The sequence below is a fragment of the Microcaecilia unicolor genome, chromosome 3 (assembly GCF_901765095.1).
Source record: "Microcaecilia unicolor chromosome 3, aMicUni1.1, whole genome shotgun sequence".
Classification (NCBI taxonomy): Eukaryota; Metazoa; Chordata; class Amphibia; order Gymnophiona; family Siphonopidae; genus Microcaecilia; species Microcaecilia unicolor.
In genome coordinates, this window is record NC_044033.1 from 256,773,247 (window position 1) to 256,903,072 (window position 129,826).

The following is a 129,826-nucleotide window of genomic DNA, read 5'->3' on the forward strand; positions in this document are numbered from 1 at the left end:
GATCCACTATCCGATGTCTTTTTTTCTGCAATGTCTGGGGACAGTGATCAGCAAAAAAGATACAGAGACTGGTGCGGTCAGCATCCGGAACAGTGGTATGTCTTCTGCTTTTAGACAAAATAAATTCCCCCCCCCCCCCACAACCTCACGTCAGGATCAATATTTTTCAAAAGAATATTAAAAGAGGTGGCAGCTCCCTGTGATCTTGAGCAAATCACAACCTTCCACTGCTGATTGTGAGCCCTCCAGAAACAGGGAAATTGGTCACCTTGAGCTACTACTGAAAAGGATGTGACCAACTAACCTCCGCTGAACAAACGTGGCCTCTGCAGCCAGGTTTTCCCCCACCAATCCTACTTTAGATGAAGATTACAAGCAAACGTGCCTCTGAACATGTCCGTGCATATGAGCACGAAGGAGGAAGGGAAGGGAAAGGCTTCTCAGCAGTAGCTCAAGGTGAGTTACATTCAGGTCTAGAGGGCTCACAATCTACGTTTATACCTGAGGCAATGAGGGGTTAAGTGACTTACTCACAATCATAAGCAGCGGCAGTGGGATTTGAACTGGGCTTTCCTGGTTCTTGGGCCACTTCTCCACTCCCTGAACAGGCTATATAACTTGTTAGAAGCTGGTAATCATTTAAGTCTGTCTGCACTAAGTTCCCCTGTCCCCCCTTCAGCTCTCTTTATGGTCCTACAGTGGAGCACCTTAGGGCTGAAAGTTCCACCCAAATGTATGGAAGGCAAGCCACAAGATTAACACAGAAATACTCACCCCCCCGAGGGGACAGAAGACATCCACCTGAATGAAACCTACCATGGCGACTGTCATATCCCCTTGACCTATCAGGACACTTCGCCCAGTAAGAGTTGTGAAAGCTTAATGGCTTCCACAGCACCACAAAGCAGGGACTCTCGCGGTACATGCCTTGGAGCACTACAGACATAAGAAGTGGTAGCAACTGGCAATGTCGCAAGTCCTCCATGTCCGAGCTGCAAACAGTTTCGTTACACGCACACAATATACATGGACTGAAGCCAAAGCCATGAAGGTCTCAACAGCCTCCCTTGGTTTGCCCTGTGTCATCAAATTCAGCCACACTCCCTCTGGTTTCAAAGGCCGGGAACCCAAAGCACTAGAGCAAAACATTTCAAATGGGACTGGGGAGGAAAGATGGCAATAGCAGACCACCACGTCAATGGAATGTGCCCTTCAGCACTTTAATACGCCTGTTCTCTTTAGTGATCACTGGTGGCAGCACAAAATTAATTAGCTGATTTTTCTGATCTGTTATAGATTGTTTAAGCAACAAATTGTATAATTTTCATGTTTCTAATCAGAGAATAGTGCTATGCAGAATTTGAGAAACAACAATTTCCAGTGAAAAGGACTGAGCAGTCAGCAGCAGAGATGGTACCGAAGCAGTACCCTCTGTAACAATCAGGGCCCAGGTGTGAGGGAAGCCAGGCGCTTGTTCCAACACCTGAAGTTTGCCAGAAAGAGCTACGCAAGATGCAGCTGACAATGGAAGACTTAGTCATGCTGGGCTTGGGTACCAGCAGTTCTGTCTACATTACATAACAGCACTCGCCTACCCTCAAAGGAGGGAGAAAGGGCTTGGAGGACACTCTGGGTTATCACAAGCTCTGAACTGAATCCTAAGGTGTACTACAGTGAGACTCGTGATAGGAATGTGAGAGGAACGGAGCTAAAGACGATCAGTTTCTTACTAGGAAAGAGTCTCACTGACTTCCATCCTCCAGGGCTTCCGCTGTTCCATTAGTAACAACTCAACATAAAAAGGGGGAGAAGTTCTCAGTATCATAAATCCCCTAGATTTGCTATTGTCGGCACTCAGCCACATGACTGCTGAATTTCTGCCTTACCATCATGCAATCAGGTCAGTGTAAAGAGAACGAGTGTGAAGGTGTGGGGAAAATACCTCGGCAGGGCAGCTGACTGCTAATGCGCAAGGTCTGAGGAACAAAAGCCACATCCATCACACTAGTGCCCGAGATACCACGTGAGAGAAGGTTCCCTGGATTGAGTCACAGTCCTTCAGCCAAGTGCAGAATGAGAGCTTGTCGGTTTACCTGGGATTTAAATCCCCAGATCTGGTGGTGGGTCTCCATCCCATGAGCTTCCCTGACACTGTAGGAGGCAAAAGTTATGTCGGAAGAAGACGGCAACAATATGAGGTTAAAACAAAAAGAAAAGAAGCAGAACAAGATTTTCTATCCTTGCTATAATTTTGCAAGTTTTTTGTTTAAAAAACAGGTAAAATTTCAGTAGCCAAAACAGGAGGGGTGGGGGTGGGTGGGAATAAACTGCACTGGTAAGCGCTCTAGCAAGACAACTTATTTTTTTCTTTTCCCCCCAGTCAAAAGCACTAGTTAAAGTTCAGTTAAACTGAACATTTCAGAAGTAGGCCATTCCTCCACCTCCTCCTCCTCCTCACTCAGTTATACTCAAATACATTATGGTACAGAGACATTGCGTCTTTCTATACAATATGTACAATAAAAAGCTTTAAAAAAAAAAAACAAACAAACCACACAACCAAGTCCAAACTCGCTTTCCAAGTCATCTTTTCCTTTTGGGGAGGGGGAGTGAAATGTATGATGATCCCTGTAAATTGGGACCAGAAATTTTAATGTAGTCATTTTCTCATATCAGTCTTTTTATATTAATGCAAAGAAAAACAAAGGAGAGAGGTATAATATCACCTAAAAAGTTTAAATAAATTTTAGAAACGCATAACCCAAGAAAATTACAGCTGGCATCTCATCACACGAACAGTAATTATCACCATCAGCCTGGTTAACGGAGGATTCACAAAGTAAACCACACACTGCAAATGCCCCGATACGGCCACTCTTACCCCCCCTCCCCTTCTAATTACTCAGAGCCCATAATGCTCCCACTCCCGTATTCTGCCAGAGATGCGTGAAATACTATGCCAGTGAGTAAGTCTCTGCCACAAAAAGCTGATCCCTCCTGCCCCGCCCCCTCAAAGAATAAAACACAACACAGGTGGAACATCTCCAGAAAAATACCCAGAAACTACAGGAACTGAGGCTAAGGAGAAGATCGAAAGAGAGTCGCAATACCCTCAGATGAAGGAACACTGGTGCATGCTCATTTCTTTTGGAAAGCAACATCTGGGCAGACAACTTCAGATCGATCCATCCCACCTTTCACCCCCCCCCCCCCCCACACCCAGAGGAACAAGGTGGGGGGTGAGAACTAGTTTCAGAGCTAGCAGGATGGCTCTAGGATATTCCTAACTCTCAACAGACACCCAAATCTTACAGACACTGGGCAGATTCCGAAAAGGCCAAGCACCCTCCCCTTCCATGGCTATTCCAGGTTTTACTTTTAGGTTACTGTGAAACACGATTTCAGAAATCTTGCACAGTGCATGCTGGCTATACCTCCCTCTCAAAGTTTGCATCACGTATCAGGAGGTCCACATGAACCTGCCGCAGCCAGTGAAATAAATATATACGTTCAACAGTTATAGCTGGAAACCTCTCAGATCCATTTTTTCCCCTCTCCTCCTGCGTCTTTTGAGAAAATGTCAGAGAGCACAAGACATGCTGAAAAGCACTTGTGCTAGACAGTGTCCCAAAGGCTGCCACGCAGAAACACTTTGCCCTTGGTGACAGCACTGCACGTCAGCCGATGTTGGATTAACAATACTCTCTTTTAGGGATGGAAAGGGAAGGAGGGAGGCATTGTGCTCAACGATCAAAGACATTTAAGGAGAAAAGACAATTCTAACTTGAAAGACATCTTTCAAACTCCTGCAACACAACCAGCAAAACCATTTTTGAACGTTTACGGGCTCGTTCTGTTCTGCATTAAGTCCCCGTATGTATTTCCCTAGTGAATTCCCTCTCTTTGCTCGGAGGATAGATTTGAAAGTAGATTCACAGTCTACCAGCTCCTCTCTCTTTCTCACACACACACACACACATACACAAAGAGGTTCCTTCTCAGTTTCAAAGTATAACAGCAAAACCAGTCCTAATGCCCAGACCTCTGGCATTCTCCTCACTTTTGCACCACCAGGGATCCTCCCCAATTGTCCCAGATTTCTCCCACTTTTGTTCAGTTCAGCTTTCCTTTGCCATGTGAATCCCTCCTGGCTTCAAAGCCCAGCTGAAACCTCTCTCTCTCCAGGCTCTGAGTGGAGGCAGGTGACACGCTTCACAGTGGGGCGGACACAAAAATCACACCCAACAGTCACCACAGCACGGCGCCAGTATCAGCAATCAGCAGCTCGCGTTGGGCGAATATTTCTACATGAAGCATTTTATTGAATGCTGGACATTTACAAGCAGGAGAAAGAAGACAGACAGTAGGGAAAGATTTTCAAGACAGGACCCTGTGCTATTGAGAGCTGAGAGAAGTATCTCATACATCTAGAAGTGATTTCAGATCCACACAGAGAGGGGAAAGGGGGGCTCATCCAGAAAGCTTTGTTAATCTCTCTCTCTCTCCTCCACTTTCCACACAGAAGTTTTTCCTCTCTCTCTCTTTCAGGCAGGTATTCATTCACACACATACACACAGCGCCTTTGTTTCTGAATAAATAGTACAGTTTCTTAGGACTTTTCACCTGCTTCCTGCAGTAGCAGATCACAGCAGAACAAGGAAAACTGTTGCATGAGAGAGTATTTAAAACAAGAAAAATCAAAGGAAAATATAGAGACCCAGCGACTGGATGAGACTCCGCTGATGTGATGGTCTTGAAAGAGATGGTTTGGGAGGAGAAGGAGGAAAGGTGTGAGTGAGTGAGAAAGACAAAAAGATAGAAGGAGCGAACAATCGTTATTGATTGTTCCATGTAACTCCACGGTCACAGGAATGAGTGGGGCAGGGGTGGGGAGTAGGAAAAGAAAATGCCCGTAAAATCACGCACTGGCGTCAGCGCTCCATGCTCTGCCTCACATCTCTTCCAGTCACTGGTGCCCGAACAGCCAACGCCCACTGGGCCCCAGATAAAGGCGGGGGAGTGGGGGCCCCTTCCTTGTCTTTGTGTTTGTTAAGTTGTCATTTCGCCTTTCTGCTTTTGCATCAGGCGCACTTGGTTTGTGCCTGTGTGAGGAGGTCAGTGAAGGAGTCAAAGAGTTTCTCCAACCACGGCTGGTTCCTCATGCACTGCTGGACGACTTCTTCCTGCCCCAAGTCATCACTCTGCTCTTCTATCGCATCTGTCTGTGGAAAGGGGGAAGACAGAAAGACAACATGAGCACAAGAGCCTCAAAACACTAGGGGAATAATTTTTTTTTTTTAATATTATTTTTATTAGCATTTTCAGAAAAACACAAAGATCAAATTTACAACATCATCATAAGTTCAACATTTACAAACATCTGCAGTGTTCCCCTTCCCTCCCCTTTCCCCCCTCCCTTCTTCCCGTCCACTCAGGGATCCTAAACCTTGCCCACCACTAGAACTGCCTCTTCTTATTCCTATTACACCGGTAAACCCCTCCACTCCAAATATGGAGCCCATGTTTTAAGGAACCTCAACTTGCCTCCTCGCTTTAAGGCTGTAAGTTTATCAATTAAACGGCAATAATCCACTTTCGCTAACACCTGATCCACCGTAGGTGTTGCAGTTTGCTTCCACAGTCTGGCAATTAATGTTCGAGCTGCAGTTACTATATGGGACAAAAGGCAATGGTGGGAGGCCCGACCCCCCCTCTTCGGGATATTCAGCAGACACAGGCCCGGATGTAATGTTACCTCAATACCCAGCCCTCCCTGCAATCGTGCCTGCAGGCTCTGCCAGAACAGCTGTATCACCGGGCACTCCCACCAAATGCGCCAAAATGTTCCTACCGCCCCACATTTGCGCCAACATTGCGCCTCGCCTGTTTTAAAGATGCAAGCCAGTCTGCTAGGGGTCATGTACCATTGATATAGCATCTTATACCCATTTTCCACCAGGGGAGTCGCCACAGAGAAGGACGGCAGTCTTTTAAAGATTGTTCTCCATGTAGCAGGCTCATAGGAAGTAGAGAGTAGAGTCTCCTAGGAGAATAATTTTAAAAGGATTTTCTGTGGGTAAATAGATAGTTACCTGTTGGGAAAGCCCCCCCTCCCCCCACCCAGTGCCAGGGAAAGGACAGGTGCTGGGGGAAGGGCCATCCTGGCAAAATATGAGGAAGTAAAAATAAATTCCTGATTCTGCCGGTCTGCCTGTAGCTATTGTCCCTGTTGGGGAACAGATTTTCAAAGGAGAACTCTAGAAGCGTACTGTAAGCTCCATGAAAGCGCTTGGAAATCATCACCTAAAGTTATGCAGTCACTCCAGTAGCAAAGTCAAGTTACTGCTCCCCTACTGGCAGATGTACTGCTGCTTCACGCTCACATCATGCAGAGTTTGTGTTTCTAAGGTGGATTCTCATCTTGTGTGCCGATTTGTTATGGGTCACATTCTATTTCCAAAATGATTTTCCCTTACAGGTTGCCCTTTGACATACTCTTATTACAGAACAGTTCCTGGAGATCATAAAGGAAAGATTATGTCTTACCTGATAATTTTTTTTCCTTTAGTCTCTTGTGTAAGTTTCTTGATTCATGATTTTTAAACTGGAGAAAATGGGAAAGCGCCAGTGATCACCCGATCACAGGTTTGTAAGGTCCTGATCTGAAGAGTTATGATTTTTTGGCCAATGTTAGGAGACTCTCTATACGTGGTGCAATGACATCGTTCACAGGTGTGATCAGTTCATCCTTCTGCAATCATCATGTCGCACTCTCCATTTCTCTTACTGGTGTTTTCAGTACGGGCTCTGAACTATCTCGTGTGTGGATGTAATTCTCATCCTTAGATTTAAGTTCACTTCTCCTTAACCACCTTTGGTCAATGTGTGATTGCTGAAGTAACTCAGTACTTCCCACTGTATTTGTGCCTGTGCCACAGTTTTTCCTGGTTTGCTGATCTGACTCATATTTAAAAGTGCCCTGTCTCTTGTTTTGTAAATCCTGTTGCTTCTTCTGCCCTCTCCCTCACCCTATCCACATTTAATGATGGAGACCGACCCTTTCACGTTCCCTTTCTTCAGCACTTTTTCAGTATTTGGGTCTATGAATGGTAACTCTATGTGTCTGAAATATTTCTACAAGACCAACACTGCCTTCAGCTCCTGGCACCTCTTGGGTGCAGTGTCTCCAAACAGGTTAGTTTTGCACATACGACCGTAGTGAGTATCTCTGCTAAAGCCAGGGTACGTTGGCTATGAACTCTCTCAAATTTACACTTAGTACCTGCATCATGGGATTCATAGGAGGGAATATGAGACACAAGATATCAAGGTGCACTGCTAATCAGGCTGGTAGCTCAGTACAATTCAGCCAATTTTCTGTATCTTTCTGTCCTATTTTCCTGGTCTCTGATTGTTCTCAAGAGTCTTGGCAACAACCATATGGAGTCCCACAGGGTTCCCCATTGTCACCCATCCTGTTTAATGTTTCTATGACCTATATGGATTTTGGATAGGAGTAAAATACTGCTCTTATGCTGATGATAAGCTTTTGCTAATTCCAACTGAGAATGGATTGAGTGACATTTCATAAGTACATAAGTAATGCCATACTGGGAAAAGACCAAGGGTCCATCGAGCCCAGCATCTTGTCCACGACAGCGGCCAATCCAGGCCAAGGGCACCTGGCAAGCTTCCCAAACGTACAAACATTCTATACATGTTATTCCTGGGATTTTGGATTTTTCCAAGTCCGTTTAGTAGCGGTTTATGGACTTGTCCTTTAGGAAACCGTCCAACCCCTTTTTAAACCCTGCTAAGCTAACCGCCTTCACCACATTTTCCGGCAATGAATTCCAGCGTTTAATTACACGTTGGGTGAAGAAAAATTTTCTCCGATTTGTTTTAAATTTACTACACTGTAGTTTAATCGCATGCCCCCTAGTCCTAGTATTTTTGGAAAGCGTGAACAGACGCTTCACATCCACCTGTTCCACTCCACTCATTATTTTATATACCTCTATCATGTCTCCCCTCAGCCGTCTCTTCTCCAAGCTGAATAGCCCTAGCCTCCTTAGTCTTTCTTCATAGGGAAGTCGTCCCGTCCCCGCTATCATTTTAGTCGCCCTTCGCTGCACCTTTTCCAATTCTACTATATCTTTCTTGAGATGCGGCGACCAGAATTGAACACAATACTCAAGGTGCGGTCGCACCATGGAGCGATACAACGACATTATAACATCCTCACACCTGTTTTCCATACCTTTCCTAATAATACCCAACATTCTATTCGCTTTCCTAGCCGCAACAGCACACTGAGCAGAAGGTTTCAGCGTGTTATCGACGACGACACCCAGATCCCTTTCTTGGTCCGTAACTCCTAATGTGGAACCTTGCATGACGTAGCTATAATTCGGGTTCTTTTTTCCCACATGCATCACCTTGCACTTGCTCACATTAAACGTCATCTGCCATTTAGCCACCCAGTCTCCCAGTCTTGTAAGGTCCTCTTGTAATTTTTCACAATCCTGTCGCGAGTTAACGACTTTGAATAACTTTGTGTCATCAGCAAATTTAATTACCTCGCTAGTTACTCCCATCTCTAAATCATTTATAAATATATTAAAAAGCAGCGGTCCTAGCACAGACCCCTGAGGAACCCCACTAACTACCCTCCTCCATTGTGAATACTCCCCATTTAACCCCACTCTCTGTTTCCTATCCTTCAACCAGTTTTTAATCCACAATAGGACATTTCCTCCTATCCCATGACCCTCCAATTTCCTCTGTAGTCTTTCATGAGGTACCTTGTCAAACGCCTTTTGAAAATCCAGATACACAATATCAACCGGCTCCCCTTTGTCCACATGTTTGTTTACTCCTTCAAAGAATTGAAGTAAATTGGTCAGGCAAGATTTCCCCACACAAAAGCCGTGCTGACTCGGTCTCAGTAATCCATGTCCTTGGATGTGCTCTGTAATTTTGTTTTTAATAATAGCCTCTACCATTTTCCCCGGCACCGACGTCAGACTCACCGGTCTATAATTTCCCGGATCTCCCCTGGAGCCTTTTTTAAAAATGGGCGTTACATTGGCCACCCTCCAATCTTCCGGTACCACGCTCGATTTTAAGGATAAGTTGCATATCACTAGCAGTAGCTCCGCAAGCTCATTTTTCAGTTCTATCAGTACTCTAGGATGAATACCATCCGGTCCAGGAGATTTGCTACTCTTCAGTTTGCCGAACTGCCCCATTACGTCCTCCAGGTTTACCGTGAAGTCAGTAAGTTTCTCCGACTCGTCCGCTTGAAATACCATTTCCGACACCGGTATCCCACCCAAATCTTCCTCGGTGAAGACCGAAGCAAAGAATTCATTCAGTCTCTCCGCTACGTCTTTGTCTTCCTTGATCACCCCTTTTACCCCTCGGTCATCCAGCAGCCCAACCGATTCTTTTGCCGGCTTCCTGCTTTTAATATACCGAAAATTTTTTTTACTATGTTTTTTTGCCTCTAATGCTATCTTTTTTTCATAATCCCTCTTGGCCTTCTTTATCTGCACCTTGCATTTGCTTTGACACTCCTTATGCTGCTTCTTGTTATTTTCAGATGGTTCCTTCTTCCATTTTCTGAAGGCGTTTCTTTTAGCCCTAATAGCTTCCTTCACCTCACTTTTCAACCAGGCCGGCTGTCTTTTGGAGTTCCGTCTTTCTTTTCTAATTCGCGGAATATGTATGACCTGGGCCTCCAGGATGGTATTTTTGAACAGCGTCCACGCCTGTTGTACAGTTTTTACTCTCTCAGTTGCCCCCCTAAGTTTTTTTTTTTACCGTTCTTCTCATTTATCATAGTCTCCTTTTTTAAAGTTAAACACTAACGTATTTGACTTTCTGTGTACAGTTACTTCAATGGTTGCATCTTGTATCTTTAAAATTATTCACTACAGTGTTATCCATGGATTTAAACTGAACGCCGATAAGACTAAACTACTCTGGTTAGATAGAAATATTGATTCCGTTCCTGATTCTATAACTATTTCTGATAGTCTTTCTTTAAAGATCAACAGAACGGGAAAAGTTCTTGGTGTCACTTTGGTCACCACTCTTTCTTTTTTTTTGTTACATTTGTACCCCGCGCTTTCCCACTCATGGCAGGCTCAATGCGGCTTACATATACAGGTACTTATTTGTACCTGGGGCAATGGAGGGTTAAGTGATTTGCCCAGAGTCACAGTAAGGGTATGATACATACCTGTAGCAGTTGTTCTCCGAGGACAGCAGGCTGATTGTTCTCACGACTGGGTTGACGTCCGCGGCAGCCCCCACCAACCGGAAAAAGCTTCGCGGGACGGTCGGCACGCAGGGCACGCCCACCGCGCATGCGCGGCCGTCTTCCCGCCCGTGCGCGACCGCTCCCGCCAGTTGAATGACAAGCAATAAAGTATGAAACACAACTCCAAAGGGGAGGAGGGAGGGAAGGTGAGAACAATCAGCCTGCTGTCCTCGGAGAACAACTGCTACAGGTATGTATCATACCCTTTCTCCGAGGACAAGCAGGCTGCTTGTTCTCACGACTGGGGTATCCCTAGCTCTCAGGCTCACTCAAAACAATAACCCAGGTCAATTGAACCTCGCAAACGGCGAGGGTACAACAGAAATTGACCTACGAAGAACAACTAACTGAGAGTGCAGCCTGACCAGAATAAATTCGGGTCCTGGAGGGTGGAGTTGGATTTACACCCCAAACAGATTCTGCAGCACCGACTGCCCGAACCGACTGTCGCGTCGGGTATCCTGCTGGAGGCAGTAATGAGATGTGAATGTGTGGACAGATGACCACGTCGCAGCCTTGCAGATCTCTTCAATAGTGGCTGACTTCAAGTGGGCCACCGACGCTGCCATGGCTCTGACACTATGAGCCGTGACATGACCCTCAAGAGTCAGCCCAGCCTGGGCGTAAGTGAAGGAAATGCAATCTGCTAGCCAATTAGAGATGGTGCGTTTCCCGACAGCGACCCCTAGCCTGTTAGGGTCGAAAGAAATAAACAATTGGGCGGACTGTCTGTGGGGCTGTGTCCGCTCCAAGTAGAAGGCCAATGCTCTCTTGCAGTCCAATGTGTGCAACTGACGTTCAGCAGGGCGGGTATGCGGCCTGGGGAAGAATGTTGGCAAGACAATTGACTGGTTAAGATGGAACTCCGACACCACCTTCGGCAGGAACTTTGGGTGAGTGCGGAGCACTACTCTGTTGTGATGAAATTTGGTATATGGAGCATGAGCTACTAGGGCTTGAAGCTCACTGACCCTACGAGCGGAAGTAACTGCCACCAGGAAAATGACCTTCCAGGTCAAGTACTTCAGATGGCAGGTATTCAGTGGCTCAAAAGGAGGTTTCATCAGCTGGGTGAGGACGACGTTGAGATCCCATGACACAGTAGGAGGCTTGATAGGGGGCTTTGACAAAAGCAAGCCTCTCATGAATCGAACGACTAAAGGCTCTCCAGAGATGGCTTTACCTTCCACACGATAATGGTAAGCACTAATCGCACTAAGGTGATTCCTTACTGAGTTGGTCTTGAGGCCAGACTCTGATAAGTGCAGAAGGTATTCAAGCAGGTTCTGTGCAGGGCAAGAACGAGGTTCTAGGGCCATGCTCTCACACCACACGACAAACCTCCTCCACTTGAAAAAGTAACTCTTTTTAGTGGAATCCTTCCTAGAGGCAAGCAAGACCCGGGAGACACCCTCAGACAGACCCAACGCAGTGAAGTCTACGCCCTCAACATCCAGGCCGTGAGAGCCAGAGACTGAAGGTTGGGGTGCAGCAACGCTCCGTCGTTCTGCGAAATGAGAGTCGGAAAACACTCCAATCTCCACGGTTCTTCGGAGGACAACTCCAGAAGAAGAGGGAACCAGATCTGACGGGGCCAAAAGGGCGCTATCAGAATCATGGTGCCGCGGTCTTGCTTGAGCTTCAGTAAGGTCTTCCCCACCAAAGGTATGGGAGGATAAGCATACAGGAGGCCGGTCCCCCAATGGAGGAGAAAGGCATCCGACGCTAGCCTGCCGTGTGCCTGAAGTCTGGAACAGAACAGAGGCAGCTTGTGGTTGGTCTGAGAGGCGAAAAGGTCCACCGAGGGGGTGCCCCACGCTCGGAAGATCTTGCGTACCACTCTGGCATGGAGCGACCACTCGTGCGGTTGCATGACTCTGCTCAGTCTGTCGGCCAGACTGTTGTTTACGCCTGCCAGGTATGTGGCTTGGAGGAGCATGCCGAACCGACACGCCCAACGCCACATCCCGACGGCCTCCTGGCACAGGGGGCGAGATCCGGTGCCCCCCTGCTTGTTGACGTAATACATTGCAACCTGATTGTCTGTCCGAATTTGGATAATTTGACAGGACAGCCGATCTCTGAAAGCCTTCAGTGCGTTCCAGATCGCTCGGAGCTCCAGGAGGTTGATCTGCAGATCCTTTTCCTGGAGGGACCACAGACCCTGAGTGTGGAGCCCATCGACATGGGCTCCCCACCCCAGGCGAGATGCATCCGTCGTCAGCACTTTCGTGGGCTGCGGAACTTGGAATGGACGTCCCAGGGTCAAATTGGTCCGGATGGTCCACCAGAGCAGTGAAGTGCGACAACTGGTGGAGAGGCGGATGACATCTTCTAGATTCCCGGTGGCTTGGAACCACTGGGAAGCTAGGGTCCATTGAGCAGATCTCATGTGAAGACGAGCCATGGGAGTCACATGAACTGTGGAGGCCATATGACCCAGAAGTCTCAACATCTGCCGAGCTGTGATCTGCTGAGACGCTCTGGTCTGCGAAGCCAGGGCCAAGAGATTGGTGGCCCTCGCTTCGGGAAGGTAGGCCTGAGCCGTCTGGGAATTCAGCAGCGCTCCTATGAATTCCAGAGACTGAGTTGGCTGGAGATGGGACTTTGGGTAATTTATCACAAACCCCAGCAGCTCCAGAAGTTGAATAGTGCACTGCATGGACCGGAGGGCTCCTGCCTCCGAGGTGTTCTTGACCAGCCAATCGTCGAGATATGGGAACACGTGCACTCCCAGCTTGCGTAGGTAGGCCGCTACCACCACGAGGCACTTTGTAAACACTCGTGGGGCAGAGGCGAGCCCAAAGGGCAGCACACAATACTGAAAGTGCCGTGCGCCCAGGCGGAATCTGAGATACTGTCTGTGAGCTGGCAGTATCGGGATGTGAGTGTATGCGTCCTTTAAATCCAGGGAACATAGCCAATCGTTTTTCTGAATCATTGGCAGAAGGGTGCCCAAGGAAAGCATCCTGAACTTTTCTTTGACCAGGAATTTGTTCAGGCCTCTCAGGTCTAGGATGGGACGCATCCCCCCTGTTTTCTTTTCCACAAGGAAGTACCTGGAATAGAATCCCTGCCCTTCCTGCCCGGGTGGTACGGGCTCGACCGCATTGGCGCTGAGAAGGGCGGAGAGTTCCTCTGCAAGTACCTGCTTGTGATGGGAGCTGAAAGACTGAGCTCCTGGAGGACAATTTGGAGGCAGGGAGGCCAAATTCAGGGCGTATCCGCACCGCACTATTTGGAGAACCCACTGGTCGGAGGTTATGAGAGGCCACCTTTGGTGAAAAAATTTTAACCTCCCTCCGACCGGCAGATCGTCCGGTACGGACACTTGTAGGGCGGCTATGTTCCCGTGGATCCAGTCAAAAGCCCGTCCCCGGCTTTTGCTGTGGAGGCGCAGGGGGCTGCTTAGGCGCACGCTGTTGACGAGAACGAGCGCGCTGGGGCTGTCCCTGTGCCTGACGAGGCCTTCGGGCCGGCTGGTTGTACCTACGCTTTGCAAAAGAATAGGGTGCAGCCTGCCGTGCCCGGGAAAAAACGCCCACCCGTGGGGGCGGGTGCTGAAGGCGCCCGGTGGGAGAGCTTGTCGAGAGCGGTTTCCCGCTGATGCAGTTGGTCCACCATCTGCTCGACCTTCTCACCGAAAATGTTATCCCCCCGGCAAGGGACGTCGGCCAGTCTCTGCTGGGTGCGGTTGTCCAGGTCAGAGGCACGCAGCCATGAGAGCCTGCGCATCACTATACCTTGGGCCGCAGCACGAGATGCCACGTCACAGGTGTCAAAAATCCCCCTGGACAGGAACTTTCTGCACGCCTTCAGCTGCCTGACCACCTCCTGATAAGGCCTGGACTGCTCCGGCGGGAGCTTATCGACCAGGTCCGCCAGCTGTTGCACATTGGTCCGCATGTGGATGCTCATATAGAGCAGGTACGATTGGATGCGGGTCACGAGCATGGAGGACTGGTAGGCCTTCCTCCCAAATGAGTCCAGAGTGCGAGACTCCCGCCCCGGGGGCGCCGAGGCGGTATCCCTCGAACTCCGTGCCCTCTTGAGAGCAGAATCCACGACCGCTGAGTCATGGGGCAACTGGGGCCGCATGAGCTCTGGGTCAGAGTGGATCCTGTACTGGGACTCTGCTTTCTTGGGAATGGTGGGATTAGTTAATGGTCGCACCCAGTTCCGGAGCAGCGTCTCCTTCAGGACATTGTGCAGCGGTACCGTGGAGGACTCTCTAGGTGGTGATGGATAGTCGAGGACCTCGAGCATCTCGGCCCTCGGCTCTTCCACAGAGACCACGGGAAAGGGAATGCTTATAGACATATCCCGCACAAAGGAGGCAAAGGAGAGACTCTCAGGAGGTGAGAGCTTCCTCTCCGGTGACGGCGTGGGGTCCGAGGGAAGGCCCGTAGACTCCTCTGAGGAGAAATATCTCGGGTCCTCCTCTTCCCCCCACGAGTCCTCATCCTCGGTATCGGACATTAGCTCATGTAGCTGAGTCCGGTACCGGGCCCGGCTCGACGTCGAGGCACCGAGGCCTCGGTGTCGTCGAGCGGTGGACTCCCGCGCCGGCGGGGACGGAGCTCCCTCCATCGACGTCGACGGGGACTCCACCTGCGTGGCTGTCGAGACCGGCACCGCAAGCGGCGGCGGTGTCGACTGCCCCGGCGCCGGGCTAGAGCTCGCCGGCGCCACAGTCATCGGCGCCGAGGGCGCAAGCACCCCCGGCGCCGGCACAGCCTGGCGCATCAGCCCTTCCAGGAGCCCCGGAAGGATGGCTCTGAGGCACTCGTCCAGGCCCGCTGCCGAGAAAGGCGGTGGGGCCGGCAAGGGTGTCGGTGCCAGAAGCTGCTGGGGGCCAGGAGACGGCACCGAGGTGCCGGAACCCCGACGCGTCGGTACCTCCACCACCGACGGAGATCTCTCCTCTCTGTGATGACGCTTCGGCGTCGACACCTCCTCAGGCACCGAGGGCTCCCGGTGACGGCGCTTCTTGTCCTTCTTCCGGTGCACGTCACCGGTGCCGGAGGGCATGGAGGAGGAGGAGGTCGATCCCCCTCGGTCTCGAGGTACCGGGACCGACAGGGTTCGGTCCCGTGGCTCACGAGTTGAGGGAGTGACCGGGGCCGACTGCCCACGCGGTCTCTCTACCCCACTCTCGCCGGCGGACCGGCGGGCCGACGGGACCTGTTCTCCTGGGGTCGCTGCCATCGGTGCCGATGTCTCGGGCATCGATACCGGTACCGAAGAACCGGCCTTCGATACCGATGCCGTCGAGGTCGACGTCGAGGGGCCGGCGCAAGTTCCAAAAAGACGGTCCCGCAGAACTTGCCTCGCAACCTGAGTCCGTTTCCGGAGACCGAGACACAAAGCACACGACTTGAGATTGTGCTCCGGCCCGAGGCACTGGAGGCACCAAGCGTGGGTGTCGGTCTGCGAGATCGGCCGGCCGCAGCGACCACACTTTTTAAATCCACTCGGGACCTTCGAGGACATCGACGGAAAAATCGCGTCGGCGAAGTCAAAGTCGGCAATGGTGGCTAAAATCACACCACGAAAATTGAAACCGACCGAGCGGCCACTAGGCCGCAACGAGGCGTCCCCGCTAGAAAGCGAGGGAAAAAGGAGGAGCGCGTGCTCCACACGCGAAAAATTCTTTTTTTTTTTTTTTTTTTTTTTTTTTTTTTTGGATAACAAACGAAACTGAAAGAAGAAGAGGCCAAAAGGGCCAAGAGCGACGACCCGCGTAAACGCGGTCGAAAATTCCGGCGGCTGAAACGAGAGAGTTGCAAAAACACGACTCTCTCAGTCGCGGGAAAAAAGTAACTGGCGGGAGCGGTCGCGCACGGGCGGGAAGACGGCCGCGCATGCGCGGTGGGCGTGCCCTGCGTGCCGACCGTCCCGCGAAGCTTTTTCCGGTTGGTGGGGGCTGCCGCGGACGTCAACCCAGTCGTGAGAACAAGCAGCCTGCTTGTCCTCGGAGAAAATCATATTACACAAATTGCATTTTTAAACTTAGTCACCTACGTCGAATTTGTCATTTGTTTTTCATACTTATCATTCTGTACCTTGGCGCAGGCTATTATCTCATTTTGATTATTGTGATATTTTAGATCTATCCATTACTGTTAAACTTTGTTCAAAATTACAGATCTTGCAAAATACTGCAGCCAAATTGATATTGAGACTTAAAAGATTGGATAGTGCTTCTTCTGCTCTTATTTCCCTTCATTGGCTCCCATTCCAAGCTCGTATTTTGTTTAAATTGTCAAATGTTTGATGGTTTTGTTCCTACTTATATTCTTGATTTTTTCCCATTTCCTACAGTCAACAGTTTTGTTAGAACTAGTGACCCATTTCGTCTCTGCCTTCCTTCTTAGGAGTCAACTACAAGTGTTATCTTGAAGCTTCTTTTGTTTATCAAGCTCCTCATTTTTGGTCATCTCTTCCATTAGAACTACACTCTCTGGGTTCTTGTTACTCTTTTCGTAAAAATCTGAAAACTTTTTTGTTTTAAGAAATTTGGGGGTTAATTTTGTTATATCATTTTTTAATTGTTAGCCGCTTTGAACCACTTTTTCTGGGCGTTAGCAGGATACAAGAGCTATATTACATTACATTTCGTAGGAACTAGAGAAGCCTAAGTTCACGTTCCACCAACACATCTTCTGACCTGGTGCAAATTATTTAATCCTGCAATGCTTCAGGTACCTTTAGCTCCTACTGAAAAGGCATGAGCTCAATCTTTTTTCAATCTCTCCAAAAGTAGCACAAAACAGTCACTTGGTAGTGACAATATATTATTAATTTCCCTTCTTGGGTTTCCCTGTTCTGCTTCAACTTTTCACGTGTTGGAATGACAATGTCCCAGGTGGGCACAACTTCTCTACTGGTCTCCTAGAGAGGAGATCACCGACTCTTTCTAGCACAACCTGGTGAAGGATGTTTACCTAGTTTCCAGTGGATAATCCATGCTACCTTACCGCCTCTATGTAAGGGGGAGGGAAGGAGACAGAAGACACCTAGCTTTGTGGGTGTGTAGCATAACTCACCTCTTCTTTGCAGCGTAGGAAAGTATGATACTTGTAGTGATGTAAGGAATGATACAGAGAGTAAAAAAGGGACTTCTCAGTTTCAACTTTAAATTCCTAGGAGGAACAAATAAAAAAAAAAAAAAAAATCACAATTGTGTCTGGAAAAAATGCAATTATTTCAATTTCTTTATAAACACAGGGATGGTTCTCGGTTCTGTTTTTCAAAGTGGCTTTTCACCAAATCAAGTAAGTCAGCATACAGAAGGGGACCTCTGATTCCTCCTTAGCCACTTGATGCACTATGTGGGTAGAAGAGAGTCAGAGGTCCCCCGAACTGCCACCTTGATCCTTAAAGGAAAGTCATGTCAGGTAACCTAGTCATCTACACTGCCCTGAGGGCTCAGAAACATTAAAATTGTACAGAACGCTCCTTCCGATTCTTCATCAGATCCTGGAAAAGGAGGCTTTGGTGAAGCTTGCTGAAAAAATGCTGAGACAAAAGATACATCCATGTGCTTCTACACACTAAAAGCTTTTAACTTACAAGGCCCTGATGAACTTGTTGCAGTAGGATAGCCTGGCACTCCCCCCCCCCCCCCAAACTGTGGCACCATCTGCTTTGGTGGGCAGGGGTGGAAGGAGGTGCAGGAATGGCCCCTAGAAAGAGTCACCTCACCGCTGGAGGACCTTTCGCTGGCAGGGCTTGGGGTCCTCTCCAGCTCAGGAACTTGAGGGGTGGGGGCAGCAGGGCAAAGTTTTGTGCCCCCCCCCCCCCCCCCACACACACAAAATTTAAGGTCTGGCTATGCAACTGGGTTATTAGAAGCACCATGAATGTGAAAATCTAAGGTGTTAAACTCAGTGGTGACTACTTGTGCAGAACTAGAATTTTCCGTACCAGGATCAATTTTTTCCCACTTCTCTTCTTTAATAAATCTGTGTTCCCAATGAGGTGACCACTCGGATCACGCCTATGCAAAGAATCAGCTACCAAAACCTGTTTCTCACCTGTGGTTTAGATACATTCTTTTTCAATTTGTTCAGTGTTTTTCTGTTGTATGGTTCGCCTCCTGGCTTCATTTTTACCGTCGACTCTCCCGGCTCCATGTGGAGCTGTGGGAATGTGTGGAGCGCCTCCTGTCAAGAGGGAGAAACAGAGCATAAAAAGCCTCCTCCCAAATCGGACGTCACTGGGATCCCACTCCCTCTTACAGCAGGGGGACCATGAGCATGTCAATCTCTAGTTCAAGTGTTTTCAGACAGGAGATGGCCACTGGTGCATAACTCTGCCTAAACTATGTGCCTTCATTAGTCACTTTCCTTTGATATGGAGTGGAGGAGTGGCCCAATGTTTAATGCAGCGGGCTTTGATCCTGGCTACCTAGGTTCGATTCCCACTGCAGCTCCTTGTGACCTTGGGCAAGCCACAAACCTCCATTGCCCCTGTGCACCCTCTAGGGTCAGAGAAAGAACCTGCATATATTTATTACATTGGTACCCCTCGCTTTCCCACTTAGAGCAGGTTCAATGCGGCTTACATAGTAGTAGAGATTACAAAGTATTGATAGAGAAAATATACGTTAAGTCTAGCAGAATAATAAGAGCGATAGGTAAATAGAAAAGGTAAGGGTGAAGGAAGTAGTAGAGGTATAAGCAAGGGGTAGGTGGGCACAGGAGGAGGGGTAATGGGGGGCGGGAGGGGGATGAACAAGAGATAATTGAGTACTGGAGGAGGGATAGTGGAGGCGGGAGGAGAACAGGACACGGGATAGGCATAGGGAAATTTGGTGGAAGAAGTGGTCTGTATTATTGTCATTGTCTCCTGGATCTGTGTTAGGTAAAAGGGTTCATAAGATTAGATTGGGTCAATTTGGGTAGGCTTGCTTGAACAGGTGGGTTTTTAGAGATTTCTGGAAGGGTAAATAGTCACTAATTGATCGGATAGGTCTTGGGAGAGCATTCCAAAGTTGGCTGCCTAAGAAGGAGAAGTTGGATCCATAATAGGTTTTGTATTTAAGTCCTTTGCAATTGGGGTAATGCAGGTTGAGGTACGTTTGCAAAGTTTCAGACATGTTTCTGGTTGGAAGGTCAATCAGATTGAGCATATATAACGTGTGCAGCACTGCGTATGTCCAGTGGTGCTACAGAAATGATTAGTAGTACTAGAGTCAAGGACGGTCTCTTACGTGTTCAGTGTTGTGTACGTCTAGTAGCGCTATAGAAATGATTAGTAGTAGTAGCAATATACCGCCCACCACAATTATAACTAAGGTATACAGAGAAATACCAATTTAAGTTTGACCAGACTGGGTTGTCTCAAACCCATTGTAAGCTATACATCAGGCAAGACCAGAAACCCTAGCAGTTCATATGCACTTAAACTGGGGCAACAAAGGCCTTCTTCAACCAATCAAGACCAATACAGGTCTCTAATTTATGTGAAAGAGACCAACGCATGTGTTCTCAAACATGGCGTCCACAGCACCTCCTACACCCCGCTGCAGTCCCTTGGTCCTACCTGAATGGAAGACGTTAGAGTCAGCTTCTTTAACACCTTTTTTTTGTGTTCGTTCAAAATGGCATCTAGTTTTCTCATGGGGGGTAGGTAGAGCTCATCTGTGGGGAAGAGTGCAAAGGAATTACTGATCCACTGCACCGTGGACAAGACACTTGGCTCCTTTACACCACTGTCCATGCTGTACACCCAAGCTGACTAAGTGGGAAGCTCAGCACATTCTACATTTGCGTTTTGCTATCTCGTGGCAGCATTCAAAAGCTCCGTCACCCTTCCTCACTACCCTTGCAATCTTCCCCATACAAGCCCCCAGAAGGCTTTCCGTGGCTTCTAGTGAGGACAGCCACTAATACCGTGCTCCCATCCCCCACACCCATCAGTTCAGTGTCAGAAAATCTTCCCACAAACCACATACTCTGGGTCCTAACATCTTCAGCCACTTCTTCCAGCTCTTTACAACTCTGCCACAAATGACACTTTTCCCCATTTGAACTTAGGATTCCTTCTTTTATAATCTCTACACAGCTAAAATTCCTTAGAAATGGCCAACCTCAACAGAGGCTCAAGTCACTTAATCCAGGCACAGAAAGCAGATTTGGATAATATTATTGCCTGAGGCTCATTTCAGCGCTTTTTGATTGCCAGTCATCTACGCAAGAGACATATAGATTGTGAAATAAAATTGCAAAGCTCCCTCCCCTCCCTTTGCTGTACACTTATCACTCTCGGCTCAGCACAGACATACCGCTCGTGTCCTCCAAAGCCTGAATCATGTCTGGGTCTAAGGCGGTGCTCACAAGCATCTCCACGTAACTGCGGTACATTTCCTTCATGGCACGTGTGTTGAGTACTCGGCCCACAGGCACCCGCTCTGAAAGTGAAAAATATAATAGTTTTCTCCAGGACTACACACAATTTTAAGACAACAGTGACAAAGGAACCGGCTACTCTCACAACCCAAAAGGAAGATTATCAGTACCAAGAAGAAGGTTCTTCCTGAAAATCTAATTCCATTTACCCTCTTCCTTACTCATAGAATATTGTAATTCAGACCCTAGCGATACAAAACTATCCCCTTCCCCACCACCCACCCACCCACATTAAAAAAACAAACAAACAACAAAAACTTCCATCACACCCTAATGACTTCACAGGTCGAATAAGAACCAAAATGGCAACTGGGGAGAGAAGAGAGCAACTCTCACCTTCCTCACTCTGCTGGTCAGGCGACGAATCGGAATCAGATGAAGACGCCACCTCTTTCAACCACGTTTTCCGCTTTTTTGGAGGCGGTTCTGCCTTGGCCTTGGCCTGCTTTTGTTTGGGTTTTGGTGTGGCCTTTGGAGGGGTCTCCATTTTCTCCGTCTTTTTCACCCTCACCATTTTTTCACCTCTCACTGTTTTTTCTAGCTTGGAAATCCTTTCTGGCTTCTCTGCTTTTTCCACCTTCAAGGACCTCTCTGCTTTGTCCAGCCTCTCAGCCTTCGCAGCTCTCTCTGACCGCTCTAGTTTTTCCATTTTGGCTGACCTTTCTGGCTTTTCCAGTCTTTCAGATTTAGCCAGCCTCTCTGTCCTCTCCATTTTAGCTGGCCTCTCCGGTTTCTCTGTTCTCTCCATTTTAGTCGGCCTTGCCATTTTAGTCGGCCTCTCTATTTTAGTCGGCCTCTCCATTTTAGCTGGCCTCTCCATTCGCTCCATTTTAGCTGGCTTCTCCATTCGCTCCATTTTAGCCGGCCTCTCCATTCGCTCCATTTTAGCCGGCCTCTCCATTCGCTCCATTTTAGCCGGCCTCTCCATTCGCTCCATTTTAGCCGGCCTCTCCATTCGCTCCATTTTAGTAGGCCTTTCTAGTTTCTCCAGTCTCTCAGCCTTGGCTGGCCTTTCTGGTTTTTCTATCCTTTCAACCTTAGCAGGCCTCTCTGGCTTTTCTATCTTCTCGATCTTGGCTGGCTTTTCTACTCTCTCAACCTTAACAGGCCTCTCTGGCTTCTCTATTCTTTCCAATTTAGGTGGCCTCTCTGGCTTCTCTATTCTTTCCAATTTAGGTGGCCTCTCTGGCTTCTCTACGATGTCCACTTTGGTTGGTTTCTCTGGCTTCTCTACAGTGTCAACTTTGGCTGGTTTCTCTGGCTTCTCTACAATTTCCACTTTGACTGGTTTCTCCGGCTTCTCTACGATTTCCGCTTTGACTGGTTTCTCTGGCTTCTCTATGATTTCCGCTTTCACTGGTTTCTCTGGCTTCTCCACGATTTCCACTTTGACTGGTTTCTCTGGCTTTTCTATGATTTCCGCTTTAGCCAGCTTTTCTGGCTTGTCTACGATTTCCATTTTAGCCAGCTTCTCTATGTTTTCCACATTTTCGACCTTGATTGGCCTCTCTGGCTTCTCCACTTTTTCTGACTTAGTCAACCTCTCCACCTTGGTAGGCCTCTCTGTCTTCAATATTTTCTCAGTCTTTTCTACTTTCTCAGTTGTCTCCATTTTCTCCATCTTTTCTGGTTTTTCATTCTTTTCAGGTCTCTCTGGTTTCAATATGATTGGATTTTTACCTATGGGTGTCTTAGGTTGACTCTGTCTCCTAAAAAATGCACAAAGTCAAGAGCTTAATTTCAAAGTCTCTTTCTACAAAAGTTATGAACACACATGCAGATGGGAACTCAAGAGTCACCCTTCTTTTACAATAATTAGTATCAAGCAAAAAAAAGAAGGGATAATTAAGCAGTTTGAAAAATCGAGGGTAACCTAGGCATTTGCAGCATATTTTCCACACTTTCTTAGAAACTTTTGTGAACTTTCAGCAGTACAAGCGTTTCATACTCCCTGTATTGTTTCTCATTGTCACTGTTATTTTTTTCTAGCTGGGGAATAGAATCTCTGGTTCCACAACAGAAAAATCCTCTCTGTCCCTTCCTACAATAAAAAGAACCACTAGGAACCACTCTTGGGGAGTGTAATAAGACCAGCAGTCAATCAAAGGTTTTAACTGCAGAACTTCCTGCTGCCCACATGCCTTCCTCAGTTTCAAAATTTATCTGGCTATTCTGAAAATATGAAGAGAACTCAAAAGGAAAATTAATGCTCCCACAGATATGTCTCTGTAGTCAGTGTTTCTGACTTCTACAGTATTCCTCAACAAATTATGCAACTGGGCAGGATGGCTCTGACTTTGTACAGAGTAAATGAAAATCCAAAAATTGATATTTTAACTCTTTCCCAGTGATCGGCACCGGGAGATGTACCACAGGGCTAAGCATAAGGTGAACTGCTGTCTGGAGGTCTCGTCTCTCAAAGACCACTTCTCGGGTGCCTGGTAGGTTTTGTTCCACAGAGGCCTACGTCTTTTCACCAAAAAGAGAAGACAATGAGCTGGCTGAATGTGCTAAGAGTCACATCCCTGGAGATCTCCTCTACAATACATGGAGACAGGAGGGGAAAAAGCTGGTACCCAACAGTACAAATAACTCATCCGATCATATGAAAAATACAGTGTTTTATTTAATGAGTGTTCTTGGAGAGTGTTTGGGTGGGGGGACAGACGGGGAAGGGGTGTTGCTATTTATTGTGGATGTTTATTGATCAGTTGCTTGTACCTTTTGAGTATTATTGATAAAACTAAACTAAACTAAAATGAGTGTTCTTAAAGAATGCAACTGCCAACTCACAGGCTCAGTAGCTGTGTGCACAGAAGACCAGTGTTCAATTCCTTGCCCAGGCCTCTACTCTCTGGGTCAAGGGGAAGCAAGAGAGGGAAGAGTCCCAGTTATTGCTCAATGGCATCATCTAGTGGCCAGATTTAGGACTTATGATTGCAAGCAGGGTCCCAAAAGGAGCCCTAGTACATGGCCCTTGGCAGAGGTCCCCGAGATTGGTAGCAGGGAACCTTGCTACATCTGGGATTTGGCCAGGTATCTGTGACCAGGATTGGCCACTGCTGGAAGCTTGATACTGGCTAGACTGCTTGTTCTCACTGATGGTGATGTCCACCGCAGCCCCAGGAACGGAAATCTTCCTAGCAACAAAATGTTTGCTAGAGCTGTCGACTGCGCATGCGTGGCCATCTTCCTGCCCGTCGCGCGAGAGTCCCGCTTCAGTTCTTTTTTTCTCTGCGGTAGAGAGTGGCTGCTTGAGGTCTCTCTCTCTGTGCCCTGGAAAAAGTCTTCGCTTATTTCTCGTTTTTCGTCTACCTTTCCCTCGTTTTTTCTTTTATTTAAGCTGTATCCCTTTAAAAACAAACAAAAAAAATCCCTTTATTTCTTAGTTTTAGGTCCTGATAAGTTTTCTTTCGCTTCCGACACGGCCCTCTTAGGCCGAGCGTACGCGGTTTTCTCATTTTTGTGCCTTTATTTTTGGTACAATCGAGAATTTTGATTTTGCCGCCGCTATTTTTCCGTCCATGTCATCGAGTACGCTCAGCGGCTTCAAGAAGTGTAATCGGTGCAACCGGGCAATCTCGGGTACTGACCCTCACACGTGGTGTCTTCAGTGCCTTGGGCCCGACCATCACCCAGACGCGTGTATGTTGTGTCTTAGCTTGAAAAAGCGGACACAGGCGTCGAGGAAAGCTCTTTGAGATCGTCTTTTCGGAGCTTTGCCCGGTTCTTCGGCGTCAACGTCGACATCGGTACCATGGTTGGCGGCGTCAATATCGGCACCGGAGATGGCATCGACCTTGGGAGCGAAGGTAATGGCTGTCCAGAGACCACACGTTGGGAGTAGTGAGCCATCGAGTGGGTCTCCACCTGCCTTGAAGACTCCTGCTGCGTAGGCCCCATGGGACCGACCACTCTTGGACCCAACCCAGAGCAGGCGTATGGATTCCACATCCTCCTCATCAGTGCCGAGGAGTATCGATGACGTGCTTCGAGCGAAGGCGAAGAAGCATCATCATCGGTCTCCTTCTAAGCATGGTACCGGGAGCTCCGGGGCATCGAAGGATTCGGCACCCGTGAAGCGCCGATGCTGGGAGGAGTGCTCACCCTCCATTCAGGAGGTGTCGGTCTTCGGACAGCCCGGTGCCGCCTCCTCGACCTGAACAGATTCTGGACCCGGTTCCTGCACCAACCCCGCAGCCTTGCTCGACAGCAACTCTAGACGAGTGCATCCAAGCCATTCTCCCAGTTTGCTGGAAGGGTTGCTGCGTCAGCCTGTTCCGGTGCCGCTGGTGCTTGCGCCTTCGGCACAGTTGATGGAAGCGGCAGCTGGCTCTGGCCCTGTGGTGCGGCCTCAGACACCGGTACCGCTTGCAGCATCGGCTGCCACCCAGGTCCACTTCCCGTTGACATTGATGAAGGGAGCTTCATCGCTGCCGGCACGGGAGTTGACTTCGGGGACATGGTTCCTCGGCGTCGAGACGGACCCAGTTTCGGACTGCAGTTCAGCAACTCTTGTCCGATACTGAGGAGGATGCCTCGTGGGATGAGGGAGACAATCCCAGATATTTCTCTTCTGAGGAGTCTTGTGGTCTTCCCTCTGATCCTACTCCTTCACCAGAAAGAAAGCTTTCTCCTCCGGAGAGTCTTTCTTTCTCTTCATTTGTCCGGGAAATGTCTGTGGCTATTCCCTTCCCTGTGGTAACTGAGGAGGAGCCCAGGACTGAGATGCTCAAAATCCTTGACTATCCTTCGTTACCTACGGAATCATCCACTGTTCCTCTGCATAATGTCCTTAAATAATCATTGCTGAAGAACTGGAAGAAACCACTAACTAATCCCACCATCCCCAAAAAAGCTGAGTCCCAATATCGGATTCATGGAGAACCTGAGTTGATGAGGTTGCAGTTATTTCACGACTCGTGGATTCAGCTCTCAAGAGGGCCAGGAGTACTAGAGATTTCGCCTCGGCGCCCTCGGGGCGGGAATCTAGGACTCTTGACTCGTTTGGGAGAAAGGCCTATCAGTCCTCTATGCTCGTGTCCAAGATTCAGTCATACCAGCTTTACACGAGCATCCACATGCGGAACCATGTAAAGCAACTGGCGGACTTCGTGGACAAGCTCCCTCCGGAGCACGCCAGGCCTTTTCAGGAGCTGGTCAGGCAGCAGATCTACAGTCCATGCAGATGACTATTCAACTGCTGGAGTTACTTGGGTTTCTTATAAACTACCCCAAGTCCCATCTTCTTCCTGTTCAAAGACTGGAATTCATAGGAGCTCTGCTGGATTCACAGATGGCTCGCACCTATCTTCCCGAGACGACAGCAGACAATCTTCTGTGTCTAGTTTCCAAGGCCAGAGTGTCTCAGCGGATCACAGCTTGGCAGATGTTATTTTTTTATTATTTTTTTTATTTTTGTTACATTTGTACCCCGCGCTTTCCCACTCATGGCAGGCTCAATGCGGCGGGCAATGGAGGGTTAAGTGACTTGCCCAGAGTCACAAGGAGCTGCCTGTGCCGGGAATCGAACTCAGTTCCTCAGGACCAAAGTCCACCACCCTAACCACTAGGCCACTCCTCCTCCTTCTGGGCCATATGGCCTCCACAGTTCATGTGACACCCATGGCCCGTCTTCACATGAGACCTGCTCAATGGACCCTAGCTTCCCAATGGTATCAAGCTGCAGGGGATCTAGAGGATGCGATCCAGCTGTCCACTGAATTTCACAATTCCCTTCAGTGGTGGACAATTCGATCCAATTTGACCTTGGGACGTCCTTTTCAAATTCCTCAGCCTCAAAAAGTGCTGACAACGGATGCATCCCTTCTGGAGTGGGGAGCCCATGTCGATGGGCTTCACACTCAAGGAGCTTGGTCCCTCCACGAATCAGATCTTCAGATCAATCTCCTGCGAGTGGTCTGGAACGCTCTAAAGGCTTTCAGAGATCGGCTGTCCAATCAAACTATTCAAATTCAGACAATCAGGTTGCCATGTACTACATCAACAAGCAGGGGGCACCGGATCTCGCCCCTTGTGTCGGGAAGTCATCCAGATGTGGCTTTGGGCTGGCCATCACGGCATGTTTCTCCACGCCTCGTATCTGGCAGGCGTAAACAACAGTCTGGCCGACAGGTTGAGCAGGATAATGCAACCTCACGAGTGGTCGCTCAACTCGAGCATAGTGCGCAAGATCTTCCAAGCGTGGGGCACCCCCTTGGTGGATCTTTTCGCCACTCAGATCAATCACAAAGTCCCTCAGTTCTGTTCCAGACTTCAGGCCCACAACAGACTAGCGTCAGATGCCTTTCTCCTTCATTGGGGGGGGGGGGGCCTTCTGTATGCATATCCTCCCATACCTCTTGTGGGGAAGACTTTACTGAAACTCAGGCAAGACTGCGGAATCATGATTCTGATTGCTCCTTTTTGGCCACGTCAGATTTGGTTCCCTCTTCTTCTGGAGTTGTCACCCAAAGAACCGTGGAGATTGGAGTGTTTTCCAACCCTCAGAACGAGGGGGGCGCTTCTGCATCCCAACCTCCAGTCTCTGGCTCTCACGGCCTGGATGTTGAGAGCGTAGACTTCGCCTCCTTGGGTCTCTATGAGGGTATCTCCCAAGCCTTGCTTGCTTCCAGAAAAGATTCCACAAAGAGGTGTTATTCTTTTAAATGGAGGAGGTTTGCAGTCTGGTGTGACAGCAAGGCCCTAGATCCTTGCTCTTGTCCTACACAGACCCTGCTTGAATACCTTCTACACTTATCAGAGTCTGGTCTCAAGACCAACTCCGTAAGAGTTCATCTTAGCGCAATTAGTGCTTTTCATTATCGTGTAGAAGGTAAGCCTATCTCTGGACAGCCTTTAGTTGTTCGCTTCATAAGAGGTTTGCTTTTGTCAAAGCCCCCTGTCAAACCTCCACCAGTGTCATTGGATCTCAACGTCGTCCTCACCCAGCTGATGAAGCCTCCTTTTGAGCCACTGAATTCCTGCCATCTGAAGTATTTCACCTGGAAGGTCATTTTCTTGGTGGCTGTTACTTCAGCTCATAGAGTCAGTGAGCTTCAAGCCTTGGTAGTGCATGCTCCTTACCTCAAGTTTCATCACAACAGAGTAGTCCTCCGCACTCACCCTAAGTTCTTGCTGAAGGTGCTGTTGGAGTTCCATCTGAACCAGTCAATTGTCTTGCCAACATTCTTTCCCCATCCTCATACCCGCCCTGCTGAATGTCAGTTGCATACATTGGACTGCAAGAGAGCATTGGCTTTCTATGTGGAGCAGACAAGCCCCTTCAGACAGTCTGCCCAAATGGTTGTTTTTTTCAATCCCAACAGAAGGGGAGTCGCTGTTGGGAAACGCACCATTTCCAATTGGCTAGCAGATTGCATTTCCTTCACTTATGCCCAAGCTGGGCTGACTCTTAAGGGTCATGTCACAGCTCATAGTGTTAGAGCCATGGCAGCGTTGGTGGCCCACTTGAAGTCAGTCACTATTGAAGAGATTTGCAAGGCTGTGACGTGGTCATGAGTCCACACATTCACATCACACTACTGCCTCCAGCAGGATAGCCGATGCGACAGTTGGTTTGGGCAGTCGGTGCTGCAGAATCTGTTCGGGGTTTAGAATCCAACTCCACCCCCCTAGGCCCACATTTTGTTCTGTTCCAGGCTGCACTCTCAGTTAGATGTTTCTTCGTAGGTCAATCTTTGTTATGTCCTCGCTGTTGCGAGGCCCTATTGACCTTCTTTTGTTGTTTTGAGTGAGCCTGGGGGCTAGGGATACCCCACATGTGAGAACAAGCAGCCTGCTTGTCCTCGGAGAAAGTGAAGATACATACCTGTAGCAGGTATTCTCCGAGGACAGCAAGCTGATTGCTCTCACCAACCCGCCCACCTCCCCTTTTGGAGTTGTTGTTGTTCTTTATTTGCTTTTTGATATAACTGAGGCGGGAACGGACACGCGACGGGCGGGAAGCTTGCCGCGCCCAAAGGCTCTAGCAAACTTTTTGTTGCTAGGAAGATTTCCGTTCCTGGGGCTGCCGTGGACGTCACCATCAGTGAAAACAATCAGCCTGCTGTCTTCGGAGAATACCTGCTACAGGTATGTATCTTTGCTTTCCTTTAGAACAAACCTAGGTAACTCTGGGGTCCTGGAAAAGGTATCATGAGACTCCAGAAAACCTGGCTCCCTTACACTTGAATCACAGGCGAATTCTCTATAAGAAATCTTTCCTTCTGATGCTAAACCATTCAGAATACAGCTGTTTGATTAATTTTTTCTACCCATAAATGTGATAGTTTTTCCCCTAAGTTGGCTTCCAGTAGAGGCACGTGTTCAAGTTTAAGGTCTGCATAACGCTTTTTAAGATCCTTCATGGGTTAGCTCCAACCTATTTAACTAATTGGTTCAGACCATTACTAAAAGCAGAAATCTCTGCGATAGTCTACAAAGATCTGATTTTTTTGGTGACTAGAAAAATGTTCGACTCGTTCCTCATCAGCTTTCTGCCAAGAGAGCAGAGCAATGACTCATTTTGCCTGACTTTTATAAGACTTCTATGGGAAACCTGGATCCCATGACAGAACGTCGAGGAAAACTTCATAAGTCTCTTAGCTACCTTTACCAGGCCACATTCAGAATCTAAAGCTTACAAAGACACACCACCACCAAGGATCTTGTCCTTAGAGAGTCCACTGGGCTTTTCTGAAGAAATTAAAAATTTGTTTCTAATGAAATGTCCCCAGGAAACAAACATGGGCTGTGCAGATCTGATGTTAGATTAAAGCTGGAAGATCATCTTGCTTTCTGCGACATCTTTAATAAAAGAATTCTTTTGGGGAGACTTCCGGTGACGTCATGAGCTAAGGAGCAGCGCTGCCGAGGCTTTGAGGCCCCCGACTCCAAAACGGTGAAATCCGATGGAATAACGGACCCCTACAAGCAGGCTCTGCTTTATGGATAAATTCCTCAAAAGCACACCGATGGGAATGGCACAAAAAACAGCAAAGAGAGAGAAGAAGAAGGCGGGTAGCAGAGACGCTAAGATGGTGGACGAGATAACCCCGTCGGGGGCAGCATTCACAGAGACGCAGTTAGCGCAATTAACCCTAGTGGTTGAAAAAGCTTGGAACCCGAGGTGGACAGAACTAAATAACTGGAGACCTACCAAACGGCGCTGGATGGGCTGGGAATCTGTGTAGGAGACTTAGAAGCCAGAGTGTCAGTGGCGGAGGACGACTCACGAGGATATGGCCCTGACATCGCAAGCCTCCAGCAGCAATTGAAAGAGCAAAGGCAAATGTTAGATGAATATGAAAATAGAGCCCGCAGAAACAATATCAGAATTGTGGGCCTGGATGAGGCACTTCCACAGCGGAATTTCGATGTTTGGCTGGAAAACTGGCTGTCAAAAGAACTGGCGCTAACGGACACCATGGGCCCTGTTGTGATTGAAACAGCGCACCGCGTGGGCCGTAAAACAACAGAACGAAACAGGCCACGTGTAATTATTGCAAAGATATTAAACTATAAACACAAGGTGGAAATTTTACAAAGCTTCAAGCTGAAGAGAGACACACTAAAGTATAATGGAAGGAACATAAATATTCCAGGACTACTCCATGCTAGTGCAAGAAAAGCGGAAGTTATACCATCCATTGTGTTAATCCCTGGCGAGTAAGAAAATTCGCTTTACGCTACAATATCCTGCCCAGCTGAAGGTCTACTTCCAAGATAAATGGCAAACGTTTCAATCAGCGTCAGAAGCCAAAAACAATTGCTAGAAAGTAAAGTGATAGATGCTATCTGACTTTGGACCCAAGTATACTGTGGCAGAGTGGTCTGTGGGGCACGAGATAAATTATGTTTCACAAGTGGAAAATGTATGTATATTGGTTGAATGGGTTGTGGAGTCGGGGGTCCTAGGCACTCACCGAGGTCTTACTCTTCCCACCTGACTAGATTAGGGGGATGAGACGGGGTATCTGTTTGGTTGAGGGAAAATGGAATTGGGGGGGGGGGGGGAGGGAGGATGGGGATTAGGGAGGGATGGGGGCTCTCTGCAGCTGATTAGAAGACTCATTAATGTACCAGCAGGTGATACTTCCTCAGGAACAGATTGTGGGAGGAAAGTGGACCCTCCTATGCGTAACGTTAATAGGGGAGGATCCCAGGGCAGGAGGGGGAAGAAGGATCTATAAAACTGCAATAAAACTATGCCACTCAGAGTAATAACTTGGAACGTGGGGGGTAAAACTTCCCCCATAAAAAGGAATAAAATATTAGCAGCATTAAAACAGTATGGGGCAGACATAGCTTGTCTACAGGAAACACGTTTAAGTGATTTGGAGAATGCAAAAATTACAGAGATCCTGGGTGGGAGAATACCATGTGGTGGCCTCCAAGGGGCGCAGAGGTGGGGTGGCAGTGCTGTTCAGGAAGGGATTAGCACAGAGTGTCTTTGGTGGCGAAAGGAGAACAGGGCCAATCCCTTACCCTGCGTGTGTGGCTGCAGGGTGTTGAATTTTTCCTGGTAGTAGTGTACGGTCCCTATGAATACGATCCCAAATTTTTTGGGTCTCTGGGGAATGAGTGTTTACAGCGAGAAAGTGATAAGGTGATGGTTTTGGGAGATTTCAATTTGGTTCTGGACCCCGGGGAGGACTCCTCTAACCCCACTTCTGCACATTATTCTGGGCAGAGGGCCGGAGAACTACAGAGGTTTGTTAAAACACTAAATTTGGTAGACATGTGGAGAACATTACATCCTGGAGAACGGGATTATACACACAGATCAAGAGCACATGGCACATTAGCGAGACTTGACTATATTTTAATGGAGCGATCTATGTTCCCATTAGTGAGGGCAGCAATAATCGGGCCTGAGGAAATCTCGGATCTTGCCCCGGTGTGGGTGGACCTTGAGCTGCCAGTAGACATGGCAGGAGGGGCAGGATGGAGATACCCGGCATATTTATTCACAGACCCCCAATTTCATGAATATCTTGTAAATAAATGGGAAGACTATGCGAATAATAATGGGGAACACGCCCAAACAGACTCTACTCTGTACTGGTCTGCCTCTAAGGCAGTCCTAAGGGGAGAGATAATCGCATACAGTAGCACAAGAAAGAAACGCCGAGCTGCGAACATACTGCAACTAGAAAAACAATTAATTAAGGCTAAAAAGATTCATATGCATAGACCCACACCGGGCACATTAGAAAATTTGAAAACAATACAAATAACTTTAAACTCATGAGACTGAGACTAGGTCAGCTCTATATTATAAATATAAGTTGCAACGTTTTGGTAATAGGCCAGGTCGGCTGCTAGCTAAAGTAATAAAGAACTGGGGAGGGCCTAGGTTGGTGGCCACATTGAGGGACGCTCAGGGTAAATTTACCACTAACCAGAAAGAAATCGGGCAGATTTTTACAAACTATTTCGTTTCCCTTTATTCATCTAGTGAGGCATCGGATAAAAAAGCGATGCAGGATTACCTAGCGCAGGCAGAAGAATTGCCTATATTGAATGCCCCCTTGACTTTGAAAGAACTGCAACAGGCAATTAAGAGATTGAAATTCCACTCCGCACCAGGCCCAGACGGGTATACAGGGGAGTATTATACGGCAATACCTTTAGATGCACAGGTGGCCCTGTTAGATTACTATGGAATGGTGATAGAAAAAGGATACTTCCCAAAATATGCTAACATGGCCCTAATTACATTAATACCAAAACCTGGAAAAACTCTGGACAGGGCAGAGGACTATAGACCGATATCACTACTAAATGTAGATATTAAGCTATTAGCGGGGGGATGTTGGCTGACAGACTTGCAAAATTTCTCTCTACGCTGATGGGTACTGATCAAGTACGGTTTTGTTAGAGGCAGACAGGCGACGCATAATGTTCGCCACCTGCTGCTGGCAATGGCGCTAAGTCAAGGTGAGGGAGTCCCAGCCGTAGTGCTTAGTTTAAATGCCGATAAGGCATTTGACCGGGTTGGATGGGACTATTTGTTTTGCACCATGACAGCCATGGGGATAACAGGTTGGTTTATACAGGCAATACAACCCTATATCGTAACCCAGGAGCGAATGTCCTGGTAAATGGAATAAAGGAAAGGGAATTTGAGATAATGAGGGGTAACTAGACAGGGTTGCCCTCTCTCGCCTGCATTATTTGTGATATCAATGGAACCTTTGCTGTGTACACTTAGGAAAAAGACAGAAATCTGAGGAATCCTTGTGGCCGGGCAAGAAGTGAAAGTATTGGCATTTGCAGATGATTTGCTGGTAATAGTAACAGATCCACCCCGGTCTATGAAGGCAATGTTAGTAGAAATAGATAGATTTGGCCGGATTTCGGGTTTTAAACTGAATTCGTCCAAATCTTCTGCCCTTGAGATAGTGAAAGGAGGTCACTGAGGTTGGAAAACCAAATTTCCTTTTAAGTGGGCAGAAACTTTTATCAAATTCTTAGGAGTACGCATCCCAGTTGATTTAAAATGTTTATATGAGCTTAATATGCAAACTTTGATGTATGATACTAAAATGAAATTACAAGCATGGTCTACATTACCTGTTTCTTTGCTCGGGCGGATTGCTTTATATAACATGATAGTGGCCCCTAAATGGATATATATTTTTCAAACCATCCCGATATACTTGAGACGGGGAGGATGAACGAGCCTGTAACAAATTACTACAAGCTTTCCTTTGGAAAGGGAAAAAGGCACGTCTCCCAATATCTATCCTAAGCATCCCAGTAGAATATGGAGGATTGGGCCTATTAAGATTTCTTAACATTGCTAGTGGTATGAGGAGTGTCAACGACTGGTATAGGAACACCAGCGATTATACAAACACAGTCTTGGAATTATGCCTCACCCCGGGGATCCACTTTAGTAATTATTTACATGGCGCTGGTGTCCCTGTCCCTTATGCTCTGAGACACTCCTGGATTATGAAGACTGCAAAGGCAGTTTGGGGGTGGGTGTGCCGTTTGCATCATTTCTCTGCAAGGATGACACCATACTTGACAATTTGTGATAATCAGGCTTTTATGCCAGGTAAAATGTACTCTGTATTTAAACGGTGGAAGAATAAAGGAATTGTGTACTGCTTGCAGGTAGTGACTAGGGAGGGTCATAAAAGACCATTCTCGGACTTACAAGTAGAATATGGCATACCAACTAGCGACAAGTTTTATTACGTCCAATTACGTCACTATGTATCATCTTTACCATGAAAAGTAGACCGATACACATATATAAAAAAAACAAAGAAATAATTTACTCAAACCAAGATAAAAACAGCACCCGACGTGGCCACGTTTCGCCCTCAGGCTGCGTCAGGGGTAAAACTAAAAATCAGGGGTGATCAACATACCCCTTCAAAAAAAAAAAAACTGTGCTTGTCAACAGACACTGCTCTGGATCAGAGTGCACTTTGATCCAGAGCAGTGTCTGTTGACAAGCACAGTTTTTTTTTTTTTGAAGGGGTATGTTGATCACCCCTGATTTTTAGTTTTACCCCTGACGCAGCCTGAGGGCGAAACGTGGCCACGTCGGGTGCTGTTTTTATCTTGGTTTGAATAAATTATTTCTTTGTTTTTTATATATGGGTATCGGTCTACTTTTTATAATAGATTTTTATGTAGCAAGTAGACTGTTGCCTTTTTTGTTTTCTTTTCATCTTTACCATGGACATCACTGACAGAAGATGTACAAGAAGAACTTTCATCATCAGCCTTTTCATTAAAATCATAACAAAAGGTGCCAATGTCCTTTCATCACAGGTACATACGAGATGCGGCCTTGGAAATGGACTATCAAAGGCTAGCACAGCTGTGGTCAGTGGACCTACAAGTAACAGTTACAGCAGCACAACTGAAATCCCATATATTGGCGATACGAAAAGTTACGGATTTGGCTTTACACTGGGAACTGCAATACAAGATGGTTCTGCGTCTGCATATACCCCCGCGAAGAGCCTTCCATATGGGACTCTCCCCTTGGGGAGAATGTCCAAAGTGTGGGGTGGAAGGAGCAACACTGGGTCATATGTTTTGGACCTGTGAAGGTATTAAGAAATTTTGGAAATGGATTATAACACACGTTTCTGACATGTGGGGGCCAGACATGGCATTGTGACTCAACTCTGCTGTTTGGACACCCCAACTTGGGGCCTTCCCCAAAAAAAGGATATACCGCATTTGCCATGAGGACTATAATTGCTGGCAGTCAATATTAGCAGAATGGTTATCACACAAATACTCCACGTGGCAGCAGTGGCGAACCCGCATGATGTTTCTGTTACGTTTGGAACGTATGGGCATAAAGAACTTTGATTCTAGCCAAGGGACAAAATTCCAACAGAGGTGGAGTAAGTTTTGGGATACCATGAACCCGAAGGCAAGAAGTTATTTATTAAATGTCTGAACCTGGCTCGACTATATAGACTAAGCAACAGCAATGCAGAGAGTTTGGATAGGGTGGGGGGATGGAAAGTAGAGATGACACTAGGATGGGGAGGCGGGAGAATCAATGCAAAAATGTGAGAAGAGTTTATATATAATGAAGCTGAATGATATTCTGTTGGTAAGGTTATGAAAAGTTTCTGTTTATTCAATTTGGTATTGCAGTTTTTGTGGTAACATTGATAATGGAAGGTCATTAATAAACCTCATTACACGTAACAAACAGGGGGGAGGGGGGGAGAAAAAGAAAAATCATTGGTGATTAAGGGAACGTTGGAGGATTGCTGGTTTTGTATTATGACATTTTGCATAGATACCCAAAAAGGCTTGTATTGATTTTATCGTCAATAAAATAGATTTAAACATAGAAAAAGAATTCTTTTCAAGGGGTTAGTCAAGAAAATGGCTTTTGGAAGTCCTATCTATAGAAAACCTGTGGCCACCTCTTGCAGGTCATGGACTTGAAGGAACGGTACAGTGCACGGTATGGTACATCAATGAGAAAATTCAAGTCCGGTACAGTGCATGGTTGAGAAAACTTGCTACCTGAGTAACTCGCTCTATAATGCAGCAACTAGAGTTCACCGCACATTCCTCTACATAAGTATTAGAAAACACTCTAAATTTAAACCTGGGAATTTCAAACCAGCTAAATTTAAATTCTAAATACCTAAAAAGTTTGAAATATAGGTTTTCCAGGTGTCTCACCTTGTCATTTCTAGGGTTACATAATCATTTTAAATAAATCGATTAGGAACCTCAAACCTCCTAATAGGGAATACACAGCAAAAAAAATTTGCACCTTCCACTATTTTCTTCAGGAGTAGGATACTATCACCAGTTCCAATAAAGAGAAGAAAAAAAGAGAGAAAAACTCCAATCGCAAAAACTCATATATACATGAGAAAAACGAATGGTCCAAAAACTCTCCTTCCTCTTCTCTCCCTCTATTACTAGAAATTAACAAAATGAAACACCTCCCCTCAAAACCCTCAAACCGGTAATAAACCCGGTATATCTTAAACAATCCCAAACTAACACATCACATTCAAGCCTAAACCAATCCTATTGAAAACCCCGTTTTGAAGTGAGAAAGAGTCCATACAATGTCTTTCAAACAACTGACAGTCACTTATCTTCTCATTTAATCCTTCCGACTAGGTTAGTAGTCATGTAGATCAGGGTTGAAGATCGTGTAGTTGGATTCATCTGTTTTAATCTGTTTTAGTCTGAAAAATTGACAACATCCCGTATCTCCCTTCAACAAGTGCGCCTTGTTTCGCCAATCAATAGGCTGCTTCAGGAAGGGCACTCCAATGAATCTTGGCACGGACTTCTCAGCATCATAAAACAGTCCATAAAACTTTATTGCATGCACTGATAAGATGGCGCCATACATAAGTATTGCCATACTGGGATGTCAAAAGCACTCACTCAGGTTTCTACTTTGCCCTTTTCATCATTTCCCTAAGGGTGGCTCTTTTGTCCACGAAAAGTCATGTCTTTTTGACAAGACCCTCAATGACTGGCGACCCATACTATTTTGAAGCCTCTGTGCTCAACAAACACTGAAAGAACTGTCCATCCTCAACTCCAACTCCGTGAGGCTGAATGTCACAGCCACTTTCCTGATCAGGGACCTCAGAAAGTACAGTTTCCCACTGGTGACTTGCTCCCACAATGTATGTAAGATCCTTGAAGATTTCTACGGAGATTGGACGAATCTGGAGACTTTCCAGCACTTGCAGTCTCTGAAAGGAGTTAGAATCCACCAAAACTCTTCTTCCTCCCTGCTTGTCCAGCTGCCCCGCTAAAGACTTTTCTAAGAAAGAAGCCATCTTGAACAGGAGGATTTCATCAGCCCACAATATCCTGGGGCTATGGATTTCCCTCAGGTTCTGGAGGGCCCTGGCATATTCTTTCACGGTGTTGCCAGGAAGCAGGACAGCTTTTGGTGCTGGTTCCTCTATTTGCAAGCCTGTCCTTCCATGGCAAGCAGAAGCCAGCTTCAAATCTGGACATCTAGGTCCAGAACTCACAGCTGGTGCTCCCTCTCAGACATTTCTCTTCTGTGATGTGAACAGAATAGTCTGGAATGAACTGGGGTGTGTGTCTGGGTGTTTCTACATTCACATAAGGAATGGTCCACCCTTTAGTCCACAGAGCCACTCGAGGCTAAATAAAGACACTAAACCTTTTCCAGGGCTCACATGGCCCAGCAGTACAGGAAATGGAGTATTTTATGGCACATTTCAGACTTACAGCTTGTAACTCCTTTCACAGAATTGTCTGGATCCAAGATAGCAGCCACGTGGTCTATAAAAGATGTCAGCTGTGGGGGACAGTTTAGCTTAATGTGCTACCTCCACAGGAGGACAAAAATGCAAACTAGGGTTTCTTTACAAACAATTACACATGGGTAGAATGAGTAAAACTTTATTCTGCCCCTCCAGCAATTGTCGTCACTGGAGCTGTGTGTCCTTAGGCATTTTTGTTTTTCCATCCAAGCCCAACAGATGATGAGAGCAGGAATACTGGGCAGCAGGAAGTGGAAAGTCCTACACCAGAGCTTTATTTCTCTCCCCTTATTGCTTCCCCTGGGCAAACTCCATCTGAACTGAAACAGTGTTTAAATTACTGCCACGGTCAAGAGTACTATCCAGAAGCTCTGAACAACAGAGAATGCAGAAAACGACAACAGCAGCAGTACCAAGAGACACAAGCGCTGAAACACAGAACCTTACTCTGAGTCTCTATAAGGCCACCTTACCTCATAGCCTGCAGGGGCCGGTGCCAGGGCTTCTTCGAACAGACCCTCACATAATCCTTTTTGTTGATGTTCTCCAGAAACTTCACATACAGACGCTGGTACCTGTTCTTGGCATCCCCAAAATATCCCAGATACTAAAAAGACAGAGAGAGGGCAAATTAGAACCAAAGAGGCCAGGTAGTGAGGTGATAGTCAGTGTCTCGGGACAGCTGCGCAGACCGCAAAATCGTGCCAGAAATACAGACTCAGAATCAAGGAGAGGTTGTTAAACAGAATAAAAGCAGCCACCTGTTCAGTTATATTGTCACTTTTTGCCTCTTCTACCAATTAGGGGGCAAAGGAAAGGCTGCTTTCAAATTTCGTCAGCTTTTTATTTATTTATTTTATTGCATTTGTATCCCACATTTTCCCACCTATTTGCGGGCTCAGTGTGGCTTACAATACATTATATTAATTTTAATTTTTTAGGACTACACGCACCTAGCCAGATGAAAGTAATCCACTGCTGGAGACTGCACAAGCAACAACTGGAGGTACGAGAACAAAAAAGAAGAGTCCTCTAAAATGTGGTAAAGTTTTTCTAACTGGCAAGGGAGATATTTTAACATAAAGGGAGTGTGTGATGGAGTGTATACGAATTTCTGGTCCCCTCATTTTAGCAACACTCTCTCACAGAGCCACATGAAGTACAGTGGTACAGAGCAGAAAGGGCATGGCTCAGTCAAGACAGGACAGCGTGGTTCTGGCAACCAAATAGAAGCTCCGAGAAGAGACCAGAGAGGCCCAGGGAAGATAGAGCAGCTCTCCAGCATATGCCTTCACCATAGATGTGCAAGAAACACAAACTTAATGCAGGTAGGCCAAGTTTTACCTTGGACCCTTGTAAAATCTTATCCCATAGGCCGAACCAGAGCCAGGCCTGATTTTGGTTAACCTTAAAGACAAAGAATAGTGCACACAGAAATTATGGGGCCCTGTCAGGGATAGGGCTGCAGGAAGATTATAACTGAATTCCAAGAGACTTTGTTTCTTAAGTTTATCAAGCTTGTGGAGAGAACAGGATTTATCATTCTTCTGAATACAAATAAAAAGTGTTTTGTTTATTTTCACCTCACTCACACCCTCATGCCAATACAGGGAGTTTACGATATATATAAAAGAATAAAAAATGTAGTCTTACTTGCTACTTCCCCTTGAGTCCTGCTAGACCAGTCCAGGCACCTGGGTTTATGCTCCCCTACCAACAGATGGAGTCAGAGAACCACTAATTTGGTGATATCACCCCTATGCAGCCTCACCTCTCCAGTATACCTATACCAAACAGAAAGACTAATTGTGTCCACCTATGAGAGAGTTTTGAACTGACAGAGCCAACTCAACCTTCTTCTAAACAGGAGGCTCAACCAAACACAAACTATAACACATAAGGTAAATTCTTCTCCCTGAAAGAATCTGCTATGCTGACAAGAACTTTGCATTGTTCTAATCCCTCAGATTCCCCTTGGGTCCAGACACTCAGTCCTGGAGCTTTACCCTCTGAAAAAGAGGTTAGAAGGTGCACAGGAAACATATCTATGCCTCAGAAAATAAGCCTGATGCATAAGCAAAGATCACTAACTGGAAAAGACAGCTGGGGAGACAGGAGAAACCCATAGACTCTCTGGGGACAAAAGTGTCCTCTTGCTCTTGAGGAGACCACATCCAAGAGGAAGACCCGAGTGATTGTCTCCTGCGACCACCTTTCCCTAAAACAGCAGTCATTCCTGCAATCAGGTCCTCTCTCAAAGAGTCCAAACCAGGATTTGCTCCTGCTGCCAAACCCAGCACTAGAGAACCTTCTACTCTCCTTCAGGAAATCCCTCGCACTTGTCCCAGCTCTCTGGAAAAGCTTCCTGTCTGTGAAAACAGCACATGTGGTGAGAACTGCAGGCTCTGGAGTGCTTGTCACGCTCAGCTTAGTTCAACATACCCACAGAACTAAGGCTCACTTCTGTACTGGAGAAATATCCAAGCTCCCGAAGGCCTACAATCTGACACTGCCTTGCTGTTGCTAATTTTTATCTTTTAAACTTATGTTCATGCCCTCTTTCCCTGTTTGGAAAACCTAAATGGCCCTACTCATCGTAAGCCAAACCAGAGAGGAGAAATGGCAGCAAGGAGTTGGAGAAGGCGGTGGGGTCAAAGGCAACCAGCCCAGCCAAAATCCACCCCCAGGGTAGAAGAACCTGTGGCTAACCCGACTCAAAAACCTGTGCTCACGGCCCGGGCTCTAGAAGGAGAGATTGAACCCAAGAACCTCGACTAGGGTGTCCAGCTGCATGGTACCCTATTATAAGGTAATGCTGTCTCCACCTGCTAGCAGGAGAGCATAATTCCAGGGGTCTGTACTGGTCTGATAGGATAATAAGGATCAGTAGTTGGGTCGTTTTAATATATAGGGTTCCAATACCTGTTACACCATTATAATACCATTTTACACTAACAATTATCATGACATGAAATACAATAATTGTAGATTCTGCATGTCCTAAATGCCTTTGCAGGTTCTGGGATGGACCAAAAAAAGACAACTTCAAGAACTGTTTTGTCTCGTTCTAGTCTTTGCCATCTAGAAAGCTCTCTGACTCATGCTTGCTCTCTAACGAGCTAATGACATCATAGATTTAGAATCCTATTACTTACATTACTGGTTGCGCAGAACTGTCGCTGTCCATCTTTGATTTCAGGAGTGAATTTCTGCAGCAGGGCTTTTTGAACCCTCCAGATCGGGGGTGGCTCTCGGCCCGTTTGTAAGGCAAGCTGTAGAAAGGAATACAAATACAGTTGGTATGATTCTTACGACTTCCTCAAGGCCACATCAAGGAGAATCCAATTAATGGCCTCGTACAGGACAGTGCTGAAATGCCTAAACTGGCCCTCTGGAAACACTGACAAAGACTTCTGAAAATAAGACTCAATGTTAGGCTTATCAAGACATTCTGTGCTGGAGGATGTGGTAACAGCAGTTAGTGTATCTGGGTTTTGAAAAGGTTTGGACAAATTCCTGGAGGAAAAGGACATAGTCTGTTATCGAGACAGACAAGGGAAGCAACTGCTTGCCCTGGGATTTTTAGTATGGAGTGTTGCCACAATTTGGGTTTATGCCAGGTATTTGAGACCTGGCTTGGCCACTGTTTGGTAAACAGGATACTACATGGACCACTGGTCTGACCCAGTACGGCTACTTATGTAGTGTGCCTCTCGCTCAGGCTGTTTCTACATTCTGCACTGAACAGGTCTATACATCTCAGCATGAAAGTTCCATATATTAGTAGATTTGCTGAACTGCTTCCTCAAAATGCTTTTAATCTTAATTAGTACGTCACCAATCCATTTCCATCACTTTTCAGCAAAATGTTTCTGTTCACTTCAGCCCTAAAAATCCAGTTTCGCACTGAGAGGAAAGTCACCAAATCCTATTAAATTATCCTTTGTTTGTTTGTTTTATAAACTAACTACCGGGACAGGCTTACTACATCCACCATCTGCTGGAGACTGAGATCGGGCTTCTGGGGTCAGCACAGCATGGTTATAGCTAGTCCCAGAAGTCAGTGATTCTCGGTCTCCATCTGCTGGTCGGCATGCATAACCCATCTGTGCTGGTCTGGAGGGATGCTATGGAATCCAGTTTGGTTATTTCAACCTGGTTTACACTTCACATTCAAAAGACAAAGCTCCCTAACCCCGGAGTGAAATCTTTATGCATGGACTGTACCTTTAACGCTTGGATATCCTCTACTCGAATGACAAACTCATCTCTCTCTCGGAAAATGCCTTCTCCCCCACTCTCCCCGTCTTCTTCGTCAGTTTCCCCACAGATGGCTGCCGTTTCCTGCTTCTTTGCAAGATGCAAGGGTCTGGAATCTTCTGGCTCTTCTTGTTCTGGAGAGGCTTGGGCTGGAGGCTCTTCCAGGGGAGCCTGGGGGGCTACAGGCTCCTTGAGCAAAACTGGGGACACAGGCATGGCTGGCTCTGGCTGAGATGAGGGTTCAGAAAGTGGTGGGCTTACTTCCTTCTCCTCTATCACCGTTGTAACGTCTTCCAAATATAAAGGAACAAAAATGGTTTTTCAGTTCCATGTTGTGCTAAGTTAGTAACCTTAAGCTCACTCCCACAGTAACCCTGCAAGAGCAGACAAGAGTTTGCTTATTCTCCTCCCTCTCCCCTCACTTCCCTACGTCCTCTGCACCAGTACAAACTAGGGCATTGGCTACTAGTTTTGAATTTTGATATCACATTTACTAAAGCAGAGTCTTTGATTATTACTTCTACTACCAGAACTGTTACCTGTTTAATTTAATGCTGTTTTGGTCTTTGCAATATCTTTATGTACAATATCACATCCGGGGAGGGGTTGATAGAAATAGTATATTGCAATCATTTAGCATTTTAAACAAATAAAAGGCCATTGTACTGTTCCAACGAGCGCATGTCATCAACAAGGTTTTGCCCCTCCCCCCCAAATAAAAGGCTGAGAAGGGACCACCCTTACCTTGCATATATTTTAGCCCAAAATAAGGTGGCTTGGCAGCCAAGATTGATTCATCCACATAGATATAAATTCCATCCAAATTGCACAACATCCACCTCAGCCCTACCAACCTACCTGTGACATCCCCTTCCTTTCGATCAGTGGGGTCATAGAGAGCAGAAATGGCTGAGGAAATGCTCTTTTGGAGGTCCTGGTTTTTGCTGACAGAGTCTTCCTCATCAGAGGAGAAGGATGGTAGTGTCTCCAGATTCCGCTTCAGCTCATCGTCTAACCGCTTGCATGGGCTGGTGCAGCTCATTACCAGACTGTCACTCTCTGTGGCATCTAGTGAACCCGAGAGCATCTGAGATGCCATTCCGAAGGGGGGTTGTGAGGCCGTCTGAGAGGAGGCGGAGGGTGGTCGGCTCTTGGAGGGGCTCGTGCTGGCGGTGGGTAATTGCTGTCTTTTGCCAGATTTCAGGAAGTCCAAGAAAGAAGCCATGAACCCCGATTTCATCTCAGGTTGCTTCTCTTCCACTTCCTTGATCTTCTGTTTAATCTTCTCCCTCGTTTGGCTGTTGTCCAGGGTACTCTCCTGTGCTGCCACTACTGGAAGCACCTCCAGGGTTTCCATGGGTACTGGCTCGTTTGCCTTTGGCATTTGCAGTTTGATCTGTTATCAGAAACAAAAAAAAGTCATGTCACATGATTTGATAAATATACAAATCATCCTACATGATAATAGGCTATTAGGGTAGCCGGTCAAGTTTCTTTTATAAACTCTGCCTTTTCTTTTTCAATTAAACATGGTGCTAGACCACCAGACAATATTCTTCTGAATTATGAAAGGGAAAATTAGGTTCTTACCTTGGTAATTTTCTTTCCTTTAGTCATAGCAGATGAAACCATTACGAATGGGGTGTGTCCACCTACCAGCAGGGGGAGATAGAGAGCACTGAAAAACCATAGTGCCTCTTGGCCAGCTAGCTCCATCTGCCTCTCAGTATTTGAAGCTTCCAAAGCAGTGTTACACCGCAAAGTAGAATAACATGAACTTTCCTCACGGCGAACAAACACCTCAGAACAGGAGCAGTAATTCAAAGGAGGGACGAACTCAACCTCCTGTAACAGAACAGAAATTCTGAAGACTGTTTTCCAACTTCTCCCAATGAGGGAACATATCTACAGGAAAAACTGAACCCAAAACAGCATCAATCAATCAATCAGGGCGGGCTCATGGATTCATCTGCTATGACAAAAGGAAAGAAAATTACCAAGGTAAGAACCTAATTTTCCCTTCCTTGTCATCAAGCAGATGAATCCATTATGAATGGGATGTATCAAAGCAATCCCTAGATAGGGTAGGAACAGGCCACACCACGCGCCAGCACTTGTGCTCCAAAATGCGCATCCCTCCTGGCAGCCACATCCAGCCTTTAATGTCGGGCAAATGAGAGCTTAGAAGCCCATGTCGCTGCACTGCATATCTTTTGAAGAGAGAGTGCTCCAGTTTCAGCCCAATAAGAGGAAATCGCTCTTGAGGAATGTGCCTTAAAGGCTTCAGGCGGAGGCTGGCCAGACAACAGATATGCTGAAAAAAATAGCTTCTTTGAGCCAACAAGCCAGAGTAGCTTTAGACGCTGGAGCCCCTCTGCAAGGACCTGACAACAAAACAAAAAGGTGATCAGAGGTCCTGAAAGCATTTGACATGTGCAGATACTGCAACAGAGCCCTTCGCACATCTAGAAGGTGCAAATGCAGAAATGGGTCTCGAAAGGACCACGCCTGGAGCTCAGACACCCGTCTCGCCGAAATAATGGCCACCAAAAAGACCGTCTTTAGGGTCACATCCTTCTCTGAAGCTCGCCTAAGCGGCTCGAAGGGCGAACACTGAAGGGCCTTTAAAACTAACCCCAGGTTCCAGGCCAGACACGGAGCCCAAAAGGGAGGACGGAGCCGAAGCACCCCTCTAAGAAACCGTGCCACCTCCGGATAAGCAGCCAGGGAGAGGCCAGCCACCTTCCCCCGAAACATGCTACGGCTGCAACTTGAACACGCAGGGAATTATAGGCCAAGCCTTTTTGTAAACCATCCTGCAAAAATTCAAGTATCAGCGAGACAGAAGCCCGTATGGTTCCAGGGCTCTGTCCTCTCCTGGTTCTCCTCTTATCTCTCCCACCATACCTTCAGAGTACATTCTCATGGATCTTCCTCCACCCCCATCCCGCTCTCTGTTGGAGTTCCTCAGGGATCTGTCCTTGGACCCCTACTTTTTTCAATCTACACCTCTTCCCTGGGCTTCCTGATCTCATCTCATGGTTTCCAATATCATCTTTATGCTGACGACACCCAGCTTTATCTCTTCACACCAGAAATCACTGCGGAAACCCAGGCCAAAGTATCAGCCTGCTTATCCGACATTGCTGCCTGGATGTCCAACCGCCACCTGAAACTGAACATGGCCAAGACCGAGCTCATTGTCTTTCCACCCAAACCCACTTCTCCTCTCCCTCCACTCTCTATTTCAGTCGATAACACCCTCATCCTCCCCGTCTCATCCGCCTGCAACCTCTGAGTCATCTTCGACTCCTCCCTCTCCTTCTCTGCCCATATCCAGCAGACAGCCAAGACCTGTCGCTTCTTCCTCTATAACATCAGCAAAATTTGCCCTTTCCTCTCTGAGCACACCACCCGAACTCTCAACCACTCTCTCATTACCTCTCGCCTTGACTACTGCAACCTACTCCTCACTGGTCTCCCACTTAACCATCTACCCCCCTTCAATCTGTTCAGAATTCTGCTGTGCGTCTTATCTTCCGCCTAGACCGATATGCTCATATCACCCCTCTCCTCAAGTCACTTCACTGGCTTCCGATCAGGTACCACATACAGTTCAAGCTTCTCCTACTAACCTACAAATGCACTCAATCTGCAGCCCCTCACTACCCTCATCTCCCCTTACGCTCCCACCCGTAACCTCCGCTCACAGAACAAATCCCTCCTCTCAGTAACCTTCTCCACCACCGCCAACTCCAGACTCCGCCCTTTCTGCCTCGCCTCACCCTATGCTTGGAATAAAATCCCTGAGCCCATACGACAAGCCCCCTCCCTACCCATCTTCAAATCCTTGCTCAAAGCCCACCTCTTCAATGTTGCTTTCGGCACCTAACCACTGTACCTCTATCCAGGAAATCTAGACTGCCTCAATCTTGACTGACTGCACTATTTGTCCTTTAGATTGTAAGCTCCTTTGAGCAGGGACTGTCCTTCTTTGTTAATTGTACAGCGCTGTGTAACCCTGGTAGCGCTTTAGAAATGTTAAATAGTAGTAGTAGTAGTAATCGCTTTAGCAGCACACCAAGCCTCAAACTGGCACCAAATCCGAACATAGGCAACAGAAGTGGAACGCTTGCGGGCCTAAAGGAGAGTGGAGATGACCTTGTTGGAATATCCCTTGTCTCTCAATTGCGCCCTCTCAAGAGCCATGCCGCAAGACCAAAGCGGCAGGCGTCCTCCATGGTTACCGGCCCCTGTGACAACAGGTTCGGTACCAGAGGCAAAGGAAGGGCAGCCTCCACCAGCATCCGCCGGAGGTCCGCATACCACGGCCGCCTGGGCCAATCCGGGGCAATGAGAACCACCTCTCCTTGATGTAGCCGAATCTGCAGGAGTACTCGCCTTATCAAGGGCCCAGGAAGGAACACATATAGGAGGCCCTGAGGCCAGGGTTGAGCCAAGGAATCCAACCCCGCCAAGCGAGGATCTCTGCGTCTGCTGTAAAGCACAGGACTTTGGCATTTGCGCTTGACGCCATAAGATCCGCTACAGGCGTCCCCCATTTGGCACAGATCTGAAGGAACACTTCGTCTGCCAGTTCCCACTCCGCTGGGTCGATTTGATGCCTGCTTAGATAATCGGCTTGCACGTTGCTCTGACCTGCAATGTGAGCTGCTGACAGAAACTGCAGATGTAGCTCGGCCCAGTGGCAAATCTGCGCGGCCAGTGCCCTGCACTGAGTGCCGCCTTGTCGATTTATGTAGGCCACTGCTGTCGTATTGTCCGACAGAACTCTGACAGCCGGTCCCTCCAGGGTCGTGCGAAAGGCCAGAAGCGCCTGGAATATCGCTTTCCAGTCCAAGCGATTGATGGACCAGCGACTCCTCGGGTGACCAGAGACCTTGGGCATGCCTTCCCTGGCAATGTGCCCCCAGCCCTGCAGGCTGGCATCTGTTACCACCAGGCACCAATCGGGAAGCGCAAGGGCATTCCTCGCCGCAGCATGCTGTCTGAGAGCCACCACTCCATACTGAGCCGGGCCGCAGGGAGCCACGCGAGTCTGCGCTGGTAATCCTGAGATATTGGAGACCATCGTTGAAGCAGGGAACACTGCAGAGGTCTCAGGTGCGCTCTCGCCCATGGCACCACTTCCAAGGTGGCCGTCATTGACCCCAACAGCTGGACTATGTCCCAAGCTCGCGGGCAAGGCATCCTCAGGAGCAGATGGACCCGGTTCTGAAGCTTGCACCGCCTTTGCTCGGGTAGAAAGACAAACCCCGAGGCTGTGTCGAACCAGACCCCCAAACATTCTAGAGATGGGGGGGGGGGGGGGGGGGGTCAGGTGACTTTTGGGTATATTGACGACCCAACCCAGAGATTGAAGTACTGAGACCACTCTGGCTGTTACATGACTCTCCTCTTCTGCAGAGTCCGCTCTGATGAGCCAGTCGTCGAGATGCGGGTGAACCCGGATACCCTCTCGCCTGAGAAAGGCAGCTACTACTACCATTATCTTGGAAAAGGTTCTGGGAGCTGTGGCAAGGCCAAAAGGCAAGGCCCAAAACTGGAAATGTTTTCCCAACATCGCAAACCGGAGAAACCGGTGGTGCTGGGGCCAAATAGGAATGTGCAAGTAAGCTTCTTTCAGGTCTAGAGACGTGAGAAACTCAACTGGCTGTACCGCCGCCATGACGGAGCGCAGGGTTTCCTTGCAAAAATGCCGCACTCTTAGTGACTTGTTGACTTCCTTTAAGTCGAGTATGGGCCGAAAAGGCCCTCCTTTTTGCGGCACCACAAAGTAAATGGACTAACGACCGTAGCTGATCTCGGCAGGAGGCACAGGGACCACCGCCCCGAGGTGCAACAAGCCTTGCAAAGTCTCCTCTACCGCCGCCCATCTGACGGCAGAGCCGCATCGGGACTCCACAAACACGTCTCTCACCGGGGCATTGAATTCTAATCTGTAGCCATCTCTGATCAGGTTCAGAACCCACTGATCTGAGGTAATCTTGACCCATTCCTCGAGAAAGAGGGAAAGACGTCCTCCAACTGCAGGCATCGAGGAGTGGGCCGGCGCACCATCATTGAGAGGGTCGCCCATGAACTCCAGGCCTTGAGCCGGCCACTGTGGAACGTTTGTTCGAGCGAAAGGAGTTCCTCTGCTGAAAGCGGGCACATGAAGTAAACCCAGCAGACCGCCCCGGGCGGTACCTTCTAGCTTCACGGCAGCAAGGTCTGGAAGAGGAGGGAACCACCTGACCCTTGGAAGAAGGCCGCGACCTAGCCTCGGGTAAGCGCTGCGGTTTAGTTTCCCCCAGCTTTAACAATTTTCTCCAACTCCTCACCAAATAGGAGAAGGCCCTGGAAGGGCAACTCCACTAACCTTTGCTTAGAAGCCATGTAAGCCGCCCAATGCCGTAGCCATAGAATACGGCAAGCGGCCACCGCCACCTGTTTAGCTGAAGCTCTGACCAGATCATAGAGGGTGTCAGACAAAAATGACAAGGCTGACTCCATCTGTGGTGCCACATCCGCAAGGAGCTCCGCTCCATCCCCGGGCTGTTCCACTGCCTGTTGCAACCAAGCGAGGCAGGCTCGAGCAGCATAACAACTGCACACAGATGCCCGTAAGGCTAGGCCTAAAATCTCAAAGGACTGTTTGATTGCTGATTCCAGACGTTGGTCCTGCATGTCCTTCAGGGCGACCCCTCCCTCTACTAGAAGGGTAGTCTTTTTCGTCACAGCCATGACTAGGGCATCCACTTTAGGCACGGCCAAGCGTGCCAAGTGCTCCTCACTGAGAGGGTATAAGTGCCCCATTGCCCTGGCAACTTTCACAGGCCCCTCAGGGTCAGCCCATTGAGCCGAAATAAGCTCTTGGATGGAGTCATGCAAAGGAAAGGCTCGAACAGGCTTCTTAGTACTTGTCATCCTCGGATTACCAGAGGAGGCTTCACCCATCACAGGATCTTCAATACAGCGAGCCTGTAAGGCATCAGAAATAAGCGCTGGCATCTCCTCGCGGTGGAAAATCCTAACTGCAGTGGGATCATCCGGATCCAGTGGCAATCCTACACCTTCCTCTGACTCTTCAGACCACAAAGGCCTGTCAGACCCCTCAGAATCCCCACAGCCCGACCACGGGGGGGAAAAGGGGGTGCGCCACTCTCTGAAGGGGAATTTACCCTTCTGCGTTTGTCTTGCAGCCAACTGTCTGGGGAAAAAACCCTGACGGCAATCCCGGACCGGTCTCCACTGGAGAGGAACCAGGTAGCAATGCAGAGTCAGACATCTGCGGCAGAGCTCTTTTTAACATGAACGCTTTATGTAAAAGCAACACAAACTCAGGGGAGAAAGGCTCACCCTGGCCTCCCGGTTCCAATCTGGGGTAAGCAGCTCCTCTGGTAGCCTCCATCCGAGGCTCCCCTCCGGCCTCAGACCCCTCCGCTCCTGCGGGGGTCAAGCCATGCGGTGCATCCAAGATGGCGCCCGCTGCCAGCTCCACCGAGCGGGAAGAAACCTCGCTCGCCATGCTTAGGCCGGCCCTGATGTCTGAAGAGCACGATTTACAGAGCCCCGCTGCGGATCTGCGCTTGCCACAACGTAAACAGCTCTTAACAACCTCCGCAGCCATCGCCGAAAATGGTGGAAAACTTCAAAATGGCGGATTCGCGCCAAAACATCCCGATCACGGGCCCTCCCTGGAGAAGCTACAAGACTCTCTTACCTCACCAGACCGAGTCACAGAGCTCCGGTCACGCTGCACAGACAGAAGGAAGCCTCAGAATCGCAGCGCTAACAAGCGCGTCACGTTTATTTTTTTTAAACCCTGTGAGGAAAGTTAGAGGCAACAGCTACAGAGGCACTCCGGAGGTCCAGGAAAGTGGGAAAGGCAGGGAAAGGACGAATCAATGTGCCTGCATCCACAGAGAAGAGTGTGGGAAAGGCAGGGACAGGGCAAACCTATATGCCTGCATCCACATAGGGGGAAGGGTAAGGCAGGGAAAGGGCTAACCTATGTGCCTTTAAAGTGAAGCTGCAATAGCCACAACACCTCCTGCTACAACTGGCAAAAGCCCAGGAGCCACTCCAGGCAGATTTTTGAAGGAGCTGAATAAGCTGCGTCCAACCCTGCTGGGGAGATAGAGAATACTGAGAGGCAGATGGAGCTAGCTGGCCAAGAGGCACTATGGTTTTTCAGTGCGCTCTATCTCCCCCTGCTGGTAGGTGGACACAACCCATTCGTAATGGATTCATCTGCTTGATGACAAGGAAGCTTCATATTGCACTTAGAAGAGAAATGAGAAAAAAAGACTTACTAATGACTAGAGGACTTTCACAGAACATACAGTGGTGCATCCACATTCACGAACCAGCAAGGGAGTTAGTTACATGAAGGCACCTCTACTGGCAACCCTTCTCTAAGTACATTTGCAAAAGTAGTCCTCTTCTATTAGAAAAATGTTAAAGTGATTTTTCTCCAAACCTGACCTTCCAATTCCGTTGGGTTTCTGCCTCCAGCTACACTTGTGGCCATGCCTTTGTTTTCTAAACCCAGCAGACCTGCCCTCTGAATTCCACCCATTGGTGCAGCTTTAGTGGGATAGCTGGGATTCCCTCCCCAACTGTCAACAATGCATCCCAAATCCAAAAGTCAAACCCTTGATCCCATGTATTCATTTGTAATGCTTCCTCATTGATCTCCCCAATTCACCAATGCCCCGTTTATCCCCTCATTACCTTCAGTGGTTTTAAAGGCTCCAGCCCCAAACTTTCACAGCTTGGCTCTGCTACTTTCTTGCCTCGGCCCCTCCCTCGGCCTCTGGGCTTTTTGTTGCTATCGTGTGCCACGCCATGGGGCTCAGATAGCGGTCTGATTCGTGGTCTTCCCCTTGGCCTGGGAGGGCCCTCTCTTTTGGGTCTGGTGGGCTTTCTGCCTCGTCTCTTTGGACCATCTATGGTTGGTGGACAAAAGTCAATATTACCCATGGGACTAATATTGGGACGTGTTCGGCAGCTTGATATCAAGTCTGGAAGCAAGTCAGGCAGTCTGCGGTTATTCAAGCGAATATCTGCTGGGACATCTTCTTTATCCTCATCATCTTCAAACTCATATTCCTGGGCATAATTCTTCTTTGGGGGCTGGAATGGAGGTTCTCGTTTTTTCAAGAGATGGAAAGATGAAGTTTTGAGAAGCTTCTTGGGCTTGGAAGAGCAGAAGATGGGTGAGGTCAGGCCAGATTTTACCTCAGTTACTGGAGGTCCGTGACTTGACTGGATGAGACCTAGTTGTTCCGTGTTAACTGTGGAGGGTAGTTCATGCTTGACAGAAACAGAATCAAGTCCTAAATGAACATTTTGCTGATTGTCATTACCTTCTGAGGTGCAGTAACCTGAGAAACTTTGGTTAGTCTGCATCATATCATAACCACTTTTCATGCCTTCATTTCTGTCCATGCTCTGGGTACCATCATCACCACACCCTGGTTTAGGAAACTCATCATTACCACAAGAAGGAGGGCAAAACATGTCCTCCATCCCAGGAAAAAAGCTTCTCTCTTCATCCTGAAGGAGAGAATCTGGGAAGCAGATGGACGTCAATGGGACAAAGCGCTGCTTGGAGCCCTGAGGGCTTGGACTATCAAACTGGTCTTTAGGCTCCATCTGAGCTTGTGGAACCTGCTGTGAAGACTCCGCATCTAGGCGCAGTGCCTCCCCAGTGTCAGGAAGGAGGTGTTGTTGTGACTGCACAGAACCAGTTTGACCTAGATGTGTTTCCAAGTTCAGGTCAGGCTCCAGGAAGTCTTGTATCTCCTGAGGCTGCATGGTATCACCCTGAGGAAGAACCTCCATAGCCTCCGACTGAAGAGCTGCCTGTATTCTCTCTGGTTGCATCTCTGCTTGCATATGTTCTGACTGTAACTGTGCCTGGAGCTGAGGTGACTGCTGGTCTGCTTGGATCTGATGGGAGTCTAGAAGCTGGGCCTCTATCGACTGAGAACGTGAGTGGACCTCCATTGATTGTGAGCGGACATGGGCCTGCATTTGCTGTGACTGCAAATGAGCTTCCAGTGCCTGGGATTGCAGTTGCATCTGTAGTTGCGGAGACTGCGCCTCGGCTTGGATCCTTTGCGAGTCCAGAAGATGCACATCCATGGGAGTTTGCACTTTCCTTTGATGAGCCTGCAACTGGCTTTGTGTGTGAGTGAGCACAGACTGCAACAGCTGTGACTGCTGAGTGGTGGGTTGGTGGGTCAGAGACAAGGGCAAGTCAGGTGATGTGTCCAGCATCATTGGAGTGCCCTGCTGAGTCTGCAGCATTCCATGGGTCTCCATTGACTGGCTCTCAGTCACCATTCGATGCGCTTGTGATGCATGCTCTGGCGTTTTCTGAAGATACGAATGTGCTTGATTCAGATCTTTGCTGGATGTGTCCATGTGTGATGTCTGAAGATGCTCAACAGATTTTTTGATGTCTTGAGCAAACGAGTCCATAGCTCCTGCCTGATGCGTATAATGAACCACAGAGGTGGCCAGGGACTCAGGGGTGGATCTGGTGTTGGCATATTCCTTATGTCGGTCACTTTTTTTCTTGTCTTTCAAGCTCTGCAGAGACATCTCCAAGCCTTGGTTGTCCAAATTTGAGTTAGTCCTTATAACACTTTGGAGATGATACCGTTCTTCTGTTTTGCTCATCTCATAGCCCAGGCTCTTGCTGGATCTGTCCTCACACTCAACGAGGCTTTCTGAGGAGACTCTGGGTGGGCTCTGAGACTGCAGAAGGTGCTGAATGAGGAAGTCTTCATCATCTGTCCTCTCTGCAGAGAGAAGATCAGAGTCGGATTTTGGTTTACTATAAGAGGAAGTTCTTTCCAACGTAGGCTGGGTGCTCTGATAACTTTGTGAATGAGAAGCCTGCATGAAAGATGGGGAGAGCACAGATGTCAAGTACTTCTGGGATTGCCCGGGTGAAGCAACACTTTGGGAACGGTTAGACGTAGGGGACTGCAGTGGTCTAATAATCTGAGAGGGGCTAGAGTCAGGTAGATTCTGGCCATGATTGACTGATGAGTAGCCAATAGATTGACCATGGCTGGACATTGCCGGAGAGTGACCAGTGCTGTAACTGAGAGAGGGGCTTGCAGTTGGCAGGCCTTGTGAGTGAGCAGGGACGTAGCTCTGGGCTTGGCTGACAGAAACATGTGGTTCGGTTTGAACAGTGTAGCTCTGGATTTGACCGACGGACGACAGCCCCTGCAGCTGCTCTGGTGAATAGCTTTGATTCTGACTCACGCAGGTTTGGAGGCCCTGTGACTGGCTGGTGGTGTAACTTTGGGACTTATTGCCACTAGTTAGATCCTGGGCTTGGCTAGAAGTAAAACCTTGAGATTGGGTGACTGCCGAGAGATTTTGAGACTGAGTCACCGCATAGCTCTGTGTTTGGCTCATGGACAGCAGGTTTTGTGGCTGCCCAGGAGAATATGCCTGGGACTGGCTGGCAATGACTGAACTGGGTTTCGGCGTGGATGATGAGTAGTTGTGGGACTGTCCGGTAGTGGCTATGCTTTGGCACTTGGGAGTAGCACTAGAGCGTGGTGTCTGTCTGGAAGCAGAGTAGCTCTTGGACTTGTTGGATGAAGAGGAAGTGGAGTAGCCAGGGGACTGAATTATTGGCCTGTAGCTCTGTGACTGCTCCTGCCGAGCCTGAGAGGTTTTCTGCTGTGATCCCTCACTACTAGCAGGCGACTGATCCCCCAGTGGGCTGCAGGACAAAGAGGAGCGATGGCTCATCTGCTGGTAGCTCCCTCCACAGCTAAGATAATGTTGCAGTGAGTGGGCTGCAGCAGCCGCTGATGGGAGCTGAGACTGAGCGCTAGAAGGCCGTTGGTAGTGTTTGATGACACTGTCCTGGCGGGGAATGGCTCTCTCAATTGATGATGCGGGTGAGCTAGAGAAAACGGATGCATTGTACAGTTGAGATGTCTGTTCTGAAGGGCCCAGAGAGGAGGAGAGAAGGTTAAACTGGGAGGGCAAATGTCGGGAGGCAGATTCCTGCGCACTGCGATAGGCTGAACTCTGTGATGGCAATCCCGTCCCTAGCACCGTGCTGCCGAGGCGGTCAAAGCTCAGGGAAGAGGGCACAGAAGACTGGGATGACTTAATATGGAGGAGAGGGTCGTGAGGGGAGAGGAGACCGTTGGATGTGGGGCTAAATGTTGCGTCCTGAAGCGTCAATGATGATGTCACAGGAAAGCTTCTTCCACTGAACGATGCTGGATGCTGATAAGCTGAAAGGGCCGATGAGGAGGGGAAAGTACCAGATCCTGGGATTGCTCCAGATATGAAGAGCTCAGCTGGAGCTGGCGTGTGCATGGCTGCAAGAGAAATAAACATTTTTTAAATTTTGCAATTGATAGCACGTTTAAAAAAAAATAAAGACTGCAAGGTTGTTATTCAGAAGCACTCATGTAGTTGTTGGTGGAGCCACCTGCATAAATTCTTTCCCCCTCCTCCCAATAATCAGGGCCACTTGAATTGATAATTGTGGGTGTATATATTGTTATACAGTATGTAGGATTTAGGGCATTTCATTGTCAGTGTCACTTATATTTCTGAGCACCGATACTCAGCCGCTAAACATACAGGGGTCAATATTTCGGCAGCGGTCAGCATTTTGCAGAGAAATTCGAGGCTGGGCCATGTCTTGGCTTCAGCACTGAATTTCCAGGTCAAGTGCTGACTGTGCCCCAGGAAGAGCCCCAAAAGTTTTGAGTTAGGCGCTAACTCGACATTTTCAACAGCACTAACCCGTTAAGTGGCGCTGAAAAAGACCAGTTAGCTCTGAACAAGCGAATTAACCAGCCAGGTAAATCGCTTTGAACATCAACCTGATAAATTATGCATTTAGGTGACACAAACAGTAGTAGATGATCCGGAATGAACCCTGATTGACTTACAACCAAGGTAACTTGCCAAATGTTGTTTTCACTAAATGCTACTCCTTGTTAATGAGCTGAACTTCTACAGTAACACAAATATTGTGAAAAAAATAAAATGCAACTTCATGAAGCCTCATTTCTGCAGCAAGCAATACCTGTTTGCCAGGAGGGTGTGCGAAACTGAGAGAGAAGGGAGGAAGCTGAGGGGCCAGGCTGAGGGCCCCGGGACTCCAGCGCCGATATGAGGTTCATGACTGAGGCATCGGGGGTGGCGCTGCTCGCATGGTGCAGTCCAGTCTCAAACAGCCCCGAGAGGCCTGGAAAAATGGTGAAATATGAAAAAAAGAGAGAGCAAGACAGAGACCGTGCATAAATTGCATCCTATATCAAAATCAAGCAAACAGCTCAGAAGGGGTAGAAACTGACTAAAAGAAGTAAAGGATGTGAAAAAGTAGCACACTACAGTGATGAAACAGAAAGGGGAAGCTATGGGAGTAAGAACTAGGAATTTAAGCAAATGAAGATTAGGAAACATGTCTCTTACCTGCTGGGTGATGATTCGTTGCATAGCCCTGTAAAGGGTGCGGAGTTGCGTACGCCTGTCTGTGCAAAATGTCCGTTTCGGGATGGGAGCTTCTTGACCCTCCATACACCAAACTGATGAGACAGAAACAAATCAAAATTTACTTTTTTCTACATTTCCTATTGACTGGTTATTATAACCTCTGCTGTTCTGATGCTCTGACCCAAGTACATCTACTACTACTACTACTACTACTACTTAACATTTCTAGAGCGCTACTAGGGTTACGCAGTGCTGTACAATTTAACAAAGAGAGACAGTCCCTGCTCAAAGAGCTTACAATCTAATAGACAAGTGAACGGTCGGTCCGATAGGGGCAGTCAAATTGGGGCAGTTTGGATTCACTGAACGGTAAGGGTTAGGTGCCGAACGCAGCATTGAAGAGGTGGGCTTTAAGCAAAGACTTGAAGACGGGCAGGGAGGGGGCTTGGCGTAAGGGTTCAGGAAGGTTGTTCCAAGCATAGGGTGAGGCGAGGCAGAATGAGCGGAGCCTGGAGTTGGCGGTGGTGGAGAAGGGTACTGAGAGGAGGGATTTATCCTGTGAACGGAGGTTACGGGCGGGAACGTAAGGGGAGATGAGGGTAGAAACATCAGAAGTACTTCTAAATTCCCTCTTTCTCCCACCTCAATTCTGAAAAGTCATAAACATGGAGGGTGAAGTGGGGGGGGGGGGGCTGTCATGCTAGGATATATTTCTTTACTGGGAGGTTGGCAGCCACCTCAAAGTGCCAAACAGCACCGGGGATTTAAAAATTTCTATTCCGCTTACAATTAAGCGGATTATAAAGTTACATTCATAATAAAAGCCTAACAAATAAAATCTAAGACAGAACATAAACAGATCACGACTCTTCAATCATAAATCTAACACAAAGATCAACTTCACGCCATCGCAAACACATGTCTTCAGCTGTTTACAGAATTGATGGTTGAACTGAAGTTAATGTTTTGTGTAGCTTTATTTGTATTTGAACACTGAATTATGGAAATGGTTAAGTCCTTAGATCTTTAAAATAAGCCCCAATCACAGCTTACACTCTCCTGGAAATTCCAAACCCATCAGGCAAGATCTGGCTCTCAGAAACTGTTTATAAGGGGGTCGTATGGTTTACCAGGCCATGTCAGAGGCAGCACTTTGATGGGGCTACTAATCCATCTTCTACAACATAAACAGATGCCCCTTAGTGTATAATGAGAAAATGGATCAGGACAATATAGCCTTGATAAAAGGTGGGACAGGGGTATATCTAAGGTATAAATGCATAAGAGATAAGCCTCTGATCTGAGAAGAGTTCTAGAAAGGGGGGGTGTCATAGGATGAAGGTGAAAGGTTGTAGGTTCAAGAATAATCCAAGGAAATATTTCTCAGCTGTGGGAAAGTACTTCCACCCACAGCACCATCAATGACATCATTCACATGTATATGACCCAATTCCGTTACAGGTAAGTAATCTTACTCAATCACCGCCTTGGGTGAATCTCCTCATAAAGGCAGTTAAGAAATCCCAATAAATAAATAAATAAATAAACAAACAAACAAACATACTGCTGACTTATCCATAGGAGCCCATATTCAGTGGTCCTGCTTAAATCGTGTGGTTGAAAATACGCTTAAAGAGAAATGAATAGCTTAGCTGAATATCTTCAAGCGTCAGCAACCCCACTGCATATTTGATCTCACAATTTACAAATGAAGAGATGGATGACAAATATCACTCTTGGTACTGAAATAAAATTCAGAGGGTGGTGGGGCCTCAAAGAAAAGACCAGCCATTCTCCCACTTCTTGATGGCTTAGAAGACAGACAAATAGGGCCCTCAGCTGGGTGTGATTATTAAACAACCTTTAAAGGAATCCTTCCTTCATCTAGCTTAGCTTTATGACAAACACACAATTATTCCTAATATGTTCAAATGTTATAATCTATTATATGGTTGATGTTTTTTCTTGAATGTAAGCCACGTTGAACCTGAGCTTGTTCGGGATAATGTGGGGTACAAATGCCATAATAATAATAGCTAGAAGATGGAAAATTTGTTTGGAGAGAAGTTACAAGCTTTCCCCCAGTGCTATCTGGTGCTCTTGGAGGGGACAGCAGGTCTTGTTCTCCATTACATGGGTTGTACAGTGTAAGGCATTTGCTCTAATAAGAAGATATTTCACTCATCCAGGAGCTCAGTTACTTATAAGAACATAAGAAGGGGGTCATGTGATGCCTGCCTCCTAGCAAGAAGCGTTTGCCTGGGGCTCCAAGGAAGACTTGCTATATATCTCCTAAGTCAGCTTCAAAATTTGGAATTTTTGCTACAAAGCATGCCAGAAGTGAAGATTGAAGTGCTAGAACAGAAATTGTTGAGTGCGAGCTGGTGAACGAGTGACATGCTCATAAAAAAACACAAAACATCTTGGACCAAACCTGTGCCCAAACCATGCAAAATGGCGGAGGGTAGCTGCAATAGCTAACACACCAGCAGAATGGGCGCAAGAAATTTCCAGGGCCATCACTGCAGCACTAGAGGGTCACCTAAATAAGCTGCGATCAGCAGTAGATGAGATAAATGAAAAATCTGACTCGCATTCGCAGAGGCTTACGGAAGTAGAACGCCACATCTCTGACCGGGAAGATGAAGAAGAAAGAAAACAGCAGAACTGTGAACCCAGCTTGAAGATCAGGAGAACAGGATCCATAGAAACAACCCGCGGGTAGTAAGTAGGTCTCCCAAAATCAGTAACAGACTCTGAACTTTACTGTTTTTTTAGCACTTGGCTCCCGACACATTTGGGCCTAGTTTGTAATGCCTCATCCTTTCAATGTGAAAGGGCCTATCAGATAGGAACACGAGGTGACAGAGAATTGAAGCCTCATGCGTCTGTTGCTGAGGACGCTAAACTCCGCGCTTACAGGAAAGCTGGTGAGTTGATATACCAACAAAAACTGCTTTTATTTAATGATTACTCTGCAAGAGTGGCGCATTAGCACAAGGAACTAACACCTGTCTGCATGAACCTTTAGAATACCTGGCCTGGCTGCATATTTGGCATAATGAGCAGTCCTTACTTTTTACAAATAGATTGGGAGCCACTAAATTTATGGATAGCATAAATGCGCAGCAGGCGCCGGAGAAGCAACCTTATGGCGGAAGCCCAGCATGGGATCACAATGACAATCACAATTAAAACAGCAGCTAAACCTGCGGTTATTCCCTAGTATGGACATTGGAAAGTAAAGCTTAACAGTTGTGCACAAATGATTCCATCCACGTAATCGGATGCTGGGACCTTTGTGGGATTGTTGAGTTTCCCCACAGGTGTTGTAATGCCTATGTTGAGACCACTGTCGGGGCACACATGGGATTGTGGCGGTTTGGCTCCGCGAGTTGAGACAGGGACCTGCCATGTACGTTGAGCCTGGGACAGTTGTGTGGGGGGGGGGGGGGGCTGCAATGCACAGCTGGAACCCACGCCATATTTCTGAGGACCTCGCTGCTACAGTCCATCATTGACCAGTTTCTAAATAGACATTTGTTAACACCTGTTTGACTGCAGTGGGACACTCAATCCTACATAGAATAATTGTTTTCATGGGGTGGATTGTGCATGAAATGTCTACTATATTGCTGGAAACAAGATTTTACTGTCCCTTTCTTCTCTTTGCATCTGCTGTGCATTTTCACCCCATTATGCTGCGCTATGTTTATAGATACAACGGGGCTTTTACCCAAGACTTATTCGTGGAAATACCAACATACCCTTTTTAGGCCTGCAATCTTGCCTTTACTGGTGTGCTTTGTATTTCTCTATTGGAGAGATACGTTTACTCCTGGTTTCTGCTTTTGTGGAGCGATTCTTCTTGAGGATCTTCTCCATTTTTGCTTCCATTCATTTCACCAAGTCCTTTGATGCTGTACTTTAATCCCTTTTTGCTGAGCAGGTCTTCCATTCCTTTTGTCTTGCTGCACCTCACGCCTGGAATAGACTTCCCGAGCCTGTGCGTCTAGCCCCGTCTTTGGCCGTTTTCAAGTCCAAACTTAAAGCCCATCTCTTTACCAATGCTTTTGCCTCCTAAACAATACTCAAGCGCCCTGTCCTTTATTCTCACCTATTTTTTCCCTTACCCTTAATTGTTCTGTTTGCCTGTCTTATCTAGATTGTAAGATCTTTGAGCAGGGACTGTCTTTTTGTGTCTGGTGTACAGCGCTGCGTATGCCTTGTAGCGCTATAGAAATGATAAATAGTAGTAGTAGTAGCTTTCAGCTTTTCTTCACTGCTTGGGCCTTCACGCTTAGTTTTTATGGATTATGAAGGTTAAGATGATGGCTAATAGCACCATATTGATGATGGGGAGGGATAGTGAGGGAGGTGGATGGGGGACGAAGGGGACATGTTATGTGTGGATGAGTGCATAGGGGAGAATCTAGGGTTTTGCTTCCTTTGGGATAGAAAGCTCAAATCCAGAACCTCTAGGGTAGCATTTTCCGAAGTGTTCCCCATTCCAGCGCAGGGCCCAAGAGACAGGCAGAGCTCCAGAGACTCAATGTGTGGATGAGGCGATGGTGCAGGGAAAACATTTCTGCAGGGAACTGAGGAAATGCATGAATACAGTCAAAATACCACCAACTAACTGGTATGATTTGCTATATTGTAAGATGTTTTATTGTTTGTTTTTACTGTAATTCACTTAGTAACTGTATGATAGGCAAGATATAAATACATTTGAATGACTGATTGATTGAAACCTGAAACAGAAACCTTCTGGAGACATTTGTATAGTAGAGTACAACAGAGAAGATTGGATACTCAGTATACATAAAAATGTGAACAAGGAAAACATCAAAGCAATGGAAGTATTTGAAGTAACAATAAAAGAGATGGAAAGCAGGTTAAGCGGAACCCTGGCCTAGACGGCGCGCACAGTTCTTGGCTCAATTATCATTTCTCCACCAAGATCTGGCAAATTGCTAAACCAATTCATTAAGCAGCCAGACTTAACACAATAATATATAATAAGCGGAATATAAGTACTTTTAAATTAAAAAAAATTAAAATAAGAAAACTTCTCTGTCCAAAGATAGATCAAATAATATTACAAAAGTTTAACAGATAACTTGTCTACTTATATCTATAAGCCATTCATTACAATGGATACAATCACACTGCTTCTAATAACATTATGGCAATAGAGCAAAAGAGCTGTATTATAAAACCAAAGAACAGTTAATCCCGAATAAAGTCGTTATGGTCTGTGGTAAGAAAGGCAGAAATCTTCAAACAGTATGTACTGACTATAAGAAAGCCTTTGATACCATTCCACACACCTGGATAATAAAAAGCCTTCAAACAAACAAAATAAACCATGTATTGATTGAGTACGTTAAGTTTATCATAAAAATGTGGCAAACCACTCTAATATAAGAAGATGAATAGTTTGTCATTCCTTACATCAAGATCTAGTAAGAAATATTTCAGGGAGCCTCCCTGTCACCACTCTTGATCTGTAAGGCATTTAATTTACTGATTAACCCTTCGGCAATAAATTTAAACTTAAAGATGCTAATGACCCACAAGTAACATCACGTATTGTTTATAGCTAATTTGATGCTCTACAGTTCCAGTGATCAACATTTAGTGAAACAGCTTCCTATAGTAAAAAGTTTTTCAAATGAGATTAGGATAACTTTTGACCTGAACAAATGTGCTAAAGGCAACCTCCCATGAAGAAGAAAAAAAAAACCCACCAAAACTGAAAACATCTCTTTGATGACTACTACTACTACTATTTAACATAAAAGAGCATGAATAACGTATATATAAACATCTGGGAGTAGAGGAATAGGCAACAAACTTTCATAAATTATTGAGACAAAATATCAGTAAAGCACATTGCTGGGATTAAAATTGACATTGAAAATTGCCTTAACAGCACAGAATAAGATACAAGCCATTAATCAGCCTGCAACTCCTGCACTCTCATACAGCTTTGGAACCATAGACTAGCCCCATAAAGATCATGAGAAACTGGATGCGCAAACAAGAAAACTCCTGCATGCCCATGAGAGCATCTATAAGAATTCAGCGTATGCTGAGACTGTATATTCATAAAACAGGAGGAATGTACTTTATAAAAATAGATCATACATAAAGAGCTACTATTATAAGCCTCCAGGTCTACTTAACAGCATCAACAGACCAAATTACACACAAAGTGAAGAATTGGTCTCCATCCTTAAACTCAGAGAAGCAGTCCAAGAAATAGAAGGAATATATGAGAATCCATCAGTACAGGTAGAGTAGAAAGGAACAAAATTTGCAAAGCAACAGAAAAAACACACTTTAAAGAATTAGATCAGTCAACAAGTTAGAATAAAGATGCAAATGAATACAGTGGAAAATATAAAATATTACTCCAGAAATCGTGCGATCAAAACCTCACACATAAATGCTTAAGGTGAGGCGACACCTAATTTAGAATTTTGTGTACAATTCTGGAGACCATACCTTATTTATATTCTTCAACACAGTTTCAATCACAGTCCGCAGCTCGCTAAAAAACTGCCAAATCTGCTCTAATGAGCCAGTCGTCTAGATAAGGGTGAACTCTGATACCCTCTCGCCTGAGAAAGGCTGCTGCCACCACCATTACCTTGGAAACCGTACGGGGAGCTGTGGCTAGGTCGAAAGGCAAGGCCCGAAACTGAAAATGCTGGCCCCAACACCGCAAACTGGAGGAACCGCTGGTGCGGGGGCCAAATAGGAATGTGCAAGTAAGCAATGACGGAGCGCAGGGTTTCCATGCAGAAGTGTCGCACTCTTAGGGCCTCGTTGACTTGTCGAAGTCGAGGATTGGTCTGAAAGACCCGCCTTTTCGAGGGACCACAGAATAAATGGAGTGACCGCAGCCGCATTCGGCGGGAGGCACCAGGATTACCGCTCCGAGGTGCAGCAAGACTTGCAAGGTCTCCTCTACTGCCACCCGTTTGACAGCAGTGCCGCATCGGGACTCCAAAAACATGTCTCTCACTGGGGCACCAAATTCCAATCGGTAACCTTCTCTGATCAGGTTCAGGACTCACTGATCCGAAGTAATCTTGGCCCACTCCTCGAGAAAGAGGGAAAGACGTCCTCCTACTGCAGGAATAGAGGAGTGGGCCGGCGTCCCAGCCGCATTGAGCCTGCCATGAGTGGGAAAGCGCGGGGTACAAATGTAACTAAAATAAATAAAAAAATCATTGTGGAGGATGCCCCTGAACTCCTGGCCGCAACCCGGCCGCTGTAGAGCGTTTGTCCGACCGAAAGGAGTTCCTCTGCTGAAAACGGGCACGTTGAGAAAACCCAGCAGAGCGCCCCGGGCGATACCTGTGAGCTTCACGGAAGCGAGGTCTGGAAGAGGGGGGAAACACAGGACCCTTGGAAGAAGGCCTCAGTCTATCCTCAGGTAACCGCTGGGGCTTCGAATCCCCTAGGTCTTTAACAATCTTCTCCAAATCCTCTCCAAATAACAGGAGGCCCCAAAAGGGTAACCTCACCAGCCTTTGCATAGAGGCCGTGTCCGCCGCCCAATGCTACAGCCAAAGGAGGCAGCGGGCAGAAACCGCCACAGACATCTGCTTAGCTGAAGCTCTGACCACATCATAAAGGGCATCAGCCAAAAATGACAGGGCTGACTCCATCCGCGGGGCAACCTCAGAGAGGGACCCCGCACCCTCCGCGGGCTGATCCACCGCCTGTTGTAACCAGGAAAGACAGGCGCGGGCTGCATAGGAACTGCAAATAGATGCCCTTAAAGCAAGGCCCGATATTTCAAAGGACCGCTTCAGCGCGGATTCTAGCCACTGGTCCTGCATGTCTTTCAAAGCGACTCCTCCCTTTACAGGGAGTGTGGTCTTTTTAGTGACCACCGTGACCAGCGCGTCCACTAAAGGGCCAAGTGAACCTCACTCAGAGGGTAAAGCTGCCCCATAGCCCTGGCCACTTTCAAAGGCCCATCGGGGTCAAACCATTGAGCTGAAATAAGCTCCTGGATGGAATCATGCACAGGAAAGGCCCGCATAGGCTTCGTAGTACTCGCCATCCTAAGATTAACAGAGGAGGCATCGCCCTCAGCAGGATCATCAATCAAGAGGGCCTGCAAGGCATCAGCAATGAGAGCTGGCAGCTCGTCGCGGTGGAAAATCCAAACCGCATTGGGATCATCCAAATCCAGTGGCAAACAGGCACCCTCCTCCAGATCCTCCGTCCATGAGGGCCTGCCAGATCCCTCAGACTCCCCACAGCCTAACCACGGGGGGGGGGGGGGGGGGGGGGGGAGAAGGGAGAAGCGCCACTTTCAGATGGGGAATTTACCCGTCTATGTTTAGCGTGTTTCCAACGCTCGGGGGAAGAAATAACATCTGTAGCCATCCCCGGGGCATCAGCACCCAGAGGGAAACAAGAATGCAACGCAGTGTCAGATACCTGCGGCAGAGCTCTTTTCAGCATGAAGGCCTTATGCATCAGCAGCACAAACTCAGGGGAGAAAAACTCACCCTGGCCCTCCGTCCCCGAATTAGGCGAAGCGGAGGTTGGAGCTCCTCTGGCAGCCTCGAAATGAGGCATCCCCCTGCACTCAGACTCCTCCGCCATTGCGGGGGTCGAGGTATGCGGCGCTTCCAAAATGGCACCCACTGCCAGCTCCATCGAGCGGGAAGAATCATCGCTTGCCATGCTCGTACTAGCTCGAGCGACTAAGGAGCACGTACTGCAAAGCCCCGCTGCTGACCTGCGCTTACCACAGCGGGAGCAGCGCTTAACTTCTTCAGCAGCCATCGCCCGAATGGACGGAAATATAGGAATAAAATGGCGTCTTCGCGCCAAAACCTACCCTGTTCGGAACGCTGTCCGTGGGACCTCCCCGGAGAAGCTGGGCACCATTCTCACCTCAGAAGACCGAATCAACGAGCTCCAGTCAAGCTGCACTGAACCAGAATCTCTGGAGAAAGCCTCAGAACAGCCACACAGTAAAAGCGCGCTCTTTTTTTTTTACGCTGTGAGGAAAGTTGGAGGCAGGCAGCAACAGAGGGACTCCGGGAGGAGGGGGGAATGGGTAAGGCAGGGAAAGGGCGAACCTATATGCCTTTGAAGTGGGCACCACCAGCCACAACACCCCTGCTCAACTGGCAAAGCACAGGAGCCACCCCAGGCAGAAATCCAGGAGCTGATCAAGCTACATCCACACCTGCTGGGAGATAAAGAAATACTGAAGGCAGTTGGGGCTAGCCGTCCAAGGGTCACTATGGTTCTTCAGTGTTCTCTATCTCCACCTGCTGGTAGGCGGATACAACCCATCAGTTAATGGATTCATCTGCTGCTGATGACAAGGAAATTAGGAGCGTCCTTCATAAGGTAACTAGGACAAGGATCTAGTATGCATTGTGAGTTTGAATATTTTAGAAGGTAATGTTTTACTATGTCATGGGTTGGTAGTTGGAAGGAAGACCAGATTCTGTTGGTGGCTATTCCTGTATGTGTGTCTGACTGTTTTTCGTAAATATCTTGATGGTTGACTTAATTTGAGGACTCCTTCTCTGATTTTAACTATTTTTTGTTCGGAAAAAAAGTAGCCAGTTGCTCTGCTGTTGGTGGAGACTCTGTGGTTGTGGTTATTTCTTTTGTGGATAATAGGCTTTTTATCAGATTGAAAAGTTTACTGGTATTAAGGAAATTACCATCGATTATTTTGTTTTAGTATTGAGTTTTTGCAATTTTGATTTCATTTTCCAAATTGTCTTTAGCCCATTTTCCTTCCAGTTTTCTACATTTCTTTTTCAAAAGAAGGATAGATTGATTAAACCAAGGTGAAATTTTCTGGATCGGTTTGGATGTAGATTTGAGGGGAGCTATGTTATTTAAGACACTTTTTGCATAGGTCATTGTGTCCATCAACCTGCTGGAGATAGAAAATACTAAGGAACTAGACTGGATGCCAAGAGAAAGATGTCAGCTCAGTTTTCAGTTCTCCATCTCCACCTGCTGAATGATGGACACAACTGTCCCACAGGTTCTGGAACAGTGGGAAGCTACATAATACATAATGGAAAATTGTGTTATTGTATTTGAACAGGACATAGAGTTTAGGTTCCTAGATACAACCATTAACAAATGCAATACAATGAAATGAAAATGAAAGAAAAAAGGAATAGTGATATCATGGGGGTTGTACTAAGTGCTGTACTTAGGGTTCAGTAATGGATGGATGCATCAAAGAAGCACCAACTGACTACATTGTTTTAAAACCGTACAAATTGTTGAAATACATCACACACCCTAGGCACTCTCATCTGGCCCCTGCTCCAGCTTCAACTCAGCCTCCTTTCCAACCTCACAACCAGCGAGACGAACCCTTTTCAAGATTTTTTTCACTGCAAGAGGAAGGGGTGGGGGGGAATGTTCATGAATTTGGAAGCCTGCTGCCGTATACTTATGGCACTCCGTCTTCCTCCATTCTCAAAAGCTGCACAAGGAGCTCTGCATTGTGGGAGGTGTGTGGTGGATCCCTCTGCTAAAATCAAAGGGGCAGAGAAAGTGCTGCGCTGTGGGAGAAGCAATGTTTCCAGCTACTGCCGCAGCACCTGCAGCAGACCTAACCACAACCTTCGTCTCCTCCCACAGGAAGTCCAATGCTGCAGCTGAGTAAACGTCAAACAGCTCTGTCCTTCTCTGTGTCCAGCTTGAGTACAAATGAAGAGAGTGAGGGCAGGAGCCTTAGGGCTTCCACTTTGTAGCTTGGATTGAGAGACTCTGATGTAAGGCGTGAGGTTGAACGCTGCTGAGCTGGCTCAAGAAGGAATGTACAAGTAAAAAGCAATGAATTACTGGCAACAGATACGAGTCAGTCAACATTACTGCACTCGCACACCCACGCCTTGCAATGTTATAGGAAAAAGGACAAGACATTATGGTGCTCATTTTCACAGCACACAGCTTTGCAAGTCTATGTGCTTTGAAAATGAGCCTCTCCACCACCCTTGCTCTACAAAACAGGGAATCATCCAAATGTAGTAATGTCGCAGAATTATCCTTACTAGTCAAAAGATACAGAAATAATTCTGACCATATTTATGAACAGAACAGCTCTTAAGTTTCTAATCATTTAACATACACCATCAAAATAAACCTTGTGCCAAAGTTTTGTGTGTGTTTTTAACTTAGAAAAAAAGCATGGCTCATGGATCCTTCTTTCTGTTCTGTGTTAATGTGTTAACACATGTATTCATGTGCTAATGCTACTTCTGTTTCTTTTGTCACCTACTCCAATGCATACTGGAATTCGTAGAGGAATAGCCCCTTCACTACCTCAGGTGCAAACAGATTGCAAGACAAGGAAATACCTACTGTACCTAAATGCAAATCAACCTAGAGCTCAAGCCAAGTAATGAAATCTAATTCCAATGACAGAAGCTTCAAGTACAGAACAACCCAGCACCTCATGCATTAAACCTCCTAACAATTTCTCTATAGAACTTCCAGACATTATGTATCACTGTACAAATGCACAAGAGAGACAGTCCCTCCTCTTTGGCGCCTACCAACCTAGCCAAGACAGGTATATTCCTTCCTAGCAACTGCATGTCTTGATCATTACTCAACCTGTCCCTTACTTTCTTCAATCTACAGACTTCCCAGCTGAAATCAGTTTTTGTTAAGAAAAATATTTTTCTCTGAAAAGAACTCCTGACTCATGGCCATCCCTTCTGAGTGAGGGCAAGAACCTAAACTGGATTTATGTGCTAACAAGCAAAGATGATGTGGGAGCAGTAAATCACCTCCACACTGGGCTAGAAACTCCTCACTAGTAAAGAAACAAATTGCTTTAAGAACTATTTATATAATGAGTTGCTATCAGTGCTGTGCTCAGCTAACCAACCACGGGGCTCTTACGGAGGTGAAATGCCAGTAAGTCTTCACCGAAGAGCACTCTGCTAAACAAGCAAGACTTTCTGTGCCCGATTTCCCAATGTAATGAGTGAGAAAACATTATAGTTGCTTTTCCACTGATGACAATTTTTGCTTAAGGATCAGATAGCAGGAATACAGAAATCTGATTGAACCCCTGGGAGCAGAAAGCACAGGGCAGCATTCAGCTTTTCCCAGTCAACGACATCAGAACCCAACAGCAAGTGGAAGAGCTTGAATGTTTCTGCTAGAGTATTAGTAAGAAGCATTTATACTTCTTGGCTCCATTCCCTGTCTCTGTCTTCTTCTCTTTTAGAATTACTCACCTTCTATTAACTCTGACAAAGTAGGAATAAAGCATAAACAGCTGATGAGAGCATTCAGGGAAGACAAAAGCAATACCTTGAGACATCGAAGTGTAAATACAGCATAGACAACTGAAGAAAACCTCAGGAGAGGAGATACCCATATTCTAAATACAGCACAAACGACTGATGAAAATACTAGGAGGGGGCGATGGGACAGAGAAAGCAGTACCCTGGGACAACCAAATGAATGAATACAGCACAAACAGCTGAAGCATACCATCAGGGAGGAAACAGAAGCGTCCTCAAATACCAAAATACAAATACAGCATGGCTGGATGAAAAAAAACAAACCCTTTTAGGGAGGAGAGAGCCAGGACAAGCTTTACAGCACAAACAACTGAAGGGAGGTCTTAGAGAAGATGGCAGTACCTCAAGTCACCTAAACCAAGAATACAGCAGAAGAGGTGAAAAAAAGCATGAGGAAAAGTAACAGCAGCACCCTGAGATGCCTAAAGAATACAGCACAAACAATTCAAGCGAAACCTCAAGGAGACAGACATACCCTGAGACAGCTAAAATGGGAATACAATATAAAAAACTAAAAAAATCCCCAGGGAACACAGCATGGACAGAACCTCAGAGAAATAGGCTGGTAAAAAGAAATGCTGCCTATTATGGCTATTCATATTCTACTGACATTTATCATAATCCTGTTATATGACTGTTCTACAGTACTGTTAAATGTTTATATTGCTGATACTGTTTCATGTTAGGCAAATTGAACCTAATAGGACTATCTCCAAGTTTACCTCATAGATTGAATTCATGCTTATATATGTTCATGTTACTATTATTATGCTATTAACAAAATTTTACATTAAGCTATACCTGCTGTATACTGCCTTGGGTGAATCTTCACAAACTCCAATATAAATAACACCTTACTAAACAATAAGATGTCCTAGAATACAAATAGATTTGCCTGCACAGATGACACGTTAAGAATTGTTTAATATCTATTTGCTGTAACTACTACTATTTATCATTTCCATAGCGCTACTAGATGTACACAGAACTGCACACTAAACATGTAAAAGACCGTCCCTGCTCAACAGAGCTTACAATCTAATCAAGATAAACAAACAGGACAAATAAGGGACAAGGAAATTACTTAAGGTGGGAATGGTAAAACAGACATGGGTACTGAACAAGTGAATAGGAGTTAGGAGTTAAAAGCTGCCTCAAAAAGGTGGGCTTTTAGCCTACATTTGAAGATGGCTAGACGTACTGACTCAGGAAGTCTATTCTGGGTGTACGGTGCAGCAAGATAAAAGGAACGGAGTTTGGAGTTGGTAGTGGAGAAGGGTACAGATAACAGATTTACCCGATTCCCGGGGAGGAAGAGTGAAGAGGTACTGAGGAGCTGCAGAGTGAATGCACTTGTATGCCAATAAGAGGAGTTTGAATGATATGTGGAAATGTATAGGAAGCCAATGAAGTGACTTGATGAGAGGGCTAATATGAGCGTAGTGACACTGGCGCAATATATTTCATGCAGCAGAGTTTTGAACAGTTTGAAGGGGAGAGAGATGGCTTAATAGAAGACCTGTAAGAAGCAAGTTGCAGTAGTCTAAGTATGAGGTGATAAGAGTGTGGATAAGGGTTTTGGTAGTGTGCTCAGAAAGTAAGGGATGAATTTTGGTGATATTATAGAGAAAGAAATGACAGGTTTTAGTAGTCTGTTGGATATGTGCAGAGAAAGAGAGAGACAAATTAAAGATAACCCCAAGGTTACAAGCTAAGGAGACAGGGAGGATGAGAGCGTTATCCACAGATACAGAGAAAGAGGGAAGAAGATATGAGCACCCAGCTAAAGGAGGGAGTCGCAAAGATGGTGGAATGACTCCAGGAAGCTACCAGCAATCTTCAATTTACTCCCATTTTTCCCCTTGAAGGAATGCCTCACACCAAGCGTAAGGCGGTATTTATGACTGCTCCTCCAATTGGTCTGACACCCTCCCCTGTTCAGCAAACACTGGCCGGGTATGTTGTCCGGACCCCATCTAGCATTTCCAGAGGTTCCCCTGCAGCGGTACAGAGTGAAGGAGCACTCAAGACCATGGGGTTGGACGTGACCTTAATCTCCTCTGGTGCACAACCCTCCTTAATGAGACACTATTTCAGGAATTCAAATGGTTTGTTTTATGGTAAAAAGATCTGGATATACCCTAATGTAACCAAGCAGACCCAAGATCGTAGAAGGGCCTTTTTGCCTTTGAAGCAGAATGTTTTGACATTGGGTGTTTCAGTTTTACTTGTATATCCTTGTAATGTGTTATTAAGTATTTGGGGATCAAGTATGTTTTCTTTGCTCCTGTTAAGGTATTTTTGGAATTGAAGAAAGTAGTAGGTGGTGATGTCCGACTTCGCTAGTAGGTTGTATTTTTGTAAAATCCGCATTCGGTTTGTCAGGGGAGACAATCACTAAAATAATGGTGGGGACCCATTTATTTGATGCCTCGGAGGTTGTTGAGGCATATTTTCAAAGCATTTAGCCTTCCAAAGTTCCATAGAAACCTATAGAACTTTGGAAGGCTAAGTGCTTTGAAAATATGCCTCAATATAACCTAAGATTGGATGGAGATGCATAAAATCCATAAAGTATTAATTCGAGCTGAGTTACATGCTGTAGCTCTTGTTGAATACTGCCATGTGAAGAGAATTCCTCGAGGGTTACAATCAATATGGAACCTCAATTTTTGGATAAGGAAGAATATGTGCATTGATGGAATGCAGTATTAACAAAATGCTCTTTGGATTTGATGTTACTTAGTACTGATATACTAAATAAAAAAAAATAGAAGAATAAAGGAAGTTATTAAGAGATAAGGTTGATCAGGTGAGGTCTAATTTGGATCCTGGTTTATTTGAACAACAAAATCAAGAGTTTAAACAACAAATGGTTAAATATTGACAGGAACAATGCCAGCAAATTAAGAAATATAAAAGGGATGAGAATGATTATATAAATGAATATGTCTACCTGTGGATGGACAAATCAAGAAGTCATTGTAAATCATCTTCAAAAACGGTGGGTTTTAATTTCTCATCTGGTGATTCATCAGCAGATGATCAGGATTCTGGGGCGAGAAGTAATTCCTTTGATTTTTTTTTTTACCAGGAGCAGAAGGGGGATGTATCAAATTAGGCAGTCGGACCAATGTGACCAGATCAGCCAGAGGCAAGCAAAATAATCAGAGATGCCATTAAGTACTACCAGTGCGTTCAATTTGTCTTCAAAAACTTGTAACTGTAGCCCAGACAGATTTATTGGGTCTGGGTTTGTTGTTTGTTCCAACATCAGAACATGACGCCTTTGAAGTTCGGAGGCATCTTAGATGGTTTTTCAGATTATTAAGGTTGAGGAATTATTTTCCAGAGAATCCAGAACAAACAGAACAGGAGGAAGTTAAATTACCAAGAATGAAGATGACTTGGATGACTCCAGGTCTGACTGATCTGATTTTGGGTGCTTTTGAGAAATTGGTTTTGAAGGATATTGAGAAACTGGAGAAAAATCAGAAGAAACAATATTCAAAATCTTACAAAAGACCAATGCAATGTGCTTAGGGGTTTCCAACAAGATCGATCAGTAGTAATTAAGCATGCGGATAAATGGGATGGAGTGGTTTTGTTAGAGTATATACAAGAGGCATTTCGACGGTTGAAGGACTCGCAACTTCATTCACAACTGGAGGAAGATCCGACTAATATTTTCCAGCAACAGAAATGGGACACATTGTTTCAGGCTAATCAAGAAGGGATGATATCAGTTAAAGCCTTGTCCTTGTATTCCTCATATTTATTTTGTCCCTAAAGTGCATAAATCTCTCATTCACCCTCCAGGTTGCCCCATAGTGGCAGGAATAGGGACATATTGTTTCAGGCTAATCAAGAAGGGGTGATATCGGTAAGTCTTGTCCTTGTATTCCTCACATTTATTCTGTCCCTAAAGTACATAAATCTCTCATTCACCCTCCAGATTGCCCCATAGTGGCAATAATAGGCTCCTTGTTGGAACCGTTGTCCTGTTATGTGGATTCTTATCTTCAACCTTTGGTTCCAAAAATTCATTCCTATACATGAGAGACAACACATTTATTAAAAATATTATAGGAATGTCAATTTCCTACTGATCAATCAGTTATTCTTGTCACCATGGATGTTACAGCCCTTTACACTAATATCCCACATCAAGCAGCTTTGGAAGTTATAGAGGCTTATTTGAATCAGTTACAGATATGTGCTGGAAAAGTTTCATTTTTGTTGACATTAATGGTGTGTGTTTTGAAGAAAAATTATTTCAAGTTTTTGGACCAATTTTATTCACAAGGAACCACGATGGGTTCTACATTTGCTCCTTCATTAGCATATTTGTTTATAGGTCGATTTGAACAGCAATTTGTTTATTCATCTGATTTTTTTGAGACATTTTATTTTGGAAGCGTTTCATTGATATATTTTTTGTTTGGACAGCTAGTAGGGAAAAACTTCCAAGTTTTTTTAAATCCTGGATAAATACCTGTGACTCCAATATAAAATTTGTTCCTGCCTTTAATGCACAATCTATTGCTTTTTTGGACATAATAATTTCATATGAACAGGGACAATTTGAAACTACTATTTTTTGAAAAAATACTAATTGTACTACACTTTTACATTATCATAGTCATCATCCATCATCTAAGTAATAATATCCCAGTAGGCCAATTTTTGCGGTTGTGTGGACTATGTTCTACTGTAGTTGAATACAAGAATCAAGATTTCTGGATTGGGGCTATCCAAGAAATGTAGCAAAAGGAGCAGTATGTGCTGTATGCACAGAGGTATTGGTTACTCAACAGTACTTCATAAACGGAATCTTCGAAGATACCTTGTATGTTGCCTTACTCAACCTTGGTTTTTGATATTAGAAGAATACAGAATTCTCAGAGGACAAGCAGGCTGCTTGTTCTCACTGATGGGTGACATCCGACGGCAGCCCCAGGATCGGAGATCTTCCTAGCAACAAAGTTTGCTAGCCCTCGCGCGCACCGTGCATGCGCGACCGTCTTCCCGCTGGTAGCGCGAGCGTGCTCCTCAGTCTCTTTTTTTCCACGGCTCAGGACGGCTGTTTTTCAGTGGTTCTGCGCCTCAGGAGACCCTCGCAGCATTTTTCACCGCTTTTCGCCACTCTTCGGAGTGTTTCCTAAGCGAGTTCGCTCGTCTTTTTGTTTATTTAAAAAAACGTTTTTCTTTCCTCTATTCCTTAGTTTTGTTCCAACGTAAGTTTCCTTTCGTTGTCGTTTGCGGCCATTTTGGCCGCCCGTACGGGTTTTCCCCGGTTCTGGTGCTCTTTTTTCGGCATCATCACGTTTTGATTTCGCCGGCACGATTTTTCTGCCCATGTCCTCGAAGCCTACCAGCGGCTTCAAGAAGTGCACGCAGTGCAGCCGGACGATCTCACTCACTGATAGACATGTTTTGTGTCTTCAGCGTCTGGGGGCTGGTCATCGCCCCAACACCTGCACTTTGTGTCTTCAGCTGAAGAAGAGGACCCAGGCGGCGAGATTGGCTCAGTGGAACCTTTTGTTCGGAGCCCCGTCTGGTACTTCAACGGCGCCAGCGGTACCGAGGTCATCGTCGGTATCCATGTCGGGATCGGAAGCTGCATCGACGTCAGGAGCGCAGGTGATGGCTGTCCACAGACCCTCCCACACTGGTAGAAGTGAGCCATCGAGTGGGTCTCCACCTGCCTCGAGGGCTCCTGCGGTACAGGCCCCCCAGGACCGACCCCTTTCGGACCCGGCCCCGAGAAGACGTGTGGATTCCACGTCTTTCTCATCGGTACCGGGAGGTGACGGTGACGTGCTTCGAGCAAAGAAGCACTGTCATCGGTCAGCTTCCCGTCACGGTACCGAGAGCTCCGGGGCGCCGAAGGATTCGGCACCCGTGAAGAGTCGACGTCGGGAGGACCACTCACCCTCCATACAAGAGGTGTCGATGCGCTCTTCTCCGGACAGCCCGGTACTGCCTCCTCGCCCCAGGCAGATTCTGGCTTCGTCGCCTGTACCGTCCCCACTGCCTTGCTCGACAGACACTAGACGAGCGCCTCCAAGCCATACTTCCAGGGATATGGAAGGGCTGCTGCGACCATCTGTTCCGGTACCGCCGGTGCTTGCGCCACCGGTACCGTCAAGACATGCGCGGTTGGCTCCCCACCCGTGGTGAGGACTGCAACGCCGGTACCGCTTGTGGCATCGGCCTCCGCTGCCACCCAAGTTGACTCCCCGTCGACGTCGCTGGAGGGAGCTTCGTCGCCGGCGGCAAGGGAGTCTTCTCCACATCGAGACGGGCTCAGCTTCGGACTGAAGTTAGAGAACTTGTGTCCGATACCGAAGGTGAGGCCTTGTGGGAGGCAGAGGAAGACCCCAGATATTTCTCTGAGGAGGAGTCTTGTGGTCTTCCTTCTGATCCTACTCCTTCGCCAGAGAGAAAGCTTTCTCCCCCTGAGAGTCTGTTTTTCTCTTCATTTGTCCGGGAAATGTCTACGGCCATTCCCTTCCCAGTGGTTACCGAGGATGAACCCAGGGCTGAGATGTTTGAGGTCCTGGACTATCCTTCGCCACCTGTGGAGTGGAGGAGTGGCCTAGTGGTTAGGGTGGTGGACTTTGGTCCTGAGGAACTGAGTTCGATTCCCGGCACAGGCAGCTCCTTGTGACTCTGGGCAAGTCACTTAACCCTCCATTGCCTGCCGCATTGAGCCTGCCATGAGTGGGAAAGTGCGGGGTACAAATGTAACAACAACAACAACAACCTAAGGAGTCGTCCACTGTTCTCCTGCATAATGTCCTGAAACAGACATTGCTGGCGAACTGGACGAAACCATTAAGTAATCCCACTATTCCCAAAAAGAATGAGTCCCAGTATCAGATCCACGGGGACCCAGTTGATGAAGACCCAGTTGCCTCATGACTCTGGAGTTGTGGATTTGGCTCTCAAGAACGTCAAGAGTAGTAGGGATTACGCCTCGGCGCCCCTGGGGCGGGAGTCTAGGACTCTGGACTCTTTTTAGGAGGAAGGCCTACCATTCTGCTATGGTGTCCAAGATCCAGTCCTACCAGCTCTACATGAGCATCCACATTCGGAACAATGTGAGGCAGCTGACGGACTTGGTCGATAAGCTCCCGTCGGAGCTGGCCAAGCCTTTTCAGAAGGTGGCCAGGCAGCTGAAGGCGTGTCGCAAATTCCTGTCCAAGGGTGTTTATGACTCTTTTGATGTTGCGTCCAGGGCCACTGCTCAAGGTATAGTGATGCGCAGACTCTCATGGCTGCGTGCCTCTGACCTGGGCAGGAAGGGCTGGGATTCTATTCCAGGTACTTCCTTGTAGAAAAGAAAACAGGGGGGATGCGTCCCATCCTAGACCTAAGGGACCTGAACAAATACCCGGTCCAAGAAAAGTTCAGGATGCTTTCCCTGGGCACCCTTCTTCCCATGATTCAGAAAAACGATTGGCTATGCTCTCTGGACTTAAAGGATGCTTATACTCACATCCCGATACTACCAGCTCACAGGCAGTATCTTCGATTCTGTCTGGGAACATGGCATTTTCAGTATTGTGTGCTACCCTTTGGTCTCGCCTCTGCGCCCAGAGTGTTCACAAAATGCCTGGCAGTTGTGGCGGTGTCTCTATGCAGGCTGGGAGTGCATGTGTTCCCTTATCTCGACAATTGGCTGGTGAAGAACACCTTGGAGGCAGGAGCTCTACAGTCCATGCGGATGACTATTCGACTCCTGGAGCTACTAGGGTTTGTGATAAATTATCCAAAGTCTCACCTTCTTCCAGTTCAACGACCAGAATTCATAGGAGCTCTGCTAGACTCCCAGACAGCTCATGCCTACCTCCCCGAGGCACGGACAGACAATCTCCTGTCCCTTGTTTCCTGGGCACGAGCGTCTCAACAGATCACAGCTCGGCAGATGTTGAGATTGCTCGGCCACATGGTCTCCACAGTTCATGTGACTCCCATGGCCCGTCTTCACATGAGATCAGCTCAATGGACCCCAGCTTCCCAGTGGTTTCAAGCAACGGGGGATCTAGAGGACGTGATCCAACTGTCCACAGTTTTTCTCAAATCCCTAAATTGTGGACAATTCGCTCCAATTTGACCTTGGGACGTCCCTTTCAATTTCCTCAGCCGCAAAAAGTGCTGACTACGGATGCGTCTCTCCTGGGGTGGGGAGCTCATGTCGATGGGCTCCACACCCAAGGATGTTGGTCCCTCCAGGAAGCAGGTTTTCAGATCAATCTCCATGAGTTACGAGCGGTCTGGAACGCGCTAAAGGCTTTCAGAGATCGGCTGTCTTTTCAAATTGTTCAAATTCAGACAGACAATCAGGTTGCTATGTACTACTTCAACAAGCAGGGGGGCACCGGATCTCGCCCCCTGTGTCAGGAAGCCGTCAGGATATGGCTTTGGGCTCGCCACGTATCTGGCAGGCATAAACAACAGTCTGGCCGACAGGTTGAGCAGGATAATGCAACCTCACGAGTGGTCTCTCAATTCGAGAGTAGTACGCAAGATCTTCCAAGTGTGGGGCACCCCCTTGGTAGATCTTTTTGCCACTCAAATCAATCACAAGGTCCCTCAGTTCTGTTCCAGACTTCAGGCTCACGGCAGACTAGCATCGGCTGCCTTTCTCCTCTATTGGGGGAAGGTCCTTCTGTATGCCTATCCTCCCATACCCTTGGTAGGGAAGACTTTGCTGAAACTCAAGCAGGATCGTGGAACCATGATTCTGATCGCTCCCTTCTGGCCACGTCAGATTTGGTTCCCTCTTCTTCTGGAGTTGTCCTCCGAAAAACCGTGGAGATTGGAGTGTTTTCCAACCCTCATCATTCAGAACGAGGGGGCGCTTCTGCATCCCAACCTCCAGTCTCTGGCTCTCACGGCCTGGATGTTGAGAGCGTAGACTTTGCCTCCTTGGGTCTTTCTGAGGGTGTCTCCCGAGTCTTGCTTGCTTCCAGAAAAGATTCCACGAAGATGTGTTATTCTTTCAAATGGAAGAGGTTTGCCGTCTGGTGTGACAGCAAGGCCCTAGATCCTCGTTCTTATCCTACACAGACCCTGCTTGAATACCTTCTGCACTTGGCCGAGTCTGGTCTCAAGACCAACTCTGTAAGGGTTCACCTTAGCGCAATTAGTCCTTTTCATTATCGTGTAGAGGGTAAGCCTATCTCGGGACAGCCTTTAGTTGGTCGCTTCATAAGAGGTTTGCTTTTGTCAAAGCCCCCTATCAAGCCTCCTACTGTGTCATGGGATCTCAATGTCGTTCTCACCCAGCTGATGAAACCTCCTTTTGAGCCACTGAATTCCTGCCATCTGAAATACTTGACTTGGAAGGTCATTTTCTTGGTGGCAGTCACTTCAGCTCATAGAGTCAGTGAGCTTCAAGCCTTGGTAGCTCATGCTCCTTATACTAAATTTCATCATAATAGAGTAGCCCTCCGCACTCACCCTAAGTTCTTGCCGAAGGTGGTGTTGGAGTTCCACCTTAACCAGTCAATTGTCTTGCCAACATTCTTTCCCCATCCTCATACCCGCCCTGCTGAACGTCAGTTGCACACGTTGGACTGCAAGCGAGCACTGGCCTTCTATCTGGAGCGGACAAGCCCATTCAGACAGTCCGCCCAAATGTTTGTTTCTTTTGACCCCAATAGAAGGGGAGTGGCTATCGGGAAACGCACCATCTCAAATTGGCTAGCAGATTGCATTTCCTTCACTTACGCCCAAGCTGGGCTGACTCTTGAGGGTCATGTCACGGCTCATAGTGTTCGAGCCACGGCAGCGTCAGTGGCCCACTTGAAGTCTGCCACTATTGAAGAGATTTGCAAGGCTGCGACGTGGTCATCTGTCCACACATTCACATCTCATTACTGCCTACAGCAGGATACCCGGCGCGACAGTCGGTTCGGGCAGTCGGTGCTGCAGAATCTGTTTGGGGTTTAGAATCCAACTCCACCCCCCTAGGCCCAGTTTTATTCTGTTCCAGGCTGCACTCTCAGTTAGTTGTTTCTGTTTTTAGGTCAATCTCAGTTATGTCCTCGCCATTGCGAGGCCCAATTGACCACTGTTTGTTGTTTTGAGTGAGCCTGGGTGCTAGGGATACCCCATCAGTGAGAACAAGCAAGCAGCCTGCTTGTCCTCGGAGAAAGCAAAAGATACCTACCTGTAGCAGGTATTCTCCGAGGACAGCAGGCCGATTGTTCTCACAAACCTGCCCACCTTCCCTTTGGAGTTGTGTCTTCCCTTGTCTTTGCTTTCTATTTGACTGAGGAGCACGCTCGCGCTACGGGTGGGAAGACAGTCACGCATGCGCAGTGCACGCATGTACGCGTGGGGGCTAGCAAACTTTGTTGCTAGGAAGATCTCCGATCCTGGGGCTGCCATCGGACGTCACCCATCAGTGAGAACAATCAGCCTGCTGTCTTTGGAGAATACCTGCTACAGGTATGTATCTTTCGCTATAAGGGAAAATTAGGTTCTTACCTTGGTAATTTTCTTTCCTTTAGTCATAGCAGATGAAGCCATTACGTATGGGTTATGTCCATCAACCAGCAGGGGAGATAGAGAGCACTCAAACTTTCACAGTGCCCTCTTGGCCAGCTAGCTCCACTGCCTCTTCAGTATTTAAAGCTTCCAAAGCAGTATGGCAAACCGCAATGGGACTCACAAGAGCTTTCCTCACAGCGAACGATGGCCCATCACAAGGGCATGAACTCATAAAGGAGGGAATGCACATCCTCCTGGAGGGAATAAACTCATCCTCCTTATAAGTGGAGGGGAACACACGCGCCTCCTGGAGGGAATCACACATCCTCCCAACACACTGGAGGGAATGAACTCATCCTCCTATTTATAGGGGAACACACGCGCCTCCTGGAGAGAATCAACACATTCTCCAAAAAAAACATGCTGGAGGGAATGAACACATCCTCCTAAATTTAAACTGAACATGAATCCTGAAGATTGTTTTCCAACTTTCTCCCAAGGAAGGAACTTCAGGAAATTAGAACAGAACCTGAAAAACAGATTCACAGCATACAGACAATCATACAGGGAGGGCTCATGGCTTCATCTGCTATGACTAAAGGAAAGAAAATTACCAAGGTAAGAACCTAATTTTCCCTTCCTTGTCATCAAGCAGATGAAGCCATTACGTATGGGATGTAACAAAGCAATCCCTAGATAGGGTGGGAACAAGCCACACCACGCGCTAGCACTTGTGCACCAAAACGCGCATCCCTCCTGGCAGCCACATCCAGCCTGTAATGTCGGGCAAAGGAGAGCTTAGAAGCCCATGTTGCTGCACTGCATATCTCTTGAAGAGAGAGTGCTCCAGTTTCAGCCCAAGAGGAAGAAATCGCTCTAGTAGAATGTGCCTTAAAGGCTACAGGCGGAACCCAGCCGGCCAGCAGATAAGCTGAAAAGATAGTTTCTTTGAGCCAGCGGGCAATAGTGGCTTTAGACGCTGGAGACCCTCTGCGAGAACCGGATAGCAAAACAAACAGATGATCAGAAGTCCTGAAAGAGTTAGTAACTCGCAGATACTGCAGCAGAGTCCTGCGCACATCCAAAAGGTGCAGCTGCCCAAAAGATTCTGGAAACTCTTCCTCTGAAAAAGAGGGCAAGAAAATAGGCTGGTTTAAGTGAAAGGCTGAAACCACCTTAGGCATAAAGGAAGGCACGGTCCGAACCGTGACTCCGGACTCTGAAAATTGCAGAAATGGGTCTCTACAGGACAGCGCCTGGAGCTCTGACACCCGTCTCACCGAGGTAACGGCCACCAGAAAAACGGCCTTCAGTGTCAAGTCTTTCTCCGATGCTCGCCGAAGCGGCTCAAAAGGAGATGCCTGCAGGGTTTTCATAACTAGCCCCAGGTTCCAAGCTGGACAGGGTGCTCGCACTGGAGGTCGGAGCCGAAGCACCCCTCTAAGAAACCGTGCCACATCTGGGTGAGCAGCCAAAGACACGCCTTCCACCTTACCACGAAGGGAGGCCAACGCTGCCACCTGCACCCGCAGGGAATTATAGGCCAAGCCTTTTTGTACACCTTCCTGCAAAAAGTCCAGAATCGGCGAGACAGGAGCCCGCATTGGAACAATGGCTCTGGAAGCACACCAAGACTCAAACAGGCACCAAATCCTGGCATAAGCCACGGAAGTGGACCGCTTGCGGGCTTGCAGGAGAGTGGAAATAACTTTATTGGAATAACCTTTATCCCTCAATTGCGCCCTCTCAATAGCCATGCCGTAAGACCAAAGCGGCCGGCGTCCTCCATGGCTACCGGTCCCTGAGTCAACAGGTTCGGTACCAGAGGTAACGGCAGAGGAGCCTCCAGGAGCATCTGTCAGAGGTCTGCATACCAAGGTCTCCTTGGCCAATCCGGGGCGATGAGGACCACTTCTCCTGGGTGCAGCCGAATCCGCAAGAGCAGGCGCCCTATCAAGGGCCATGGGGGAAACACATAAAGTAGACCCGGAGGCCAGGGTTGAGCCAAGGCATCCAACCCCGCCAAGCGAGGATCTCTCCGTCTGCTGAAGAAGCACGGGACTTTGGTATTGGCACTTGTCGCCATTAGATCCATCACGAGCTTGCCCCATTTGGCACAGATCTGCAGGAATACTTTGTCTGCCAGATTCCATTCTGCTGGATCGATCTGATGCCTGCTCAGATAATCGGCCTGCACATTGCTCTGACCTGCAATATGAGCTGCCGACAGACACTGAAGATGCAGCTCGGCCCCGTGGCAAATCAGTACGGCCTGTGCGGCTAGTGCTCTGCACCTTGTTCCGCCTTGTCGATTTATGTAGGCCACCGTTGTCGTGTTGTCCGACATCACTCTGACAGCCAATCCTTCCAGGGTCACTTGAAAGGCCAGAAGCGCCTGAAACACCGCTTTCAACTCTAGGTGGTTGATGGACCACTCCGACTCCTCGGGTGTCCATAGACCCTGGGCATGCTTCCCCTTGCAGAGTGCGCCCCAGCCCTTCAGGCTGGCATCTGTTACCACTAGGCACCAAACGGGGAGCGTCAGCGGCATTCCTCACCGCAGCATGCTGTCCGAGAGCCACCACTCCATGCTGAGACGGGCCGCAGGGAGCCAAGTAATTCTGCATTGGTAATCCTGAGAAATAGGAGACCATCTCCGGAGTAGGGAATACTGTAGAGGTCTCAGGTGCGCTCTCGCCCAGGGTACCACTTCCATTGTGGCTGTCATCGATCCCAGCAGCTGGACAATGTCCCAAGCTCACGGGCGGGGCATCCTCAGGAGCAGACGGACCTGATTCTGAAGCTTGCACCGCCTTGGCTCGGGTAGGAACACATAGCCCGAGACTATGTCGAACCTGGCCCCCAAAAACTAGAGATTGTGAAGGGGACAGGTGACATTTGGCCATATTGACGACCCAGCCTAGAGATTGCAGTACTGAGACCACTCTGGCTGTAGCTTGTAAGCTCTCTGTTGCAGAGTCTGCTCTGATGAGCCAGTCGTCTAGGCACAGGTGAACCCTGATACCTTCTCGCCTGAGAAAAGCAGCTACTACCACCATTACCTTCGAAAAGGTTCGGGGAGCTGTGGCGAGGCCAAAAGGCAAGGCCCTGAACTGGAAATGTTTTCCCAACACCGCCAACCTCAGAAACTTCTGGTGCGGGGGCCAAATCGGTATGTGCAAGTAAGCTTCTTTCAGGTCTAGAGACGTGAGAAACTCTCCTGGCTGAACCGCCGCAATGACGGAGCGCAGGGATTCCATGTGGAAATGCCGCACTCTCAGGGACTTGTTCACTTCTTTTAAGTCCAGAATAGGGCAAAAGGACCCACCTTTTCGCGGCACCACAAAGTAGATGGAGTATCGGCCACAGCCTTGCTCGGCGGGAGGCACCGGGGTCACTGCCCCTAACTGAATCAGACCTTGTAAAGTCTCCTCCACCGCCGCCCGTTTGACGGCAGAACCGCATCGGGACTCCACAAACACGTCTCTTACTGGGGCGTTGAATTCTATTCTGTATCCATCTCTGATCAGGTCCAGAACCCACTGATCTGAGGAAATCTTGGCCCACTCCTCGACAAAGAGGGAAAGCCATCCTCTGATGACAGGCATCGAGGAGAGGGCCGGCGCACCATCATTGAGAAGGTCGCCCCTGAACTCCTGGTCTTGAGCCACCGGCTGCGGAACGCTTGTCCGAGCGAAAGGAGTTCCTCTGCTGACCACGGGCACGTGAAGTGAACCCAGCAGAACGCCCCGGGTGGTACCTTCTAGCTTCATGGAAGCGAGGTCTGTACGAGGAGTGGACCGCCTGGCCCTTAGAGGAAGGCCTCTGCCTATCTTCGGGCAAGCGCTGGGGTTTTGGATCACCCAGGCCTTTCACAATTTTCTCTAACTCCTCACCAAATAGGAGAAGTCCTTGAAAAGGCAACTTCACCAGCCTTTGCTTAGAGGCCATGTCCGCTGCCCAGAGTCGTAGCCACAGACGACGGCGAGCCGCCACTGCTACTGCCATTTGTTTAGCCGAAGCTCTGACAAGGTCATAAAGGGCATCAGCCAGAAAGGACAAGGCCACCTCCATCCGCAGAGCCACATCCAAGAAGGGCTCCGCTCCATCTCCGGGCTGAGCCACTGCCTGTTGCAGCCAAGCTAGGCAGGCTCTCACAGCATAACAGCTGCATGCAGACGCCCGAACAGTGAGACCTGCATTTATTTCAAAGGACCGTTTCAACGCTGTTTCCAGCCTACGGTCTTGAACATCCTTCAGGGCAACACCTCCTTCAACAGGGAGGGTAGTTCTCTTTGTCACCGCAGTGACTAGGGCATCCACTGTAGGCATTTGAAAACGAGCCATATGTCCCTCACGCAGAGGGTATAACTGCCCCATAGCCCTGGAAACTCTCAAAGGTCCCTCGGGGTCAGCCCACTGAGCCGAAACAAGCTCTAGGATGGAGTCATGCAAAGGGAAGGCCCGAGCAGCTTTCTTGGTACTAGCCATCCTGGGATTACCCGAGGAGGCCATGCCACTGTCAGGATCTTCAATCGAGAGGGCCTGCAGGGTATCTGAAATAAGCGCTGGCAGCTCATCACGGTGGAAAATCCTCACCACGGAGGGATCATCCAGATCCTGTGGTAAATCCACACCTGACTCTGGTTCCTCAGACCAAGAACGTCTGTCAGAGTTCTCCGAATCCTCACACCCCGACCACGGGGGGGGGGGGGGGGGGGGAAAAGGTGCACCACAATCTGAAGGGGAATTAACCCTTCTGCGCTTATCTTTAGGCCAAGCATCCGGGAAAAAAGCCTCACTGGGCAGTCCCAGGCCAGAATCCATCGGGGGGGGGGGGGGGCAATCAGAGGAGCCTCAGGCAACCCATGAGGAAGGGCTCTTTTCATCATGTATGCTTTATGCAGCAAAAGCACAAAATCCGGGGAGAAAATCTCACCATGGGCACCCAAATCCTGTCCGGTGCTAGCCACTCCTGAAATAACCTCATCTCGAGGTGCCCCACCCGGCTCAGGTCTCTCCGTGTCCACGGAGGCCGCGCCATGCGGTGTAAGCAAAATGGCGCCCGCTGCCAGCTCAGAGCGGGAAGAAACATCGCTCGCCATGCTCGGGCCGGCTCCTACGCCAATACAGCACGATTTACAGAGCCCTGCTGCTGATTTGCGCTTGCCACAAGTGGAACAGTGCTTTACATTGTCCGCAGCCATCACCGAAAAACGGCGGTAAAATCCAAAATGGCGGTTTCGCGCCAAAATTGCCCCGATCGCGGGCCCACCCCGGAGGAGTTGGAAAACACTCTTACCTCAAAGGATCTAGTGTACAACTACAATCCTGCTGAAAATCAGGTCAAAAACCTCTGTTCCAGCGTCTCTGCGTTTAAAAACGCGACGCAACTTTTTTTTTTTTTTTTAAGCTGTGAGGAAAGCAGAGGTATTGAAGACTCCGGAGGCTCAGATGAGTGGGAAAGGCAGGGAAAGGGCGAACCTATATGCCTGCATCCACTGTTGGTGGGTAAGGACAGGGAAAGCAAGGCAATATGTCCACATCCACAGAGGTATGGGTAAGGCAGGGAAAGGGCTAACCTATGTGCCTTTAAAGTGAAGCTGCTATAGCCTCCAACACCCCGGTTAACAACTGGCAAGCCAGGAACCACCTCCCGGGAGATTTTTCTGGAGCTCAAACAAGCTGCAGCCACCCTGCTAAGGGAGATAGAGAATACTGAAGAGGCAGTGGAGCTAGCTGGCCAAGAGGGCACTGTGAAAGTTTGAGTGCTCTCTATCTCCCCTGCTGGTTGATGGACATAACCCATACGTAATGGCTTCATCTGCTTGATGACAAGGAATGGAGCATTTTTCTGTATCAACTGTAGCTACAGGTGTCTTTGCAATTTGCCTGCTTTCAACATAAGAATTTGGCTGATAGGTCAATGAGTTCCAGCTTGACAGTGTTGTCATCTACAACAGAAGTAGGATTGGTGGAAAATTTTCCCTGTGGCCACTATGTATACTGTGATAATGTTTGGAAAACGGACTCTCTACTGATACCACATAGTGAGAGAAGATATTTTTTAAGGGACAACTACACATGTGAGACAATGCAAGTGATTTATTGTATAAAATGTCCCTGCTCTAAATACTATATAGGACAAAAGAAATGTAAAATTAAACGTCGGATAGCTCAACACATGAGCAATTTACATTTGACTTGTGTGGAAGCTTCTTTGGTGCAACGTTGCTCTGCTGAGGGACATACGGTTTCAGATTTAAAGTTTGCGGTTCTACACCAAATTCAGTTAAATTGAAGTGTGTGTGTGTGTGTGTGGGGGGGGGGGGTGTCAAGTGTTAATATGCCATTTTTGAGGCAGGCTTGTTCCTGCTCCCCTAGTAAGCCTGTAGATTTTGATGTGTATCTTTTGATTTAAAATGAGTATTAAATATTGATTATGATTTATTATTCGAGGTACCCCCCCCCCCCGAAGAAGCTATTACAGCGAAACGTGGATCCAAGTCGGGTTGACTGGAACGATACGGCACTGTATCTATCTTGTCACAGTGGAAGAAGGGTTATGGAAATGTTCCTCTGGTTTCAACTTCAAAGATAAGTGTTCTTTCTTTAAAAAAAAAAAAAAAAAAGGGCAGTTTTTTGGACTTTGATTACAAAACTGTGGACGGAAAATTGTGAATTAAGAACTGTGAACTTTGGACACTTATGCTTTTGCTATTAAATAATGAGGAAATGTGATGATAGATAACAGTAACCTTACAATAAGAGAAATTCACTTTAAATTCACACTAAAAACCAAACTGTTTAAAAAGGCATACCCTGCCAATCCAACATAAATGCCTGATACCTGCAACACAACAAAACTAAAGTACGTAATGGACATAACACAACTCTTCCATTATACGATGCCCTAAAGGGGCTGTGCCACATGAACTTTATCTTACCATAACATCACTTTGTATTTGTTCACACCAGAGTCTGCAAACGCTTCTCCAGTACTATGTAAGCCACATTGAGCCTACAAATAGGTGGGAAAATGTGGGATACAAATGTAATAAATAAATAAATAAAGTTCACATTGGCTTTCTGAGCACATTCACTAATTTTTTTTTTAATGGGAAATTGTTTTAGAATTTGTAAAATGATGGGATAATCATGTTATTGGTCTTTCCTGTTTTATTTACTTTTTATTTTCCTTATATTTCATTGGCCACTCCCCATATTTTAGGGTCTAAAAAAGAGCAGTTTATTTCTTGTTTCTCTATGCTTTAAGAAGTAATTGTTACTTGTGAGATGTTACCTTAGAATTATAAATTTAAGAGAGAGAAAGTGGGAAGAGGAGAAGTGGGTTTAGGGAAAAAGATAAGAAGCTCAGAGCCAGATGCACTAAAGTCGTCGGTAATTCCCGTTCCCTACCGATTCCATAGCGAATCCGTAGGTAACGGGAATGCATCAACGATAGGGAATGCAAATGAGCTACTCGTTATAGCTCACTTGCATTCGCTATTTTCCTCGGTTGCCAGTCGGAGAATTGGGATGTCCCTTTCGATTATGCACCTCTTCCTGGTCTCTTCAGCCAATCAAAGCGGGTTTAGCTGGCTGTTGTCAGCGAAACGCGCTTTGATTGGCTGAAGAGACTAGGAAGAGGTGCATAATCGAAAGGGACGTCCTGATTCTCCGGCAACCAGGAAAATAGAAAAATTTTGCTGTGGAGGGGTAAGTGGCGCGGCGAAGACAAAATAGAAGGGGGAAAAAAACACGAGCGCCGGCAGAGCGAAAAACAGCGAAAAAAAAAAGACGTCTCTTCTCACAAGCGCAGGGAGAGTACGTCCATAAAGGACGCCCCTCACATGCGCTCCCTGCTTTTTTTTTTTTTTTCTTTTTTACCTTTTTTGGGGGGCCCTTTCCTTTCCGATTCCCTCACAGGAGCCCTAACGAGAGGTGCAGACCTCCCGTTAGGGTTCCTACGGTGAGGGAATCGGAAAAACGGTAGTGCATCTCATTATAATAGCTTTTGAATAATTTGCATTTCGTTTTCGTTGCCTGCTACCATGGCAGGGAAAATGCCCTTAGTGCATGCCCCCAGTAAACTACTTGCGTTTTAAACTGGCTGGAACCAGTTTAAAACACAAGTTGTGGGCTCGTTAGGTTTAGTGCATCTGGCCCTCAGTTTTGGCCATGAGTAGTTTCAGATGGTGGTGAGACATCCCGACAGCAATGTCAGAGAGGCAGGCTGAGACTTGCGCCTGGATTCCTGCTGAAATTTCTGGTGTGGAGAGACAGATCTAGAAGTCATCAGCATGGGAAAATTTGGTTCTTACCATGATAATTTTCTTTCCTTTAGTCATAGCAGATGAAGCCAATACGTATGGGTTGTGTCCATCAACCATCAGGGGGAGATAGAGAGCTCTCAACTTTTCACAGTGCCTCATGGCCAGCTAGCTCCACTGCCTCTTCAGTATTTGAAGCTTTCAAAGCAGTATGGCAAACCGCAATGGGAATAACATGAATTTTCCTCACAGCGAACGATGGCCCCTTAACAAGGGCATAAACTCAAAAAAGGAGGGAATGAACTCATCCTCCTGGAGGGAATAAACTCATCCTCCACTTTGTATAAACGGAGGGAATACTTGCATCCTCCTGGAGGGAATAAACTCATCCTCCCAAACATGAACTGGAGGGAATGAACTCATCCTCCTATAACTGTAACAAGAATCCTGAAGACTGTTTTCCGACTCCCCAAGGAAGGAATATAACTTCAGGAAACAAGAACAGCACCTAAAATCAGAATCACTGCAATACAGACAATCATACAGGGAGGGCTCATGGCTTCATCTGCTATGACTAAAGGAAAGAAAATTATCATGGTAAGAACCTAATTTTCCCTTCCTTGTCATCAAGCAGATGAAGCCATTACGTATGGGATGTAACAAAGCAATCCCTAAATAGGGTGGGAACAAGCCACACCATGCGCTAGCACCTGTGCTCCAAAACACGCATCCCTCCTGGCAGCCACATCCAGCCTGTAATGTCGGGCGAAAGAGAGCTTAGAAGCCCATGTTGCAGCACTGCAAATCTCAAGATAGTGTTCCAGTTTCCGCCCAGGAAGAGGAAATCGCTCTCGTGGAATGTGCCTTAAAGGCTTCAGGCAGAGCCCGGCCACACAGCAGATATGCTGAAAAGATAGCTTCTTTGAGCCAACGGGCAATAGTGGCTTTAGACGCTGAAGACCCTTTGCGAGGACCTGCAAACAGCACAAAAAGATGATCAGAGGTCCTGAAAGAATTTGTAATTCGCAGATACTGCAACAGAGTCCTGCGCACATCCAAAAGGTGCAACTGCCCAAATGAATCTGGAAACTCCTCCTCAACAAAGGAGGGAAGAAAAACAGGCTGGTTTAGGTGAAACGCTGAAACCACCTTAGGCATGAAGGAAGGCACGGTCCGAACCGTGACCCCTGACTCTGAGAATTGCAGAAAAGGGTCTCTACAGGACAGCGCCTGGACTCTGACACCCGTCTCGCGGAGGTAATGGCCACTAAAAAGACGGCCTTCAGTGTCAAATCTTTCTCTGAAGCACGCCGAAGCGGTTCAAAGGGAGCCCCCTGAAGGGCCTTCAATACTAACCCCAGGTTCCAAGCTGGACAAGGTGCCCGCACGGGAGGACGGAGCCAAAGCACCCCTCTAAGAAACCGTGCCACATCTGGATGAGCAGCTAAGGACACGCCTTCAACCTTGCCACGCAGGGAGGCCAATGCTGCCACTTGCACCCGCAGAGAATTATAGGCCAAGCCTTTGTGTACACCATCCTGCAAAAAGTCCAGAATCGGCAAGACAGGAGCCCGCAACGGAGAAAGCGCTCTTGAAACACACCAGACTTCAAACTGGCGCCAAATCCTGGCATAAACCACGGAACTGGAGCGCTTACGGGCCTGCAGAAGAGTGGAAATTACCTTATTTGAGTAGCCTTTATCTCTCAATTGCGCCCTCTCAATCGCCATGCCATAAGACCAAAGCGGCAGGCGTCCTCCATGGCCACCGGACCCTGTGACAACAGGTGCGGAACCAGAGGTAACAGAAAGGGAGCCTCCAACAGCATCTGTTGGAGGTCCGCATACCAAGGCCTCCTGGGCCAATCCGGGGCGATGAGCACCACTTCTCCTGGATGCAGCCGGCCCTATCAAGGGCCACGGAGGGAAGACATACAGCAAGCCCAGGGGCCAGGGTTGAGCCAAGGCATCCAAACCGGCAGAGCGAGGATCCCTCCATCTGCTGAAGAAGCACGGGACTTTGGCATTGGAACTGGTCGCCATAAGATCCATCACTGGCTTGCCCCATTTGGGCACATATCTGCAGGAATACATCGTCTGCTAGTTCCCACTCCGCTGGATCGATCTGATGCCTGCTTAGATAGTCGGCTTGCACGTTGCTCTGACCTGCAATGTGAGCTGCTGACAGGGACTGTAGATGCAGCTCGGCCCAGTGGCAAATTTGTTCGGTCTGCGCGGCTAGAAGCTCTGCACTGAGTGCCGCCTTGTCGATTATGTAGGCCACTGCTGTCGTGTTGTCCGACATCACTCGGACAGCCATCCTTCCAGGGTCACTTGAAAGGCCAGAAGAGTCAGAAACACCGCTTTCACTCCAGGTGGTTGATAGACCACTCCGACTCGTCGGCGTCCACAGACCCTGGGCATGCTTCCCCTGGCAATGTGCGCCCCAGTCCTTCAGGCTGGCATCTGTCACCACTAGGCACCAATCGGGGAGCGCCAGCGGCATTTCCCGCCGCAACATGCTGTCCGAGAGCCACCACTCCATACTGAGGCGGGCCGCAGGGAGCCAAGAAAGTCTGCACTGATAATCCTGAGATACTGGAGGCCATCGTTGAAGTAGAGAATACTGTAGAGGTCTCAGGTGCACTCTCGCCCATGGCACCACTTCCAAGGTGGCCGTCATCGATCCCAACAGCTGGACAATGTCCCAAGCTCGCGGGCGGGGCATCCTCAGGAGCAGACGGACCTGATTCTGAAGCTTGCACCGCCTTTGCTCGGGAAGAAACACATAGCCCAAGGCTGTGTCGAACCTGGCCCCCAAATATTCTACAGATTGCGAGGGGATCAGGTAACTTTTGGTCATATTGACGACCCAGCCCAGAGATTGAAGGACTGAAACCACTCTGGCTGTAGCTAGATGACTCTCTTTTTCTGAGTCTGCTCTGATGAGCCAGTCATCTAGGTACGGGTGAACCCAGATACCCTCTCGCCTGAGAAAGGCAGCTACTACCACCATTACCTTGGAGAAGGTTCGGGGATCTGTGGTGAGGCCAAAAGGCAAGGCCCAAAACTGGAAATGTTTTCCCAACACCGCAAACCGCAGAAACTTCTGGTGCGGGGGCCAAATTGGTATGTGCAAGTAAGCTTCTTTCAGGTCCAGAGACGTGAGAAACTCTCCTGGCTGTACCGCCGCAATGACGGAGCGCAGGGTTTCCATGTGAAAATGCCGCACCCTTAAGGACTTGTTTAGCTCTTTTCAGCACTTTCGTGGCACTACAAAGTAAATGGAGTAGCGGCCTAGACCTTGTTTGGCGGGAGGCACCGGGGTCACAGCCCCTATCTGGCACAGACTGTGCAAAGTCTCCTCTACCGCCGCCCGTTTGGCGGCAGAACCGCATCAGGACTCCACAAACATGTCTCTCACCGGGGCATCGAATTCTATTCGGTATCCGTCTCTGATCAGGTCCAAGACCCACTGATCTGCGGAGATTTTGGCCCACTCCTCGAAAAAGAGGGAAAGTCTTCCTCCGATGACTGGAAACCAGGAGGGGGCCGGCGCACCATCATTGAGAGGGTCGCCCCAGAACTCCAGGCCTTGAACCGGCAGCTGCGGAACATTTGTCTGAGCGAAAGGAGTTTCTCTGCTGAAAGCGGGCACGCGAAGTGAACCCAGCAGCACGCCCCAGGCGGTACCTTCTAGCTTCATGGAAGCGAGGTCTGTAAGAGAAGCGGACCGCCTGACCCTTAGAGGAAGGCTTCGGCCTGGCTTCGGGCAAGCGCTGGGGTTTGGAATCCCCCAGGCTTTTAACAATGTTTTCCAGCTCCTCACCAAACAGGAGAAGGCCTTGAAAGGGCAACTTCACCAACCTTTGCTTAGAGGCCATGTCCGCCACCCAATGTCGTAGCCAAAGAGTGCAGCGAGCCGCCACTGCTACAGCCATTTTTTTAGCCGAAGCTCTGACCATATCATAAAGGGCGTCAGCCAAAAAGGACAAGGCCGACTCCATCCACGGAGCCACTTCAGATAAGGTCTCCGCTCCATCACCGGGCTGTTCCACTGCCTACTGTAATCAAGCCAGGCAGGCTCTAGCAGCATAACAACTGCATGCAGACGCCCGAACAGTGAGACCTGCCAAATCAAAGGACCGCTTCAGAGCTGAATCAAGCCTGCGGTCTTGAATATCCTTCAGGGCAACACCTCCTGCAACAGGGAGGGTAGTTCTCTTTGTCACAGCCGTGACCAGGCATCCACTTTAGGCATTGCAAAGCGAGCCAAATGTGCCTCACTCAGAGGGTATAATTGCCCATAGCCCTGGCAACCTTCAAAGGTCCCTCGGGGTCAGCCCATTGAGCCAAATAAGCTCTTGGATGGAGCCATGCAAAGGAAAGGCTCGAGCAGGCTTTCTGGTACTAGCCATCCTGGATTAACAGAGGATGCTGTGCCACTCCCAGGATCTTCAATCGAGAGGGCTTGTAAGGCATCTGAAATAAGCGTTGGCAGCTCCTCGCGGTGGAAAATCCTCACCACAGACGGATCATCAAGCTCCTGTGGCAATTCTGCACCCGACTCTGGCTCCTCAGCCCAAGAAGTTCTGCCAGACCCCTCAGAATCCTCATAGCCCGACCACAGGGGGAAGGGGGGTGTGCCACACTCAGAAGGGGAATTAGCCCTTCTGCATTTATCAGGAGGATAAGAAACAGGCAAGCCAACTCCAAAAGGCCAGGATCCACTGGGGGGGGGGGGGGGGCAGGCAGAGGGTCCGAAGATCCCTGTGGAAGAGCTCTTTTAAGCATGTACACCCTATGCAGCATTAAAACAAAATCAGGGGAGAAACCCGCTCCCTGACTGCCCGGATCCTGCCCAGGGCTATCAGCTCTATTATTAGCCTCACTCAGAGGGACCCCCCCCCCCCCGGATTCAGGGCTCTCCGTCGCAACAGAGGCCGCGCCATGTGGAAAATCCAAATGGCGTCCGCTGCCAGCTCAGAGCGCAAAAAGATCGCCGCTCGCCATGCTCGGGCCGGCTCTACCGTCTGTACAGCACGAATTACAGAGCCCCGCTGCTGATTTGCGCTTGCCACATTTAGAACAGCGCTTTACAGTCTCCGCAGCCATCACCGAAAAACGGCGGTAAAATTCAAAAATGGCGGTTCGCGCCAAAAACGTCCCGATCGCGGGCCCACCCCGAAGGAGTCAGAAAACACTCTTACCTCACTAGACCGAGTATCACAGCTCCGGTCCTGCAGAAGAATCTCAAGAAAAAAACCTCTTTTCCAAGATCGCTGCGCTAAAGCGCGATGCAACTTTAATTAATTAATTATTTTTGACGCTGTGAGGAAAGCAGAGGAAAAAGAGGTAAATAAAAACACTCCGGAGGCTCAGATAAGTGGGAAAGGCAGGGAAAGGCGAACCAATGTGCCTGCATCCACTGAGTGGGAAAGGACAGGGAAAAGCAAGCTAATATGTCCACATCCACTGGGTAAGGCAGGGAAAGGGCTAACCTATGTGCCTTCAAAGTGAAGCTGCTATAGCCTCTAACACCCCGGCTAACAACTGGCAAGCCAGGAGCCACCCCAAGGCAGATTTTTGATGGAGCTCGAAGAAGCTGCAGTCACCCTGCTTGGGGAGATAGAGAATACTGAAGAGGCAGTGGAGCTAGCTGGCCATGAGGCACTGTGAAAAGTTGAGTGCTATCTCCCCCTGCTGGTTGATGAACACAACCCATACGTAATGGCTTCATCTGCTTGATGACAAGGAAAAAGGTGATGCTGAAAAACATGGGAGGAGATCATTCTCTTTTCTATGCAGCTACTCCTGTGGTACATTTTTCTAACCACAAAATGTGGTTGTAAGCAGGGCTGTAGAGTCGGTAAAAATGTACCAATGCCAACTCCAGCTTCAAAATAAAAGCTTACAACAACATATTTTCATTTGATAGCATTTTTTTTTGTTCAGGTTCTTTGTTCAAATTTCTAATAAATATATTTTGTTGTCTACTAGTCCTAATTTTGCACATAAAGAAATATCCTATGTTTCTGTAATTTAATCAAATTTCTCTTAGATTTACTATACATAGTTGGAGTCAGAGTTGGTGGTTTGTGGACAATATGCTGAAATCTGCCCATCCTGTGGCAGCGGTCAGCAAACATGATGCTATTAACTGGTGGTAAATAAGACCAAGAATACTGCAATGCCTCTGTATCGCTCCATGGTGCGACCTCACCTTGAGTTTTGCGTTCAGTTCTGGTCAATGTATCTCAAAAAAGATATAGCGGAATTAGAAAATGGTTCAAAGAAGACCAACCAAAATGATACAGGGGATGGAACTCCTCTCATATGAAGAAAGGCTAAAGAGGTTAGGGCTCTTCAGCTTGGAAAACAGACCGCTGAGGGGAGATATGATCAAGGTCTACACAATCCTGACTGATGTGAACAAGTAGAAGTGAATCGACTTTTGACTCTTTCAAAAAGTACAAAAACTAGGGGGACAATCAATGATGTTAAATGCAAATACTTTTAAATCAAATAGGAGCAAACTTTTCCACTCAATGAATAGTTAAGCTCTGGAACTCGCAGCTGGAGGATGTGGAAACAGCGGTTAGCTTATTTGGACAAGTTCCTGGAGGAAAGGACCATAGTCTGCTATTGAGACAGACATGGGGATGCCACTGCTTGCCCTGGGATCAGTAGCATGGAATGTTTCTACTATTTGGGTTTCTGACAGGTACTTGTGAGCTGGATTGGCCACTGCTGGAAACAGGATACTGGGCTAGATAGACCATTGCTATGACCCAGTATGCTATTCTTATGTTCGGTATGCTGACTCTACAGCTCTAGTTGTAAGAAAAGTGAAATGTTGATTGTATCCCAGATTAGTCTGTGAACAGTGTGTTAATGCTGTGAAACTGTAAACCACCTTGGTTAGTTTAAGAAAAGGCAAGAAATCCTCACTATCTCTCTATATAAAACGCACCTCCAACGTTCGAATGAAGCCTCTGTTAGCCAAAAGTGAAGGGGGTGAGATCGCATTGTGTCTGCCCCGCCCACGCGTCAAACGTGATGACGTCGAGGGCGGAGCAATGACACTCATCCAATCGCAACGCTCGGCAGCGAAGCGTCAGGGAAGGAGGCGGCGCTCTCAACGTCTAGCCTTCCCTTCGCTGTGTTCCGCCTTCTTCTGACGTCAAGGATGACGTCAAAAGAAGGCGGAACACAGCGAAGGGAAACCTAGACGTCGGGAGCACCGCCTCCTTCCCTGACGCTTCGCTGCCGGAACCACGGAGGTACATTTAAAACAAGAAAAAAAAATAAAAACCATGTTGGGGGGAGCGAAGAGGGTGGCCACAAAAGAAAAACAATGGGAGGCGGGAGGGCAGGGGAGGAGAAACGACAGCATGGATGCGAAGGGGGGGGGGGGGGGGAGAAGAGGGCGGCCCAGGCTGGGACATGGGAGAGAGAGGAGCATGGATGCAAGGGGGGGTCATGGAAGGGAGACAGGGGACTTGCTGGAAAAGGATGAATGGAGGCGGCAGGGGACAGAGGAGCATGGATGGGCATGGATTGGGAGGGCAGGACTCAGGGAGAGAGGGAAATTGCTGGATAGGGATGAATAGAGGGGACAGATGGGCATGGATTGATATGGATTGCAGGGCAGGCCTCAGGGAGACAGGGCAATTGCTGGATAGGGAAAAATGGAGGGGCCAGGTGACAGATGAGCATGGATGGGCATGGATTGGAAGGGCAGGATTCAGGGAGACGGGAATTGCTGAATAGGGATGAATGGAGGGGACAGATGGCCATGGATGGATATGGATTGCAGGGCAGGCCTCAGGCAGAGAGGGGAAATGCTGGATAGGGAAAAATGGAGGGGCCAGGTGACAGACGAGCATGGATGGGCATGGATTGGAAGGGCAGGACTCAGGGAGAGGGGAATTGCTGGATAGGGATGAATGGAGGGCACAGATGGGCATGGATGCATATGGATTGCAGGGCAGGCCTCAGGCAGAGAGGGGAATTGCTGGATAGGGATGAATGGAGGGGCCAGGTGAAAGAGGAGCATGGATTGGAAGGGCAGGACTCAGGGAGAGGGGAATTGCTGGATAGGGATGAATGGAGGGGACAGATGGCCATGGATGGATATGGATTGCAGGGCAGGCCTCAGGCAGAGAGGGGAAATGCTGGATAGGGAAAAAATGGAGGGGCCAGGTGACAAAGGAGCATGGATTGGAAGGGCAGGACTCATGGAGAGGGGAATTGCTGGATACGGATGAATGGAAGGGACAGATGGCCATGGATGCATATGGATTGCAGGGCAGGCCTCAGGGAGACAGCGGAATTGCTGGATAGGGATGAATGGAGGGGCCAGGTGACAGAGGAGCAGGATTGGACTCACACTTTCACTCTGACTCTCAAACACTCACTCTCACATACACTCTCCCAAACACACACACTCCGAGGAAAACCTTGCTAGCGCCCGTTTCATTTGTGTCAGAAACGGGCCTTTTTTACTAGTCAAAGATAAAATAAAAAAAATATTGGCCCTCCTGTACCAAAAATCCAATGCCTCCAATAGAAGAGGTGCCTAAGCTGGGAAGGGTGAGTTGTGGCATCTGGTAACTATCACTGGAGTAGGAAAAAGACTGGAGAAAGAAGGGTTTGAGTGGCAGAGAGACTGAGAAAGGGAATGCATAGAGAAGCCAAATAAAAGTTAGGAAAAGAAATAAAGCGAAGTTACTTACCTGTAGCAGGTATTCTCCGAGGACAGCAGGCTGATTGTTCTCACGATTGGGTGAAGTCCAATGGCAGCCCCAGATCGGAAGTTCTTCCTAGCCACAAAGTTTGCTAGCCCCCGCGTGAACACGCGCGAACCGCGCATGCGCGACCATCTTCCCGCCCGTAGCACAAGCGTGCTCCTCAGTCCAGCAGAAAGCAAACGACAAGGGAAGACACAACTCCAAAGGGGAGAAGGGCGGGTTTGTGAGAACAATCAGCCTGCTGTCCTCGGAGAATACCTGCTACAGGTAAGTAACTTTGCTTTCTCCGAGGAAAAGCAGGCTGCTTGTTCTCATGATTGGGGTATCCCTAGCACCCAGGCTCACTCAAAACAACAAACAGTGGTCAATTGGGCCTCGCAACGGTGAGGACATAACTGAGATTGACCTAAATAGAACCAACTAAAAGAGAGTGCAGCCTGGAACAGAATAAAACTGGACCTAGTGGGGTGGAGTTGGATTCTAAACCCCAGATTCTGCAGCACCGACTGTCGCGTCGGGTATCCTGCTGTAGGCAGTAATGAGATGTGAATGTGTGGACAGAAGACCACGTCGCAGCCTTGCAAATCTCCTCAATAGTGGCTGACTTCAAGTGGGCCACTGACGCTGCCATGGCTCGAACACTATGAGCCGTGACATGACCCTCAAGAGTCAGCCCAGCTTGGGCATAAGTGAAAGAAATGCAATCCGCTAGCCAACTGGAGATGGTGCGCTTCCCGACAGACACTCACCTTCTATTGGGATCAAAAGAAACAAACATTTGGGCAGACTGTCTGAATGGGCTTGTCCGCTCCAGATAGAAGGCCAATGCTCGCTTGCAGTCCAATGTGTGCAACTGACGTTCAGCAGGGCAGGTATGAGGACAGGGAAAAAATGTTGGCAAGACAACTGACTGGTTCAGATGGAACTCCGACACCACCTTTGGCAAGAACTTAGGATGAGTGCGGAGGACTACTCTGTTATGATGAAATTTAATATAAGGAGCTTGAGCTACTAAGGCTTGAAGCTCACTGACTCTATGAGCTGAAGTAACTGCCACCAAGAAAATGACCTTCCAAGTCAAGTATTTCAGATGGCAGGAATCCAGTGGCTCCAAAAGGAGGTTTCATCAGCTGGGTGAGAACGACATTTGAGATCCCATGACACAGTAGGAGGCTTGATGGGGGGCTTTGACAAAAGCAAACCTCTCATGAAGCGAACTAAAGGCTGTCCCGAGATAGGCTTACCCGCTACACGATAATGAAAAGGACTAATTGCGCTAAGGTGAACCCTTACAGAGTTGGTCTTGAGACCAGACTCGGACAAGTGCAGAAGGTATTCAAGCAGGGTCTGTGTAGGACAAGAACGAGGATCTAGGGCCTTGCTGTCACACCAGATGGCAAACCTCTTCCATTTGAAAGAATAACACCTCTTCGTGGAATCCTTTCTGGAAGCAAGCAAGACTCGGGAGACACCCTCAGAAAGATCCAAGGAGGCAAAATCTACGCTCTCAACATCCAGGCCGTGACAGCCAGGGACTGGAGGTTGGGATGCAGAAGCGCCCCCTCGTTCTGAGTAATGAGGGTTGGAAAACACTCCAATCTCCACGGTTCTTCGGAGGACAACTCCAGAAGAAGAGGGAACCAAATCTGACGCGGCCAGAAGGGAGCGATCAGAATCATGGTTCCATGATCCTGCTTGAGTTTCAGCAAAGTCTTCCCTACCAAGGGTATGGGAGGATACGCGTACAGAAGGCCCTTCCCCCAATGAAGGAGAAAGGCATCCGATGCTAGTCTGCCGTGGGCCTGAAGTCTGGAACAGAACTGAGGGACCTTGTGGTTGACCCTAGTGGCAAAAAGATCTACCAAGGGGGTGCCCCACGCTTGAAAGATCTTGCGTACTACTCTTGAATTGAGAGACCACTCGTGAGGTTGCATTATCCTGCTCAACCTGTCGGCCAGACTGTTGTTTACGCCTGCCAGATACGTGGCTTGGAGAAACATGCCGTGTTGGCGAGCCCAAAGCCACATCCTGACGGCTTCCTGACACAAGGGGCGAGATCCGGTGCCCCCCTGCTTGTTGATGTAATACATGGCAACCTGGTTGTCTGTCTGTATTTGAATAATTTGATGAGACAGCCAATCTCTGAAAGCCTTTAGCGCGTTCCAGAACGCTCACAACTCCAGGATATTGATCTGAAACCCTGTTTGCTGGAGGGACCAACTCCCTTGAGTGTGAAGCCCATCGACATGAGCTCCCCACCCCAAGAGAGACGCATCCGTCGTCAGCACTTTTTGCGGCTGAGGAATTTGAAAGGGACGTCCCAGGGTCAAACTGGAGCGAATTGTCCACCAAAGCAGGGAGGTGAGAAAACTCGTGAACAGTTGGATCACGTCATCTAGATTTCCTGCAGCTTGAAACCACTGGGAAGCTAGGGTCCATTGAGCTGATCGCATGTGAAGACGGGCCATGGGAGTCACATGAACTATGGCCGAGCAATCTCAACATCTGTCGAGCTGTGATCTGCTGAGATGCTCTTACCCAGGAAACAAGAGACAGAAGATTGTCTGTCCTCGTCTCGGGAATGTAGGTATGAGCAGTCTGGGAGTCTAGCAGAGCTCCTATAAATTTGAGTCTTTGTACCGGAAGAAGATGGGACTTTGGATAATTTATCACAAACCCTAGTAGCTGCAGGAGTTGAATAGTCAACTGCATGGACTGTAGAGCTCCTGCCTCCGAGATGTTCTTTACCAGCCAATCGTCGAGATAAGGGAACACATGCACTACCAGCCTGCGTAGAAACGCTGCCACGACTGTCAGGCATTTTGTGAACACCCTGGGCGCAGAGGCGAGACCAAATGGTAGCACACAGTACTGAAAATACTGTGTTCCCAGTCAGAATCGAAGATACTGTCTGTGAGCTGGCAGTATCAGGATGCGAGTATAAGCATCCTTTAAGTCCAGAGAGCATAGCCTATCGTTTTTCTGAATCATGGGAAGAAGGGTGCCCAAGGAAAGCATCCTGAACTCTTCTCGGACCAGATATTTGTTCAGGGCCCTTAGGTCTAGGATGGGACGCATCCCCCCTGTTTTCTTTTCCACAAGAAAGTACCTGGAATAGAATCCCAGCCCTTCCTGCCCCGGTGGCACGGGCTCGACCACATTGGTGCTGAGAAGAGCAGAGAGTTCCTCTGCAAGTACCTGCCTGTGCTGGAAGCTGAAGGACTGAGCTCCCAGTGGGCAATTTGGAGGTTTTGAGATCAAACTGAGGGCATATCCTAGCCGGACTATTTGGGGAACCCACCGGTCGGAGGTTACAAGAGGCCACCTTTGGTAAAAAAAAACTTCAACCTCCCTCCGGCAGATCGTCCGGCACAGACACTTTTATATCGGCTATGCTCGCCTGGAGCCAGTCAAAAGCCCGCCCCTTGCTTTTGCTGGGGAGCTGCAGGGGCTTGTTGAGGCGCACGCTGTTAGACGTGAACGAGCGCGCTGGGGCTTAGCCTGAGCAGGCTGGCAGGAAGGAGGATTGTACCTGCGCTTATTGTAAGCGTAGGGAGCATTCTTCCGACCCCTGTAAAAACATCTACCTGAAGAGGTAGATGCTGAAGATGTCCGGCGGGAGAGCTTGTCGAATGCGGTGTCCCGCTGGTGGAGCTGTTCTACCGCCTGTTCGACCCGCTCACCAAAATGTTATCCCCCCCGGCAAGGAGCATCCGCAATCCGCTGCTGGACTCTATTCTCCATGTCACAGGCACACAGCCATGAGAGTCTGCGCATCACTATACCTTGAGCAGCGGCCCTGGACACAACATCAAAAGTGTCGTAAACACCCCTGGACAGGAATTTATGACACACCTTCAGCTGCCTGACCACCTCCTGAACAGGCTTGGCCTGCTCCGACAGGAGCTTAATGACCAAGTCTGTCAGCTGCCTCACATTGTTCCGCATGTAGATGCTCGTGTAGAGCTGGTAGGACTGGATCTTGGACACGAGCATAGCAGAATGGTAGGCCTTCCTCCCAAAAGAGTCCAGAGTCCTAGACTCCCGCCCTGGGGGTGCCGAGGCGTAATCCCTAGTACTCTTGACTTTCTTGAGAGCCAGATCCACAACTCCAGAGTCATGAGGCAACTGGGTCTTCATCAACTCTAGGTCCCCGTGGATCCGATACTGGGACTCAATCTTTTTGGGAATAGTGGGATTACTTAAGGGTTTCGTCGAGTTCGCCATCAATGTCTGCTTCAGGACATTATGAAGGGGAACAGTGGACGACTCCTTAGGTGGCGAAGGATAGTCCAGGACCTCGAACATCTCAGCCCTGGGCTCATCCTCAGTAACCACTGGGAAGGGAATGACCATAGACATTTCCCGGACAAATGACGAGAAAGACAGACACTCAGGGGGAGAAAGCTTTCTTTCTGGTGAAGGAGTGGGATCTGAAGGAAGACCACAAGACTCCTCATCAGAGAAATATCTGCCTCCCACGAGGCCTCACTTTCGGTATCGGACACCAGTTCTCGAACTTCGGTGCGAAGCCGAGCCCGTCTCAACGCCGAGGAACTATGTCCTCTATGGTGGTGCCGAGAAGAAGACTCCCGCGCCGGCGGCGACAAAGCTCCCTCCAGCGACGTCGACGGGAAGTCAACTTGGGTGGCAGTGGACGCCGATGCCGCAAGCGGTACCGGTGTCGCCGTCCTCACCACGGGCAGGGAGCCAACCACCGCATCTCTCAACGGTACCGACAGCACAAGCACCGGTGGTACCTGAACAGATGGTCGTAGCAGCCCTTCCAGAATCCCTGGAAGTATGGCTCGGAGGCACTCGTCTAGAGTGTCCGTCGAGCAAGGCTGTGGGGCTGGTACCGGTGACAAAGACAATCTGTCTGGGGTGCGGAGGCGGTACCGAGCTGTCCGGAGCAGAGCGCATCGACACCTCCTGGATGGAGGGTGAGCGGTCCTCCCGGCGTCGACGCTTTCCGGGTGCTGATTCCCTCGGCGTCCCAGAGCTCTCGGTACCGTAACGGGAAGGAGACCGGTGACGATGAGGAGGACGTGGAAGCCACACGTCTCCTCGGGGCCGGGTCCGAAAGAGGTCGGTCCCGGGAGGCCTGTTCCGCAGGAGCCCCACTCGATGGCTCACTGCTACTAGCGTGGGATCTCTGGACAGCTATCACTTGTGCTCCGGACGTCGATACCGGCGATGACCTTGGTACCGCTGGCTCCGTCGATGTTGAAGGATCAGACTGGGCTCCAAACAACAGGTTCCACTGAGCCGATCTTGCCGCCTGGGTCCTATTTTTTAGCTGTAGACATAGCGTGCAGGCGTTGGGCCGATGACCAGCCCCCAAACACTGAAGACACGAGACGTGCCTATCAGTGAGCGAGATCGTCTGACTGCAACATGAGCACTTCTTGAAGCCGCTGGTAGGCTTCGATGACCTGGGCGGAAAAATCGCGCTGGTTAGGTCAAAATTCACGATGGTGCCGAAAACAAGAAACCAAAAAAGGGAAAAACTAAAGAAATAAAGGAAACTTTTTTTTAAACGATAGAACACGAGCGAACTAGTAAACACGCCAAAACTCGGCGAAAAATGCAGCGGGGGCCTCTCTGGGACACAGAACCGCCGAAAACAGCCGTCCTGAGCCATGGAAAAGAAGAGACTGAGGAGCATGCTCGCGCTACGGGTGGGAAGACGGTCGCACATGCGCGGTTCGTGCATGTCCACGTGGGGGCTAGCAAACTTTGTTGCTAGGAAGATCTTCCGATCTGGGGCTGCCGTCGGACGTCACCCAATCGTGAGAACAAGCAGCCTGCTTGTCCTCAGAGAAAAATAGATATATTTTAAAAAAATTTAAACAAAATAACTAGAAAGATAAAAAGGAAAGTCACATTTCCCTCTCTCTTAAAAAAGGTATGGCTGGCACTTTAGTTACATTAACAATCTGTCGGTTCCTGTCCTACCATAGAAAGGGATATTTGGGTTAAGCAATAAAATACATTGTACACCTGATATAGCATAAGATTGCTTATAACACGCTCAAGATTTGTATCCCCAACATAACGCAAACATGGTCCAATATTCTGAACTTCCAACATCCGCACAATATCAGGTTTATAGTGCACCCACATTCTCTTAAGTGTGGTTTGATACAGAACAAATAGAAAATGATGGCACAGAAAATGGAGAAGCCAGAATAAGCCAATAAAGAAGACATTGATGTCTGACTTTGATGCTAAGGGCCTTTAAGATGGAACAGGAATGCCACCTGCTAAAGGCAGGCTAGAGGCTTAAGACCCAAACTTGGGAACACACTCACAAAGAGATAATTAGTTTCCGAATGCAAGAATTTTAAGGGCAACTTGGAGAGAAGAAATGACTATGAGCCAGAGACTAAGCAACCATGACTGTAAGTGTCCTTGGAAGGGGACAAGTACCCCAAGTACTGCTAGAGGTAATAAGGAGCCAAATATGAAGGCCCATGCCAGAGGGAGGTATAATGCTAAAATACTACAAAGGATGGGGAAAGGTGACATCTTCAAACCTACCACCTGTACCAACTCCACAGGGATCAAGGGGATCTGACACTAGGAATTCGGGAGGTGGTAGAAACGAAAACGGTAACAGAATTCAAACATGCGTGGGATAAACATAAAGGAATCCTGTTCAGAAGGAATGGATCCTAAGGAACTTAGCCAAGATTGGGTGGCAGAACCGGTGGCGGGCGGAGGTGGAGATGGTGCTGGGCAGACTTATACGGTCTGTGCCAGAGCCGGTGGTGGGAGGTGGGACTGGTGGTTGGGAGGCGGGGATAGTGCTGGGCAGACTTATACGGTCTGTGCCAGAACCGATGGTGGGAGGCGGGGCTGGTGGTTGGGAGGCGGGGATAGTGCTGGGCAGACTTATACGGTCTGTGCCCTGAAAAGGACAGGTACAAATCAAGGTAAGGTATACACAAAAAGTAGCACATGTGAGTTTATCTTGTTGGGCAGACTGGATGGACCGTGCAGGTCTTTTTCTGCCGTCATCTACTATGTTACTATGTAATTCACTATTCAGTAATGAAGAGAAAGCCTTAACATAAATCTAAAGCTCCTCTCAGGAAGGGAGAGTGTCTATGGCAAACAGGACAGAAGGGGATGTGCTCAAAGCCAAAGCACTACTGGCAGAAGCAGGATTTGAACTCTGATCTCAAGGCTCCCAGGCTATTTTCTAAACACAAAGCCACTTTGGTGCTCAAGACAAATTATTTTAAGGGTCTAGCAACAAATAGACATGGCCCAGGTGGTTAAAAACATCGGGATCACAAGCAAACTCTTGTCTTATGTTTATGAGTGAAAGAGCAGCAGTGTTAGGTATTCACAATGGGACAGCAGCTGAGTGGGAGCTATCTTACTTCCGGTCAAGTATGCAGGAGTGAATCTTCATATCCTCATTCATGGGCAGGTCAACCCAGAGCAAAGAGAAGGGAAGGTCACACAAGACATGAGTGGGGTGCAAAAAAGATGAAGGGAGTGACAGAGGGCACCAAGGAGGGAATAAGGCTCTAAATAGGAATAAAAGGGCACCTGATGAAGACATACAGGACTCTAGAGAAGGATACGGGTGACAGGAGAGCAGGGTTCTAAAGAGGGGAGACCCAGGGCACTGAGGGAAAGGACACAGGTAACTAAAGGTGACAAAAAAATACCACGAAATTTGGATATGGGTTACACGGGAACATAAATAGTGGCACAAGTGAAGAGGGATTTGAATTTAAGGGTGACTCACTGAGGGGACTGGATTTAGGGGGTTGCTTACACAGATCACTGGGAGGTTTAGATTGAGATGGTTTGTTACACAGTGCACAGAAAGATTTAAAGGCTGAAAAGTCTGTTGGGAGTTGGATTTAGGGGGGTTTGATTTAGGTGGCTGGGTTACATAGGACTCAGAGAGGTTTGGCTTTAAGAGGTTGGTTACAAACCTCACTGAGGGACTTGGATTCAAAGTGTTGGTTAACAAGTCTGAGGGGTTTGATACAGATTCTAAGGGGTTTGGATTTAGGGAATTGGTTGCATGGTTCTTCTGAGGGTTTTAGATTTTGAGGGTTGGTTACATGGGTCTCTGAGGGGCTTGGATTTAGGATTTTGTTTTTCTTTACACAGGTCTCTGAAGGATTTTTGGGGGGGAGGGTAGGGGGGGTCAGTTACTAGAGTCTCCGAGGAGTCAGATCTAGGTTTTTTTCCATAGGTTCTCTGAGGAATTTAGATTTCGTTACACGGGTCTCTAAGGGGTGGATTTAGGGTTTCTTCTTATGGATCTGAGGGATTTACATTCAGCGGGCTAGTTATGAGTGTCTGTGGAGTTTTGTTACATGTGTCAAATATTTGATTTTGTTTTTACATGGATCTAAATTGTTTTGATTTTAGGGGGTTAGTTACACAGGTTTTTAAGGGCTTAGAGGCCCTTTTACTGAAGGTTAGCATCTGCAAACAGACATTAGCATGCACTAAGTGCCATGTGGCCCATTAGGCTACGCTAAGCTTTAGTAAAAGGGTCTGTTAGTTACACGGGTCTTTGAGGAGTTGGATTTTGTTGTTTGTTTGTTTTTTACATAGAACTCTCTGAATGATATAGAGTTAGAGGGGGGCAGTTACATAGGTCTCTGAGGTGTTTTAATTTAGCAAGGGATGTTAGTTATACAGGACTGGGGAGTTGGATTTAGGCTGTTATTTACAGGTTCTTTGAAGGGATTGAGATTGGAGGGGGGGTTAGTTACATGGGTCTTAGTAGTACTTAGCTTTTTTTTTTTTTTTACACGGATGTCTGAATGATACAGATTTAGAGGGGGGTCAGTTACACAGATCTTTGTGGGGTTTTAACAGGGTTGGATTTCGGATGTTATTATTCATGGGTTCACTAAGGGGATTGAAATTCAGGGGGTTAGTTACACGGGTCTTGGGTAGTATTTAGGATTTTTTTTTTTTGTTTCCACAGATGTCAATGATACAGATTTAGAGGGAGGGGTCAGTTGGTGTTTTGATTTAGTAGGGAATGGGAAGTTGGATTTGAGGTGTTATTATTCACGGGTTCACTAAGGGGATTCAGGGGGTTCGTTGCAAAGGGTTATATGGCAGTTGGGCAGCGTCAGGAGGCTCCTGAAAGATCCGTGGAGACGTTGTGGTGAATTTCACCCCATAAGCCCCTAACTGGGGGTGGGGGAGAGCACAGGGGTGGGAATGGGGAGGGGTCGTCACTCCCGTTAGGAAATATGGAAATCGCGAGATACCGGACCAGGAGGAACGAGAAGTATCTCTCTCACGTGACAGCGGCGGGAAACCACAGCTGCAAGGGGGAGGTGGGGAGAAACGCGTGTGCTCATTAAAAAGCCCTGCCCCTCAGAGACTCCAACCAATATGGGGAAACCGGCGTGACGGAAAGGGCATGGCCTGCAAAGGCACGCACACCCGCGAGAAGAACTGCGTTAAAGGGAGCAGGAGAAAGAAGAAGAGGGTAAGTGAAGGTGAGGAAGTAAAGTCGATGAGGAGTAACTGGAGGGGCTGTGCAGAAGTAAAGTAAGGGGGACACATCCGATGAGGAGTGACTGGAGGGGGGTGTGAAGAAGTAAAGTAAGGGGGACACGTTGATAAGGACTGACTGGAAGGGTTATTAGGAAGTAAAGTGAGGGAGACATGTCTATCCTATTTAGATTGTAAGCCCTTTGAGGCCGCATAAACCCAGCTGGTATCAAATGTGCGCAGGCCTGACCTCCCGCCTACCAAACAGGAAACCAAAAGGCGAACACAGCCCTTGCCCACCAGACAGAAGTCCAGAAGGTGGACACATCCCCGACCTAATTCAAGACGAACTGGAGGAGTGGAACCAGGGCTGAGCAGGTAATAGTACCCCTGGTTGCGAGATACGCACCCGGTCGAAGCGTCGAATCGTCGGAGTAATGAAAGACGGAGTGTGATTATCGAAGCAGCGATTAGTGAAGAAACGGACGGTTCTCCCACCCGCACAACGACCAAAACATTTGGAAACTCTGTTGCCTCGAGGGTTTGGCCTATACCCAGTCGTATGCCGGCCCACTTTCCCGCCTGCCAGATCGCAGAGGGTACCGGTGGTGCCACAAAGATATCAGTCATAATGGAATTGAGAAGGCGTTACAACGAAGAGATTGACTCTGTATTCCCTCAGATATCCTACACGAATTACCCACAGAATCGACTGCATCAGATTCTCTCCAGGTACAGACATAGCTCAGAACTATAGAGCCTATGCATTAGAATATCTCTCTAGACACAGGCATAGCATCAGAATATCTCCCCAGATACAGGCACGCTTTTAGAATCATATAGCCTCTGCACCCTACATGAATTACCCACAGAATCGCCTGCATCAGATAATCTCTCCAGTTACAAACATAGCTCTTAGAACTATAGAGCATCTGCATCAGAACATCTCTCCAGATACAGGCACAGCATCAAAATATCTCTCCAGATACAGGCTCTTAGAACCATATAGCCTCTGTACCCTGGTGTAACCTTTCTGGACATCAAATCAGAGAGACAAGTTACAGGAGCCCGACCTGAATACCTTACCTGGAAATATTCATTTTTCAATCGAATTAAGAACCAATACTACAACAAATATCCAATCATCTTAATAACCTTAACCAATTAACATTAAAATGAATACCACTAAACTTCTCCTTATTATTTATTCACTTTCCCTAATCCGCCTCATACTAACTACTCCCCTTTCAGAAACCAACAGCATTTGCACAATATACATGCTCAATAGATCATCTAAACACAATACACACCGCCAAAGTTACAATAATAACCAAAACAAAAGAGATACTACTTTACACGAACAAAACCAAATTAAAGGGAAAAAAGGACATAATAAATCCACCACACAAGAAAATAGACAATTAAGGAAAATCATCACAATCCCAAACCCAACTGATCCATATCAAACAATTAAAATAGGATACATTAATGCCAGATCAGCTGTTAACAAAACTACAACAATAACAGATTGGATCACTGATGACAACCTTGATCTGGATTCATGATCATAACGACCCATAATATTTGATCTTTGCCCCCCAGATTACAAAATTACTCATTGGACAAGAAACGGAAAGAGAGGAGGAGGAATTGCACCGATATATAAATCCTATTTCACCGTAACTACTTCAGCAGAATCCATAACATCACAACTTGAAATTGCATCACTCAGAATCAACCATACCTCCTTGCTAAATCATTTAAACATCGTCTTGTTTTATAGACCACCAGGTAACTGGCAAGATTGCCAACCACTCTTCATGGACTTCATTTTGAATACCTGTGTATCTAATTCCAATCTTCTTATAATGGGGGACATAAACTTGCACCTAGAAAACCCTAATGCAATCAACGCACGAGAATGTAAAGATTTTTTCAACTGGTCCAACATTCAAGCAACTCATGTTAAAGGACATACACTTGACCTTATTACACACAAACTCTCCTCAGATCAATCCCTTATATTAACAGATACAAAATGGACAGAGATACCATGGTCAGACCATTATAAACTAAACCTATCCTTACAATGGCGGAAAAAAAAACTCACATCAGAAACAAGAACGTACAACATATACCACAAGAGGCCAAATTGATCCTGTCCTATTCTGGCAACAGTTCTATATGAATGATTGGTCAACACAAATAGAATCCAAACAATATCTCCTAAATTGGGATGACAGATGCAAGAGTATATTAGACACTATCGCACCACTACAAACAAGAACCTCATGAAGACATAGTTCAATACCATGGTTTAACGAAGATCTAAAAATACTAAAAACTCAAGTTAGGAGACTTGAACGAGCATGAAATAAAATGAAAGATGAATCTACACTCAATGCATGGAAACTAATGCAAAGAAAATATAAATATACAATTAGACAAACCAAAAGGTCATATTACAAATTCAAAATAGGGCCTGATTACAAAGACACACATAAATTATTCCAACTCGTGCATAAACTTCTTGACATCTCACCAGTTACCACAACCAGCACAGATACCCCATCAGCAGATGATTTGGCTACTTATTTCAAAGAGAAAATTATAAAACTACGATCTACCTTATCACCTAATAACACCGATCACAAAACATTCATTAACTGTTTGGACCCAATCACCGATGGATATCCAGCAGACCGAATCTGGACAAATTTTGATATACTGGAAGAGGATATCATCACCCAAGCGGTCAACAGATTCGCCAAGTCCCAATGCAAACTAGACTCTTGCCCCAGTTATCTAATTATGTCTGCCCCTCAACGTTTCTTAACAGATCTCACCTCCTACTTAAACTTCATGCTCCAACATGGATTCTTCCCTCTGGATAAAGGAAATATTTTACTCACTCCGATATCTAAAGACCTAAAAAAAAAAAATTAAATGATACCCTGTTTCCCCGAAAGTAAGACATCCCCCGAAAATAAGACCTAGTAGAGGTTTTCCTGAATTGGTAGATATAAGGCCTCCCCCGAAAGTAAGACCTAGCAAATTTTTGTTTGAAAGCAGGGCCGCCGAGAGCCGGACAAGGCCACCCCCCCCCCACCCGAGGCCACCGGGTCCCCCCTCCACCCACCCTCCGTCGCTCCCGGAACTAACCTTAAACGCCTCCTTTCACCTTCGCAGCAAGCAGCAGCAGGGCAGACCTCTCCTTCCTTCCGTGCCCCGCCCTTGCGGACGTTACGTCAGGCGAGGGCGGGACACGGAAGGAAGGAGTGGCCTGCCCTGCTGCTGCTTGCTGCGAAGGTGAAAGGAGGCGTTTAAGGTTAGTTCCGGGAGCGACGGAGGGCGGGCGGGCCAACCCCGATCCAATCCCGATGTTTCCCCGAAAAATAAGACAGCCCCTGAAAATAAGACCTAGCGCATTTTTGGGGGCAAAAATTAATATAAGACAGTGTCTTATTTTCGGGGAAACACGGTATAACTAACTACCGCCCAGTAGCATCCATCCCTCTTGTAATTAAGTTAATGGAAAGTTTAGTTACCAAACAACTTACCGGTTACTTAAACAAATTCTCTATACTCATACATCTCAATCGGGATTTTGCGCTAATCATACTACCGAAACAGTACTAATAACGCTCCTAACCAAATTTAAACAAATAATAGCAGCTGGCAACAATGTTCTCCTCTTGCAATTTGACATGTCCAGCACGTTCGACATGGTCAGCCACAATATACTACTGAACATCTTAGAATATTTCGGTATTGGAGGAAAAGTACTGAACTGGTTTAATGGCTTCCTGACTACAAGAACATACCAAGTGATATCAAAGCTGAAAACATCACCATGGAAACTTGAATGTGGAGTGCCCTCAGGGCTCATCCCTCTCACCAACCCTTTTCAACTTAATGATGATTCCACTGGCCAGATCACTTTCCAATCAAGGCCTCAATCCATGTATTTATGCAGACGATGTCATGATTTACATACTGTTTGTAAAGGATTTAACAGAAATTACAATCAAAATCGATCTTAGCTTCCAAATAATGAACTCATGGGTGGATGCATTTCAACTGAAGCTTAACGCAGAAAAAACACAATGCCTTATCCTTTCATCGCAATATAACAAGAATAAGTATACCACTATAAATACCCCAAACCATAATTTTCCTGTTTCAGACACCTTGAAACTACTGGGAGTCACAATTGATAGAAATTTCACACTAGAAAACCATGCGAAAAATGTAACAAAGAAAATGTTCCATGCAATGTGGAAACTCAAAAGAGTTAAATCTTTCTTCCCAATGGAGGTATTTCGCAACTTGGTGCAATCAATGGTGTGGAGCCACTTAGACTACTGCAATTCCAGTTACGTCGGATGCAAAGCACAAATCATTAAAAAAACTCCAGACTGTCCAAAATACTGCAGCTAGACTCATATTTGGAAAAGCGAAATACGAAAGCGCCAAACCCCTAAGAAAAAAATTACATTAGCTCCCACTAAAAGACCAAATTCTATTCAAAACTTGTACCCTAGTTCATAAAATTATTCACGGAGAGGCCCCATTCTACATGTCAGACAGACCTCATAGACTTACCAGTAAGGAATACAAAAAGATCATCACGCACTTTCTTGAACCTCCATTACCCCAGTTGTAAAGGACTTAAATATAAATCAATTTATGCATCCAGTTTCTCCTATATCTGCACGCAACTGTGGATTGCATTACCAACTGCCATAAAAACTATGCACGTTTTGACAGATTTCTGTAACTTACTGAATCTAATTTGTTCAAGAGACTTACCTAAAGGATCCATCATAAATGGCCATCAAAACTTTATCGAAACAAGTTAATATTGAACTCTTTTTGTTTACTGTTTTAACATTATTACTGTTGAATCTTCTACACTTACCCTTGATCTTTAATGCCTGAATTGAACTGTATATCTACTCCTTTTAACTTGTACTTTAAACGTAATAATTTTCTGTATTTCTCATTCCGGAATGGCGATCGCCATTACAGCACAATGTAAGCCACATTGAGCCTACAAATAGGTGGGAAAATGTGGGATACAAATGCTACAAATAAATAAGTGACTAGAGGGGGGTGAGGGAAAATATTGACAAAGAGCGACTAGAAGGGATGTGAGGAAGTAAAGTGAGGGGGGCACGTCGATGAGGAGTGACTGGAGGGGGTGTGAAGAAGTAAAGTAAGGGAGACACGTCGATGAGGAGTGACTGGAGGGGGTGTGAAGAAGTAAAGTAAGGGGGACACATCGATGAGGAGTGACTGGAGGCAGGGCCGTGCCAACACGGTAAGCGCGGTAAGTGCTGCAGGGGGCGCCTGCCTTCAAGGGCGCCGCGCCATCGCGTTGTATTTTTTTTTTTTAAACCTTACTCCTCCGCTCCCTCCATCTCCAATTCCCCGGCGCTTAAATTTACCTCGCTCACCTCCGACGTCTGCACAGCATCAGTGAAAGCACTGCTGTCTGACGTCTCTCCACCAGCCTTCCCTTCGCTCATTCGTTCCCTCTGTGTCCCGCCCTCAAGGAAATGATGTCAGAAGAAGGCGGGACACAGAGGGAACAAACGAGCAAAGGGAAGGCTGGGCTGGTGGAGAGACGTCAGACAGGCAGCGCTTTCACTGACGCTGCGCAGACGTCGGAGGGAGGTAAATTAAAAGTCCAGGGGGGCGGGGCGCGCGCCAACTGATAGTCTGCAGGGGGGCACCAGAGACCCTGGCACAGCCCTGACTGGAGGGGGTGTGAAGCAGTAAAGTATGGGGGACACGTCGAAGAGGAGTGACTGGAGGGGGTAAGAAGTAAAGTGAGGGGGACACGTCGATGAGGAGTGACTGGAGGGGGTGTGAAGAAGTAAAGGGGGACACGTTGATGAGGAGTGACTGGAGGGGGTGTGAAGAAGTAAAGTGAGAGGGACACGTCGATGAGGAGTGACTGGAGGGGGTGTGAAGAAGTGAGAGGGACACGTCGATAAGGACTGACTGGAGGGGTTATTAGGAAGTAAAGTGAGGGAGACATGTCAATGAGAAGTGACTAGAGGGGGTGAGGGGAAATGTTGACAAACAGCGACTGGAAGGGGTGTGAGGAAGTAAAGTGAGGGGGACACGTCGATGAGGAGTGACTGGAGGGGGTGTGAAGAAGTAAAGTGAGGGGGACACGTCGATGAGGAGTGACTGGAGGGGGTGTGAAGTAAAGTAAGGGGGACACATCGATGAAGAGTGACTGGATGGGTGTGAAGAAGTAAAGTGAGGGGGACACGTCGATGAGGAGTGACTGGAGGGGGTGTGAAGAAGTAAAGTGAGAGGGACACGTCGATAAGGACTGACTGGAGGGGTTATTAGGAAGTAAAGTGAGGGAGACATGTCAATGAGAAGTGACTAGAGGGGGTGAGGGGAAATGTTGACAAATAGCGACTGGAAGGGGTGTGAAGAAGTAAAGTGAGGGGGACACGTCGATGAGGAGTGACTGGAGGGGGTGTGAAGAAGTAAAGTGAGGGGGACATGTCGATGAGGAGTGACTGGAGGAGGTGTGAAGAAGTAAAGTGAGGGGGACACGTCGATGAGGAGTGACTCGAGGGGGTGTGAAGTAAAGTAAGGGGGACACATCGATGAAGAGTGACTGGATGGGGTGTGAAGAAGTAAAGTGAGGGGGACACGTCGATGAGGAGTGACTGGAGGGGGTGTGAAGAAGTAAAGTGAGAGGGACACGTCGATAAGGACTGACTGGAGGGGTTATTAGGAGACATGTCAATGAGAAGTGACTAGAGGGGGTGAGGGGAAATATTGACAAACAGCAACTGGAAGGGGTTTGAGGAAGTAAAATGAGGGGGACATGTCGATGAGGAGTGACTGGAGGGGGTGTGAAGAAGTAAAGTGAGAGGGACACGTCGATAAGGACTGACTGGAGGGGTTATTAGGAGACATGTCAATGAGAAGTGACTAGAGGGGGTGAGGGGAAATATTGACAAACAGCAACTGGAAGGGGTTTGAGGAAGTAAAGTGAGGGGGACACGTCGATGAGGAGTGACTGGAGGGGGTGTGAAAAAGTAAAGTAAGGGGATCATGTCGATGAGGAGTGACTGGAGGGGGTGTGAAGAAGTAAAGTAAGGGGAACACGTCTGATGAGGAGTGACTGGAGGGGGTGTGAAAAAGTAAAGTAAGGGGATCATGTCGATGAGGAGTGACTGGAGGGGGTGTGAAGAAGTAAAGTAAGGGGGACACGTCGATAAGGACTGACTGGAGGGGGTGTGAAGAAGTAAAGTGAGGGGGACACGTCGATGAGGAGTGACTGGAGGGGTTGTGAAGAAGTAAAGGGGGACACGTCGATGAGGAGTGACTGGAGGGGTTATTAGGAAGTAAAGTGAGGGAGACATGTCAATGAGAAGTGACTAGAGGGGGTGAGGGGAAATGTTGACAAACAGCGACTGGAAGGGGTGTGAGGAAGTAAAGTGAGGGGGACACGTCGATGAGGAGTGACTGGAGGGGGTGTGAAGAAGTAAAGTGAGGGGGACACATCGATGAGGAGTGACTGGAGGAGGTGTGAAGAAGTAAAGTGAGGGGGACACGTCGATGAGGAGTGACTGGAGGGGGTGTGAAGTAAGGTAAGGGGGACACATCGATCACTCCGATCACACATCGATCACATCCAGTCACTCTTCGATGGGGTGTAAAGAAGTAAAGTGAGGGGGACACGTCGATGAGGAGTGACTGGAGGGGGTGTGAAGAAGTAAAGTGAGAGGGACACGTCGATAAGGACTGACTGGAGGGGTTATTAGGAGACATGTCAATGAGAAGTGACTAGAGGGGGTGAGGGGAAATATTGACAAACAGCAACTGGAAGGGGTTTTGAGGAAGTAAATGGAGGGGGACACGTCGATGAGGAGTGACTGGAGGGGGTTGTGAAGAAGTAAAGTGAGGGGGACACGTCGATGAGGAGTGGACTGGAGGGGGGTGAAGAAGTGAGGGGACATGTCGATGAGGAGTGACTGGAGGGGTGTTAAGTCAAGTAAGGGGGACAAGTCGATGAGGCGTTACTGGAGGGGGTGTGAAGAAGTAAAGTAAGGGGGACATGTCGATGACGCGTTACTGGAGGGGGTGTGAAGAAGTAAGGGGGACCACGTTGATGAGGAGTGACTGGAGGGGTGTGAAAAGTAAAGTAAGGGGGACACGTCGATGAGGCGTTACTGGAGGGGGTGTGAAGAAGTAAAGTAAGGGGGCACGTCAATCAGGAGTGACTGGAGGGGTTGTGAAGAAGTAGAGGAGTGCCTGGAGGGGGTGTGAAGAAGTAAAGTGAGGGGGACACGTCGATGAGGAGTGAATGGAGGGGGTGTGAAGAAGTAAAGTGAGGGGGCCACGTCGATGAGGAGTGACTGGAGGGTGTGTGAAGAAGTGAAGGGAAATGTTGATGAGTGCCTGGAGGGGTGTATGAGGAAGTAAAGTAAGGGAGACATGTCAATGAGGAGTGACTAGAGAGGGGTAAGGATAAATACTGACAAAGAGCGACTGGAGGGGGTGTAAGGAAGTAAAGTTAGGAGCATCTGGAAGGAGGCATGAGGAGAAAAATCTATGAGGGGCGACTGGAGGGGGGGGGGTGAGGAAATAAAATGATGTGTAATGTCAAATGGGATAGAGGAGGGTGGGGGAAAGTGACATAAGGGAAGGTAGGGTGAAGGGCAAAATTTCTTGATGGGAATGCCAGGCAACACAGACTTATCACTGCCCCTCGCTCACCACCAGCACCAATCCCTGGAAAAAAAAAAGAGCCCTAGAGCTGGCAGAATCCAAGTATAATACTTGTTATACCCAGGGGTGGGCAACAACAGTCCTTGAAGGCCAAAACCCAATTGGGTTTTCAAGATTTCCATAATGTATATGCCTGAGATCTATTTGCATATAGTGGAAGTAGTACATGCAAATCAAGCTCATGTATATTCACTGTGGAAATCTTGAAAACCTGATTGGGTTGTGGCCCTTGAGGACCGTGGTTGCCCACCCCTGTCTAGAACAGTGGGCGGCATACTAAGAAAGCCAGGCTTGAAATCCCACTTCTAACACGGACCTCTGGAAAGTCTTATCATCCTCCATTGCCTAAGGTTGCAAATCCTCTTGGACAAGGGAATACCTAGTGCACTTGCATTAAATTCCAATTTGGAAAGCTAATAAAATCCAAATCGGTGCTGTACTCACCTTGGTGTAGTAGAGGTGAGCAAAGGATTCCAGCTTTACTTTGATACAGACTTGGTAGAGATCTCCGTATGTAGGGCATAGAGAATTATATTAAAGCAGGGGTTTTCAACCCAGTCCCTGGGACACACCTAGACCGTCAGGTTTTCAGGATACCCACAATGAATATGCATGAAATAGATATTTCCACTGTATGCAAATGTATCTCATGCATATTCATTGTGGGCATCCTGAAAACCTGACTAGCTACATAAGTACGTAAGTATTGCCATACTGGGACAGACCAAAGGTCCATCAAGCCCAGTATCCTGTTTCCAACAGTGGACAATCCAGGTCACAAGTACCTGGCAAGATCCCAAAACAGTACAATACATTTTATGCTGCTTATTCTAGAAATAAGCAGTGGATTTTCTCTGTCCATTTTAATAATGGTCTATGGACTACATTAGGAAGCCATCCAAACCTTTTTTTAAACCCTGCTAACTGCTTTTACTACATTCTCTGACCATGAATTCCAGCGTCTAATTACATATTGAGTGAAGAAACATTTTCTCCTATTTGTTTTAAATTTACTACTTTGTAGCTTCATCGAATGCCCCCTAGTCCTAGTATTTTTGGAAAGAGTAAACAAACAATTCACATCTACCCATTCCACTCCATTCATTATTTTATAGACCTCTAGCATATCTCCCCTCAACCGTCTCTTCTCCAAGCTAAAAAGAGCCCTAGCCTCTTTAGCCTTTCCTCATAGGGAAGTCATCCCATTCCCTTTATCATTTTTGTCACCCTTCTCTGTACCTTTTCTAATTCCACTATATCTTTTTTGAGATGCGGTGACCAGAATTGAACACAGTATTCGAGGTGCAGTCGCACCATGGAGCAATGCAAAGGCATTATAACATCCTCATTTTTGTTTTCCATTCCTTTCCTAATAATATCTGACACCTAACATTCTATTTAAGTGTGTCCAGAGGACTGGGTTGAGAACCACTGTGTTAAAGGCAGCTCCTCTCTACTGTTCATAATTCATTTTTTTTAATCCAGACTTTAGTAGTCAGAGAGGGAACTGTGGAAAACTGAGATGTGATGCAGGCCTCTGTAACAGCTCTGGTGTGCACAGAATAAATCCTAAAGGAAGGTTCCTTTAATTTAGTGACAAGGGGCTTGTGCACTAAAGACTTTCTAGGACTGTCTAGGGGGAAAATGCTTAGTTAACAGGACTCTAAGGGCCTTAGGATTCCATACACCTTAGTAAATTAGGCACCAAGAAAGAGGTATCGGTGGTAATTTTAAAATAGGGCACCTATAAAAGAAAATTTTAAAATACACACCTATTTATTAAAGCCAACATACGCACGTCTTACATCTTACAATAATCCCTGGTAGCACAGAAATGCTCTACAGAAATTTACACCTGCATCAAGGAAGGTACAACTACGGGTGTGTACCTAACTTGCCAAATGCTATCCTTGGAACATCTATGTTCAGATCATCCTAAAGTATGCATCCTTTTGTCAGCACATAAGTTGTACATGCATATTCGCTTGTGCGACTTTATAACAGTCATTTTTCATGTGAAAAACATGCTTTATGTACACAAAATGCCTCACAAAATCAACTTGGTTAAGACAAACAATATTTTCAACTGAGTACCCCAAAGGGCCAGCTCTCAGGATTAGCACAGGGAAATAAAACGATGCAGTCAGTAAAACACTGGGGTGTTAGACCTGAGGCACAGAAAGAAAAACAGACTCCCCTAATGGTCAATGGGGAGAAAGAGTCCTAAACCCACATCTCATCACCAGACCACTTTATCTCTGCTCTCAGGGCCCCCATAGTAATCCTGACACTAAAGTACAGCTAGCCTCCAGGGAATACACTGGCAGTCTTCAGAAACAATGGAGTCTTAATCTTTTACCCACCTTATTCCTCTTACTCTGAATGGCTAAAAAATTCATAATAGTAATCATTCTGATTTACAATGTGCTTTTCACCCGAACAGAATCACAGCACAGGCCCCAAGAATTCAGAAAACTTACATGCAACTACTACTACTACTACTACTTAACATTTCTAAAGCGCTACTAGGGTTACGCAGCGCTGTACAATTTAACATGGAAGGCCAGTCCCTGCTCGAAGAGCTTACAATCTAAAAGACAAATGTACAGATAATCTGAAAGGTCAGACAGATTGGGGCAACCTATATCTGCAGTACATTTCTGGCATACAACTGTATTAACGCTTCAAAAATAGAGACTTGGGGTAAAAATAAATGGTATGCACTTCTTAATTATTTCTGTAATACCAACACTGTAGCTACATAACTGCAATTAATCAAGATGTGCCTACCCCAAAGAACTTCTCAAGTACTAAGCAAGGAGCAAGTTCACAGTCTGCACACAGATCAGGTGAAGCAGCAATTTAAGCTTATGTTTTGTCCCACCAAAGAACAAGTACCCCACAAGCAGAAGCCATGAGAAGGAAGGGATAGATATTACTGGGGACCACTTATATTCTCAGCACCTTGCGATATAGTGAGATAGAAACACCTGGGGATGGTCTTTATTTCCTGCACTATTTGATACACTGAGGCAGAAGGGATAGAAAAGCCAGGGGGATGGTCTTTATTCTGTGCAACTATAGGACTTCCACCTATCTTTGGAGACTTTTTAGGAGGGAAAACCAAGAAAGCCTTCTCCCTTTTAAAGAGGAGCCAGCTGCACACTCCACCCACTTAAACAGAGCAGAATAGGATCAAATTCCTGCACTGTCAATGGAGGTTTGTCTGCTGAGTTCACTTAAGTACAGGCCCATAGCCAGAACAGTCAGTCAGAGGGGGAGGGAGAAGCATAAGGGGGCACTGAAGGTGAACCAAACTCCTGGCTATTATGTGCAGAAAGAAATGTATGCAAGGTCTGTGACCCTTCACTGCAGGCAAAGCTTCTCTTACAGGTTTTCAGGGGCTCACAGCAAGAGTATGCTCAAGGAGGAAACTTATGGCTTTCAAAAACATTCACATGTTGCCCATTTCCCATAACAAGCCCTGAAATTCCCAGAAAGTTGCCTGCTGCAAAGTAAGCATCTGAAATATTCTCACTCTGCTCTCTGATATTCAAGAGGAGTGTCAGGTGGAAGAATACCCAGCTTTATAAATATGTTAAACAGCTCCAAGATCCCTGGGAACTCCTACAAGCAATAACGTTATTGAGCTAAGAAATTAAAAGGGAACAAAAAAAAAAAACTCCCAGCCTGTTGGTAAAGTGGAGGAGTTGCACCATTGGTATGAGACCAGGGCGAGATCCCCCAAATCCAACTTCTGCTCCCCTGCCTCAGCTGGTAGCTGCACGAGTGCGCGAGACGGCACAGCTTATTTTCCTTGGCCCATCCATTGGCTCAGGGGTAACGCTGCATATGAGACCAGCATGCAACACCTAAGCTCAGATTCTGCTCCCTGATCTCCTCCTGTGGCTCAATGATCACGTATATGCTGGGCATAAGACCATAGGCTGTGATAGCTCGAGTCCTGCTTCTGCTGCTTGGACCAGCATCTCAGTGATACCAGGCTGTTTCCTTAGCCTAACTCAAACTCTGCACTAATGTGATACGCTGCCATGTAAGACACCTGGATATGATCCCTGGCCTGGTCCAATGGTAGTGAGAGGCCTGAGTATGATCCCTAAATTCAGTCTCTGCTCTCTGGCTTGGGCAAGCACTTCAGGCCTAGTGCTGATTCTACAGTCTGATGAACAGGCCGTAGAGAAAGTGCTTACACTCTTGGAAAAAGGACATTGTGAGGGATGTAGGTCATGTGTAGAGACTTGGTGTGATGCCTCATTTGCATAAGCCAGTAGGGGCCAAAATGTGAGGCCATGTTCAAAAATCACAGACGCTCATTGGTAGGTTGGTCCTGGGCATCTTAGCCATTCTGCAAATCCAGGGTGCAATTGTTGCAGGACTGCAAAAGATCTGGTCTATTTCAATGGTTGGACTAGAAGATGGTGGGGTGGGGGAGAGCTATACCACAGGGCATATATCCCTGGGTACCTGTAAATGACTCGCAGAAATACAACCCAATTAGGGGTTAGTTCTGAATGAATGGGAAGCATCACCACATAACATGAATGAAAACATTAACACCTTATGTTAACTGTTTTTACATTAAATTTTGTTAGCTAAAAACAAATGTGAAACCTTTTATCTGTTTTTTTTTAATCTTTAATGATGTTAAAACACTGCAGGTCTAAGAATGGTAAAGAATCTGTACCAAAAGACTGCTTGGCTTTAGCTCTGCAGGTCCACGTGAAACTGCTTTTGTGGGTACCTCAGGCTCATCATAGCAAGTCTGGTCTACTGAGAACGTGAGAGGAGCTACAATGAGTCTATATCTGTTTCAAGGATAGGCAAAAACCTGAGAAAAGGCTATCCCATTCCTGCAAGCTTTCTGGCCAGTGGATTGGCGTTATTTCTCTACAGGCCGTATGGCTACCATTCCTACTCTCCGTTCTCTGTGGAGAGAGATTTTTGATACTTCTCTATAGAGCTCGGCACGACTTATACCCTGTGGTATTTGTTCACAGAGCAGTGCGGCTGGGTATTGGTAGTATCGTGCAGGCCCTGCAGCTGCCTACATTCATCTGTTGCTGGGCCCGCAGGCAAAATGATCAGCAATCACCACTAATGGATGTCACAGGTCCCCAGAAGTGCATCCAAGGGCCAACCAGAACAGAGAAAGACTGTCCCGAAAATCAGCATTTTGTTGACCGCTGGCAGTGTTGTGGCCAGGCCGAGTCTGGGCTCCAGGTTTATGAACCTGGATATGCAGGGCACTGTCCTAACCTTGGCCAGTTAAACACTGAATATGGGCACTTTACTCACCCCCAGATTGCCCTCAAAATAGCCAGTTTTGCATCAGGCGCGAACATGACATTTTCAGTTAGGCTCGAACAAGCAATTTAGCCAGCCAGGTGCTATTGATAGTACGTGGGGATGATAAAAGTTTTCCATAAGCATAAGACACAAAAGCTGTGTGTGTCCTGAAGGAGGCCAGAAAAGCCCGGTCCTGTCTTGCAATCTCTCAGCAGAGAAGCAAGTTGCACTTTAAACTGTGTAATGTATCTGGACCAATCTGCCTGGGACAGGAGGTAGAGGTGGGCATCCCAGAAAGCACAGAAAAGCGGTACATCAAGTGCCATCCCCTTAATTTCTAGAATGAAAAAGGAATGGCCTGGGCACCCAGGCCATCTCTGCATTTCTCTCCTATCTAGTTTTCATCTTTTCTTCGCTTGGATCTAAAATTAAGGTGCTAAAAACCCTGGGATCCCGGTCCTGCCCCCTTCTCGGGCCCTCTCCTGCCAGGATCAGTTTCCTGTCAGACCTTCTCCTATCAGGATCTGCTCCCCACCCCACCCCCTTATTGCACATGCACAGATTTCGTTTACGTATTCATCGTTTTGTACTTCCAAAAAGCCCCCCCAAAAAAACCCCAGCCCCCCCTCCTCCTCTCCTCCGAGGCGCAATCAAGCCCCCGGCCACCACAGTCTGCACCCCGGCAGAGATGCTCCGAGGAGATCCGAGTTGGAGTCCTGCTCTAATTGTGCCCGACGCAAGGCTAAACCCAAAATGGAAGAAGCCGGACTGGGCTGAGCTTGCAGGGCCTCAGCTCGGGTTTCTGCCCGTCTCCAGGAAGAGAAGGAGGGGGGGGGGAGAGTTGGGGGCACAGGATCCCCCTCCCCCATCCCTTGCACCACCAGCACAAAGGCACCGGCGCACCTCTGCCCTCCCCCCCCCCTTTTTTTCCAGTCTAATTGGGGAGCCGCCGAGCCCCTCTGCTGTACCTGGCCTTGGCCGTCCTTTCGTAGCTCCATCCTGCGCCCGCGCCCAAGGGATCTCCGAAGCCTGCGCTCGGGTAATTTCTATCCATTAATTTCGCCTTTCGGACTGGAGGGGGGGGGCGCAGCAGCTTCTTCCCTCCTCTCCTCCCTGTTTCTGCGTGTCTTTGCCTCTCTCCCCCTCCTCCGGGCCTGCCCTCCCCCCCTCCGGCCCGGGGGGGCGCTGGGGGCTCGGCCCGATCCGCTGCTACTGCCGCCGCCGCTGGCGTCGAGTCACAGGCGCAAATGCATTTTGGGGTTTTTTTTCATAGTGCAGCCATGTTTGCAGCCTCTCTGTGTGCGGATCTCAGCTTCCCAGCATTCATTTCACTGCACCGTACCCAGGGAGGGGGAAGGAGGAGGAGGAAGAGGAGGGAGAGGGAGACAGCGATAGGGGCTGAGAGAGGAAAGGAGGGAGACGAAAACAGGGGCTGACTGAAAAGAGGGAGAAAGGGCTGAGGGGCTGAGAGGAAAAGGGTGACGAGGGAGACAGACGGTGGCTGAGAGGAGGGAGAGAGATGAGCTGAAAAGACTAGAGGAGGAGGGAGAGTCAGACATAGAAAGGGCCTGAGTGAGAGACGGTGTGATGAGAAGGGAGGAGGGAGAGAGACTGGATCTAAAAGAGAAGAAGGCTGGTACACAGAGACAGACAGAGGCAAGATGTTAGGAACTTAAGTATGGCCATGCTGTATCAGAGCAAAGCTCAATCAAGCCCCACATCCTGTTTCCACCAGTGGCCAAGCAGGTCACAAGTATCTAACCACCTCAGAAGAAAGTAGATAGATCCCTCAGCCCCGGCATAAGCGGTGGCTTTTCTAATGTCTACCTTGTTAATAATAGTTAATTGTCTTTTTCTCCAGGAACTTGCCCAAACCTTTTGTAAATCTTGCTATGCTAACTTTTTTTTTTCCCTCTCCCATCTTACAGCAACCAATTCCAGAGCTTAATTGTGCATTGTGTGAAAAAATTTTTTTATTATTTGTTTCAAATAGTAACTTCATGACATGTCTCCTATTCTATGTATTTCTTGAAAGAATAAACATCAGATTTGTGTTTACCTGTTCCACCTAACTCATAATTTTATAGAAGTTTGTCATATGTCGTGTCTTCTGTCTCCCAAGTGAGGATCCGTAACCTGTTTAGCCTTTTCTCATAGAGGAGGACATTCTTTCTGCTTGAATGACTCTTGAGTGAATGAAGGCTCTTTTCTTTTCAAATTTTGTAATACTTTTTATGATTTTAGATTGTAAACTGCCTTGATCTGCAAGTTAGCAAAGGCGGTATTGCAAATTTAAATACAACTATAAATTAAAACTATAACCCTTCTCTGTATATCTGTTTTGAGATACAGTGACCAGAATTGCACACAATACTGGAGTGACACACAGATCTTTTGATAGTCTCCTTTTTATTTTCCATCTCTTTCCTAATAATTCTCAAAATTCCATTTGATTTTTAGAAGATTTCAAGTTTCATTAGAATTTGATATACCGCCCTAGAAAAACCTGTCAGAGTAGTTCACAATAAATACAAATAACTAGAATGGAACTATAATAAGCACAGGGGAGAGAGAGAAGGCAGTCAAAGATGAGAGAAAAAAGTGAAAGTAGACCAGTCTGACGTTAATCAATGTACCCTGCTCCCTAGTTAAGGACTGAGTAGCGTTGGACTTGATAAATTCATATCTAGACTTAAGACGTTCCTATTTCTAGATTTCAATTTATCCAGGGAACGTTCCAGGCATAGGTTGAGGGGAAGGGCTTGTAACACTAAAGATTTTGTTCTAAATAGTAATTAGGCAGATAATGCGGGATGATGGTATCTGAAGATTGTTGTGTTGCGAGGATCGGACTGAAAATAATAGGAAATAGCATAAGGAATGGTAAGTCAAATGCAAAGCGCTGATAAGGGAGGCAAAGAGAGACTTTGAAAAGAAGATTGCATTGGAGGCAAAAAACACATAGTAAAAACTTTTTTAGGTACTGTATATTAGAAGCAACAAGCTAGTAAAAGAATCAGTTGAACCGTTGGTTGTCCGAGGGGTAAAAGGGGCACTCAGGGAAGACAAGGTCATAGTGAGAGAATAAATTAATTCTTTGCTTCGGTTTTCACAGAGGAAGATGTGGGAGAGATACCAGTACCAGAAATGGTATTCAATGCTGCTAAGTTAGAGAAACTGAAACAAATCTCTATAAACCTGGAAGATGTAATGGAGCAATATGACAAATTGAAACGATTTGATATTCTTCAAGTTTATTAAAAGACTTTCTATCCCGCCTATCAAACGTGTGTCTAGGCAGCTTACGACCTAATAAAGAAGGAAAGACCAGAACTCAAATAAACCTAAACCAAAAGATTCAGTGACACAGAAGGGGCAGAGGAGGAACTACAATTTCCAATAGGAAAGGGAGGGGGGGAAGGAAAATGCAATAGGATGAAGGAAGTGCAGGTAGCTCACTCCAGAAAAAAGTAGGCTTAAGTGAGAGAGAGAGAGAGAGGGCAGTCTTCAAGCTGTCGGGTAAGTGATTCCATTGATGGGGGACTTGCACAGAGAAGCGAGAATGGCATGCCATGGCTGAAGAAATATCATGAGGTGATAGAATAACCAGAAGATCTTTTTGAGAGGAACACAGAAGACATAGTGGCCTGTAATGAAGAAGAAGCAAGAAAAGAAAGGCAGCACAAATCTTATAAACGAATAAAAGCAGTTTATATTTAATGTGGTAGAGAACAGATAACCAGTGAGCATTCTCCAAAAGTGGATCGTATTTCTTATGACCCATGATAAGCTTTTTTAATGGCAGTATTTACCTATGTAGCTCACATTGAGAAAGACCCATGTAGAGAGAGTTGCAGTAATCAAGTTGTGATATGATAAAACAATGTACTAGAATGTTCATCACATCAGGAAAGAGAAATGGCCTGATGGACCTGATATGCCTAAGTTGGAAAAATGCATGACACATCACAGATAAAATCTGCGGAATAAAGGATAAAGCATTATCCAATAGGATGCCCAGAATCTTAAGTTTGTCAGTGAAGGCGATCATGGTACTGTTCAAAAGAATCAGGTTGATTAGCATTGCACAAGATTTGTCTGGATTGGGAAACAAGCAATGTTGCGTAAACCAAGTAGAAACTGTGTGCAGTTTATGATTAATAATAGCTATCTGAGAGCTGTCAGAAGGGTCGACAGGGCTAAGAAGCTGAATGTCAGCATAGACAGAGGATACGAAGCCCATAGATACCAAGAGAAAAAGCATCGGGGCCAAAAAAGTATTGAACAGCAGGCGGGATAAAATGGAGCCCTTGGGTAGAGAATAAGGGGCAGACTCAGATTCCTGAAGTATGATCTGTAAAGTAAGAGGTAAACCAGGCCAGAGTAGAGCCTTTGAGCCCAATTTGAGAAAGGCTTCTGAGTAACAGTGTGATCCATTATGTCAAATGCAGCTTTAAGGTAAATAAAGGGAAGCAAAACAGAGTTGGCCTGACAAAGATGAGTTTGAATATAGATAGTTAAGTCTAAAAGAGTGAGTTCAGTATTATGGTTTTGTCTGATACAGATGAAGGACTTGGGTACAGGTAACAAAATCTAATAGCTGAGTAAAAACTATAGATTCTACTAGTTTGGCAGTGAAGGGGAGATTAGCTATCGGGCAATAGTTGTCACAGTGACTAGAAGATGTGGAGGGGTCTTTAAGTTTTGGCTGCACAAGTGCTGCTTTCCAACCCTGAGATATATAACCATCCGATAGGGAGGTGGTAATCATGGAGAGAAGAAACTGAATCAGTGTACTTGCATAGGTCTTCAGAATGCGAGAAGGGAGAAGATCTAACAGGGTAGAGGTAGGCCATAGAATCTGAAGCTCCTTCATCAGGTCAGGTTGCGAGGTAAAGTGAAAGCAGAAAAGGTGTCCTATGTCGCACTAGGTTGAAATAGAGAAGAATTAGAAGATGCAGGACCTGAAGTAAGACCAAGACCTTGCCTTCAAAATAAGACACGAGGGTCTGGGCTGATGGGGTAGACATGTCAGATGGCTTAGCAGGTGGCCCAGAGGTTAAAGTGCAAGGACACAGTATAGTGTGGCCACATTAGGTGCCAAGTAAATCTGTCTACAATAGCACTGTTGTTTAGCAGTTAGCAGCGTCGACTTATAGGAAGCTGCAGTTGCTCGCTAAGCTTCTAACTGCCCACTGCCACTAATCTTCTCGTTGTCTCTGCTTTTTACTTTCATCGGTGGCCTCGCAAGACTTCTGCAGAAGTCTTGTGAGGCTGCCACTGGAAGTCTCACAGCCATTTAAAAAAAGCAGAGACGAGAGGATCAGCACTATGGCAGCGGACAGGAAAGAGTGGGGATCTTTCCTGCCCTGAAGAAGCCACTAGACCACCAGGGTACCTTGAGGTATGTGCCAGGAGGAGGAAAGGTACTTCCGTGGGGATCCTGCAGGACCTGGTTCCATCCCCACAGACCTGGAGGGATCCCGCTATCCATGCTCCCATGCAGCTCTCTCTTTATAAGTTGTGCAGTGGACCAGGGCCCATATGCACCCCCTTCAGTAGGCTGTCTTGTCACAGTGGTCTCCTTAGATGCAGGAATTGGAAATGAGGTTGCTGCTCCAAGGGAGTTTGCAGAGCAGACTACAGTGATGGCTTCACTCTCCAAACTTGGAAAAAACTTGGAGGCGCTGGAATGCACAATTGTGATGGTGGATTCCAGTCTCAAGGGCTTGGGCAGGGCTGATGGCCCAGGGCTGGTGGCCATGGGAAGAAACATTTTGGCTGGTCAACAGGCTGGAGACCAGGGCAATTCACCTGGCTTTGTGGGCATTTCAGGTCCTTCTCAATGGCAAAGTAGCGCGTGTCCTGTTTGACAATGTATTTCAAGTCCTTCTCAGTGGCAAAGCAGTGTATGTCCTGTTTGACAGTGCCTTGGCCATAGCTTACGTAATTCACCAGGGGGCATGAGAAGTCACCAGTTTCCAGAAGCTGTCCTCATGATTTGGGCAGAAAATCACTTGGCAGATCTTTTAGCGGTGCGTGTAGCTAGTGTAAATAACGTAAAGTCAGATTTTCTGAGCAGAAATATCCTAGATCCGGGAGAATGGAGCCTGAGACAGGGCACCTTCGACCTCGTAATGCACACATGGAGCCTTCCTATAATGGACTTCATGGTGTTGGTGGAGAAAACCAAGGTTCCCAAATTTTTTTAGTCGGACAGAGATGAGAACTAATTAAAGACCAGTGGCATCTATCCCATTTTTGATCAAGGTGATGGTGGCACTTGTCGCTATTCTTTAACATCCTTCATGTATCTCAATCATGTTTTAGAAGTAATCACAGTACTAAAATAGTTTTGGATACATTGGTTTCAGAAAGCAGATGTTTTATTAGTACAGTGCACTCCATTTAAGTGCACGTTGGATAAGCGCATGCTCTGTTTAACTGCATGCCGTACTTCGGTCCCGTTTTTGGCACCATCAATTTCTATGGGGACAAACTTCCGTTTAGCGCACCACTGATAAGGGGAAATTGGACTTGATATACCGCCTTTCTGAGGTTTTTGCAACTACATTCAAAGCGGTTTACATATATTCAGGTACTTATTTTGTACATATGTGCAAGATTCGCATATATGCATGGTTTAAGACTGCTCCTCTGCAGGAAAGACTCCGCACAAGCGCGCGCATGGACTATGGAAGACGATTGGTGTGTGACAACCAACGAGAGTTCAAATTTACCGCCCCTTTAACTGCCACAGGCGGAATAAGCGAAAGAATGTTGTTAGAGTGTACACTGGGGTCATCGTCATTGCGGCGGAACTGTAAGACTTTAACACTGGAAGAACAAATAGAAGTTCTTAAAAAATGAGAAAACAAACAAAGTCAAAGTATCTATTGCTAAAGAATATGGTGTCAATCCCAGTCAAATTTCACATGTCTTGAAGCAGAAAGACCAGCTTCTGGAAGACTGGCAAAACAATACAAATCCACAACGGAAACAAAAACGGGCGGGAAAAGCTGAGGAGGTAGAAGATGCTCTTCTTCAGTGGTTTTCTCGAGTCACGAGCAGACAGTTTCCTGTCAGTGGTCCACTGCTTATGGAGAAAGCTAACCAGCTAGCTGAAAGTCTTGGACTAACTGAATTCAAAGCCACTGTTGGATGGTTGGAAAGATGGAAGGAGAGGAACAACATAAAATTCAAGAAACAGCATGGTGAGAAACAAGACACTGATGACTTTGGTGCTGAAAATTGGGTTGTTTCAGTTCTTCCTACCATCTTGAACTAGTTTGCACCTCGTGACATTTTCAATGTTGACGAAAACGGTCTCTACTGGCGAGCAATTCCTAATGGAACACTTGCATTCAAACATGCCGAAACTACTGGAGGTAAAACGTTGAAGGACCGACTGACGATCCTCCTTTGCTGCAATATGGATGGGAGTAAGAAGTTGGAACCCCTCGTCATTGGAAAGAGCAAACAGCCCCGTTGCTTCAAGAAAGTTAAGCGACTTCCTGTGTCATACGAGGCTAACGCAAATTCATGGATGACTGGGGAAATTTGGAAGCAGTGGCTAAAGAAGTTAGACACTAGAATGCGGGCACAAAAGTGTCAGATTTTGTTGCTTTGTGATAATTGTGCTGCACACAGGGATGATGTCAGGCTGTCTAACGTTAAGGTGGTCTTCCTGCCACCAAACACTACCTCTCTGATCCAACCTATGGATCAGGGCATAATAACCAATTTCAAACAACATTATTGGGCTCTTGTGCTACGTTGTCTGATGAGCGTTATGGTTGACCAGACTAGCAAGGATAAGCATGCTGTTGAACTGGCTCGTAATCTATCACTGTTGGATTCCCTACATATGCAGAAAGAAGCCTGGAATCATGTTACACAGGCAACCATTGTGAACTGCTACAAGCGGGCAAGCTTTGTTAAGGATGTGGAGAGGGACGAAACCGATGCAGCTGTTGCAAACGCTTCAGATGAACAGGTTATTGACATCCCAGCCGATGTTACTGAAGAGGAGTTTCATCGCTACGTAGTTGTTGATTAAGATCTACAAACAGCTGACAACAGCACTGATGTCGAGATATGTGCCTACACGCAGGCAACAATGGCTGCTGATGAAACAGATGATGAAATGAGCAGCGAGGCACATGCTGACGAAATTCAACAACCTCCTTCTGTCACTTTTGCAAGAGCACTGGAGAGTCTCAACACCGTGTGGGCCTATGTGGAGGCCACTGGATGTCAGTGCTATGACAGTTTTTACCGTCTGGCAGATGTAGTCTATGGAACTCTCCGGTTAACTGCATGCATTTCTTTGGTCCCAGACCTTGCACGTAAGCGGATTGCACTGTACTGGTCATCAGGTTCTAATAATGCAATTCGATCTTTCATGTGTGTTTTTTGCTAAGTATGATTCTAAGTGATTATGGTTTATGGTTTATTTTGCTCTTGATATATCATTCTCGGTGAAACATGTCAGAACAGTTTAGAAGTAAAGATAAACATTTAAAATTTAAGGATGTGGGTCATTCCATGCCAAGTGGTCTAAAATTAAAAAAGGTTCCCACCATCATGTTCTCCAATTTTGTTCAAATGTTATCTGTTGCGCGAGTCAGGTGTTAAACAAAGTTTCCCAAAATTTGAGGTCTTTAACTGCAATAGTTGCAGATCTAGACCCCCTTTTCTGAAAGGTTGTCAGTCCATGAGCGCGCGACATTTGCCACAATGCCATTTTTGGGGTCTAATAAAATCCAAACACATTTATAAGAATGGCTACAAAATTCAAATCCTGTACAGTTTTTGATGCTAATTCCAATGAAATACATTTTAACATTATGGATGCAAAATCCAGTCAAACAAGTTGACTCAAAGTGTGCATCAAAATTGGTCGCGATTCATCGGAACATATTTGGATCAATATTCAGACCGCAACAACTTCCATGCAAACAAAGATACGGACTTGAAATTTTGAACAAGCATTATGCTTGTGCTGGACATAATACTGCCAGATTTGCAACTAATCAGCGTCTATAACTGCCCTGCAGGATCTCTTCAAAGTTGGCACTGTCAGCGCAAATGGTAAAATGTACCAAAGTTCAAAGCCAATTATTAAAAAAAGGGTCTGCCTGAATCAGCTGGTGAACAGTATTATCTGAAAGAGAAAATTGTGCTGCACAACACTGATATGTTTTTGTTTTGCAATGCCACCATTAAGTATTGGTCCAAATATTATAAGTCCAAATATGTTCCGATGAGTCGCGACCAATTTTGATGCACACTTTGAGTCTACTACTACTACTATTTAGCATTTTTATAGCACTACAAAGCATACGCAGCGCTGCACAAACATAGAAAAAGAAAGACAGTCCCTGCTCAAAGAGCTTACAATCAACTTGTTTGACTGGATTTTGCATCCATAATGTTAAAATGTATTTCATCGGAATTAGCATCAAAAACTGTACAGGATTTGAATTTTTTAGCCATTCTTATAAATGTGTTTGCATTTTATTAGACCCCAAAAATGGCATTTTGGTAAATGTAATGCGCTCATGGACTGACAACCTTTCAGAAAAGGGGGTCTAGATCTGCAACTATTGCAGCTAGAGAGCTCAAATTTTGGGAAACTTTGGTTAACACCTGACTCGCGCAACAGATAAAATTTGAACAAAATTGGAGGCATGATGGTGGGAAGGTTTAGACCACTTGGCATGGAATGACCCATGTGGAAAGGAATGCCAATATTCTATAGAAAAGTAACTAAACACCCATACCAAAAATGAGAACTAATAAAATTATCCATACATTCAATAAAACATAAACATACATGTTTCCATCATACATTTAACTATCTCCATACAGTGGTCCTTGTTTCCTGATATTTAGTTGTGTAAAAATGGGTCTTTAGGGATGCTCTAAATTTCTTACGTTCAGGTTTAGCTCGAATGAACTCAGGAAGGTTGTTCCATAACAATGGAGCTACAAATAAAAAAAAGCACTGGATCAAGTGCTGGCATGGCTAGAAGGAGGTAAGAGAATTAGATGATTTTCATATAAGGATCTTAGGTGTCTAGTTATTTTATATATAGTAATTAAGCAGGGTAGATACAAAGAGGTCTTCATGTTGAGTGCCTTGTGAGGAAGCACTAGTACCTTGAACTGAATTTTGAACTGAATAGGAATCCAGTGGTATTATGGACAACGTTTGGTCCTTGTTGATTAATAGAGCATATCGAGTCAAAATGAAGGGTCATGTATCTCAGTCATAAATTGTGGAGTGTCTTAGGATTCTCTTATATTGTTCAGTGACTTAATATTGTAATCTCAAACTAAACATGAAGGGGTTGATATGTAGCTAGCAACGCTCAGCATTTTGCTGACTGCCGACAGTGTTATAGAAATTTAAATGGCAGACTATGTCCAGGCTCCAGCACTGAATTTCCAGGTTTACGGAGCCGGTGAAATCATAGCTGGTTAAATACAATATTCAGTTCTTAACTGGCGATGGTGAACCACGTAAAAGATAGAACTGACTTTTATGCAATTATGCTGAATATTGGCACTTAACCAGGCAGGTGTTAGCTCCACCCCCAGAAGGCTCCCAAAAGAGCCAGTTCTAAGTTAGGCACTAACTGAACACTTTTAGCAACGCTAACCAGCATAGATAAAGGCATTAACTTCAAAATATTGGATAAGGTCAGGAACATATTAATGAGTAAAGGGGCCAAGACAGAACACTGGCGTATACTACAGGACATAGACAAGGAGTTGGAAATATTGCACGCCACTAATATCCTTTTCCTCAGCATGTACTCATCAGTCACCTTTATGGAACCATGTCAAAGGCTTTGCTAAAATACATGAAATCTAGCGTTCCTCCTAACTCAACAAAATTATTCAGTTTTGTCTGACAGGACCTACCTCTGTTAAAATCATGCTGCTTTGGGTCCTGAAATCCAATTAATTCCAGAAACCTCACTATCCTCTGTTTTAAAAATGTTTACATTAATTTATTCACCACAGCTGCCAGCTAACCAGACTAGTTTTGAACTTCCTACTTGCTGCCCTTTTCCAGTTCTCTGGGACCTCTCCAG

At 47.1% G+C, this 129,826-nt stretch overlaps 1 protein-coding gene across 3 annotated transcripts; it reads right to left on the reverse strand.

The window, feature by feature from the left end:
- Positions 1-2,505: 2,505 nt before the first annotated feature.
- PRR12 (proline rich 12) lies at positions 2,506-120,125 on the reverse strand. 3 transcript variants are annotated; one of them, XM_030198012.1, is made up of 15 exons: positions 119,690-120,125; positions 55,261-55,373; positions 54,872-55,033; positions 50,518-54,152; positions 42,637-43,174; positions 41,746-42,068; positions 40,674-40,790; positions 37,992-38,125; positions 21,610-22,452; positions 21,080-21,501; positions 20,620-20,745; positions 19,878-19,975; positions 18,368-18,496; positions 17,378-17,473; positions 2,506-5,223 (listed from the first exon to the last, which is right to left on the reverse strand). In XM_030198012.1, exons 1-15 carry the CDS (start codon positions 119,773-119,775, stop codon positions 5,083-5,085), a joined length of 6,963 nt encoding a protein of 2,320 aa, XP_030053872.1. In that variant the 5' UTR covers positions 119,776-120,125; the 3' UTR covers positions 2,506-5,082. The 3 variants fall into 3 exon arrangements, with proteins under 3 accessions (XP_030053872.1, XP_030053871.1, XP_030053870.1); XM_030198011.1 differs by having other exon boundaries at positions 21,556-22,452; XM_030198010.1 differs by having other exon boundaries at positions 21,080-22,452.
- Positions 120,126-129,826: the final 9,701 nt, after the last annotated feature.

Excerpts from the sequence above, each read along its gene's own strand:
- PRR12 (XM_030198010.1), bottom strand. The coding sequence starts at position 119,775 with ATGGATAGAAATTACCCGAGCGCAGGCTTCGGAGATCCCTTGGGCGCG. Across the intron at positions 54,153-54,871 it reads CACACCCTCCTGGCAAACAG|CCATGCACACGCCAGCTCCA; the intron begins GTATTGCTTGCT and ends TTTCTCTTGCAG. Across the intron at positions 22,453-37,991 it reads CGGCCCCTGCAGGCTATGAG|GAGACAGAGTCAACCTAAGA; the intron begins GTAAGGTGGCCT and ends TGCATTTTTTAG.